This window comes from Zootoca vivipara, chromosome 16, assembly GCF_963506605.1.
Source record: "Zootoca vivipara chromosome 16, rZooViv1.1, whole genome shotgun sequence".
NCBI classification, from domain to species: Eukaryota; Metazoa; Chordata; class Lepidosauria; order Squamata; family Lacertidae; genus Zootoca; species Zootoca vivipara.
The window spans coordinates 35,345,208-35,488,541 of NC_083291.1; the positions used below are offsets into that span (position 1 = coordinate 35,345,208).

A 143,334-nucleotide genomic window follows, 5' to 3' on the forward strand; every position below is an offset into this window, starting at 1 on the left:
TTATAACTCTTCCCACTTTCTCTCTGTTTTTTGCAATTAAATAGGTCCAAGATTAGGGACCAGTCTGAAATGGTGGTCTGACCTATGCAATAACGAATACTACCTCAAATAGTAATTCAGGATTGATTTTGCACATCAAAATGGGAGAAATGCCAGCTTATAGAAGGAAAGGGGAAGGTGCAATGGTCAATGGATGAAAGGAGAGGTCCTGGGACGCATCTCTTCTTCCCTGGGTGAAGAAGCAATAACATTTAGTGAATTAATGGAGACACCAGGGTTCTCGTATTACTATGTTATAGTCACTTTCCCTACAAGTTTTCCAACTACCGTATTTCACAGACATTATCTCTGAAATCTTTAACAACCCCCATGGGAAGTATGAGTGGTTAGCTGCGGCAGTGATTCCATGTTAAGAGTAGCAACCCAGTTCAGTGTTTGACAAAGCATGAAGAGGCCCTGATTCAAAACCAGCGTGTCTTTAGTGGTTAAGAGGGCTGGATTAGGACTGGCCCAGTCACGATCTCTCAGCCTAACCTCAAGTGTGCACATGCCCTCGGCTCTTGAGCGAAGGTTGGCTAAATATTGTTATCTAATAAAGCGCACGCTCAAGGAACTCCCATCTCTACCAAACTATAGACATACATACAGATAGAGTTCCGCGGGCAATTCATATACATGTGTGCGCGTTGTTTGTGCATGCGTGTGTACACGTTTTCAGTGAGAACGTTTCTAAAACTGTGGAGATCTCCTGGCCCCTGAGCAGGTAGAAGGCACCCAGAGGAAGAGAGAGGACTCCTCCAGAGACACAGCCAGCCTGTAGTTTATTCCCAGCAGCTGAGGTGTGGCACGACAGCATCAAACCTATGCGAACAATGGCAGGTGACGTAAGGTAAAGATGACACCCAGCTCTACCTCTCTTTTAAATCAGAACCAGTGAAGGCGGTGAAGGTCCTGTGTGAGTGCCTGGAGGCAGTTGGAGGATGGATGGCTGCTAATGGATTGAGGTTGAATCCTGACAAGACAGAAGTATGGTTTTTGGGTGACAGGAGGCTGGTGGGTGTTGGGGATTCCCTGGTCCTGAATGGGGTAACTGTGTCCTTGAAGGACCAGGTGCGCAGCCTGGGAGTCATTTTGGACTCACAGCTGTCCATGGAGGCACAGGTTAATTCTGTGTCCAGGGCGGCTGTCTACCAGCTCCATCTGGTACGCAGGCTGAGACCCTACCTGCCTGCAGACTGCCTTGCCAGAGTGGTGCATGCTCTGGTTATCTCCCGCTTGGGCTACTGCAATGCGCTCTACGTGGGGCTACCTTTGAAGGTGACCCGGAAACTGCAATTAATCTAAAATGCGGCAGCTAGACTGGTGACTGGGAGTGGCCGCCAGGATCACATAACACCGGTCCTGAGAGATCTACACTGGCTCCCAGTACGTTTCCAAGCACAATTCAAAGTGTTGGTACTGGCCTTTAAAGCCCTAAACGGCCTTGGTCCTGTATACATGAAGGAGCGTCTCCACCCCCATCATTTAGCCCGGACACTGATATCCAGCACCGAGGGCCTTCTGGCGGTTCCCTTATTGCAAGAAGTGAGGTTACAGGGAACCAGACAGAGGGCCTTCTCGGTAATGGCACCCGCCCTGTGGGACGCCCTCCCAGCAATGTCAAAGCAATAAGCAACTATTTTACTTTTAGAAGACAACTGAAGACGGCCCTGTTTAGGGAAGTTTTTAATGTTTGATGCTGTACTGTTTTTAATATTCGGTTGGAAGCTGCCCAGAGTGGCTTAAATTATTAATATTATTATTAATATTAATAATAAATATTAAATTATTATTATTATTATTATTAGGGAGGAGCTCCTGCAGATGGAAAGGAGAAATAGAGCTATCACCAGCATACTGCTGACAACGTACTCTGAACCTCCGGATAACCCCACCCAGCGGTTTCATGTAAATGTTCAACAATGTGGGGGATAGGACTGAGCCCTGCAGAACCCCACATTGAAGGTTCCATGGGGCTGAAAAGCATTCCCCACGCAATGCCTTCTTGGAATGACCATCCAAGTAGGACTGGAACCACCGCAATGCGGTGCTACCCACCCCTAGTTTAGAGTTGCTCCAGAAGCATACCATGGTCGATGGTATTGAAAGCCGCTGGATCCAGAAAATCAGTTTCTTCCAAAAGCGCCTGGATCTGGTCCGCGACCACTCGCTCCAGAACCTTGCTCAGGAAATGGAGATTAGCAACTGGCCGGTAGTTAGTCATGTTTTCCGAATCCAGGGAAGGTTTCTTAAGGGGTGGTTCTACCACTGCCTCCTTCAAACAGGCAAGGACCACCCCCTCTTGTAAAGAGGCATCGATCACCTCCCTGGCCTAACCACCTGCTCCCTCCCTGCTGGTTTTTATCACCCAAGAGGGCAAGGGTTCCGGGTGCAAGTGGTCGCCCTGACCAATCCGAGCACCTTGTCCACATCCTCGAGCCTTACCCACTGAAACTCATCCAACACAACAGGACTAGACTGTGGTCTGGACACACCATGAGATTCATCTGCTATAACAAGCAGTCACGGTCTTGGTGGATGCAAGCAATTTTATCCTCAAAATATTTTGCAAACAAGTCACAGCGAACTACCGTCGGTTCTACCACCTGCTTTGGGCCAGCCTGTAAATGGCCCCCTACAACCCTGAAAAGCTCTGCTGGAGGACCTGATGAGGATGCAATGGAGGCAGCAAAGTATGCCTTCTTTGCTGCCGTCACTGCCAATGGGTAGGCTTGATAATGAGCCCTTACCAGTGTTTGGTTGCATTGATTCATTCTGATTTTTCCTCCATTTGCGAGGAAAGCCAGGGTGGCATAGTAGCCGGAGCACTGAACTCGGGGGACTCCGGTTCAAATCCCACGTGGTGGCCGACCTTAGGCCCAGTCTAGTACTCCTTGAGAGTTGTCAGGATGAAAAGGGCGAAGAGGATCGTGTAACACACCTCCTTGTGCTGCTGAAAGATAGTAGGAAAATATAATGGATAAAGAAGGCGGCCCAAGGGCTTACGCAGAGTGCACCTCTCTCTACACCGAAGAATTACAGAGCTCTTAGCACATGTACAGGGATTAATTCTCCCCCCCCCCAAAAAAAAACAACCCCAAAGCTGGGCGGTTTTAAATATGAAAATCCTCGGAGCAAGGCGGCCCTTTATTATTTCGCTTGTTCGCACGCGCGCCGGTGGGGTTGCGCACGCCTTTGGCCACCCGGGGAGGCCGCGCATCTTCCGCGAGGGCCGCTTGCGGGCGGGCTCCGTCCGGCCCTTCCGCCCCCCGCCGCGGCGCCGGCGCCTCCCGCGTGGCTCTGCTCGTCGGGCTCCGGCCCAGCCTCCCTCCCTCTCGCTCGCTGCCCCCGCCCCGCTTCCCTTCCTCCCTGCCTTCCCTTCCCCCGTTTTGTTTTGTGCGGCGACTCCGGGAGCGTGACGGAGGAGGCGCTCAGAGCAGCGCTTATGCAACCGGCTGACCTACTAACACACATTCGCCGGGCGAAGGAAGGAGGGCGGCGGCGGCGGGCGAGGAGGCAGGCGCTTGGCGGGGCGAGAGGAGCGCGGCGGATCCCTGGACACGGCTGCTTCTTCCCAAAGAGGTACCGGGGCTCGGGGCGCGTCTGCGATTGCGGGCTCCGGGGCGCGGAGCTCCCGCCCCTCCCCCGGCCAGGGCGGCGGCGGCGGCGACTCCTGGGTCTCTGCTCGCCGGGCGCGCGGTCGATTTCTGGGAGAGAGTCGCGGCGGGTGCATGTGCGTGCGCGCTTTGTTTGTGGGAACGGTGTCTTGCGTGCAGCGAGCATGTGCAGCTTTGTTTTGGGGGCTGCGTTTTGTGCGTATGTGCCCAGCAGCTCGCCCGCCCGCTCCCTGCTCAAAGCAAAGCAAAGCAAAGCAAAAGCTCGCGGGGACGCACAATGCAGCCGGAGAAGTTCTCCTGCACAGCCACTCGCGCTCTTGGTGTGAAGTGGAGCCGCGCGCGGGGCCGGGGGCGGCGCGGGGGAGACCCGCTTGCGCGCAACTCCCGCGGCTGGACTGTGCGCACACGCGCGCCCCGCCTCGCGCGCGGAACAACACTGGCAAGCCTGCGAGTGGGCCTCCTCTCCTGCCCAGCCTGACCTACTTTTTGGGGGGTGGGGGTGGGGAAGGGCGTGAGGGATTTGTGTGTCTGTGCGAGGCAGCCAAGAACCCTTTGACATGAAAGAAATGAGATTGGGGAAAGCTTGCTTTCGGGAGAAGATCGGATTATCACCAGAGCCGGGAAGATGTCATGGTGTGTTTTTGCTTGTTGCTGCTGTTTCAGTAAAATAATTTGGGCATTCTGATGCACACGGGTTAAACTTGCACGGGGTTTGTTTGCAGCTGAGCTTCCCGCCTCAAAATATAGTTGAGTGCCTCTGAGCATGTGCAGGGTCGCTGTGCCACACTGTTGAGGAAGCATAGATCGATGCATGGCACCCGCGTGAAAGTGGGAGGGAAGAAGGTGGGTAAGGCGTGTCTAGCCGAAGAGAGTCACTTCCAAACAAGCTCTCTCTCTCCAAATGAAGTCCTCTACCTGACCACAGGAATGTGGGTAAGGAAGTGTGTAATCTGGGGACTGGTTGACGCAGCACAGCCAATTTCTCTCCCGCAGCAAACCCCCCTCCCCCGGTCTTTAAACTTGCCGCTTGCACAACTCTATACCCACACAAACAAAACATTGCACCCTCTGTTCTGCAGGGGTTGGGCAGAAAGAAGGTTGGTTGACCGACCCCCTGGCCAAATGATGGGACAGCAGCCTGTCCTTGCTTGTTACAGAGATTCTTGCAAGAATAAGGAACTAGGTGATCTAGAAGTGCACTCCTTATCTCGTAACACAGATCACTTATGGCTTAACTGAAAGGTGATATTGCACATGCTCTCTTGCTTTCTAAACTTAAAAATACAAAAGTGGACTCCAGGGATTTTAGGTAAAGAGAGAAAACCACACAGGACTGATGAGCTGTCGTCTACGTACCGTATACTCTGCTAAAATTAAACTTCTGCATCAAGGTAAATCTAGATTCTGTACTGGGGGAATGCAGTATCCTGGAGGATTGTTGAAAGTACGTAACTCCTCGAGTAAACCTTTAACATCCTGGAGGGACACTGAATTCCCATGCCTGCTGTACATCTTGCCTAGCTCAGACGCTTATTTAGGACTAAATAGTGTTCAAAAGCCAGCATATCAGCTTTTGAGTTACACAACATGTTGCTTAGTCTAGATAGTGATTTTCCTTCCTTTTGAAAAGAGGGAAGAATATGTTTCTGTTCATCTTCACCACATGTAGAAGCATTACTTGCTTTTAAAACACTTTCTTAACTATCCAGTCACAGAAAGAGTTGTGTGTAACTCATAGCTGTCAAGTTCTCCCTTTTTTCAAGGGAAATTCCCTTATGCTGAATAGGCTCCCTCGCGAGAAAAGGGAAAACTTGACAGCTATGGTGTAACTCAAAAGCTCACACATTGCATTAGAAATACGGATTGTGTAATGGACAAGATTTCTCTGATTGTGATCTTTGCTCTGCCAGGCCGAGAGGGTCAGCTGATCTTAAAGTACAGCAAATTACTATTAAGAATACACTCACAATCCTCTTCCCACACAAAGATAAACACAACGCCTGCAGATGTGTGTTCATGTGCATTCACAAGTGCAAATGGATGAATATATTTAAGGGTTTGAGATGGGAGTTTGTGGATAGGAATCTATGACAAAAATCACCCTATTTACCCCATCATAATTACTGTAATAGCTACCACCTAGATCCATGCTAAAGGGACCCAGGTGGCGCTGTGGTTAAACCACTGAGCCTAGGGCTTGCTGATCAGAAGGTCAGCGGTTCGAATCCCTGTGACGGGGTGAGCTCCTGTTGCTCGGTCCCAGCTCCTGCCAACCTAGCAGTTCGAAAGCACGTCAAAATGCAAGTAGATAAATAGGAACCGCTACAGCGGGAAGGTAAACGGCGTTTTCGTGTGCTGCTCTGGTTCGCCAGAAGTGGCTTTGTCATGCTGGCCACATGACCTGGAAGCTATACGCCGGCTCCCTCGGCCAATAATGCGAGATGAGCGCGCAACCCCAGAGTCGGTCACGACTGGACCTAATGGTCAGGGGTCCCTTTACCTTTTTAGATACATGCTACCCTTCACTGCTGTAGCTTATCACCCCCTCCTTTCTTTTAAAGCATGCACTGAACGTTTATAAAAAGCCCCTAGCCATCCTGATTTCATAGAAACACGGAATTGTAGAGTTGGGAGGGACCCAGCGGATCATCTCATTCAGTTCCCAGCAATGCAATAATTCCGAGCATGGCAATATCTTCTATAGTGTCCCTCCTCCAAAGTGATCAGGACACCTCCACCACAACCACCTTGTAAGGTAGGCCGAGTGTGCATCTGGCCCGAGATCGCTCTGTGAGTAGGGCTTGACCCGAGGTCTTGGCAACCTGCGTCTGCCACTATCCTGCTGAGGGCTCTCTAATCCAGGTCAAGTGAAACCTTGATCACATAACCTGGGTGGAGTTGGCTGGCTAGTTAGAGTTGGTAAGAAGCACTCAGGGCTGCTGAGTGGAACCTCTGCTTCTCTGGGTGGAGTCACAGTGCAAACAGCATCAGTTGTGTATGTTCCATTTGCAGGATATATTTGCTTCCTTTCTTGTGCAAAGGAATCGGAGAGGTATTTGGGCATCTCCCTGCAACACAATGAGCACTGAACAGACTTCTTCAGTCTCTCGTTTCCCGTTCTCCTACCACTAGTCACCACTCCCCTCCCAGAACTAAGACTCGGAGCAAAGCGTTCCTGCTGCCATCCTCCTTTGCCACACCCTCTGCTGTTCCCCCCACATTGCCCTAAATAAACACCAAGGCATTGGTTGGTTTCCAGAGCCAAACGCAATTACAGGCATCCTGAGTCATTTCAACAGCTATGCAAAACTTGTAACCCCAGTCGTGGCCAAGAGCTTAGGCTCCTGGGAGGAGATCAGTATGTTCCTTAGCAATGGAAACTCTGGACAAAGTCTAAGCAAGAGAGAGAGAGTGCGTACGTACGTGCTGTTGTGTAGCACGGAATGGCTTGCTTGCTGCCACATGCAAAGCCTCGCCCCAGAGTTGAGCAATCTTTGCTTTAGAAAGCCTTTCTGCACCCTTGAGGAGGCTCAGCAGGCCAAACACTCGCATACAGAGCAGCAAGGGGGAGGCATTGGGAGGGAGGTGGGGATGGCAAAGTCAGTTGTGAAATCCGGAGAGGTGGGTGGCCAGTCAGAAAGAGCAGAGCTTGGCTCTTAAGGTTGCCCGTAGGAATAGATGCTCTTCCACTGGCCCCTGCTTCTGTACGTTTAGCAGCAGCTTGAGCTCCAGATACCAGTAAGTGAGATGTCACCGTCTGGTGTGGGCAGAGCTTTGCCTGCTAATGTTTACAGAGCAAAACTCATTAAAAACAAAAAGCTCAGAAGCTGTCCAGGCTGCATTTCTTTTGCCCCCCTGCTTATTTGGCAACCGACACCTTCTGCACAGGCTGGAGCTGGTGGCAGTTGTGGCCCATCCCTTCAGGAGGGCCCCAGTTGGTCAAGGCCTGCTTGAGTGGAACCTCTGGTTCTCCGTGGCCATTTGCAGGGTACACCTGCTGCTAAGTGAGCCACCTCTTGGGCTTCCACTGTAGGGAACCTCAAGGTGTGTTTTGACCTACTTAGCCCTAACCACTACCTTTATTTGTTAATCATATTTGCATTGCACCTTTCAGAGGCCCAAAGTGATGTGTGGTGTGTGTGTATGTCCTGTTTTAACGCACCATGCCATTCAATGCCCCCAGGCCATGCTCAGTATTTGATTGTTCGGTGTCCGGGGTGGAAATTAAAGTAATCTTGGCCTAGGAGTGCCACGAAGGTTGCCATACTTTTCTGGACATAGCCAGTATTCAGCATCTGGGGGGCGAAAATCGCTGAAATGTCCATGAAAATCTGGACCCATGGCAGCCCATGTCTTTTTTTTTTTTTGGTTGAGATCAACAACTTCGATCAAAAAAAAAAAGCTCAGCAACTTTTGTGCCCTGACTTTCACTTTTTTAAATAGGGCAACCCTAAGGGCCACAAAGGGACCCAGGTGGCGCTGTGGGTTAAACCACAGAGCCTAGGGCTTGCTGATCAGAAGGTCGGTGGTTCGAATCCCTGCGACGGGCTGAGCTCCCGTTGCTCGGTCCTAGCTCCTGCCAACCTAGCAGTTCGAAAGCCCGTCAAAATGCAAGTAGATAAATAGGAACCGCTACAGCGGGAAGGTCAACGGCGTTTCCGTGCGCTGCTCTGGTTCGCCAGAAGCGGCTTTGTCATGCTGGCCACATGACCTGGAAGCTATACGCCGGCTCCCTCGGCCAATAATGCGAGATGAGCACGCAACCCCTAAGTCGGTCACGACTGGACCTAATGGTGAGGGGTCCCTTTACCTTTACCTTTTTAAGGGCCACAAACTTGCTCTTTAGCAGCCAGGCTGTTTTTCACCTGCCTCATTTCTATGTGTCAGGCTAGCTGAGACCCCAGAGCTCTCCCTCCACCTGCCAAAAGTGAAACCCGTAGCTTGATCTTTTTCTGACCCCCCCCTCCCTTGTTGATGTTAACTATTTGAGATTTTCTGCTTTGCAACATACCGGTAGTCTTCTTCCCCACCCGACTGTCCCCGCAGCCCTGTACTGTATGATTGCTGCCTTTGTCTCTGTGCGCTTAACATGCTTTGCCAGATGGGCAAAACATCAACAGGTACATTTCCCCTATCGCTGTATTTTAAGGTATGCCTGTTAAATTTCTGCCTGCCGTGCTTACATAATGCCTCGGTGGGGGTGGTGGGGAGTGGCAATCCTAGTGTGTGTGTGCTTAGAGATTTGATTATGCAGAATATTGTCTAGCGATGAGGAAGGGAAAAGGGGAGGAGGAAGAAGAATTACGGTGGCTCATCTCCAACCCGGAGAGGAACAGAACATTCCTGCTTGGAAAGCAGACACTGTCATGTAATGTTACATCATTAAGCGGTTGTGGGAAGCCCTGCAGGGAGGGAGCAATAGAGGAGGGGATCTCATTTTGGAAGCTGCTAGTCATAGGGCTAACCTGCAGAGCAGACAATATCAGCCACCTAAGGAAGAAGACTTGGGAAGGGTTATCTGCCACGGGCAGTCCAAAGTTACGCAGAAAAATCTATGACTGAAGACAGAACAGGGAATGTTGCTCCTGCCCCGGCTTGTCCTGTTTTATGGAGATGAAGCAGGAAAACCTAAGCTGCTGAATTTGTGTGTTCCGCTGCTCTTAAAGGCAGGACGGTGATGAAGTCGGTGACTCTGACAGCAATTGTCAGAGCAGCTTAGAATCATAGAATCATAGAGTTGGAAGAGACCACAAGGGCCATCCAGTCCAACCCCCCAAGCAGGAAACACCATCAAAGCATTCTTGACATATGGCTGTCAAGCCTCTGCTTAAAGACCTCCAAAGAAGGAGACTCCACCACACTCCTTGGCAGCAAATTCCACTGCCGAACAGCTCTTACTGTCAGGAAGTTCTTCCTAATGTTTAGGTGGAATCTTCTTTCTTGAAGTTTGAATCCATTGCTCCGTGTCCGCTTCTCTGGAGCAGCTTCTGAGGCTCTCTGCTTACAATTCCCCCCTCTACGTATCTGCTAACCGAGGATAAGCTTCCCTGTGGAAGATGAAGGGCAGATAATTGCTCCTGAACCAACCTCCCCAGGAAGGCATATAGTGGTGGCAAAAGGCTATTAAGTAATTAATTCTGGGCCTTAATTGACACGAACAACAAGTAAATCACTGGGCCTGGATGGCATCCATCTGAGAGTTCACCAGGAACCCAAATATGAAATTGCTGGTCTTCCACCAAAAATAGGCAACTTGTCCGTAATATCAGCCTCCACATTTTAGGATTGGAAAGAGACCAACGCAATACCATTTTTTTAAAAAAAAAGAGATGGTTTTTTTTTGCCAAACTGCGGGCTGGCTAGTTTAACAGGTGTTCCAGGGAACTTGTGAAAAGCAAGGACTCATCTCAGGCCTTCATATATTCTGAAAGGCCTCAGCCTCAGCTCCTGTGGATCACTAAGATTTAGCATCCCTTTCCCTTAAATTTGGCAACGTAACATTCTGTAAATCTTATCCACACTTTCACTGGAATTGAATCCTGCAACACTGAATTTGGCAGGCTGCGTTCTAAGTGGCGTGCAAACTTGCTTGCTTGCGTGTCTCCATTGATTACTGCTCCTTCTCTTCACATTGTGCTTCTTGTCGTCTAGTAGAGGAGAAACAAGAACCCTTTACTTCTCCTGCTCGGATCCAGAATATTTTTTTTTTAAAGACAATTTATTAAATTTTTCAATTAAGCACATTTAAACAATAACAAAACAAACAACAACCAAAAACACAACATCACATAAACATAAAAAACACAAAAAATTTCTTCTAAACATCTTATCAATTATTACACTTTTCTTTGCTCTGCCGAGCTTTGACTTCCCTCCCTCCCCCCAATCGGTTTTTTTGTCTATTCTTTATTCCTTCTATCTAAGATCAATTCGTAGGATTTATTTCAATCCTGCAAGTGTCTTTAAACTTCTACAGTTCTTTTCCATATAGTCCACAAATTTACTCCAGTCCTTTTGGAACTTTGACTCTCCCTGGTTTCGGATCCTGCTAGTCAGTCTTGCTAATTCCGCATAGTCCATCATTTTTGTCTGCCGCTCTTCAATCGTCGGTAACTCCTGAGTTTTCCATTTTGGGGCTAACAAAGTCCTAGCCGCGGTTGTCGCATACATAAGTAATACTTGATCTTCTTTCACAATCTCCTGTCCTATAAGTCCTAATAGAAAAGCTTCAGGTTTTTTTTGGGAAAGGTATATTTAAAAATCTTTTTCAGTTCATTATATATCATTTCCCAAAATCTTTTGATTTTTTCGCACGTCTACCACATATGATAAAATTCACCATCCTTCTCTTTACATTTCCAGCATGTTTTACTACTCATCCTATACACCTTAGCCAATTTTACTGGTGTTAAATACCATCTACGGATCCAGAATATTTTTCATTGCAAGCACCCCCTTTCCCTCTGAGCTGGACCATCTCACTTCCTTAAGGCTCAACCTCTTCCCTGAAGGTTGTAACCTTTATTAAGCTGGAAGCCATTTCTCCCTAGCCTCAGATACGTGGGGCGTGACTTTGGCCATTTGTGAGCAGCAAAGTACGGTACTCTGCCCATGCTCAGGTGCACTTTCAAGTTAATTTGCTTGCCTGTTTCTGATCTTCTGCTTTTTATCCACGTCGAATGAACCCGCATTTAAAGGTTTTATTTGGTTTTACTCCAGGAGTATTCCAGCACATCTAACCATAAGTGAAGGGCTCTAGCTGTTTATCCATCCTGGTATATGACCTCCTTTGCAGGCTGTGAGCCTCGCTGCCCCAGGGAGGTGACGCAGACTGGGAAGTAGGTCAGGCCGCTTTTCATGCCCCAGCTCGCTGCATCCTGGTTGCACACACCCAGCCCATCCTGCTAGCAGCTCCACGTGCCACCCAAGACATGAGGCCAGAGCCCATAGGCGGGTCAGGGTGTGGGATTTGGGTTGTTTAGCTGGAAAATTATTTTCTTGACTTGACCCAGAATGAGAAATAAATGCATGGGTCGAGGAAAGAGTTGAAGAGAAGATGTGGCCCGGGAACAACGAGCGTGAAGAAAGTAGTGCAGGAAGCTCAGCAGATTTCAACGCAAAACAGAAATGTAGAGTTGGAATGGACCCCAGGGGTCATCTAGTCAAACCCCCTACAGGAATCCTTTTGCACAACATGAGACTCGAACTCATGACCCTGAGATTAAGAGTCTAATACTCTACCAGCTGTCACATTAGCAATTGCACCCTTTCAGCTGGATAGTGTTTGTTTGTTTGTTTGTTTGTTTGTTTGTTTAAATCAATTTTGCCCTGTTCTTTCAGCTGAAAAGGCCCCTAGAGTGACTTAGCAATAATCAGGAGCAAGCCAGCCCCTGGCCTCAGGTTTATATTCTGAAAGACATGACACACAAGGAAAAAGGGATGGGGAGGGAGGAGGGGGAAAGCAAGCTCAGGCACCCAAGTACAGTTATTGCGGCAACCAGATGGGATGGAAACAGGCAAAGTAACATCTAAAAACCTTGGCTCCAAACTCCCATCGTTTAAGTGAACACATCCTAATTTATATAGTCGCGTAGGAAGCTTCCTTATATAAAAGTCAGACTTTTGTCTGCACTGTCTCGCAACGGCCCTCCTGCGTTTCAGGCAGGGGTCTAATAATAATAATAATAATAGTAATAATAATAATAATAAAATTTATATACCACCCTATACCTAGAGGTCTCAGGGTGGTTCGCAGAATAAAATCAAAATATAAAACCACAAAATACATAATCAAAATAAAAACAACAACCTAATAACCGCCCCCACAAAACCCCCACCACATTTTAATTGGCAGGTATCATATAGTGCCTGCAGTACCATTAGCAACAAGGCACACTGACACACATTTGGTCTGCAGTTGGGGTGGTAAGATTTGGTGACGAGCTGCATAACAGTTTCATATCTGATCGTCAAGGGATCTTGTGGCTTTGGATTGTGTCATATTTTCCATTTATTTTTGAAGGGAGGGGGAGGATAATAGAGACCTGCTTTAAAAAACAAAATACTCTTTTTAGCACAAATTGTTTTTATGAAATTTGGAACACCCCCCCCCCACGTAATATTTCTTTCCCCCCATGGTTTGGCCAGTGAATTCTAGTTCCTTCCAGCCTGTTCATATGAAACAAATAAAGCTTTTTTCCTTAAAAGAAAAAAAGGGAAAACTGTTTGCACAGTGCCCTGCCTTAATCCTCCCATTGCTTCCTCCGTAAAAATTATGCGTGTCAGAAAAAAGTTGTGCTTCATTAAAGGAGCCTAGAGCAGCAGCAGCAGCAACAGCCAAATGAGCAAACCACGTTTGGGGTGTGTGCCCTGGTGGGATATTCTGCCCAGCCCCTCCTGCTCCCTCCGCCAGCAAGCTGTGGTCTGTGGGCAAAAGGCACAGCAACATGCCAGTCACATTGAAGGAGGCTGCCCTGGACAATGCCCTAGTTGTCTGCAGCCTCCTCCTCCTCCCGCAGCTCCACGTAATATCTCCCCCAGCCTCCTTGCCTCTATTGTTTCTTTGTGCAGAAACAGTTTCTAGGCCAGTAGGTTGTTGGCGCCGTGCCTGTGCTCCCTTTCTGGAGCTGTTGTGCAATCCATAATCATCAGACCTGTTTTGACTGCTTGGCTTGATAAATATTCAGTGTTTACTGACCTATATTCCTGCTGCCTGTGCCTGATGCGCGTAGATCACATGCAAAGGGAAAGAAGAGACCGGGGGGGGGGGGAGGAGAGAGCGCCACCGCCATGGGAGAGCGTGCCACTACGTACACATGGCCCTGGCTTTCTCAGGGGAGGGGATGTGCAGCATTCCTCTGTATGTGTCATGGTGTCCAGGAGGAGCAGAGGCACTGTTTTTCCTTATACAACCTCCTTTGCCTGGTGGCCTGATTCCTCAGTAGTCAGAACGGGGCCAGGCGACTGCTTGCCTTGGATCCATAGCTTTTCGCAGATCGTATTCCCAGCCTGCCTTCGTTCATGGCCTCGGTCCAGTATACCTAAAGGAGCGTCTCCACCCCCATCGTTCTGCCCGGACACTGAGGTCCAGTACCGAGGGCCTTCTGGCAGTTCCCTCATTGCAAGAAGCCAAGTTGCAGGGAACCAGGCAGAGGGCCTTCTCGGTGGTGGCGCCCGCCCTGTGGAACGCCCTCCCATCGGATGTCAAAGAGGAAAACAGCTACCAGATTTTTAGAAGACATCCGAAGGCAGCCCTGTTTAGGGAGGCTTTTAATGTTTCATTGTTTTATTTCATTTTTCTGTTGTAAGCCGCCCAGAGTGGCTGGGGAAACCCAGCCAGATGGGGGCGGTATAAATAATAAATTATTATTATTATTAATATTTGTTCATCGCACACACAAACACCGTAAACCCTACAGCCAGAGCCTGGATGAGGTTGTGTGTGAGAGAGAGAAATGAGAGTAGTTTTCCTGTGAGAGGGGAATGAGACATAACAGGCAGCTGTGCACGGACATGTTTGGGAACGGCATTGGAGTAAATGGAATACATCCCCTAGTAGAGGTAAAGGTAAAGGGACCCCTGACCATTAGGTCCAGTTGTGACCGACTCTGGGGCTGCGCGCTCATCTCACATTATTGGCCGAGGGAGCCGGCGTATAGCTTCCAGGTCATGTGGCCAGCATGACAAAGCCGCTTCTGGCAAACCAGAGCAGCACATGGAAACGCCGTTTACCTTCCCGCTGTAGCGGTTCCTGTTTATCTACTTGCATTTTGATGTGCTTTCGAACTGCTAGGTTGGCAGGAGCTGGGACCGAGCAACGGGAGCTCACCCCGTCACAGGGATTCGAACCACCGACCTTCTGATCAGCAAGCCCTAGGCTCAGTGGTTTAGCCCACAGCGCCACCTGGGTTTCCATTTACATTGGAGTAAATGGAATACATCCCCTAGTGGACCACCCTAAATCCAGGTTGCAACCATTTCCTTGATTTAAAGCCCCCCTCTGTGCTGCAAATACTAGTTTGCATGCAGCTCCTCTTCCTTAGCTTGGGCATGTGCCCTTTATATGTGTCATGCGCCCCTTCTATGTCCAGAAATCATTACAATGTGTGGTGCTGCCGGGGGCCCATGTAGCAGAAGACTGGTTTGGGTCGCATGCTTCAAGTTACATGGGGATATTATGCGCAGCATGTGCGCATGGTACACAGTGTGTGTTGAACAGCAAGCAGAACTTGTGTATGTATATGCATAAAATCCTTTTTTGGGAGGAGGGGGTGTTTGCACCCCCCCGAAGGGAGTGACCCCAAGCAGGTGTGACCCCACCCACTGTGTCATATTTCTGGAGGGAACTGGAATGTGGGGTGTGGCCCTTGTCTGCCAGGGGCTGTGGCACTGCTGCCCAAACCTGCTGGATTATGTAAACGGAGCCTGAGGTGTGTGACAGCACTGGGCAGAGATGTAACACCCTCCTTTTGTGTCCTTCCTCCTTAGGCGTTTCACTCCCTTCTGGGCCTGACTCCTTCATTTCCCACTGCGCCTGCCAGCCAGAAACATCTCTGCTCTTGCCGTCGGCCGACGTCTGGATTCAAAGCCCCTCGGGTCTTCCAGTGAGTGGAAGGTCCTCTTCCAGATAGCAAAGAGTGACCAGAAAGCCTTCGATCGCCTGGGCCTCCAGCTGAAAGAATTCCTGCTCCTCTGGGTGTCCTGGAAGATGCTCTCCTTGTGCTGGACAGTTCCCTTTGCACCGGTGGGGACTCGGAGCCTGTTTGACTGTTGCAGCTGGAGGACAGCTCGAGGCTATATTGTAAGTAGCGCCTCTGGCAGTACAGTTTGACAACAGCGTCGGGTGTTTGGGTTCGGCAAGAAAGTGCCCTTTCCAGCTTCAGCAGCAAAGGGCGGGCAGGCGACGAGCACCTGAACGCTTGTGCCGAGGGATCGCCAGACCTTCCGCCGGCGAGGCCATGGAGAGTCTCAACTCGCCCACGCTGTGTTCGGCAGGGAGCTTCCCTGGATTCCACCAAGACGGCATGATGCAGCGAGCCCGGGCGCTGAAGGGCAAGCCAAGTGCCAACTGCCGACGGAAGCGGGAATTTATCTCTGACGAGAAGAAGGACGCCAGCTACTGGGAGAAGCGGCGCAAGAACAATGAGGCCGCCAAGCGCTCGCGGGAGAAGCGGCGTTTCAACGACCTGGTCCTCGAGAACAGGGTGATGGCACTGAACGAGGAGAACGTGCGGCTCAAGACGGAGCTCCTGCAGCTGAAGCTGCGCTTTGGCCTCATCAGCACGGCGGCCTTCATGGAGAAGAGCCAGCAGCTGAGCGCCGCCAGCGCCAACGCCATGGCCCACTTCTACGAGAGCAGCGACGGCAGCGTCTACTCTGGCAGCTCTTTGTCCCGGGCGCATCACTCAGAGGACTCCTCCGAGACGGAGCAGTCGAGTCGGGACGGCGGCAGTGTGTCTGCGGCCAAGTATTCGTCCCGGGGCTCCCTCTCGGACATGTCGGACGGCTCGTCTCGGGACAGCCCCATGCCGCAGACGCTCGGGGAGGCCCAGGCGGTCAGCCGAGCCTACGGCGAGGCTCCCCCGCAGCATCCCCCGGAGCCCCAAACCCCGGTTCCTCGCGGGGTCATCCTCTTCAGCGCCAATGGCTTTACCGCAGTGGCAGCCCCCCAGCCTTTGCTTCCTGAGCGGGAGGAGCGGGTAGGAGGACATGGGGCTGTTGAGGCACCCAAAAGCCCCTGCATGGAGCAGGAAGGTCACAGCCAGAGGGAGGAGCTGCCCCTCCACCCAGAGTACTGCACAAAGCCCCCGAGCTACAGCACGCCCAGTGGTTATTTGGAGGGGGATCTGCCCCAAGTGGAGCACATGAGGAAGGCTCAGGAGCCCCAATCCCCCTTTGAGGGCTACAGCAGCGAGGAGAGCGGGGAAGAGCGCAGCTGGGGCGGCTCGCCTGTTCCCTACCCAGGGCCGCTGGATGCTCACCCTGATGTCCGGACAGCAGCTCTCCCTCACAAGCTTCGCCTCAAGTGCAGGGCCCACAGCAGCGGCGTTCAAGAGCTGTTCCCTGGCCCTAGCACTGTCCCAGCCGGCTGCTGTCAGGAAGCTCCCACGGCAGCGGACTGGGCCGGCGACCGGCCCGAGGAGATGCCGGCCTTGGTGCGGCAAGCGCTGCTTCTCAACGAGCAGCCGGCCGCAGGGGGCGCCCTGGAGAGACTTCTGTGCCGCGGCTCCGGCCTCCCCTCGGACAACTCAGTGCCCAAGGACCATGTCAGCCGGTGGGGGGATGGTTGCCATGACGATGGGCCTCGGGCCACTTGAAGGAGGCTCGGGCGTGGGTAAAAGATGGCGGGCTTTTGTTTTTTTTAAACTGACCTGGGGTTTTGTATACGAGGGGAATTCTGCACGGCAGGATCAGCCTTGGATTTGGGGAGCGGAAGCGGGCCTTCGTCCACTCAGGCCCCAGGGCCGCAGGATCAAGCAGAGTGGCCGTCATGAGACACGGAGGGATCGTGGCCTGGCTGGACTTGAAAGGGGTCTTGTGAAAAGGCAGGCTGTGGAGCTACTGAGATGTGGGAGCTGGTGGCCTCCCTGCTTGGATAGGCCAGGGATTCAGCACATGGAGGGGACCTGTCTCTGAGCTCTGCTGGCTGTTCAGTCAGTCACTGCAAGGATATTGTTACTTGAGCTGATTTTGGGGCATCGAGATCCACGGAGAAGTTGGCATCTAATCCGCCCTCCGCTGGTGCTGAGACTCCTGGGTAGCTTCACATCTTCTGAGTCAGGAACTGCTTGGTTGGACAGAAATATTTGTGATTTTAAATACTAAAATAAATGTGCAGGAAATTTCAAGAAATGCTGAGGAATTGCTGAGTATCACTTGGGAGTGGAAACAGATTAGCATAAAGGGGATATACAACAGCGGTGCCTTATATTTCAACCAGGGCAGCCAAACGTACAGGAAAGGACTCAGTGTTTTGTCTGTTTACATATATTTGTATGGCGTGTCACCATCCAACATCCATAGCAATTGTACAGCGCCCACTCACCCTTCACTGAAGCAGTGAATTTAAACTGTCCATCCTAAAAGATGGATATAAGAACAGCGTAAGGCCGAGAACTTACTCTTCCTAAGCCTGACAGAGTCTAAGAAAGTCTTAACCTCATTTCTCAAAATCCAGCAGGGAGTAAGAATAGGCCAAAGCTTTTCCCCAGCTGGGTTGCTGCTCCCACGAAGGGCCCTTTTCCTCGGCTCGAGGTTGGCCCTTTCCAAAGATCCTGGCGCCCAAGGAAGTTCATAAGGAAGTTCATGACCTCCAGCCATGTGGGATTGTGAAAGTCAGCATTTAGCGTAGAAACAGGTAGTCGGGGCAGTTATTTCAGCCCACGTGTTAGGAATCTTGTAGGTACATCTAAGTTCAAAGCCTCATTTGGGAGGGCTTTGCACTGTGTGACTTCAATCGTTTCGCCTCCTCTTGGAGGAACAAAAACCACACCTGACTTTTTCCCTGCCAGTGAGTCCAGGACTTTCAGTGAGATGCTGAAAGCCAGGCCTGGAATAGTCAACACCAGCCGCCCTAAATGTTGTTGGGACTCCAGCTCCCATCAGCTCCCCACCAACACGGCCAGTGTGGTCAGGCATGAGGGGAGGTGCTAAAGGACCACAAGTTCCCTGTCCCTGTTTGGGATTACAGGTGTGGGTTATTTGAGGTTGAGGTGTGCCAAGGGATGGGTCTGGCCTCTGCTTCAGGTGGCATAAACCTGGCCAGGTGCCCGTTAAGTTTCATAGTGTTTGTTTCGTTTTCCTACCAGTGGTACACTAGGAGGAGGAGAACACATTACCTTTTTTTGTGTGTGTAATAATGAGGAACAAAAGTGTCTGCAACTGGATACAGAACGCTGTGTGTGGAGCACAGGAGGAGTCTGGTGGGCTCAGATATGGGGGCCGTCCCAAGTCAGTATCCTGTCTCCCAATGGAATGCTTTTGGGAAGGTCACACATTGTGCATTAAAGCAGCACCCATTCCCCACTGGGTGCCCTCCAGCAACTGGTCGGAGGTGCACTGTCTCTCAACATGGAAGCTCCACTTGGCTATTAAAGGTAAAGGTAAAGGGACCCCTGACCATTAGGTCCAGTCGTGATCGACTCTGGAGTTGTGCGCTCATCTCGCATTATTGGCCGAGGGAGCCGGCGTATAGCTTCCACGTCATGTGGCCAGCATGACAAAGCCGCTTCTGGCAAACCAGAGCAGCACATGGAAACGCCGTTTACCTTCCCGTTATAGCGGTTCCTATTTATCTACTTGCATCTTGATGTGCTTTCGAACTGCTAGGTGGGCAGGAGCTGGGACCGAGAAACGGGAGCTCACCCCGTCGCAGGGATTCGAACCGCCGACCTTCTGATCAGCAAGCCCTGGGCTCAGTGGTTTAACCCACAGCGCCACCTGGGTCACTGGCTATTATGGTTAATAATCACTTGGCTATTATGGTTAATCAAATCAGCTATTACTGTCCCTGCTCTTCCCTGTGGAAGCAATGAGTGTAAGATGCAAACTAGCTGTAGAGACAGCAAAATGTGTCAGGCTGCCTGTGGGATTCAGAGACTGGACTCCTGCGATGCTAATGTGGCCGTTCTAAAAATTTGAGGGTTGGCCTCCACTGAAGGTTTATTTATAATTTCCACCTTAGCGCAGGCATTCCTATTAGCAGACTGGGAGCAGGTAAGGTTTGAGTAACAGCAGCAGTTGTGTTTCCCCACTACAGTGGTGCCTCGCTAGACAAAATTAATTCGTTCCACGGGTCTTTTCTTATAACGAAAAATTCGTCTGGGGAATCCCATAGGAACGCATTGAAATTTTTTTTGCCCATAGGAACGCATTAATTGAATTTCAATGCATTCCTATGGGAAACCGCGATTCGCTAGACGAATTTTTCATAAAACGAATTCGTCTAGCGAGGCAACCTCCGCTCGAAAAATCCTTTCGTTAAGCGGAAATTTCGTTAAGCAGGGCATTCGTTAAGCGAGGCACCACTGTATGTTGAGCCTGCTACTTTATGCAGACATCCCCCACCCGCTGGCTTTTTGCATCTCTTTGAAGGCTAGCAGCGACTTGCCTGTCCCTGCGCTTCCTCATTCTGCCACATCTCTGGGTCAGGGTAGGATTATCCCCGATTAGCAAGGGCAAGAAGAAAGTGCCGTTAAAAGTAGGTCATCCGGCTACACACACACACACACACACACACACACCCTGCCTGCCCCTTCTGCTTGCACACACACTGCTTGAGGGTGGCTGGCTGGCAGGGTTGTGTACCATGAAAGCAGCCCATCAGAATGCCTGGCCTGTGTTGCCATGGCAGCGGCAGCCTGGGATAAAAAGATAGAGCAGAGAACAGCCTGGGATAAAAAAAAGATAGAGAACAGAATAGGAGAGCCAGGATGGGGGTTGGGGGGCAGCCCATGTAGTGTTCTGTATGGACAGCTTTGGAGGCCAGCAAGCTCCCGAATCTGTGGCACCAAATTACAAGGACATTGCAATATTTTTGAGGCAAATAGGCAGTGGAAAGACAAAGGCTCAATACTTGCAGAGAAGTATTGAGCAGGTGGCAGTTTTCCACTCATGCGGATGAAGCAGGGTGGAAAAGTTACGCCCCTCTAGTTTGTGTGTGTCAGGATGCTCTGAAGGCAGAGGAGCAGAGTTAGCAAAAAGAAAATGTCACAGCATCACCTCCAACCCCCCCACCTTGGCAGCCCTATGGGCAAAGGTGGCACAAATTGGAGCTGGAACCCGCGAGTCAAAACAAATGGACTCCCTAACCCAAGTTTATGAATTGGGACTCTGGAATGTCTTAGCGGTAACGCTCCACATGACACCTGGGTGTTACTTAACTGTTGGTGTCAGTCGGAGGCCTCCACCTTCTGCCACAAGCTGCCTTTGAAACATAATCATTGGTTTGGTTTCCGCCCAGCTTTCTTGCTTCTCAAGCACAGTCCAATAGGTTTGAGCTTGCCTTAAGCTCTCTATGATTGCCATGAAGAAGGCAGAAGCAGTTACGCAAGGAAAGGCTATGGACCAGCTTAATCCTGATCGAGACACTCAGTGCAAGTGTCATGAAAACTCCCCATGGTAATTCAGTTGTATAATATGGGGGGTGGAAAATTCCTCACGTGAAAATCGACAGCCAAGGGGAGGGACTGTTGCTCAGCGACACATTGTGCCCTTTGTATGCAGGTCTCCTGTTCAATTCCTGGCAGACTCCAGCGAAACATCCACGAGTAGGTGATGGGGAAGACCAGGCATCCCCAAACTGCAGCCCTCCAGATGTTTTGGCCTACAACTCCCATGATCCCTAGCTAACAGGACCAGTGTCGGGGAAGATGGGAATTCTAGGCCAAAACATCTGGAGGGCCGAAGTTTGGGGATGGCTGGGGAAGACTCTGCCTGGGCTTCCCCCATCCTCATGCCCTTCAGATATTTCGAACTACCAGCTCTCATCCGCCCCAGCCAATACAGCCTGGAAGGTACTAGGCTGGGGAACACTGGCTTTGACAACACTGGCGCAGAGCTGGCCCTACCATTAGGCAGAGCGAGGCAACCAATTTTGAGTCTCATGAAAGGGCGGCAAATTATTGCTGTGTTGTTATTGCCAGGCCAGGGGAGAATTGTTTGTGGGGATTTCATGCCTCAAATGCCAATGTATGTTGACTAGCCATGGTATTATGCACCTTTGCTTGGGAGTGGGCACAGGATTGAGGGGGGGCAGTATTTGAAACTCTGCTTCAGACAGCAAGATGTCTTGGGCCAGCCTTGACTGGATTACACATGTAGAGCAGGCATGTCCAACAGGTAGATCGTGAACCACCAGTAGATCACTGGACGTCTGTGGTAGATCACTGGTAGATCAGTGGCTCCCCCCAAAGAAGCTAAAAAAATTTGGCTCCCCTAAAAAAAACCTCAACATCTTTGCCCTGCACCCCTAAAATTACCTGAACCACCAAAAACAGGGCTTAACTTCCAAAACAAAGCTCATTGTCGCTTTCCTTCTTCCCTAAAGAAGCTCAACAACTTTGACCTGAACCCCCCCAAAGGGCGTAGATCACTGCCAGTTTATAATTCTGTGAGTAGATCGCAGTCTCTTGGAAGTTGGCCACCCCTGATGTAGAGTTAAGGACATTTTCTGTGTTCCTGTGAAGATGTAGGGCTGCTAGAAGACGTGGTATTTGGGAATAGATGCTCTGTATGACTAGCATCCAGAAGGTCTGTTCCCAATTGCTGGTTAAACTGAAGCAAGTTTAACCTTCACTCCTTTCATTTTTGCATTCTGAGTATTTTATCCCCTTTGTTGAAAACAATCTTGCTATTTCACACCAGTTCTGGTGAAAAGCTCAAATCTTCACAAATGCAGGTTCTCATGCTGCCTTCCTTTTATGCAGCATTTAAATAGAAATCAAGGCCATTAAGCCCACAAGGATGGGGCTTTCCCCTCATTGTTCTCTCAGTTTAGGTGCTTCACGTTTTTTAAATGGTTCTGGCCTTCTGTTTTGGTTGGTTGGAGCATCTTTGTAGTTTCCAATGGGTTATTTACTCAAAACATATCCTTTCCACTGTGTAATCCTCAAGGTGGCTTGCGACAACCCAAATGAATACCCACATAAAAGGTAAAGGGACCCCTGACCATTAGGTCCAGTCGTGACCGACTCTGGGGTTGCGCGCTCATCTCGCATTATTGGCCGAGGGAGCCGGCGTACAGCTTCCAGGTCATGTGGCCAGCATGACAAAGCCGCTTCTGGCAAACCAGAGCAGCACACAGAAACGCCGTTTACCTTCCCGCTGTAGCGGTTCCTATTTATCTACTTGCATTTTGACGTGCTTTCGAACTGCTAGGTTGGCAGACAACCCAAATGAATACCCACATAGATAAATAATAATAAATCAAAGTCAACAGAACTAAACAATGGTGACCTCCCTTGTATCTAAGATGCATTCATTGAAGACAGGTCTGCCTGCAAAATGGAGCCCCCATGGACAAAGTTAGCCTACCTTCCAGTATCGGCTACTGGTGACAAAAAGAGAGTGTTATTGGTTTAGGCCTTGTGATCCTCCCATAGGCAATTGGTTGGCAGCTGTTATGATGCTAGACTTGGTGGAATAAGGATGTTTCTTAGGGTTTAGGATCTGCAGTTAGTGATGGTAGGCAGGAATCTGGACTGGACTCTTGGAGAAGAAATTACAGAAGCACAGCTTGGCCACATCATGATGTAATTCTGTTACCATGAAAAGGCCCTGGAAAGCTAGTGCACTGGGGGAAACTAAACTTGTGATGGACCACTTGCTTTAAAGCTTGGATGTGAAACTAGGTCTCCTTTGCAGTATATGCACCCAAAGTCAGGGTGCTTGAGGGAGGAAGCAAAGACGCATACAATCACTTGCCTATTCAGACATACCGTAGTAGAACCTGCTTCTTGAAATCCTGAAAACATTTGAACCCAAAACCATTTGTGTAGAAAGTGGACCCAGAACAGCCTTCTCCTTGGCACTGAGGTTGTGGAGTGCTGGAAATGTGGGAAATGTTTGCAAAAGCTCTCGTTGCCGAATGTGATGGCTATTATTGTTCCTGTGCCTCTTTGCCATTTGGAAACTTGTGTTGGTAAGCTGGGCGATGAGGTGGCAAGCTACCAGGCTCGCCCTGAACTAAGGAACGATGGTAAAGGTAAAGGGACCCCTGACCATTAGGTCCAGTCGTGACCGACTCTGGGGTTGCGCGCTCATCTCGCATTATTGGCCGAGGGAGCTGGCGTATAGCTTCCGGGTCATGTGGCCAGCATGACAAAGCCGCTTCTGGCATACCAGAGCAGCACATGGAAACGCCGTTTACCTTCCCGCTGTAGTGGTTCCTATTTATCTACTTGCACTTTGACGTGCTTTCGAACTGCTAGGTTGGCAGGAGCTGGGACTGAGCAACGGGAGCTCACCCCGTCGCGAGGATTCGAACCGCCGACCTTCTGATCGGCAAGCCCAAGAGGCTCTGTGGTTTAACCACAGCGCCACCTGGGTCCCTTAAGGAACGATGAGTGACCCAGAAACCGCACAAAGCCATTTCCACCGGCTGCTGGGATCCAGGTGACTGGCCGGTCACCTTTCCTCTCAGGAGCCACTGCCTTCCAGGCACTGCTGAGTCACTCTGCAAGGCAAGGAGATGTTGACAGCTCAGTCCAGACTGCCATGAGTACTTTGTGGGCGTCTCCAGGAAAGAAGCTGCACCTTCCTCTTATCCAGTGCCCCTGTGGAGATGCTGCCTATCATTAAGGATTGCACCACTGGGCTCAGGCATTCTTGTTTTTCCAATTCCAGGGCTAGCAGGCAGAAGGCATCAAGGTTTAGCAGGATTAGAGAGCAAAGGGAGAAACCAAGATTGACGAGGGGGGAGGGGGCACAGAGAATGATTAAGATGCCATGTGAGGTCAATGGTGCCCGATACCCAGAATTAGGCATAGATGCTTTCTTGGCCTATTATGCTTTACACCAGGCATCCCCAAACTGCGGCCCTCCAGAGGTTTTGGCCTACAACTCCCATGACCCCTAGCTAAAAGGACCAGTGGTCAAGGATGATGGGAATTGTAGTCCAAAACATCTGGAGGGCCGAAGTTTGTCGATGCCTGCTTTACACTTTGCTCTCTCAAGAGAAAGCTGTGTGTGTCTGATTGTGCTCATTTCACATCACGCATCCTAGAATAACTGCCACCATGTTGCCATCATCTCTACCTGCCCAATTGGTTTCTCTCGTCACCTGCAGGCATATACTAGAAAGGTGGGGAAAATCTGCATTGTTAATACCTTGCCTTTGCCAGACATTCATGTGGGGACTGGAGTACCAAAGCATCATCATCATCATCATCATCATCATCATCATCATCATCATTAAATAAATTTGTATCCCGCCCTTCACCTGAAAATCAGAGGTAGTTCACAACATAAAAAGGCTCCCCTTTCACCCTACATAATTTCAACAGCATACTGAGGGGTCTTAGCAGCTCAATGAGGGAAGGGTTGCGTTGAGAGCTAACATACCTGTTGAGAGACAGGCAGGTGTACAGGGCCAGCCCAAAACATTTTGGTACCTGATGCTGAAATTCCTAGTGACACCCACCTTCCCACTCACTAACATGGGGGCACAGTCCGCTGGGAACTTGTCTTGTACAAGCCCCGTTGAAGTGTACGGTGCTGGTCTGATTTCTGTTCATTTTAGTGGGGCTTCCGTAGGATAATTTCCTACTGGAAATTGAACCTAATACAGAGATGTTCTTGATTGGTAGCTTAAAAGCAACACATTAGATTGCCTACTTCGTTCATCGCAGGACCATCCTTGGGGTGTACGGGAGGGTTGCCCCAGGTGTTGTTGGATTCCAACTCCCATAGGCCCCAGGCACCCTGGACAAAGGCCAGGGATTTGGGGAGATGCAGTTGAAGAACAAACAGAGCGGAAGATTCGCAATCCCTGGTGTAGCGATTGGGATGACACCTACTTTTCTGTTTTGGAGGTGACAGAAGGAGGTCCCTTGACATGGAACGTTATCAGAGGACTGAACTCATTGTCTCCTTGTGGTCAACACTGGCTCTTCTTCATGCTTTGCCCAACAAGGCAGGTACAGAATCAGATGGAAATCGGATGGAAATCAAGAGGAACAAGTCTAGGAACTGGCAGATGCGCTGATTAACCAAGCGCAACAGAGTGTTATGGCACCCAGGTCAGGATGGGGAAAGGATCCGACCATTCGTTCTAAATCGTCGATTAAGAGGGTTGGGGGAAAAGGATCCAGATAATTAGAGAGCCCCAAGCGGAGTCAGAGACTGGCCACAAGAGGCCAGCCCTTGAGTCAGAGGCCAGCATTTCCTATTCCAGGCAATTCAGGGTTGCTCAGTGAGTCAACTCGTCAGCTATGCAGAAAGGGCAGCCCCACAGCCCTACAGAAGGAAAACTAGCGGTGGGTGGCACCTTCGCCAATGCGCTTGTGGCCCTGCCCTGGTTTCCTGGTCCTGGCACAGAGGGCTGTGTGAGACGGGTCTCACGTGTACAAGAGCCACCTTGCTTGTAATACTAACCTCCTGGCGCGATGCCCTGGCTGTTATGTAAGCACTGGGGTTGTAGGCTGCTGGAGGGAAGCCAGCTCAATGCAGAAGGGAGGAGACCCGAGGGCAGAACAGGGAAAATAAGCTCCAAGGAGCCGAGTGACTCGGGCATCACGTGGGAGGGAGGGAGCTGCTTGAGCGCAGGGAAACCCCGAGCCCTCGGCCTAGCTGGGGCCGCTCGTTCTTTGAACCCAACCCCACACCCTCAACGGTGGATGAGGAGACCACCCCAACCCCAGATCCAGCTCCTCTGGGTCCGGCTTCCTTTCCTGGAGCTCGGGGAATAAGAAGATGGGAGCTCTCTGGTCCCCTTCCCTCCATCCCAAACAGGCAGCAATAACGAGAGAAGCTAAAGGCCAGATTTTGCTGTACAGGTTGGTTTATTAACATGACACAGTGTGCCTGCCTTAATAAGCCTGGAGACAGTTATAATGGCCCAGAAGAAGACACACACTGCAGGCAGACACTTCGTGGCTCTCAGCTTCTTATCTCCTTGCGAGGGAGGTGGGCTATATGCCTTTATCCACATTACAGATAGATGCCAACATAGCAGGAGGTGTTTCAGTAGTCGTTCATGCATGTCAGAGCTTGGAGGGCACAACAGCCATCGACACGCCCTCCCTGCAAGGTGGACAGACCGGCAGGAGCTCCTACTTCCCTGGAGTTCTCCTCCTGCTCTCCGAGTGCCTCCCTCCCTTGTGGGTCCAGCAGCTCTGGACTGGCGAAGAAAATTACTCATCCAGATAAAGCATTTCCCCACTTGCTTTCCTCCCAGTTTAGGACTTTTACCCCTGTTCCCACTGCTGTAGCTTCCTCAGCACATGCATTGCATCTTGCAGACTCGCCTGGAGCAACGTCTATGACTAGCACTAGGTCTCATATGGTTTGGGGGGACAGAGAATGCATATTGGCCAGGCTCACACAGCTTGTGACCCACCAGGTCAAACACAGTCTACTTGCCACGTGCTCTGGCTTCCCACATGCTTCCCAATCGCGTTTTTGTTGCCCCAGGCGGGGAAGGAAGATTGATCAAGCCCAATGGGCTAAATTTGGTTTGGTCAGACAACAGAAATACTGTATGGGTTGTAAAGTCTCAACAGAAGTGAACCCAGCTTTCCCCTATAGCCCCACTTCATTGCTATTATTATTTCCACTGGAAAATAATAATAATAATAATAATAATAATAATAATAATAATAATAATAATAATAATAATAATTTATTATTTATACCCCGCCCATCTGGCTGGGTTTCCCCAGCCACTTTGGGCGGCTTCCAACAGAAACATTAAAATACACTAATTTCTTAAACATTAAAAGCCTCCCTAAACAGGGCTGCCTTCAGATGTCTTCTAAAAATCTGGTAGCTGTTTTCCTTTTTGACATCTGATGGGAGGGCGTTCCACAGGGCAGGCGCCACCACCGAGAAGGCCCTCTGCCTGGTTCCCTGCAACTTGGCTTCTCGCAATGAGGGAACCGCCAGAAGGCCCTCGGAGCTGGACCTCAGTGTCCGGGCAGAACGGTGGGGGTGGAGACGCTCCTTTAGGTATACTGGACCGAGGCCGTTTAGGGCTTTAAAGGTCAGCACCAACACTTTGAACTGATGTCCTGGGATCCAGCTCTCTTCAGGAAAGCAAGTGATTTTTTTCACCATCAGGATAGCTGAGGAAAGATCAGTTAATGGCTGCTGTAGGATAACGAGAGGGAAATTTGAGAGGGAGGGCAAAAGTAAAAAGAGACTTCTGCCATCAGCTCGCATTGCATAGAGGGTATCTCTCACTTCAGACGTAACTGGACTGGGAGAGCACCAGTGAGGAAGGCGGCTGGAGACAGACTGGTAGCTGAACCAGGCAGAAGAATGGTCAAGAATACATATGGAAGAACCCTAGTGGTTAGTTAGGGTTTGATGTTGCCATTTGCAGCAGGGCTGCCAACTCTCTGACCATGACCCAAAGTTGCAGGGTTTTTGCTTCCTCCTCAAGATTTACAGGCCAAAAAATAAAACCTCAGAGTGAGGGGGCCGATGCAAAGAGAGAAGAGAAGGCTATTTTTCTCATATGGTACATCCAGGACCTAACCACTTAGTGTTGGTAAACGGTAAAGGCAAAGGACCCCTGGATGGTTAAGTCCAGTCAAAGGATGTCTATGGGGTTGCGGCGCTCATCTCACTTCAGGCCAAGGGAGCCGGTGTTTGTCCACAGACAGCTTTCCGGGTCATGTGGCCAGCATGACTAAGCCGCTTCTGGTGCAACGGAACACCATGATGGAAGCCAGAGCGCACAGAAACGCTGTTTACCTTCCTGCCACAGCAGTACCTATTTATCTACTTGCACTGGTGTGCTTTCAAACGGCTAGGTTGGCAGAAGCTGGGACAGAGCAATGGGAGCTCACCTCGCCGCGGGGGTTTGAACCGGCGACTTTCCGATCGGCGAGTCCAAGACGCTCAGTGGTTTAGACTACAGTACCAACATGTTCCTTAGTGCTGATTTAGTTTATCTCTAAATAACCTTGGGCACTGTAGGTTTATTGAGAGTTTAGGATTTTTGGTCAGGAAACTGCTGCCACATTTACAATGCTAAATTCCCCAAGGTTAAAGTGGATGCACCTGCCATTCCTCCACTGGGCTCCATCCTCCTCCCATGTTCTTAAGAACAAGGTAAAGACTGAGCACTGGAAGGAGTTGAAAGCCGTGAGTGGGTGGTGAGAAGTTCGGTTGAGAATTTTTGCCAATTTCCTCTGAAATCAGATTTCACCCCTGACCCACCAGATATCAGTAGGCCCCGCTCCTGCCCTGGCAGGCTCCACCCCCCTCTTATGCCAAAGCTGTACCCTGTATTTCAGGGTCTGAGCCTTTGGAGGCCCAGTGGCATTGTGCCTCTGGGCAAAAGCTGCAGACATGCTCTGAGGTTACAGTTCTACCTCGAAACAAGACACTGCCAATGTACAGAACCATCATGCATGATGACTTCATTGCCCACGAACACGGATGACACGACAGATGCATGATGGGGCAGCATGGCTGACATGCAGGCATTTTGCCCAATTTGTGGCTACAGGGAAATGTATTCCTGACCAACTTCAACCCAATTTGCAGCTGCAGGAGCTGCTGACACAACTGCGATGCGCAACGGCGGCAGTGCCCACCCTCCTCTTCCAGCACCATTATTGCTGTCCTAGTGTATGTGCCAAATGGTTCTACTCTGCTGGTGCCAGCTCTTGCCACTGACATTCAACAGCCTAGTGGGCCCAAGGACTGGCGTGGTAGTTCTACATTCAATACATGGGCAGGAGATGCCATTTTGCACAGCAGGTCAGAGGCTATGCTATGTGAGCGCCCATTGGGCACCTCATGTAAGAATAGGGGCAGAAAAGTATTAATATGTTGGAAAACTGTTTTCCCCCCCTTCTCCAAAATGGATTCAACATGCATTTCCATGTTGGGATCCACCACGAGCTCAGACTGCACTATAACATGCCTCTTCACCAAGCAACCAACCAAGCACCTTTCGTGGTTTTCAGTTGTCTCCAAAATCACTGCCCGTGAAACCACTTAATTTGATGGGCTCATTAAGCCAAGTTTGGAAATACGTGGGTTCTCAATGTCTCTCTCTCTCTCTCTCTCTCTCTCTCTCTCTCTCTCTCTCTCTCTCTCTCTCTCTCTCTCTCTCTCTCTCTCTCTCAAGAATCCCTAGTCTGCCTAGCTTTGCCTTTGCAAAATACTTTCATTCCTAAGGTGGAAAATCCAAACGGCTCACCCCTTCCACTACTTAAGTCAAGAAGTGAGCCCCATTTAAACAGGGCTAGTACAGGGACATTTGCCAATCGGTTGTGACCCCTGGGCCAGATATTCCAATCTCCCACAGCACCGCTTTTCATAGTGCGTCAAATCTGCCCCTTTATAGTTAAAGCGCCTCTGCTTTTTCTAGAGGTGGGGCCAACCTGCCTTTTCCTCCATCCAGGCACATTCAAACCCAAACTTTTGTTTAGTTTCAAACAGACGTACAATGCTAGGAACTGACCGATGTGCAATTTGCTTTGCCAGGGAGTTTCAATTTGATGTTTAAAGTGCTCACACTTTAGCGAGATGATTTGCCTAAGTATTTATTAGAACGGCAAAACAATAAATTCGGGGTTTCTGCATCTCCCTGCCTCACCTAAGGGAGTCAGGAAAGAAGAACTTGCTTTGGGCATGTGCTACGGGCAAATTGAAAGTGGGGGTGGGGACTTTGGCTGTTGAGGGATGGGAGCTCACTTGCCGACTGCTGCCGCGGTGCCAGCCTGGACCGGCATCTCTCAATCTCAATGAATGAATGAATGAATGAATGAATGAATGAATGATAAACTCGCATGAAGTTGGACACCTGCATGCAAGGATCCGGACGCAACAAGAATTATAATTGGGTTTCTGCACTTTGTGGGTTAGTAAAACCTTCCGCATCCCAACTAGGCTTGGTCTGCACGTGTTCTGGTTCTGATGTCTTTCCCCTGCAAATCCATTCATTCCCCCTGTTCCCCTACAGACTTCAAGGAGTAGCTTGAAACACATGGCCTTGGGAGTAGCTTTGGGGGAGGGAGTGATCACAGTATTAACCTTTTCATGTATAGAGTAGTCTTGCTCATATATATATATATATGTATATTTATATAAATAATATAATATAATATATATAGAGAGAGTTATGTATAGGTACTTTACAAGGCCTAACACCAGGCATGCCATTTGCAGGAGGGTGGCTGGGGGGCGGGGGAAGGCATCCTTGCCTCTGCCCTTCGTATTTACAGGGAACTTACAGGTCAGCCCCCCTCCAGCTTTGATGTGGGTGCCCTAACCAGCACCACGGTTGCCACGGCTGCAAGGCAAAGATGAAGGAGGTATCCTAAGGAGCGTAGCCTGGGGGTCAGTACAGTGAGAAAGGCAGTCCTCTGTGTCAGCGTGCTGCCCCCTTTTTCTCCAGTGCCGGCGGTGAAGGCCGCGGCGTGTCACCAGCACACTTGTTCCCGGATCCCAGGGCAGGCACCTCTTCCTTCCCCCGCTTCCCCTTTGCCTCTGCTGAGCCCCGCTTCAGCCCGTTCTTGGTCCCCTCTGGGCAGAGGCAACTGGGGGTCTTGGCACAGGTTCCCAGGGTGGTGTGTTCCTCCACGACCTCCAAGATCCACTTCTCCTTGGGTGAGCCGGCCTTGTCCTGGCCGTGCTCCGCGGCAGCTGCTTTCCCCAGAGGTCCAGGCTCCTGGCTCTCCTTGGGTTCCAACACAATGGGGACAGGCCCCCGCGGGGTGACTTCCACCTCCACGCTTCCTTTCCTGCCTTGCTCGTGCTCTTGCACAGGGCTCAGGGCTTTGGCCAGGGCGCGATTGGCTCCTGCAAACGCCTCTTCGGTCTGCACGGCTTGGCTTCTCCTGCAGTCCCCCAGCAGAGCTTCCGGGAGCCTGGCCTTGATGCTGGCTTCCAGGGCGCTGGCCTCCCCGTCTCCTGCCCCAAAGCTAAGTGGGGATTCCTGGCGGCCCAGGCGCCGGGTGGCCAGCGGCTTTGGAGCCCCCGACTCGCTGGGGCTCTCCCCGTCGGACTCTGCCAGGCTGTGGAGGCCGGGCTCCCCGTAGAAGTCCTTGCGGTAATCGGAGTGAACCACCTCCAGGCTGTGCTTCCTCACCACCACTTTCTTCTCGGAGCTGAGCGGGGAGCCCAGCTTCTCCGCCGACTGCACCCGCTTCAGCAGCGGCGAGCGGGGGGGCTCTGCGCTCTTGGGGCGCGGCCTCACCACGGGCGGCGAGGAGTGGAGCTTGGCCGGGAAGCTCTGGGTGGTGTTGGAGCTGCCCACCGTATGGCCGGGCAGCGGGGGCGGCGAGGACTGCGTGGGCGAGGGGGTGTGAGCCAGGGGCGAGAGGGGGATGTTGCCGGCCGACTTGCAGCGGGCGGAGCGGTATTGGCGGTGCAGCTTGGGAGACAGGCCGTGCAGGGTGCTTGGCCTCATGTGGTGGGACGAGGAAGCTGGCGAGTTGGGGGTGCTGGAGGCTGGGGAGCTGCTCTGTGAAGAGGCACCTGTGGGGGGGGACAAAGGGGAAGGGGGCAGGCTGAGAGGCAGGAGACCAGCAGCCCTCGCTGGGCACCAGGTACGCTCCAAGCCAGTCTCAACTCAACTCCCTCCGGGGTGAGAGGCAGCAAGAGCTCACAACGTGCAATTCTGTCCCCCCACCGCCACCCCATTAAGAACATCTTTGGGAGCAAATGTCCCCCACCTCCCTAACCCTCTCTCCCCAGCCGCCTGCTGCAGCCCAGCCGCCTTGGGCTTCCTACCTAGGTAGGCAGAGTCAGGGGTGGAACGCAGGCTCTGGGTGGGCGAGCGAGCGCCCAGGCCGTGGGTGGGCGAGCCCGGCAAGCTGTCGCTGGAGGACAGCGAGCGGTTCAGCGACGACAGGCTCCGGCTGGTGTGCAGCAGGTTGGACTGCTTGGTGATCTTGCGGAAGAGGGAGCTTCGCTTCTTGGTGCTAAGGAAGGAAGGAAGGGGAGCCATTAGCCAAGAGGGGAGCCAGCCCCTTCCTCTCCCTCCCCCCCCGTTATTGCACCTCACCTGTCCTGCCCTTCCTTGCTGGTGCTCCTCTTGTTCCTCCGAGCCATCTTGGATTTGTAGCTGCTCTTGCGGGCTGGCCCAATCCGGATGGAGGTGTTCTCAAAGGGCGTGGTGGTCACCATCACTTTGTTCCCGCTCTGTGGCAAAAGAGAGGGAGAGAGCTGGCCGTTGGCACAGCAAGCAGACGCAGCACTTTGCCCAGGTGCCCTCGGACGCCACGGCCGCTCTGTGCTTACCTTCAGGATGAGCTCCACCACCTCTGTGTGCACCAGCCCATGCACCGGCTCCCCGTTGACGTGGGTGATCAGGTCCCCGGCACACAGGCCTGCCTCATGAGCTGGACCACCTTCCTCCACGTGCTGCCAGAGGAGAAAATGAGAGAGATGCTCTCACGGCTCTGCTGCCTCCTTCTGCCCACAGCACACATAGCTTTGGCCTTGTAAGGCATAGCTGCCAAGTCTCCCGTATTCCCCGGGAAATCCCTGTTTTTCCAGCTGTTCCTGTTTTTTTGTTTCCCCCCGGTTTATTCTGGCGCGACGGCTATTTTGGAACTGGGCGGAGCATGCTCAGAAGCGACTTTTGATGCTGCTCTGCCCAGTTCCAAAATGGCTGCAGTGCGACTTCTGGCGCGGCGGCCATTTTGGAACTGGGCAAAGCAGCATCAAAAGTCACTTCTGAGCATGCTCCGCCCAGTTCCAAAATGGCGGCAGCGCTACTTCCGGTCTGCTACTTCCGGCTGGTCCCTTATTTCTCTGACAGCAACTTGGCAGGTATGCTTGTAAGGGCCGTTGCCTAAAGCGTTTGCCTCTTTGGGCTCTCTTAGCGCGGAGGCGGATAAGGCAGGTTGGGTGTTCTTCCTTCCCCACGGTGCAGCGTTAATCTCAAGCCTGCCCAAAGTGCCCTCCGGATCAGCATGCATGCTCACCCAGACAATGTGGTGCACGCTGTAGACGTCGCTGTCCCCCATGTAAACCCGGATGGCACGAAGGGTGAAGCCGTACTTCTTCCCCGAGCGCTGGATCGTGATGGGCGAGCGCAGGATGGTGACGGCGGGCGAGTAGTCGCGGGACGGCGAGGAATCGCGGGACGACGGGTTGGAGGAGAGCGACCGGGGGGACATGGGGCTGGCCAAAGGTGAGCTGCTGTGCTGTTCCACTGCGAGGAGGGAGAGGGAGAGAAAAACTAAAGGGGAAGCAAGAAGCCCTCTGCCATTCCATGGGGCAAGAACACAAGAGCACCTCCTGCCTCCCAGAACAGGAGCCCTGGCCCCTAGCCTCCCCTGCTCTAAGCCCTGCAAACTTGTACTTTCTGGTCTCTGCACCCAGCCTAAGGCCAGCCACCTCTTCCTTCCAGTCGTTTCCCAAGACCTCTTGGCAGCGAGGGAAAAGTACAGAAGCTGCAACACTTCCAAGGGCGGTTTTGAGCTTGGGAAGTGGTACGTTGGGGTAGGTGGGTGTCGAGCAGGCTAGGGCGAAGTGCTCCCGCAGGTCCACAGGCAAATGAAGCCTGGTGTGTGCCCTTCTAACAGGAAAGGGAAAATAAGTGGTGCTTTCCCCTATTCTCTGTGGCCCTCCAGGTGCTGTTGGGCTACCTGTTCCCATCATCCCTTACTGGCTAGGACTGGTGGGAATTGGAACCCAACAGCATCGGAAAGGGCTCCCCTCCCCCAGTTTAAGCATACAGCTTATAGACCCCTGCCACAGACAAAGGCCTGCATGGTCCAATTTCAAGCTGCAGAAGGCTGCGGGGTTTTGGCCCAATGTTCAGCTTCCCAAGAACCTCCCTTTGCATTTAAATTAAAAGCAAGTTTCCAGCCCCCCTGGTGCAATTGACAGCGTGTGGGCAATGCTTGCTTAAATCTTAAGAGGCGTAACTGAATTCCCAGCATTCAGGGGGGTCCTCAGTGCCTTGAAAGCTACTTCCTGTCTCTCCATAAACGACAGAAGCAGAACAAACTATGCAAAGCTGTAGAAGCTGCAAAATCTAAATCAACAGAGGAAGTTATACAATGCAAATATGCTTTATTTGCATAGGTTTGTGCATGGCCCAGAGTTCCAGTTTTCTTATGGAAGACCTTTTTTTTAAAATTGGCACAAAATGCACACAGCCCAGCAACTATGTCAGAAGTGCCGAAAGGGTGGGTACAGCATGCAAGGGTTGATAAGTGAGAGGTTGGGGGGGGTCTGTGAGCTGATGAAGGCTGCAGTGAGTGGGGAAGTGTTCGTTCCTACTGGAACAGCGACAGATGGGTCCTGTTGTCTTCAGGGACCGGACGGCCTTGATCAGGATGCGGCCTGCCAGGACAGGCCGGTCCGATGGAAGGGGAGCGGTTCTGTGCAAGGGCGGGTGGATACAGCATGAAAGACAGACAAGCCAAGATGCTGTCAAGCAGGATGGGCGGTTTGTAGTGAGAAGCCCAGTGCCCCTGGGGGCAGGGAGTGAGTGGGCTGAGGTGCCAGGCTCAAAGTGGGATGCCGTTCCTATGGGGTTAGTGGTGTGCCTGCTGGTTATGCGCAGGGGGGGGGCGAGAGGAGGAGGGCCGTACCTGTGGGGATAATGACGGACAGCGCAGTAGCTGAGGCAGATTTGATGACTTTGCCCCCTGTGCGGGAGCTGCGCTTCTCAGCCGTGGAGTCCCCTGAGAGCTGTTGGTGGCGGGCCCGGCGCAGCACCAAGTCATTGGTGGCTTTGGGGGCTGATGGGTCCAGCTCCTTTGGGGGCTGTAGCTCACCCGCTTTTGATTTATTGCCTATTGGGGAGGGGAGAGAGAGGGGTGATGACTCAAGCCCTACATCAGAGGACCACACGCCAGGGGTCCCCGCCTTCAAACAAGGAGCACAGAGCAGAGGGGGCCGCGGCAGGGACTGTCCAAACCCCCAGCCACCCGAGAGGATAACAAACACAATGCCCAAAGATTTTTCCTTTCCTCATCACACAGACAGCAGACCCGAGCACCAGGCAGGGTGACTCTGCCTGCCTAGGCCTTCTCAAGGTGAAGCCGAGGAAATGGGGTTGCGCCCCAGCAGAGCTCGGAGGCCTAGGGCCAAGCCCCAGCATGCCCGCCAAACTCTCACAACTGATGCGAGAAAAGGACCTCTTGGTAAGTGCTACTGATGCACACCTGATATCACAATTGCCAAGCTGCCTGTCCTCAGTTTTGTGGACTGCATCAAGGTGCTGAAGCCATGCAATTTGATGCTTGGGCTGCAAGGCTCTGCAAGGAATCACTGCCCTTTCCCTTTCCCTATTAGACATGGGTAACACCTAGGATGCCATGCAAAGGGATGGCTCTGCCCGCCCCCTGGGCATCTTACCCCCTCCAAGAGCACCAGGTGAGGGCTTGTTAAAATCACCAAGAGTCAGATAAAGGCTATGCCTGGCAACCTTGTTTTAGTACAGTATGCCAGCAGTAGAGGAACCTTTCAGTCTGATCCTACGCACACCTGGGCTGACAAGGCTCTCGCCATTTTATAAAAATATAATAATAATAATTTATTATTTATACCCCGCCCATCTGGCTGGGTTTCCCCAGCCACTCTGGGCGGCTTCCAACAGAAAGATAAAACACAATAATCTATTAAACATTAAAAGCCTCCCTGAACAAGGCTGCCTTCAGGTGTCTTCTAAAAGTCTGGTAGTTGTTTTCCTCTTTGACATCTGTTGGGAGGGCGTTCCACAGGGCAGGTGCCACCACCGAGAAGGCCCTCTGCCTAGTTCCCTGCAACTTGGCTTCTCGCAATGAGGGATCTGCCAGAAGGCCCTCGGTGCTGGACCTTAGTGTCCGGGCAGAATGATGGAGGTGGAGACGTTCCTTCAGGTATACTGGACCGAGGCCATTTAGGGCTTTAAAGGTCAGCACCAACACTTTGAATTGTGCTCAGAAACGTACTGGGAGCCAATGTAGATCTTTCAAGACCGGTGTTATGTGGTCTTGGCGGCCGCTCCCAGTCACCAGTCTAGCTGCCGCATTCTGGATTAGTGGTAGTTTCCGAGTCACCTTCAAGGGTAGCCCCACGTAGAGCGCATTGCAGTAGTCCAAGCGGGAGATAACTAGAGCATGCACCACTCTTGCTAGACAGTCTGCAGGCAGGTAGGGTCTCAGCCTGCGTACCAGATGGAGCTGATAGACAGCTGCCCTGGACACAGAATTGACCTGTGCCTCCATGGACAGCTGTGAGTCCAAAATGACTCCCAGGCTGCACACCTGGTCCTTCAGGGGCACAGTTACCCCATTCAGGACCAGGGAATCCTCCACACCTGCCCGCCTCCTGTCCCCCACGATTTTAGGGTTTTCTGCAGCCTCGCAAGCTCTGACATACATGGGGAAAGCCCAGCTTCCAACCAAACTTCTTGGCAGATATTACTAGAATAGAAATAACTGCTGCATTTGCTCTTTTTGGAAATCTCAGGATTTGCTAGAGCCTTTGAGAACTTGTAGCAGACATGTTCTCTTCCTGGGGTAGAATCAGGGTAGGCAACCCAAGCACTGAGGGACAGAGGGGGGGGCTTGTTGTGTGCAATAATAATAACAACAATAATTTCTTATTTATATCCCACCCATCTGGCTGGGTTTCCCCAGCCACTCTGCAAAAAGGGAGACAGCCGATAGCGGCATATGCAGCTTGGTAGGCTCTTAGTAAATCTGCCCGCAACCACCAGATTTTATTCATAGCATTGCACTCCTGCTAGTAGCCCCAATCTAGTGCCGGAATCTATTTGGGGGGAAAGAGAGGAGGATGTGCATCGGCTCTGGGTAAGGGGAGTGTGCAACCTCTAAAAAACCAAATTGCAAAAAAAGCATGCCTCCTCCCGAATAAAGTAGTTTGGGAGGAAAAAAATTAAAGAAGCAGAGGGGCAAGGTTGCAGGGAAGGGGCAGCCACCCCCCCTTTTTTGCTTTTGTTTTAAAGGTGCTTCATGGGTGCCCTCCTCCCTCCTATGGCACCATGGGGTGGGACTTCACCTCCAACAATAAAAGGGTTGCAAAATGACACTGGCGGAGGCAGGAAGAGAGTTGTGTCACCCGTTGCCACAGAGCTATTCCCATAATCATGAAGCAACTGTCTCACACAGAGTGGGAGGCAGATGGATCCGACCCATAAGTCACAACCCACCCGGAAATCTTCCTGCACAAGCCCACTGAAATTACTGGAGGCTGTGTGCAAGAATGGAATCGGTTGCAAAGTGATCGGCTGAAGGGCCTGCACCAAAGACACATTGCAATGGATGTGTTATCGGGAGATTTGTGCAGTGGTGGTGGTTAGGAAGGTTCGAGTTTTTCCAGCAACAAAGCCTTGCGGCCCTGAATGTCGGGAGATTGCAATTTCCTGGCAATTGATGGGAGAACAGACGTTTGCATCCTCTGCAACCACTGCATTGTGCAATGCCTACCAGAAAGGTCCCAAGAGGCTAACTGTACACTTGAGATTTGCCTTAGAAGCAAGATACTTGGATCTGCCAAGGGGTGATTTAAGGGATCTGGGGTGCACTGCTCCCTGCTCCCTAGGGATGTGTGGTCTCTGAGCCAGGCTGCATCTCCTCACCAGAGGCTGGAAGGGAGAGGACTTTGGCTTCACAAAACAGATGTCAAAAGGGAGGCGACGTACCAAGAATCTGTTCAGACTGTAAGAGGCACATCTCATGTAAACAGCAGACTGGGCCGCCGACTATGGCATCTCCCCTTCAGCTGCCAGAGTGAGGGCTTTCAGCAAGAGGCCATTACTCACCTGCCTCAGTCTCCACAGGGGCAGGACTCTGCCCAGCCTCTCCTGCTGCCCCTTCCTTGCCCTCCTTGCCTTCGACCTGGGGCGTGGACCCCGGGGGCCCGTTTTCCGCAGGAGCCTTTGCAGGCCCCTTGCCAAGACTCTCGTTGTCGGTTTCCAGGGGCACAGCAAAACGGCTGGTGTCCATCAGGGCCGAAAAGCGCCGACGCGCACCCAGCGGGGGGCTGGAATCGCTCTCGGTGTAGGACGACTCCGAGGCTGAGAGCCGCTTCCTGAGAGACAGAAAACAAGCAAGATGGCTCACCCCTCCCACCCCAAACACCTGAGGCCATGTCCAAAATGCCAGGTGCTTCAGGATTGCAACTCTAATCACCCCTTTCCACTGGCCACACTGGCTGGGGCTGGTGGGAGTTGGAATCCAAGAGCCTCTGGAAGGTCACAGGTTCCCCCAGTTCAGAAGTGAATCTTCAGTGGATTCAGTTGCAATAAGTGAGGAGACGTTTTAATTGTTAGGGCTGCAACTTAAGAGCACAGGGGTGGTGGTGGTGGTGGGAAATAAATGCCTAAAGCAGGCATCCCCAAACTGCGGCCCTCCAGATGTTTTGGCCTACAACTCCCATGATCCCTAGCTAACAGGACCAGTGGTCAGGGATGATGGGAATTGTAGTCCAAAACATCTGGAGGGCCGAAGTTTGGGGATGCCTGGCCTAAAGTGTTACATTTTGCACTGAGAGCAATCCAGTTGTACCTTGGATCCTGAACGCCTTGCGAGTCAAACGCTTTGGCTCCCGAACGCCACAAACCCGGGAGTGTTCTGGTTTGCGAACATTCTTTGGAACCCGAATGTCTGACGTGGCTTCCAATTGGCTGCAGGAGCTTCCTGCAGCCAACTGGACGCCATGCCTTGGTTTCTGAACATTTTGGAAGTCGAACGGACTTCCAGAACAGATTCCGTTTGACTTCCGAGGTACCACTGTACAGGTACTATAATAGGGAATGAAAAAGAACTTTAAAATATTATCTTCCCTCCTAAGAACGGGAGAAAGCAATTGCTTGTTGAACTTTATGTCATCCTGTACTTTAGTCCGTGCCTCACTTATATTGCACCTACACCGAGGTTTCGGTAATTCAGAAATGCATTTACATTTAAGTTCAGTCAGTAGAACATGAGACTTAATCTCAGGGTTGTGAGTTCAAGCCTCATGTAGGGAAATAGATTCCAGCATTGGTGGTGGGGTTGAACTAGATGTTCCTCACAGTCTCTTCTAACACTACAATTCTGTGATTCTGGGAACAGCTGATTAATGTACTAGTTAGACAGATGGCGTCTGCTTTCTAAGCATCTTATATACAGTTGATATTTCTAGTTTTCTTTGCTAAGTCCTCAGGCCATATGGAAAAGTGCAGGACTAAAAGCAGCTAGCGTCTGCCAGGGACCAGAGCATAGCTGCCAAGTCTCCCGTATTCCCCGGGAAACCCCCGTTTTTCCAGCCGTTTCCCGCTGGCAGCCCGGATTTTAAAAAAACCTGTAAATCCCCTGGATTCTTACCGGCCCGGGAAGGTTCCTTCTGCACATGTCTGGAGTCTCTGGACATGCGCGGAAGCGATTTCTGGTGCTGCGGCCATTTTGGAAATGGGCAGAGCATGCGTAGAAGCGACTTCCGGGGCTGCTCTGCCCAGTTCCAAAATGGCCGCAGCGCGACTTCCGGTGCGCGACGCTTTTTCAATCTGGGAGTTGGCACCTATGGACCAGAGGTCGGTGCCAGATCCCTGGAATATCCACATTTGCCTCTCAGAGCGGGAGTGAGAGCTCCTCTTCCAAGTGTCCTCAGCCTCCTCCAGGTCTGGGGGCTGAAGAACAAAAGCCACAGCTGTTATCGCACAGGGTGGAGACTCACATTTCAGGGGAGGTGGTGCGCCAGCTTTTCTCTCGAAGGGTGAAGCTGCCTAAGCTTTCCCTTTTGCTGAGCTTCTCATCTTTGTGTTTGTTGCTCTGGTCCCTCTTGGTGACGCCTGGAGTCTTCTGCTCATGCTGGGATAGGTGCTCCATGCTGCTGTACACCTGTATTGGGGGACGGGGCGGCAAAGGCCAGAAGGGTGAGAAATAGTACAGCAGCGGGCTATAAGGAGCCGCTTTATTGCTTATGTATTTACTTTCCTTATTTATAGACTGTTTTCCACTACAGATGGCCGCAAAGCAGTTGACCCAACCATCCACAAAACAATCCATCAATCATTCATGCAGTACTAAAAACACAGGTGAAAACGTAAGTTTAATTAATTAGGCAATAAACTTGCCCCCGACGACACACACTCAGAAGCATGTTGTGTGGAGGATATAACAACAACAACAACAACAACACACAGCACCCAGAGCTTTCTAAGGCATTCTTTGGTATCTGTAAGTGGGATTTTGAATGGTTCCTCAGTTGCCAAGAATTAACACATAGCACTGGTGTGCTCTTAAACCTTCCCCCATCCTTCAGTTCTCCACAGAAAACCCCCCACTGCCCACAAGGTGATTTCAAGTGCAGTGGTACCTGTACTTACGAATGACTCGACTTACGAATGTTTCTACTTACGAATGGAGCTCGTCCGCCATCTTGGATTTGGTTTAGATAGGATTTTTTCTACTTACGAATTTTTAGATGGAGTTGCTTCGACTTACAAATTTTTTCTCCCAATGCATTTTTTCGACTTACGAATGTGCGTTTGGAACGCATTAAATTCGTAAGTAGAGGTACCACTGTATATATTTTTCATCAGTGAGGGTTACTGCTGGTTTCAGATCCTATACCACGGGTGCTGGGAATAGTCTTAGAAAGGTTTGAGTGTGCAGATCTGGCCAATGTAGGAAACTTTAAGCATCCCTTCTTTCGGCCAATCTTTGCCTGAAAATACCCACCCAGCCACCCATCCATTAGCTCAACAAACACATGGCTTGGAAACCATAGTTCTGCACACTTAAGTGAGTAAGTTTGCACAAGGCTGGGCTGCTGCTGACAATCTCCTATCCACACACACATTTTGCCTCCCTATAGAGATGCACTATGAAGATAGCCCAATACATTTACTGGCTACCTATCCCCAACATACGCCTTCAAATCCCCACTCCTCATTGCACTCAGCTCCCAAACACATTTTGCTAATGGCAGGCTGATGGTAAGGAGAAGAATGAAGAAGACAACAGCAGCATTTCACAGAGCAATTAAAAGTATTTATAGCATTTCACATACATTGTCTTAGTAATCCTTACAGCAACCCTGCCAAGTAGGCCAGTAACAATATCCTCCTTTATTTGCAGAAAGAAAGAGAGGCGACAGAGAGGGAAGTGGCTAGGGACACTTGTGACCATGAGGCTGAGGTGAGATTTAAACTCTGGGCTTCTGAGCGCACACTCTATATTAACCACGGCACCAGTGCTAAACAACAGCAACAATTCAAATTAAATGCAGTCAGTGAGGACTCTCACCTTGCTGAACCTGGGAGAGCACGATGAAAACTGTCTTATTTCCACAGGTTCATCTTCAGTCGTGTCATCTTCATCATATGAGTTAATGTGGTGGTAACGATCAGAGCGAGCTGGAAAGAGGGAAACTATCTCATGGAAGCTGCGGGAGACCTAGGCAGCAGGATTGCTATTGAGCTGCCCACATTCCCTCTAAGCCTGGCCCCAAATGGCTACAGAAAGAGAAATATCACAGGGGCAGCGCCATTCCTGCACCCAAGTGAAACATCTCGTCATGAACAGGAAGGAAGCTTGGAAAAACAGAAGCAAAGCCCCACCAGGACAAGCAGCCTCTCCCTCTGAATCCCCCCCCACCCCAAAGATGAGCAGCATCCCCATGGCTGGGGAAACCCAGCCGGATGGGCGGGGTACAATTTATTATTATTATTATTATTATTATTATTATTATTATTATTATTATTATTAAAAAACAAACGAGAACCCTAGCATGTCCCCGTCATCTCCCAGAATTTCGCTGCCATTGTCACATATTGTCACAGTGTATTCAAATTTGAATTGTCAAATTGTGTTATTACTGCTATTATGGTTTTTGTTGTACAGTGGTACCTCGACTTACGAATAACTCTACTTACGAATGTTTCTACTTACAAACGGAGCTCCGTCCGCCATCTTGGATGCGGTTTAGATAGGATTTTTTCTACTTACGAATTTTTAGATAGGGTTGCTTCGACTTACGAATTTTTTCTCCCAATGCATTCCTATGGGATTCGACTTACACATTTTTTCGACTTACGAATGTGCGTTCAGACTTCATTAAATTCGTTAAGTTGAGGTACCACTGTATGTGTCTTTTGTGGTTGATGTTTGTATCAAAAAATCGATTAAATAATTTTTTTTTAAAAAAAAGAGCGGATAGGGAATCTTTTTTCAACCTGAGGATCAGATCCAAATTTGGCCCACCCTCCATGGACCATTTTTGACAGGTAGGTGGGGGGGGTGTCACCTACCTGTCAATCACATACAGTTGTATGGCATGGATGATAAAGATTTCAAGCCCAGAGCAGGCAGAGGCTTATCTCTGATCTTAGCCGCATGAACCAAACTAGGCAGGACATCAGATGCACCTTAGCATTTGGTGCATTACGTTTTAAGCATTTGTTTGTCAGGGACTGGGCAGAGGAGGAATGGGGGAAACAGCCTCCCGCAGCCTGACCCTCCCAGGGAGGAGGAAGAGGAAAACAGTATAGATTGACAACAGGGGTCTGAGGGAGGTCGCAGCTCAGAGGCAGATGAGGGGAAAAGTTGGGAAATAACGGGAGAGGAGGAGGCAGGACCGGAATGGCAGCTGGCTGACACGGTGTCTTTAGAAAGCATTCCAGACCCCCCCATCTCCCAGAACCTGGTGAGCCTTTAAAGTAGGAGAACTAAGAGCTCAAAGACACATAGCAGCACCCGTAGAGGAGACAATGAGAATGACGAATGAGGAAGTGGGAGATTCACTCAGGACAACGCCATTATTCAAGAGGCTGGGTTCTATAGCCTCTCTCTGTAATATTGAAATAAAAAAGGTCGGTAAGAAACTTTTCCTTGTCTTTATACTTTCCTGGACAGCCAGCTGGGAGCCACTGACAGCATCCTGACAGTGTTTGACATACATCTTTAAAAATAATAACAATACAATAGCAGTTGCAGTGGTGCGACTCTTTCACTGGAACACAGGACACTGCCTCCTACAGAGGCAACCACTGCTTCATAATGTTCCACACTCTCTACACTGACTGGCAGCAGCTCCCCCAGGGTTCCGGACAGGGGTTTCTCCCAGCTGAAAGTGCCAGTGTCTGGATTTAAGACCTTCTGCTTGCAGGCATTGCTCTGCCACTGAGTCGTGGCCCTTTTCTCCCCTGTGGTGGCCCTGGTGAAAATTATTCCCCTGAAGCTGATATTTGCAATGGAAATCCCCCACTGACGCCTTTTCGGTATGAAAGAAGGAAGGAGAAGGCCCTTATTAACATGAGCAATCTGGGATTAGCCGTTTCCAGCCTCACTCTTGTTTGTTAAAGGAAAACATTTGGGAGTGGGGAGAGAAAAAGAAAGGGGAATGTTAACACTTGCTGTCAAAGTAGCTGGTGTCTTCCTCAGACTCCAGGTGAGGGATGAATTCTGCTTTCTGCCTCAGAAGCCCGTTCCAGTCAAGATCTTTGAAAAATGCATGCTGTTTCACTTCGTAGGCGCCACCTGCAAAAACGCAAAGACCGAGGTCTTGCTGCCCTCTGCTGGACAACACCACCAATCCAACTGGACATGGTAAGAGGTGAGCTCTTTCCTAGAAACATGTGATTCTGCTGCTAGGTGGTGGTGGGTGGTGGGGCAACATCCTGAGCACTTAGGGAATGTTGACACAGACCCGCCAAGGCCACAGCTGGTCAACAGTTTGGTGTCCCAGGTGGCGACACCCCGGAAGAGGATCTAGAGATCTGGGGGCAGGACTATCCCTCCCCTCCTTCTGGATTGGATCACACTGAAGCCCCACCTAACTAGCTGCCCTGCACCCTGACCAACTGTCCTTACCTGCCCCCAGGCGGTGAAGAGGGTTGGTCTGCAGGAGGCAGGAGATGAGATCTTGAGCATCTGCTGGGAGGGCCTCCTCCCCTTCCGGCCACAAGATGTCATCTGAAAGCAAAAAGAAACAGAGAAGCTCTCGGTTAGGAAGGGTTAGAACGGTCTCCTCAATGTGTAGATTATTGTAACAGCTTTAATTGTTACTGGGAAATGGGCTCCTATGCCAAGCATCTTCCTAACTGGGAAAGCAGCTCACAGAGCCTATGAACCCAAAGCTCCACCTTAATGCTTCGCTCTGTTTCATGATACTCTCCTAAGGTTTTTATCCCCACCCTCCTCTCACCCCTCCGCTCACCTTGTGCAAGCCCGTGAGCAGGAGCAACTTAGCCACGCCTGGAGGAAATTCCAAGGCCAGCAAGTAACAATGTTCAAGCTCATAGCTGGATCACAGTGACCAAAACACACTTACCAGTGATGACTTGACCAAAGAGCTCCTCAGGGGTGTCTCCAAAGAATGGCACGCAGCCCACCAGGAACTCGTACAGGATGATTCCCATAGCCCACCAGTCCACTGGCTTCCCATAGCCTTGGCGAAGGATCACTTCGGGAGCAATGTATTCAGGGGTTCCACACACCTGCCAAGACACCCACCGTCCTTCAGCACAGAGATTGAATGACATCCTGGTAATGGCTGGGGAAACCCATACATATGGCAGCCCTACATGTTAGCTGTGACAACTGAGAAGGGCGTGACCTGCATTCCTATCAGAGTCCTGGGCTGGGTGCAGAGGTTTCAGACCCCTCTATCCATCCCAGGGCTGGGTATATAATTTTCACTTTGGCCGCCACCACCACCTGTGGGGTCTTGGGGGGGGGTCAGAAAAGCTTCCACCAGGCCCCTGGGATGGAGGTTAAACACCCTAAGTCTACAGCAGGCATCCCCAAACTGCGGCCCTCCAGATGTTTTGGCCTACAACTCCCATGATCCCTAGCTAACAGGACCAGTGGTTGGGGAAGATGGGAGTTGTAGTCCAAAACATCTGGAGGGCCGAAGTTTGGGGGTGCCTGGTCTGCAGCTTTCCCCCCTCACATACACAATGGCAATGTGCCATGTCCTGCCTTCCTTCTAAAATACCAGAAGGCCTTTATTTGGTAAGAAAGGCTTCGTCCTGCTGACTGACAAGTTCTGATTTAAAGTCCATGCTGGGGTTTAAAAACAAGTCAACCAGGTGAGAGCTTCCAGCCAGCGGCAAGGGGTTTTTGTACTCTCTTATCACATACCTCCCTAAATATTTACCAAGTGGTCTGGCGGCACTGAAAACCCCCATAGCCAATGACTAACTGAGATTAAGGTCCTCTTACTTCTGCCGTTTGTATGTAAACACAATCAGAGAGGAGCAGAAAGAACTCCCCCGGATCAGCCTGATCTGCACCACAGGGCAGTGTTATATAGTCTCCCACACAATTTCAAAGGGACGTTTCAAATTCTGCCCCCTCCAGGGCCGGTGCACCCATTAAGGCAAACTAGGCCACTGCCTAGAGCACCAGAATGGAGGGGGCACTGAACAGCTCGCCCCCCGCTGCCCAGTGCTGCCTGGGGCCGCCTCCCGGAGGTGTGCAGGAAGTACGAACCTAGGGCTACCTTGCCGCGCCTCTCCTCTCAGCTATTCACTGGAGGCGGGCGAGCGAGCGGCAGCGGTAGTGGCAGCAAGCGCCCACAGCCGAAGCCTTCAGCTATGGGCGCTGCCGCCGCCCACCTGCTCGCCGAGGAGCCCCCAGCGTCCCCTCCACAGGCGGGAGGAGCGCGAGCCAAAAGGAGAGCTCAGCGCCCTCCCACCCACGGAGGGGATGCTGTGAGCTCCCGAGTGGCTGCAGTGAGCAAGCGGCGGCAGCGCTCGCAGCTGAAGCCTTCAGCTATGGGCGCTGCTGCCGCCGCCGCTCGCTCGCTGCAGCCGCCGCTGAGGAGCTCAAAGCGTACCCTCCACAGGCGGGAGGGTGCCGAGCTCCCCCCTTGGCCCGCGCTCCTCCCGCCAATGGAGGGGACGTAGGGGCATCAGCGGTGTTACGCATGCGTCATGACGCATGCACCTGGGGGGTGCCAGAAGCTGTTTTTGCCTAGGGCGCAAAAAGCCCTAGCACCGGCCCTGGCCCCCTCACCCACCCACAACGCTCCCCTCTCACGCACGCCACTTGGGTGCCCACCTGTTTGTCCAGGAACTCCCGGGCATCCTTCTCAATGTGGCCCTCATACAAGTTGGTGGTGAGGCTCATCAGTCCCATCTTGGAGAGACCGAAGTCCGTCAGCTTGATGTGCCCCATGGAAGTGATCAGCAGGCTGAGGAGAAAGCCGGAGAAGCAACCGTCAAGAGAGCTCAGACCACAGACACACTTTGCCCCCGCCCTCCCCACTTTTGGCAAAGGAACCCAGGGAATGTCAGCAAAGCATGCTGCTGCTGCTGCTGCTCTTCTCCCGGCAAGATAGGCCAGGAGAGACTCCGGCTCTCCGCTTCATACTTGTCGGGCTTTAGGTCACGGTGGACGATGCCATAGTTGTGCAGGTACTCCAGGGCAAGGACGGTCTCGGCAAAGTACATGCGGGCCATCTCCACAGGCAGTGCCCCTATGTTCTTCAGCAGGGTTGCACAGTCCCCGCCTGCTGGGAAAAGGGTGAAGCGGTTAGGGAGGCTGCTAGCAGGCCACTCATTTCGTATAGGGCAGGACGACTACTATTCTGTTCCTGTCCTTGATCAGAGCTTGCAGCCCTCCGGTGCCGTGCCGTTTGGAATGCCAAGAAGCACAGTCTGTAGAAGGGCAGGTACAAGGCTCAGATCCCTGTGCTGTGTTTAATACTAAAAGACCTAGGTGATCATTCGACTTGAGACTGGTTTAAAGACAGGTGTTTCCAATCTTGGTTGCTGAAAAAGCTAACAGGATGGTGGAAGCTCCTGTCAAGTACACAGGGACTCTGCTATCACTTACAATCCAAGCTTTCTTTGAAGCCGGAGACACAGTTGAGTAAAAGAGATGCTCTTGGGGTTTCCAGTAACATCACTGTCCTGACTAAAAGTAATGAAACCACTGGTTGAGGAGCTTGGGTGCTAATGAATTGAGAAGAGGAAGAAGAAGAAGAAGAAGAAGAAGAAGAAGAAGAAGAAGAAGAAGAAGAAGAAGAAGAAGAAGAAGAAGAAGAAGAAGAAGAAGAAGAATAGTAGTTTAGATTTGATATCCCGCTTTATCACTACCCGAAGGAGTCTCAAAGCGGCTAACATTCTCCTTTCCCTTCCTCCCCCACCACAAACACTCTGTGAGGTGGGTGGGGCTCAGAGACTTCAGAGAAGTGTGACTAGCCCAAGGTCACCCAGCAGCTGCATGTGGAGGAGCGGAGACGCGAACCCAGTTCCCCAGATTACGAGTCTGCCGCTCTTAACCACTATACCACACTGGCTCTCTCACAGGATCTGTTTGGGTGGCCAGGAAAGATGCTTTTCTCAACTTCTGAGCTATGTTTTTTAAATTTAATATATAAATTTAATAAATTATAATAATATAACAATAACTGGATATTTTTGTACAACAAAGGATGTGCACATTGTTTGCTCAAGGGTCTCTGATAACCACTGCTGCTCTCATAATGGGTTGTTTCCTGCAAGCTCACACATGGGATTTAATTTTCATATGGAACCTGAAAGCTGACTTGTGTGATACTGAGAGACCAGGGGGGTATCTGAGTCCCATCAGGAGTTCTGAGGCCGTGTACCTTCGACATATTCCATGACCATGCAGAGGTAGCGCTTGGTCTCAAAAGAACAGAACATGCTGACCACAAAGGGGTTTTCTGCAAAAGTCAAAATGTCGCGCTCCACAAAGGCCTGCTGGATCTGGTTGCGCAGGATGAGGTTTTGCTTGTTGATCTTCTTCATGGCAAAGCGCTGTCGGGTCTCTTTGTGCCGCACTAGATACACAGCTCTGTGAGAGGAGGCGGAGAAAGCAGAGGGGGTGTGCTCAGCAAGAGGCAGCCCCAACTCACAAATCACTTCTGGGAGACGTATTCTCCAAGAACACAGCAGAGAATGTAGGTGTATTGAGGGATCCTGATCCTCACTCTCTAAATACTAGACTCTCTCCCCTCTTTAAACAATGGGCTGGTAAACTAGCTTTTACCCAGAGCTTTTGGGAGGAGGCAGTGAGGCTTAGGTCTGCTCATATGTCCACTGCATCAACATTACACATCGTTGCAAACCCTTAAGGTGGCAAAAGATCTTGGGCCACCCTTGGGTGGGAAGCTGTCTGAGGATTGCGACCTGAAGAACACCCTGCTCCTGCATCGCCCTGCCTTCTCTGTGATGCCTTCTTCAGAACCCTTCCTCCAGGTGCCTCTGCTGCCTCAGTGTGAGGCAAGTAGCAAGAGGAAACAGGGCCTTCTTGGTGGTGTCCCACAACTGACACCATATGTGACAGCTGGTTTTAGGCAGATATGGGTGTGGCTTAAATGGGGCTCCCTGCTGTTCCTATACAAGTAAGGTTCCCTGTCAGCATCAATACGCTGACAGAGAGCCTGGCTAGGATGGGCTGCTGAGGGGGATGGAGGAAGCAGTTTGCATTCAAAAATGCTGGAGCAAGTGTCAATGCAAACCGCTTCCTTTGAGGAGAGAAAAATGCTCCACTTTCTCTCCAGAGGAAGCAGTTTAGATGCAAAGCATTCCCTCTACAAAGGGGGAAATGCTGTTTTAGAAATTGAGTATTTTGGATTCAAAATACGGCGCTTTGAATCCACATTGCTTCCTTTTGAGAGAGGGAGAAATGCTCAGTTCAATGATGTAGCATTTTCTCTCTCTCTCCAGGGCAAGCCTGTTTGAAGGTTTCCTTGGACCTGTGTAAAGTCGTTATGATGCCAGGTGATGGGCAGGTGGGTTGTTCCACGCAACTGCCAAACTTGTCCTGTGTGTGTGTATGTGTGTGTGTGTGTGTAATTTTGGAATCCTGCCCACTGAACAGATCCAGTTCCCTACACCATCTTACTATGACAGGAATTTACTGTTATTATTCTCCTTTCCATGTGATTGAAAAACCCTTCTAATTCTTCTTCTTTTTTTCCACGGGGTGTCTCCTGAACTTCCAAGCCTGGTCCATATGTTTCTCTATATCAAAGATCCTGCACCCCTCCACTATGATGCTCATAAAGAAACATGGGTTCCCCAACATGGATGATCGGAGCATAACGGTGCAATACTTTGAACTCAAAACCAGCTGAAACCGCCTACTCCTCCACTTTGGGAACAGCACCTTTGGGCCAGGTAAGGATTAGAACCAGGCCTGATTGGGTCCTGAAGGAGCAAACCAGAAGCAAGAGAGACCCTTCCATGCAGGGATATCCAAGGAGCTTGGGACCCGAGTCAGTTCACTCACCCATATGCCCCGTTGCTTATGAGTTTAATTGTTCCAAAGTCTCCTTCTCCCGGTGGCTTCTTTGGCTTTGGAGTAGTCCCACGGCTCTGTAATGGTAAGTAAATTGGGTGTGAGGGCATAAAGCAGCTCCTATGAAATCCAGCCACGCTAACTGAAGCCAACCCTATTGAGGACCCCTTCTTTACTAAGGTTAGAAGCAGTGCCGTACAGTGGAAAAAAGATTTTTTCCCCTATGGGAACAGTTTAGGGCCAGAGGCGCCAACTTGCAAGGGCAACTGGGGGCAGGGGGCGACGTCGGCGTTGTGAGTGTGACATCGCTATGTTGTGACGTTGCATGCTGAGCATCGCGCCTCCTTCCCAAGCCAGGCAGAAGCTTCCTGGGCTTTGGGAAGGAGGCGCCAGGCATCTGGCAGGATGCTGGAGCCCTGCTGCTTCCTTCCGAAAGTTGGGTGGTTCTTTGGGAAGGTGGCAGAAGGGCTCTTGGACCCTGTTGGAGCATCGCACCTCCCTATCCAAACCGGGCAGAAGCTTGCCGAGTTTTGAGAAGGAGGCACCAGGCGTTAATACTTTTAATACTCTAATTTACCCGGAACATTTAGGGGAAACTAGCCTAGTCACTGACCGCACACCACTGGTTTGGAGTGCAGTTGTGTCAGGCATATGACAGACTGTGAACACAGAAGAAGAAGAAGAAGAGTTTGGATTTGATATCCCGCTTTATCACTACCCGAAGGAGTCTCAAAGCGGCTAACAATCTCCTTTCCCTTCCTCCCCCACAACAAACACTCTGTGAGGTGAGTGAGGCTGAGAGACTTCAAAGAAGTGTGACTAGCCCAAGGTCACCCAGCAGCTGCATGTGGAGGAGCAGAGACACGAACCCGGTTCCCCAGATTACGAGTCTACCGCTCTTAACCACCACACCACACTGGCTCCACACAGTTAACACTGGTACCAGAAAATTGGTAGAGAGCCACTCTGAAACTGAACGGGCATAGCCCATTTAGTTCCATTTATAGATGCAAAAAAACCAGAGCCAAAAGCACAAACGTAAGATGGGGCAATCCCTGGCTATGCAACGGCGCTATGGGTTTAATGATGAACCTTGCAGGCAGAGCCACCCACTGACTCAGATGCCTAATAATAAGGAGTTATTCTGGTGGAGTGTCTTCTGTTATTCAAGAAGCCACCCCCCTGGAGCCTGGGTCACACAAATGAAAGGCTAGTCAGTAAGAGCAAGAAGGGCAAGAGATTCCATGTGTTTTCAGTTCCTTTTTGTAATCACACAACAGATTTATTTTTATTCCTATCTATCACAGATCAACTGGGCGGGGAGTTAAGAGGGAACGGTGTCCCTGCCGCTGGGCTCTTTTTCCACCTGGCATGAAGGAGGTGGAAGCCTGCTAGATCTCTCTCCCTCTTCCCTATCCCCACCCTTTATCTTTACTAAATGAATAATTTTATTTCCTATTCAAAAAAGGAGTCCACATAGCATTTTTTTGGGGGGGGGGGGTACATGTGATCACATTCTCTTTTCCTCTTAATAAATGCACACTGTTCTAACAACCTTTGTGACACAAAACCTAGAAAGGGATCTCCCCTGCCAGGGGTGCTGACTTGACCCCCCCCCCCACTGCGGGTGCACACTGAGTTGCAGCATAATGGCGTGGTAACGTGACGATGTCATGTTGTGGCATCACGACGAAGCAGCTCCGGCACTGCGGGAGTGACTGGATCACAGCCTCCATGTGCCGCAGTCGCATTGGGCTATGCAGAGAGGCAGGGGGCGGAGGCCAAGTACCCACAGCAAAAAAATTGTGTGTGCCTGTGCCCCCGGGGCTTGCTGGAGATGGTGCCAGTGTCCCCTGCAACTGGATTCATTCTACTGAATGGAATAATTTATTCTTCCACAAGAAGGGCTGCTTTTGGGTCCCCCACTCTGAGCTTTAACTGAGGTCAACTGTAGTTTAGGAAGGAGTAGTGCTTGTTACCTTCCTGCCCAACCAGACTGGTCACCGTGCAGGATGGCCAAGGTGCCCTAATGGGAGGATGACAGGCTTGGTCCTCAGAAAGCTCTGTAGCTTCTATGACCCCCCCCCTTCACACACACAGTACTTCCCTCCTGAGAACTGAGTGGCTGGTCATATATTCCACTGCATACCGCTTCTTATGATAGACAGTTGAGGAAGTTGGGTATGCTTAGACTGGAAAAGAGGAGACTGAGAGGAGATATGACAGCCATCTTCAAATATCTCAAGGGCTGTCACATGGAAGATGGAACAAGCTTGTTTTCTCCAGCTCCGGAGGGTAGGACCCAAACCAATGGCTTCAAGTTACAAGAAAGGAGAGGCTGAATATCTGTTCTGACAGCTGTTCTGACTCCGGTTTTTAAGCAGAGGTTGGGTGGCCATTTTGTCAGGGATGCTCTAGTTGAGATTCCTGCATTGCTGGGGGTTGGACTAGGTGACCCATTCCAACTCTACAATTCTATGGTTCTAAGATTTTCTAGTTACAGGTAGGTAGCCGTGTTGGTCTGCCGTAGTCAAAACAAAATTAAAAAATTCCTTCCTGTAGCACCTTAGAGACCAACTAAGTTTGTCATTGGTATGAGCTTTCGTGTGCATGCACACTTCTTCAGATACCAGATTTTCTGTTTACCAGCATGTTTGGACAAAATTGCTTTGGCTACCCCATCTCACTGCATCATGTGCTCTTTTCCCAAATAAAAATGTAGCACACATTCCGAGAAGAATGGATGAATGAAGGCAGGAGAGCCATCACCTCAGTTTCCTACGCCTGTGACAAACAACCATGCCCTGCTTCTGTAGGCTTTGGGCGCTGCTGTTTTATACTTAGTTCTGCTTTAGCATCTATTTCACAACGGATCAAAAAACCAAATGTAAAACACACCATTCAAATGAACCAACACATAACATCAGTGGTGGAAAACCCAAACCCTCTACCAATTTAACCCCACAGCCCAAATGGCACCCAATGAATCTTAGCCGTATGTCTGAGACACTTCCGGGCTCAATGTTTGGGGGATCTCCAAGAGGGAAGAGAAGGCAGGCTTCCTTAAGTGTGGGGCAAGCACTAAGAACACCTTCCTACGCCCCCTTTGCTGTCAAACTGTGAGACACAAACACCATCCCTGTACCCCTGACAGTTCCTAGGCTTGGACCCAGCAGGACTTAGGCCCACCTCACACTGTATATTTTAAGAAGCTCATTTTCCTTCCCTGTACTTTCTACCTGCTTCCCTTCCCGGCATTCTCACACAAGGCTCCTCTCTTCCATTTGCCCATTATGCTCCTTGCCAATCACCCATGCCTTCTCTTTTCCTCTCACCCACTAATCACATTCCTCCTAAGCCTTCTTCCTGGCTGCTTCCAGCACCATCTGGGCTTCTTTTCCCTCCCACCTCATCCATGGATATTCTGTGCCTCTCTTCCACTTGTCTCCCAGATCTCCCATGTGAACCTTCCTTCTCTTTCCCCCTCATATGCCTGCCTGGACTTTTCTTTCTCTATCGTAAGAGTGGAGGAGGCAAATGGGGAACCTCGTGCATTTTCTCCAACTTCCACTCATCCCCCCCATTGTGTTTTTCCCCAATTTATCTGCCTCCTTCCCTTTTCCTGCACATCTGCTATGCTACTACTGTGCGTAGCTGCCACAGATACACAGTCAAACCTTGGCTGTCGAACGTAATCTGTTCCGGAAGCCCATTTGGCTTCCGAAATGTTCAACAACTGAGGCATGGATACTGATTGGTAGCAGGAGCTTCCTGCACTCAAGCAGAAGCTGCGTAGGATATTCAGCTTCCAAAAAACATTCAAAAACCAGAGCATTTACTTCCTGGTTTTCGGCGTTCAGGAGCCAAAACAGAGACGTTTGGGAGCCGAGGTTTGACTGTATTGCTGGTGCAAAACCAGTGTGCCATGAGTTCAAGAACTGCACCCCATGATCCTCAGCTGTTGCGCAAGGAGTTGGGGAGTGCACTTGTGCGATGGCACGTAGCTTCATGGGCACCCCTAGAATTGCTGTTTGGGTCGCCACCCTTGGCGCTGCTGCTACCTCTACCCAAGTCAGGGTGCAAGGAAGTCAGCTGCTTCCACAACTCCCAGGGAGTCATCTAACATGTGGAATTCATAACTCGAGCTGAAAGTTTTAGGCCGTCAACTAAAGCTTGGGTTGATTATCAGGTGGGGCTCCAAGCACATTTATTTTACTGTTCAGGTCCCAGCGTATGGTCATGGTTTTTTAAAAAATAAATAAATTAAAGGTGGCCTTTTGTTTTGACAGTCATGATGATGATGATGATATAATGATGATGATAATTTATTTATTTATACCCCGCCCAGCCACTCTGGGCGGCTCCCAACAGAACATTAAAAACACGGTAAAAGATCAAACATTAAAGTGAGATGATGAGTCTGTTTATTATGTTTATGCCCCAGTCCCTGTCCCAAAGTTCTATTAGCCAGAAGGGCTCATAGCTGCCTTTTCTCGCGAGGAAGCCTATTCAGCATAAGGGAATTTCCCTTTAAAAAAGGGATAACTTGGCAGCTATGGAAGGGCTTTGGGTTTGGCGTGGGGAGAACAGCTATGGGAATAGGGAGGAAGTGTCACTCTGCCACTGACAAATTCTGACCTGCCAAAAGTTATCCATTGGGAAACCTACTTTGGAGCTCATTGGTCATTCCCAATTGCAAATATCACCTTTAGGTAGGGATGGAAAACTCCCTCCATCCCCGCCACAGTCGTAAGGCTGCTCATGGCTTGGGGGGGGGGGACTGCTTACTTACATAACAAAGGAGTGTAAATTAATTGCATTCAGGCAACAAATTCTGGCTTTAGCCCAGTGGTCCCCAACTTTTTTTTTGGCCACGCCCCACCTAAGCATCTCTAAAATCATGATATCCCCCCCATGACATAATTCTTAATATTCAAAAAGTGAACTCCTATTCACGTGGAGGAAGGCCATTAACTGTTAATAACTCATTCTCGAATTGCACCCCTTAAAAAATCAAATCCCTCCCCCGTGGGGCGTGTGCCCACGTTGGGAACCACGGCTTTGGCTGTGATTTCCAGCTGCTGCCAGTAGAGACCGAACGCCCAATGGTAAATAGAGGGCTTTAGTTGCATGCACCCAAGTGAGTAGCCAGATTTCCTTTGGTTTGTTTTCCTGCACAAAAGCCCACCAAAATGGGGTGGCTGCCTGACGTCAAGTAGGTACAGCAGCTTGCTTTTCCCTCTTTCCCCAGGATCAAGCTCGTGATGTGGATGTAGCGGCAGAAACATTGAGCAGCGGTATGAAGAGAGAGAGAGAGAGAGAGAGGGAGAGAGAGAGAGTTGTGTCTATGTGTGAAGAGTTGGGGTAGACAGCACAGAGCTGGGGTGCGCGGTTGGTGCCCCCCCTTTGTACTGACCTCTGTGAACTCCTCTGTCTCAGGGGTGTTGGATCCTCCGCTATCATGCTCTTCCACATACAGCACATCTGACGAGAACAGGGTTTGGAAAGAGCCAAAGGGGGAGAGCCAAGGGAACAAGGCTTTAGCAACCCCATTGTCATTCATGAAAGCACAGAAAGGGTGAAACCGAGACATGTGCATACAGCCATGCATATATGCCGATGCACATGCCTGTGTTACGTACATGCACACACGGCGGCATGCTAAGGCGTGGGGGGTATGTGTGTGATGGAGAGGTCCACGTGTCAAGGTGACAAATCAGGAGGCGGAAGCATGCGCTCGCTAAGACAAATCACAGGCTTGCATGCACCTTAGCACACACCTTGGGAACAGATGCACAAACACCTGCGGGTAGGCGGGTTCACATATACTTACATTCACACCGGAATACGACGTCAGCTGTGCTACCCTGCTCACACAAATGCATGCCCATGCCCATTTAACACACACACAGATACAGATAGTTTATGCCAAATTGCAAATGTGAGATGCAATCGCTCCGTCGTCTGGGGCCTTGGAGACCACTCAGCTCTCCAGCGTTGGCACGTGAGCTTGGTTTGGCTTACCTGGGTGTCAGCACTTTGACACCACGTAGACTCACCTTGAGCAACTACCAACCCTGTCCCTGGGTCAAACAATCAGCGACAGGTCTATACAACGTTCCCCCATGGGGATGAAACAGCTTAAGAAGAGCCAAATGTGACTGGGAAACCAGCCTGAGAGGAAAGCATTCAACATGCCCTTGGCCTGCACCGCTCGGACAGCCAGTGTGGCATAATGGCTAGAGTGTTGGACTAGAACATGGGGGGGGCAGGGTTCAAATCCCCACTCAGCCATGAAGCTCACTGGGTGACCTGGGGCCAGTCACTGTCCTTCAGCCTAACCTACCTGACAGAGTTGTTGTGAGGGTAAAATGAAAGGGGGTGGGGAGAAGTGTGTTCACCACCTTCAGCTTCTTGGAGAAGAGGAGGGATAGAAATATAACAGACAGATAGGCAGATAGATTTGGAGTCCTGGAGACTATAGCAAAAGTGTTAGGTTGGGGTATTAGTGTTAGGTTGTATATAACTACATTTTGCCCCTCAGTTTACACAGATAAACCAAGAAGCACACCCTGACTGACCATTGAAATCTGCCATATAAGATTAAGGCATCAAATGCTAGCTGGTTCAGCCCAATTTAAGATTTCAAAATCAAGAAGTTTATTGACGGAGCTAAAGGGTAAAAGGTAAAGGTAAAGGACCCCTGGACAGTTAAGTCCACTCAAAGGTGACTATGGGGTGTGGCATTCATCTCGCTTTTCAGGCCGAGGGAGCCTGTGTTTGTCCACAGGCAGCTTTCCAGGTCATGTGGCCAGCAGGACTAAACTGCTTCTGGCACAACAGAACACTGTGACGGAAGCCAGAGCGCACAGAAACGCTGTTTACCTTCCTGCCGCAGTGGTACCTATTTATCTACTTGCACTGGTGTGCTTTCGAACTGCTAGGTTGGCAGGAGCTTGGACAAAGCAGGGGCTCACCCCATCGCATGGATTCGCACTGCTGACCTTCTGATCAACAAGCCCAAGAGACTCCGTGGTTTAGACCACCTTGAGACCAAAGCAAGCATGCTTTCTAACCTGACAAGTTCATAAATAAGATACCAGGGCGGTGAACAGTATTTTAAAAAAACGTTTCATCCTTTCAGTCATAATGTAGATTCACACATATGTGGTCTTTCCCCCCCCAGGTGTCATGTATCTGTGATACACAATCATTTGAACAAATAAATGTCTTGGCTACTAATGTGTGTGTGAACTAGGTCCAGATTTACACAGCAAGGGTCAATGCTTGGGATCTCTTAGTGGCAAAGGCTTCACTGATCTGTATTAATAAGGGAACCAAAGAATGTATCTTATCATCATCCAAAGTGCCTTTCTATATCCGACTGAAGTCCTGTGTTCTCCACAAAAATCCCAGCAGTAAGCTAAGGAATTGTCCAATGGGACACGGTCTATCCATGATCTATCCTGTCTTAGGGGATGCTCTGTTAAGGACTTTGTCCCCGAGGAATCCTGGATGAGTTTGACCTCTTTGTTAAGATACTGGAAGTATGTCAAGGCTAGAAGCTGTCCTGACACCCACTCCCACCAGTGACATCACACCCTTGGTGTGTTTTTCTGTCCTGCTTAACAAGTAGATCACCCTAAACAATAAGCCCGCACATGAAGAGGTTACCCTGAACACCGTAGAGGAAATGTGAATGGCCCACGCATGAAGAATCCTCATGAGGGGGAAAGGGGGATGGAACAGCCTGTGCTTCTTGGAACCCATGTAAAGCCAAACTCCACAGCTAACAGGACGGGTCACTTGCCACATAGCCACAGAGGTTACAAGATGATCATGCGATCACATGCATGAAATCACATACACATATGTTCACATAACACAGTAGGTACTGTGGCCCAGGTACATACGTGGAATGCAGCCTGCTTTCCTGCAGGTGATTTTTTGTTGAATTACCTGGGAAGGGATCTCGGGTAAGTCCCAGCTGGCTGATGATGTAGCGAGGGATATCGGTCTTCATCAGGTGTCCCTCTTTGGCATGGTCCTCAGCAGCTTCCAATAAGTGGTAAAACTCCTCGGGATTAAACTCCTAGGGAGCAGCAGAACAGCTCAGAGTTAGGCCCTGCTTTGGATTGGATCAGGCCTCTTCCCCTAAGACTGCTGGAAGCTAGCAGCAATGAGCTGCCTTTGCTTTTCCACAAAAGGGAGAGTTGGTGTGGTGTAATGGTCAGAGCGCTAGGAACGGGATCAGAATATCCTGGGGCGAGCCTCAACCAGCCACTCTTTCTTTCTCTTTGCCTAACCTACCTCGCAGGGCAATTGTTAGAGTAGAAGGGCACAGTCCCCAAGCACACTGTCCTGAGCTTCTTGAAGGAAAAGTGGAATAATAAGTTTGGGGGTTGGATCAAATGGGTTCTTTGGGGGTTTCCTTCAATCCTGTGACTTCATAGGTAAAGGTAAAGGGACCCCTGACCATCAGGTCCAGTCGTGACCGACTCTGGGGTTGCGCGCTCATCTCGCATTATTGGCCCAGGGAGCCAGCGTACAGCTTCCAGGTCATGTGGCCAGCATGACAAAGCCACTTCTGGCAAACCAGAGCAGTGCACGGAAACGCCGTTTACCTTCCCTTATTTATCTACTTGCACTTTGATGTGCTTTCTTGCATTTTGACGTTGGCAGGACTAGGACCAAATTCTGTAGAAACAGGAAGGCTGCTAAAATGATCAAACTAGTTTCTTTACTGCATCTGTTAAGTACAGTGGTACCTCTACTTACGAATAACTCTACTTACAAATGTTTCTACTTAAGAACGGAGCTCCGTCCGCCATCTTGGATGCGGTTTAGATAGGATTTTTTTCTACTTACGAATTTTTAGATAGGGTTGCTTCGACTTACGGATTTTTCTCCCAATGCATTCCTATGGGATTCGATTTACAATTTTTTTTGACTTACGAATGTGCGATCGGAATGCATTAAATTCGTACGTAGAGGTACCACTGTATCTACTTTGTCATATAAGCTAGGGCAATGAGTTGCCACCAAATCTGCCTGGCTGGAGGGATGCCACCGAGGGGAAAGAGAACAAAAGAGACTGGAGTTTTTTGTGCAAAAATCCAAAGTTATGGCTTTGGTGCCCCCGCTTACTCTGCCACAGAAACTTAATAGGGGAGCAGGATCTGTTGGGAGTGTTAATGCTATGGGTTTTCTATCTTCTGCACAGACTATCTGTCTATGGAAGCAAGATCATACAGCACAGAAGCACTATCTGTCTCTATCAAGGGAATCAAACCTAAAATATGTGCTGGTACCCTTGAAACTTCTCACCATTCAGGGACTTGGGTGTGCAAAACATTATTTTATCCACAAAAAGCATAGGATTTTACCATAGTAAGCAGGCTATAGATTCTCTTTGGGTTACTTGTTTAGAAACAAAGGCCTGCAAAAATGGGGTGCTGTGGGCCATAGAAAAAGGCTGGTGCAACATGGATTGGCCTGAGGTTACAAGATGGTTAGGCTTATGCTAAATGATGAATTGGGGGTCCTCCCATTTTATTCAACGATATCAAATATACCAACTGTGATGCAGACTGATTTATGTTGCTGAGCCGGGGATTTCTGTGTTTGTGCTGTGCTCCCCTACAGGGAGTGAGTGAAGGAATTATGTGACTTGAGGTTTCGATCTGAACCATTATATTGCTGTGTGGTGATTTTGCAGTTTGCTTAATATGACAAAATAATTGTCACATAGGTCTGTGAACTGGGTTGCAACCTCTTTGTGAATCAGAAATTCAGCTAAGTTTTACTCAGTACTGGCATTCATAGACCAAACTTGGCCATGCTTATTGATTTCAATGGGGCTACCTAGTTGATCACACCACCCTAATTTAAAAATAATGTAGGCTACAGAGCTAGCTGCAGGAATTTAGGTTGCTTCTAAGGAATGAGACAAGCTGACCAGGCTATGGAAGAGTAATCAAAAGAAAGATTCTGACTGCAATGTGTTTGGTTTTGTGGAGTTGGAAAGGATGGGGAGAGAGAAAGCAGTAGACAGGGAATTAGAGAGATGAGACTGGGGGGTTATTATAGAAAAATAGGAATTTGAAGTGTTCCAACTTAACCTTGGTGAAAGCTTTATGTGCGGGTATTTTTGCTTCCCTTGAACTCCCAGGTCGAAAGGAAACAGTATCAGGGGAACCAGTCCCAGTTCCTGTGCTAGAAGAACTAAAGGAGGAACAGAATCATTTGCCCAACACTGTTTCCTTCAGATCTGGCTGACAGAGAGATTCTTCATCAGTCAGTCGCAAGCCAACAGCCAGTGGAGAAAAACACTTGAAAAAGGAATAAGGAAATCAAACAGCTTCACATCAGCCAGCTTTTGGCAAAAACAAACTGACAACTAAGTGTGTGTGTGTGTGTGATAAAAAGAGGCGTAATCAGTTGCTTTCCTCTCTACTGCTACTCTCCTCCTTTTCAAACAAGGGATGCCCACATAAGCACAGCAACTGATACTGCATTGGCTTGGCACAGCCTCCTGCTCCTCAAACCGCCTGGCGACTAGCAAGGCTGAGGAAGCGCATCCTGTGATTGGATGGTATGTTGCCAGGGAAACTGGCAGGTGGGTGAAAGCTGATGCCCTGTGTGCTCTCTGTGGATGGCGGAGAGCAGAGCCAGGATTAAGAGGCAGAAGGAGAAGCAACTGGTACCAAAGCTCAAGAGTGCCTGGCTAATACTTAAGTTGTGGTGCAAAGGACTGAAGACTTTTCCTGGACTATGGCTCCTCCCCACATACAGGACTGATGAACAGGCACCAGGATGAACACCTACCACATGGGGAACAAGGCTGGTGAAAGTAACACAAGCCAGGACATCCTTTGTAGGCAATATTAAGGGCTGGCCCAAGATGTGCTGGGGCAACACCAAATCCAAATTGCTGCCTCACCTCTAATTAGAATGAAAAATGACCTGAGGAAGTCTTCTGTTAAAGCCCTGTTTAAACAAATGAGCACTGGGCCGTACTCAGGAGAACTTCCTGGGCAATTAAGTACTTGCCACCCTTAATTTCTTGACCAACATTGCTGCCCTATAGCTGCCTCTTTCACTTTCTGCCTCATAGAAACAGATACAGAGCAAGGATAGTGAACACGTGGCTCTCCAGCAGTGTTTGGACTCCAACTTCCACCAGCCACAATGGTTCAATAGATTTCCTCCCCTTCCCAATGATTTTCACTACAGTCATACCTCGGTTTGCGACTGCAATCCGTTCCGCAGAGCCGGTCGCTCCCCGAATCGGCGGCTCCCCGATGCATGCTTCTGCGCATGCGCGAAGCACCAATAGAGCGCTTCTGTACACACACACGCTGTGCAGATCGCTTTTGCGCATCCGAGCGCCACGGAACCCGGATGTAAACACTTCTAGGTCCGCGGCGGTCGGAAACCGAAGCGGTCGGAAACCGAGGTTTGACTGTACCGGTATGATCAAATGCTTCTTTGGCTCTGTGTGCCCTTTTCCTTAACCCAGTGGTTTTCAACCGGTGTGCCGTGGCACCCTCTCATGTCTGAGGCCCTCTCATGTCTCTGCCTCCCAAAGGCTTGCCCAGCTGTTTATTGCAGCAGCCCTGGCTATAAGCTTTTGGGAGGCACCTCCCTTTGGGGCAGGGGGCACAGCTCAGAGACCACGGATGGCGGCAGCAGCTAGAGGACTCCAAAAGAGAAGGGAGAGGAGAGGAGGTTGAGGGAACACTCAAGGGAGGGTGTTCAAAAAAGGGGTGAGAGGCTGCCAGCTCTGCAGGCAAGGGGTGACAGAACTGGGCTCCTGAGCCCCACAGGGATACCGCAGAAAAAATGTAGTTAGTTAAGGGAGCCATGGACTCAAAAAGGTTGAAAACCTCTGCCTTAACTTTTTGTGTGCAGTCTGATAGTTATTGAGTAATACCCTGTATTTACATCATGCTTTTTCATTTTGACTGCATGACTGGTGTTGAAAATACCAGTGGGCTGTGGCTCATTTTAAGCTCTGATAGTGCATGGTTAGGATGGAGACAAGAACCCCTGAATTAGCTTCCCAGCTCTGGAAGAGGAGGTAGCCCTGGGAGAAGAGGTGGCATTCATTTGTGGTCTCCCACCCCTGGCTATGCTTCTTTTGTATTATCTATGGCATATATTTAAAAACCATTGCCCCATCTCCTATCCCTTTAAGGTCCTCTCAACCTAGGCTACAATGCAATTATTAAAAAAAACTTGATATAGAGGCAACAGGATGCATGGCAGCACTCTTAAAATACATGTCCTTCTAAAATACCATGTTTTGGAGAGTGCACCCTCTAGAGACAAAGGGAACTGGAAACTTCTGGGGTCCATTGGTGGGGATAGCCAATGGGCCTTGAACAAAGGGAGATGATTTCAGTAGGCCTTGTGTTGAGTTAGAGCAGCTATGTTCATGCATTCCATTCATTTTAAGGAACTTTGTGCGCACACGTGATTTTTATGTTCTTCCTAAAGCATGTACTGTACATTGCCTTCTCGTTTGCTGTGCACAGCCCACACGCTGTCCCTCAGGGATGTCCTATGTTGTACTTGTAAGAGTTCCTTCAAATGGACCATTAATTGCTACTGTGTGCAAAACATGCCTCTGCAGATGTGTTGTAGGCTCTAGCTGGGTACAATACTTTGTGTGTGTGATGTTAGAACCCACAACACATCTCCTATCTGCCGGCCACTTCATTGTGAATTTATGTTTTGAGTGTTCTGGTGGCTCCCTGCAACTCCTTTGCAGCAACATGCATTAGCAAATGAATAATGAGGATGGAGGGAGAACAGCAAATGGCACTCTTCTCCCCATCCCCACAGCAACGCTACCTGTCACAATCCCAGAGTCAATGACCAAGATACCAAAGAGGCAACAGGGCTAGTGGCTGAGGTGGTGGACTAGGTTCCTGCCTTTGAGCGTGATACTGAGCCCACTGAACCTGAGGCTGGCAGACAGGGAGCTCCAGGGCTGGATCCCACAGAACCAGAGCCCATAAACCCACAGCCTTCCCCTTGACCTGAGGAAGTGAGCACCTCACCAGCCCAACAGGCAGGAGAGCATGGAGTGATCTTGATGCGAACATGTGGGAAGATAGCAAGTGACAACAGATTCATACAGCTTTGACTTCTCGCCAATTCCTAGGGAAGCAGACAGGCACGTATACCGCTCAGGGCCTCACCAGGCATTCCAGCAGCCGGGCTGGTCGGGAGATGATAATGAGCAGCTTCTTCACAAGCTGAGTGACAAAGGTCACCTCCTCGCTCTCAGAGCGCTCATAGGCCTGTAAGCAATGGAAGAAGGTGCTTGTTAGAGAAGGGTTTGGGTTGCAGTCATCTCCATGTTCTTGCTATCACCCCACTCAGAGTCCCTGCTCTCACATAGCTTGTTTAGTCCATCACGGTTGCTTCCATCATAACTTGCTGCCACTCACACCTAAACCCAAATTTATCCAGAAAATACTCCAAGCCAACCCTCCCTTTGACCACTGTTGCCCCTCCCTCCCTATCTTTTTTATTCACTGCCGTGCAGAACCGACTTCTTCCGCACATCTTGCCGTACACTGCACATTCACTGAGAAGGCTCCGTGCTCACATCTTTCAGAAGTTTCTCCATGTTTTCCTGCAGCTCATAGAAGTAGACAGTGGTGATGAGGCCTTCCTGGGACTTGGCTAAACAGTCTCGTGCCAGCTCAATGACTTGGTGGTGGATGAAGCTGAGAGCCCCGTCAGCCAAGGGCAACACACTGTCTGGTTCGTAGCTCTTGATGAAGTCTTGCAGCTTCTCTTCCATCTGCGCCGTGGCCTGTGGGGGTAAGAAATTGGAGCTCTTGTGTCAGGAAAAAGAGGAGCATAGTAAATAACCCAGAATAGGCATTGCTCCTTTTTTCAAAGCTAGGGAAAGTATAAGGGAATCCTGATTCCCAGGCCCTCAACTACAACCCAGTTCATAGCACTCTCCCTGTAAACCCCCCCCCGAAAATCTATGAATTCTGGGTCATGAGAGCCCTTCCTTTTTATCATCTTCCTCTAAAACAGGGGTGGCCAACTCCCAAGAAACTGCGATCTACTCACAGAGTTAAAGACTGGCAGTGATCTACCCCCTTTTGAGGAGTTCAGGTCAAAGTCGTTGAGCTTTTTTTAGGGAAGAGGGAAGCCCGTTTCTTGGGTGTTCAGGTCAAAGTTTTTGAGCTTTTTTTATTAGGAAGGAAAGCCCTGTTGTGTGGGGTTCAGGTCAAACTTGTTGAGCTTCTTTTAGGGAAGAGGGAAGGCCTGTTTTTTTGGGGGGTGAAGGGCCAAAATGTTGAGTTTTTTTAGGGGAGCCCAAGTTGTTCAGCTTCTTTGGGGGGAGCCACTGATCTACCAGTGATCTACCACAGACGTCCAGTGATCTACCGGTAGATCACGATCTACCTGTTGGACGTGCCTGCTCTAAAAGAATCACTTGCTATATCACAACTGTACCACAGTAAGACATGACATCTAACAAGGCACATCCAACCTCAGCGGCTCTCTTTCTTTTTCCGTCTTATAAGGCACAAGGTATTTCTCTTCTCCATCATATCTATTTATATAAATAACAATTGCACACCCTAGTCAGGTATCATTATACATGTCTGCTTCCATTTCTGGGCCCAGTTCTTATTCTCTCTCTCCATTACCCTTTCTCAGTGTGTTTGTTTGGAATGTGGGCTATTGCAATAATCATGAGAGAATGAGACAAAGTAAAGCAATGAGACACTGCTCCGGGCAAGAGTATTCAAGTTTTAAAATGCAAATTGAGAGCTGATCCACACTCTTTCCAGAGACGACCCACGGTGTAAAACTCCGTGTCAAAGTGCCCCCTTTTCTGCTGTGAAATCCCACGCTTTAAAGCTCAATCGGAGCAAAAGGAAAACCACAGAAAAACCAAATGGAAATTTGCTCCAATTGAGCGCTAAAGAGCAGGTTTTTGCAGAGAAAGCTCCAGGACAAAACACACACATACACACACACTTGAACTGAGAGATTTTAAGCATGGAGCTGTGTCCAGAATGAGTGGGACAGAAAAAAGCCCTAAATTTACATGCTAAGTGTCAATACAGGTAGATTGTCCATCTCCTGTCAATGGAAAGTGGCTCATTGAAACAGATCCCTTTGCCTCTAGCAGCCATTTTCCAGGATTCCAGGCAAAATGGTCCCTGTAGGATGTTCTTTGATGGAAACGAAATCTTTAGATTCTGCCTCCGACTGTAACCCTTACCTTGGGGAATCGTTCCTTGTACACATGATTCATCATTACTATCTCATTGTCATAGGAGGATGGAGACCGGCCCGGGCTGCGAAGGAATAAGAATGCATCAACTCCTGGTATCTTCTATTTTCCTGCACTCCCCATCGCCCTGAATTCTATTTGGGCATTTCTCACTTTTCTTTATTACTACTTCATCTTTATTCTTTCATTGCTAATGGTGAAAAATATACTACCCTGTTTCCCCGAAAATAAGACACGGTCTTATATTTATTTTTCTTCAACAAGACACACTATGGCTTATTTTCAGGGGATGTCTTATTTTTTATTATGCATCCAGCCTCGCCTCTTCCTTGGCACCCTCCAAAACTGTGCCTATCACTATGTCTTATTTTCAGGGTATGGCTTATATTGCGCAAATGCTTAGAAATTCTGCTATGGCTTATTTTATGGGTATGTCTTATTTTCGGGGAAACCGGGTATATGGAAGAAGCAGGGAGAAGGAAGATTGGGATCTATGGTAAATCTCTGGGTACTTTGCAGAAGACTTGGAAAGAGTTTTTTACACGCACAAAAGACTTCCCTCTCACTTTCTGAATAAGGCTGTTGAAATAAAGAAAACATGGTGGTATCAGAATGGATTTTGGTGTGAAAGGACTCTGAGGTCAGTTGTACTACTGAAATCAAACTCATGGGCTGAGTGTGTGCTCAAAGGCACCACACTCTTCATTTCCAAGTGTCTCATGCACTTGGTTTCCAGCAGTTCCAGTAAAATAGAAAACAGATTCCGAGACCCCAGCCCCTGCATACCAGACCTGTCCAGCAGGCATCTGTTGCATTGGACACACAAGAGGAAACTCAGGAACTGTCAGCAGCAGTGTGGTGTATCAGTTGGTAGTGAAAGATCAGTGTGGTGTTCAGTATTACCCATATTGCTTCCTATACAGTCAAACCTCGGATCCCAAACGCCTCCATTGTGGAACATTTCAGCTCCCAAACACCAAAAACCCGGAAGTAAATGCTCCAGTTTTCGAACATTTTTCGGAAGCTGAACATCCAACACAGCTTCCACCTGAATGCAGGAAGCTCCTGAAACCAATCGGAAGCCGTGCATCAGTTGTCAAACATTTCGGAAGACGAACGGGATTCCAGAACAGATTACGTTCGACAACTGAGGTTTGACTGTATTATCCTATTGCTTTCCTTAACCAAAGGCAACACTTTCAGAATGGCACACAAACCTGCTTTGCAAGATATACAGGAACCATTAACAGGAGCTATTTAATCACACTTCTCTTAAATTAATTGCTTCCCAGCAGGCATGGCAGTAGAGGAGCCTTTTGTATTCAACCTGTTTAACCTTTCCTCCTGGCCTGGATCATACCAATGTGAGAAAGTACTCTTAGAAGTTCAACAGGTAGGTTAGGTAAATATATATAGGTTTGCAGCCTAATGGCAGAATTCAAATAACTAATCCCATCAGTCTTTATCACATTTGAAATGCAACAAAAGTCATATTTGCTGAGTTGCTAAGTGGTTTTGTGCTTATTTTCTTAGATGCTCCTGAACAAATCGCCTCCTGAATGCCGCAAATCCGGAAGTGAGTGTTCCAATTTGCAAACGTTTTTTGGAAGCCAAACGTCCGATGCAGCTTCCGCGGCTTCCGACTGAGTGCAAGAAGCTCCTGCAGCCAATCGGAAGCCGCGCCTTGGTTTTCAAACCATATTGGGAGTCGAACGGACTCCTGGAACGGATTAAATCCGAGAACCAAGGTACGACTGTATTCCTTTTTGTCTACGTAAACCTCATTCATTCTTTAAGATTACTGGAGGCCTTTCAGTTGCTGCTGGACTGTGACTCCCATCAGCTCTGATCACTTGGCATCCTGGCTGGGGCTGATGGAGCCGGTGTCCAGCAGGATCAGGAGAACCAGAGATTCCCCACTTCCTAGAGGCAGATTCAGAGCACAGATCATTGCACTAAAATGCTTCTTAGCAAATACACTCCATTGTTGTTGTTGTTGTTGTTGTTGTTGTTGTTGTTTTGGGGGGGAGCTTAGGATCTACCCATGCCAGCCAGGGTTGACCCTGAATCAAACTGGAACACTGGTCTTTTATCCCATTCTATAGACCTTCAATAATTTCACTGCAAGTCTCTCATTTGCTTATATCCCTACAAAAGTTTCTGAGTGAAGGATGAATGCGCACTGACCATACGAGGGACCCAAGGGAGTTGCTCTGCAGGGTGACGGCTGCTCCATCCTTACCTGAGGCTCCGGGACCGGGGCCGCACTGCAGGGGACCTCCGCCCCCCGTCATCATCAGTAATGCTCTCGCTGCTGCCGAAATGCTTGGAAAGGAAATGCAGCTCATCCATAGTGGGCTGATAAGGCAGCTGGTGAAGGCGCTCTTGGGAGGAGCAGGACGACTGCAAGGAAGAAACAGAATTGGCCACTGGCCCTAAGTTGAGGCCAAGTGTCAGCTATTTGCAAATGTCTTCCCAAATCTGCCACGGAAATGTACCTAGGTCTGGGAAATGTCCCAGTTCCTATACATGGGCTGCATAGCCTTCTAAAACATGCAGCGGTTTTATTGCAGGAACCAAAATCTAATCCAATTGCCAATGCAACATGAGAATCGTTAATGCAGAATGGTTTTCACATGTCAGCCTGGCATTAACCCACAGAGTGCGACTGAACGCAGGAAGCTGCTTAAACCAGGCATCCCCAAACTGTGGCCCTCCAGATGTTCTGGCCTACAACTCCCATGATCCGTAGCTAACAGGACCAGTGGCCAGGGATTATGGGAATTGTAGTCCAAAACATCTGGAGGGCCGAAGTTTTGGGGATGCCTAGCTTAAACCATCTGGCCACTGGACCATTTAGCTCGGCATAGACTACACCAGCCTCCTCTGTCCTGTTTGCCTCAGCCAGCACAGCAGAGGTGATATTGGTGTGCGTGCGTGCGCAGTTGTAGTCCAAAACATAACGGAGGGCACCAAGTTGGCAGGAGGTTGCTCTATGGTTTCAGGCACGCATATTTTCCGAGTCCTACCTGGAAATGCCAGGAATGGGTTTTGTGACCTTTTGTATGGAAAGAAAGCATTCTACCACTGACCCACAGCCCTTCAGGTTGACCTGAAGCTAAAAATTCCAGATGTTATTACAGCGAACCACAAATAGACACACAAGGATGTTAAAGATTGCACTGAGTTATGTGACATTTGCAATGGGTATGCAGTCTGCTTCCTGCGTGCGCACATTATGTAGACTCCTCTTCTCCTAAGGGTGCCCCAGGGCAACCCAGACTGACAACACTGACTCCCCTCCCCCACCTCTGGCATGTATGTTAGGGTTGCCATATCTTGAAGGGGGGGAGGCAGCCAGAGCTGCTGCCAGCCCAAGCCAGGGAAAAGAGGCGCCAGGGTGCGCAGGGCCGCTGCAACCATGGGTGCCTCTCTCCCTGGTTCAGGCTGACAGCGGCTGCGGTGTGCAGAGCCACCCGTGCCCACGCCAAACCCCACCCCAATTTCAAAAATCCCAAACCCCAGATATTTCCTTTAAAATGTAAAAATCTCCCTCCGGATGGGCCTGTTTGCCCCGCAAAAGAGGACATGCCTGGGATTTCCTGGACATAAGGCAACCCTACAGTGGACATGCAGGGCTCTCTAGTTGGCCACACATAGTTTTAGCAATTTCTACCACCGTATTTATGGTTTAGACTTGCATGGCTGGCCTGTCCTCAAACACCCCAGCAGAGTCTTTGGGCCACTGTCCAATAAGCACAGGAGCATAGCCAGGATCAAAATTGGGGGGGGGCGCCAAGGGGCAAGGGGCGGGGCCAAGGCATGGGGACGGGGCCACAGTGGGGCAAGGAAAGCCATGGTCCTGGCACCCCCTCGCCCCTGCCGATCGCAACCGGCTGGGGCGAGGGGGCACCAGGATCAGCCTGAAGTCGGGCTGCTCCTCCCCCCTCCTCCCCCTCCGCGATCGGCAGGGGCGAGGGGGCGCCAGGATCAGCCCGAAACTGGGCTGTTCAGATCCCCTCCTCCCCCTCAGCGATTGCCGGGGCGGGTGGAGGGAAAGCTGGCTTTCCCTCCACCCGCCCCACAGCCAGCAAGGGAGACGTCCCTTCTAGCCGGCTGGCTGTGGGGCGGGTGGAGGGAAAGCCCCAGAGCCGCGCAAAGCATTTGGCTGGCTTTCCCTCCCCCGCCCCACAGCCAGCCAGGGTGAAGGGAGACGGCACCGGGCAGCGGCGGGCAGCAGGGCAGGCTGGCCAGCGGCCCTGCTTCTAGGGGGGGCAACTGCCCCCCTGCCCCCTGCCTACGCCCATGAATAAGCAGCTCCCATAACCAGTCAAATCTTGCCCACCTCCCAGATCTTCTTAATGGCAGGAAGGTCTTACTGATACAGTGGAGCTGGGAGTGTTGGTTCCATATCCAGATGATGGCAAGGAAGCCAAGGACCAACGCCGGCCATCTGCCCTGAAATGATCAAAATGAACAGGAGCTTTAAGATAGTCCATAGTTTAAAGATTCAGGCAGAACCAGTTCTGTTGAAAAAAGGAAAAAAGAAAAACCATATTGTCACAAAGTCCATGTTTCAACCACTTGCGCTTTCTTTGCTGGTATCTCCAGAAAACCAGCTGGCTGGAAATAATTGCCTGTTCAGACTCTCCGGACACAAAGGTGCGTACAAAGCATATGAGTTTGAATGCTACACTCTGCCTCTCATATCGAACTGTATCTTGACATATATGTCAAACCATTTAGGTACAGGCTAGAAAACCTCTCTCTATTACTGTAGACACAGATCCATTTGTGGGCTTTAATGAGGCTTCATAGAAATACCAGAAACTTTGCAAAGGGTAGCTGATATTTGGACAATGCAGTGAATGGAAGATGGGGTTGGGAGCTCTATGGGCTTGAACACTATGGTTCCCATCAACAGAGTCCCTTATTCTTCCCCCCCCCAGTATAAAGGTAAAGGTAAAGGTAAAGGTAAAGGGGGCCCTGACCATCAGGTCCAGTCGTGTCCGACTCTGGGGTTGCGGCGCTCATCTTGCTCTATAGGCCAAGGGAGCCAATGTTTGTCCGCAGACAATTTCTGGGTCATGTGGCCAGCATGACAAAGCTGCTTCTGGCGAACCAGAGCAGCGCACGGAAACACCGTTTACCTTCCCGCCAGAGCGATCCCTATTTATCTACTTGCAATTTGATGTGCTTTCGAACTGCTAGGTGGGCAGGAGCTGGGACCGAGCAACGGGAGCTCACCCCATTGCAGGGATTTGAACTGCCGACCTTCTGATCAGCAAGCCCTAGACTCTGTGGTTTATTCCCCCAGTATATGGTGTCCAAAAACATGCTGCAGGGATTGGCAACGTGGTGCCCTTCTGACATTTTGGCCCCAACTCCCATCAGCCCCAGCCAGCATGGTCCAAAGTCAGGGATGATGGGAGTTGTAGTCCAACAACATCTGGAGGGCAACACGTTGCCTACCCCTGCAGCATGTTGCTTCTGAATGCAGAGGTTCTATATACCTCTCAGGACTAATAGGTATTGAAGGCAACAATTCATTTGGTGTTTTAAAGAGAAGTACTTCTATTAAGTACAGTACTTCAATCGAGAGGCCCAGACTCAGTCCATCATTAGTAGCTGGATCATAGATTCTAGAGGATCCTTGGCCAGTCCTGCTGCCCCAAACACAGCTTCTTTCAGGGGTTTATGCGGGGGATACCACTGGCGGCAGCTTCCACCTGCCTGTATCGTTGACAGGTGCAGTGAGGACCTCCACAGCAGTGAGGCCTCCTGCCAACAGAAACTGGCTGCATTTGAGTGGAGGGAAATCTCTGCCACTTCTTAACTTCCTCTAGCACAGCAGATTGGGGATAACTAGTAAGCTTGTTCTGTTATTTTTCCAGGTGATTTGGATTTTTCTCATGGGGAATGTTCTCTTGAAGCATTTTCACATGTTCAGATGTGTGCAGGGGCAAGCTCTCTGCCCCCCTCCAAAACCTGCATAAGCTCAATTCAGGTGCACTGTGGGTTCAAAGATGTACAGTTTGAGCCTCGACCAGGAAAAGAGAGACTTGATTGTGTGAGCTGGCTGCTATATCAACGAAAGCTATAAACACACTGACAAGTGCATAGCTGTCAAGTTCTCCCTTTTTTAAGGGAAATTCCTTTATGCTGAATAGGCTTCCTCGCGAGAAAAGGGAAAACTTGACAGCTATGCAAGTGGTGTTAGGCTGTTGCAATTAATCTTCTGGATCCAATGACAATTGATTAGCCGGGCCTTGAATAATTAATCAAACTTTCATGTTTGCTAAGTAATCTGGCCAGGTCGTAGTGTAATTTAGGGCTCATCCAAAATTCTGCTCGTTCCACACCTAGAAAGCATGGATCTGAGCAGTTTCCCCCTTGCCCCACACCTTTCCCAGGAAAAACCCTCTCTTTAGTGCTAAATCAGAGCAAACACCAATTCAGAGAAAACCTGAATTACCCTTTGCTCTGATGGAGCTCTAGAGAATGGTTTTCCCGGGGAAAAGCTGCAGGACGAGAGAAAGTTTGGATAATCATCACCAGTGGTTAGGGATGGTGGGAGTTGTGGTTCAACCGTGCCTGGAGAGATACTGCCACACAGCTTAACCTGCCTGGCATGGTTACTGAGAGGATAAAATGCAGTGATTATCTTCCCAGAGAAGTGCCCTTGGTGGATTCCCCTGCAATTCTCAGAAGACTCAACAGAACTTTGCTTTTCATGACTATTTTGGATTCATGACTATTTTGGTGTTTACCTTTGTTTCTTTGCTAAACTATTTTGTAGATTTCATGTTTCCGGTTATTACTACCTTAGACCAGGCATCCCCAAACTGTGGCCCTCCAGATTTTTGGCCTACAACTCCCATGATCCCTAGCTAACAGGACCAGTGGTCAGGGATGATGGGAATTGTAGTCCAAAACATCTGGAGCGCCGAAGTTTGGGGGTGCCTGCCTTAGACCAACCATCTCATTCAACTAAACAGTTGTGCTAGTGGGAGCCAGTGCAACAAGTTCTACTGTACTTTCTCCTATTTCCTCCCCTTCCCTCCATGGCCCCATCAGTTTGGGGACAGGGATTGAGAGAACTTTAAGTTTGATTTAAGTATTCCCATCTTTGCTTCCAAATAATTAAAAACATTCATGCCCAACACAGCCCCCTTTCAGCCTCTTTCTTTGGTGAGGTTTTTAAAAAATACTTCTCTTGTTAATAAAGCCAGGTCCACGGAATGCCTTATATCAAGTTGTACCTGATGAAGGCAGAAAAGGTGATTCAGTAGTTATGTGTGATGGTGGCATAGCTTTCAGGGGTGTAAACCGGTTTGCCGAAAGTGGAGCACCTGGGTGAAATAGGGAATGCCACAAACCCTTTAAGGAATCGCAACCCCAAACCACCACAGCAGTTCTGGCGCAGGGGTTGATTCTAATTAGGGTCCCTGCATTAGAATTTTCCTCACTGTTCTATTTTCCCTTCAGAGTTTCGGAAAGAACGGAAAGCAGAAGAGAAAATGTCCTTGTCAACATAGGGCAGATTCACACCATGCATTTAAAGCACATTCAACACACTTTTAAAATGTATGGCTTTGCCCAAAGAATCCTAGGGACTGTAGGTGCAGGGAATAGTAGCTCTGTGAAGGCAAAACTACAGTTCCCATGATTCTTTGGGGGAAGTCACATGCTCTAAATGTGTGTTGAATGGGCTTTATATTAAGGTTACCAGATTTTTTTCAATGAATCCGGGGACACTTTTCAACTTTAGTGGATTTTGTATGGGGACTGATTTGTAAATCCGGAGACTGTCCCCGGGAAACAGGGACGTCTGGTAACCTTACTTTATATGTGTGCTGTGGACCTTTGCTGCATCTCAGACTTTTTATGCATGCTAAAGGGTCAACTTTCTCCTCCCCCAGCCCCAGGAGGGCTCCACCTACAGATGTCCTATTGGTTTGCCCTGACCCAAGCTAGCTATAAAACTTCAGTGTCGGGTCTGGGTCTTTGGGCATGACAACAGCTAGTCTATTATTATTATTATTTATACCCCGCCCATCTGGCTGGGTTTCCCCAGCCACTCTGGGCGGCTTCCAACAAATACCAAAATACATTAAAATATCACAGATTAAAAACTTCCCTAAACAGGGCTGCCTTTAGGTGTTTTCTAAATGTCAGGTAGTTGTTTATCTCCTTGACCTCCGATGGGAGGGCGTTTCACAGGGCGGGCGCCACTACCGAGAAGGCCCTCTGCCCGGTTCCCTGTAGCGTTGCTTCTCGCAGTGAGGGAACCGCCAGAAGGCCCTCGGCGCTGGATCTCAGTGTCCGGGCTGAGCAATGGGGGTGGAGACGCTCCTTCAGGTATACAGGACCGAGGCCGTTTTTAGGGCTTTAAAGGTCAGCACCAACACTTTGAATTGTGCTCGGAAACGTATTGACCTTGTTGACTCTCTGGTTGTCATCTGTTGGATTCTGGCATCTTGTTCCCAGTCTGCTTGGGAAGGTACCTTAGCTTCGATCCCAGCTACTGTGTGACTCTGTTTTGGACTGTCCCTTTCTGCATGCTGCCTTGATCCTTTGGCCAACCATTTCCAAAGCTTTCTGGCAAAGCTTACCCCACCCCTCAGTCTTGCATATGGAACTGCTTTGATTATCTACTGTCCCATGCAAACACCCCGACCCTCAACCCTGTGCTTTCTGCAAATAGCCATTCCATGCATCATGAAGTCCTGCACCGTGCAGGAAAGAGCACATATACTGTAATAAAGTTAAGTATACACATCTTAGGGTTCTCTTGTCAAAAGAACATGAACCAGGCACCCACAGATCCAGATTAATCCTGATGTGGGAACTTGTAAGATACAAGATAGGCCTTGTGATGACTGTGGATACTTTTATATCATCCTCCTTTTATACTATGTATTAGGCAGCCTCTGTGGGTTTGTTACGGCTGCCGTACGTCCGGATTTTTCCAAACATTACTGGGATTTCAAAGGTGTAATTGATGTTGGGGGGAATTTCTGAAAGGCGGCACTTTGTCCTGGATCTTAGGCAAGTCCTTTAAAAAAAAAAGCACATTTTTGGCCGTTTTTGTGAAGAAAAGCTCGACAACTTTTGGCTTTTCCTAAAAACAAACAAACCACAACTCAACAATTTCAGTGGTTTCCTAAAAAATAATAATGCTCTTTCGGGGTGTCCTGGTTTGTTCCAATCTATCTATACACTTTGCTTGATCTCTCTCTCTCTCATTCTTTCTCTCACACACACCGACACGAGTGACTTCGCAAGTACCATGGAATAAGGTACTTTCTAATCATATGCCTGTGATAAAACCGTACGTGTGTTTTAGTCCAGTGTGAAAATTCACAGAACGGAGATCGGTAAACACCTCAGGGTGGATTTTACTCAGCACTTTGTTGATGGCAAGATGGAATTTCACATTCTGTTCCCTTGCTTTTGGGGGTGGGTGTGGGTGGGTGGGAGGCAGAACGGCATGGGCCTGACTATAAAAAGAGCAGAGAGCAGATGGGGAGTGGGGAAGCAGCAGCTGTACAATCTTCAACCGCCTCAAATGTTCCTGTATTATGCCACATTCTGGCAGCGTGGCCTGGTAGATCAAACACGAGAATGGTAGCCAGGAACCCGCAGTTCTCCTCCGAAGCCTTTGAGAGGGATGGGCTGGTGGGGAACTGAGAGATTGGGCAGGGGCTGAAGCAAGAAGGAAAAAAGAGAGGAATGGATATGAATTGGTACTCCTCCTTCCTTGTGGACGGTGCAACTGGTTTCTACCCCTAAGTGGGCTTCCTTTCACTCAGTAGCCTATGGGAACTTTGCCCAGGAGACTCTGTTTCTGCAGCCAGACATGGAAAGATGGTGGGACTTCATCAAATAAGGACTGCAAGTGGAGAGGCTGGCGTCCCATGAGGCAAATATGCAGGGCAGCTTGCTGTAACCATCAGTAGCGAGCCGGTGGTGGTTCTTCGAGCTAGGTCAGAACCCACACATCCTCCTGGGACTTGGAAATAACACTGTGGTCATGTAAATGCTGGGTATTTAGAGCCCTTCCAGAACAGGGTGCCCAAGTTGGAAAGAGAAAAAGAAGGGGGGGACATTTCAGGAAGATCTCTCCTCTTCAGGGAGGGGAGACTTTGCGGGCGGGACCTGCTCTACGCGCCAAGCAGGGGGGGCGTGTTCGGCCCCCTGCTTCACCTATACCTGCTGCTGCGCTCAGGCCCCTGGCTGGCCAATAGGGCCAGCTCGTGGGTGGGGTTTTACCTGCTTTAAAACAGCGTGGCAGCCTCCGTATCTCCCCTTCTGCTGCTCTCCTGCCCACCCTCCCTTTAGGTCTTCCCTTAGTGTGCTTGCTTTGACCTTGCTATGGACTTTGGTTGGTGCCCAAGGGGGCCTGGTAGGAGTTTTTTATCCAATTGGCTAATTGGCACCGGCCTCTTGGTTTTTCCGCCTACCTCGTAGCAATTCGTCACAACTTCCTTTCGGTATTTGGCGGTTAGGTATTGGAATATGGAGTTGTCTGGTGTGATCGAGGACTGGTTGTGGCCATCATCCAACCCTCCTCTTATAGGGGTATCCCCTTAAGGGATCCGGCGGTCGTGGATCCTGTCCTACGCCCTGCTGGTGGCTAGGGCCATGGCACGACCCCCGGTGACACCCGGGGGAGCTTTCAGTTGTATTTGCATCAACAGGCTCCTTCCTTGGGGTGTTAACCTGATACGACCCCCCGCGGAGAGGGGTGGAGTCATGCTTGCTAGGGAGTCCAATGCCTAAGCCAATACCTCTCACTTGCTCTAACCAATAAAGTTGTGGCCTTATTCTACCCATTAACTCAAATACCATGTGTCACGTGTTTCTCGCGGGGGGCGGGTCCTCGAACCACAAGTTTAAACTCCAGATAGAATGTGCTGGGGCCATTATCTGCTTTGACGACCTTGAGAAAATGGTGCAAGCAGCTGGGATAAGAACTAATGATATGCCCTGCTTTGAGTTTGCTTGGTTTGGTGGTTTTATTGTTTTAGGTGTAAAGTTATTTGCCTTTTTGTATTTATATGCTAGGCACTCAAGGCAGTGTATAAATGGGGGGGGGAGAGAGGTCTAAACTGAGTGGTTGATTGAATAAATATATAGTCGTACCTTGTTCGACTTCCAAAATGTTTGAAAAACCAAATCACGGCTTCTGATTGGCTGCAGGAAGCTCCCACAGCCAATCAGAAACTGGGAAAGCCCCGTCAAATGTTCGGCTTCCAAAAATAGTTTGCAAACCGAAACAGTCACTTCCTGGTTTGCGACGTCTGGGAGCCAAAACATTCAGGAACTACCAGTAAGCTGTTCGAAAACCAGGGTATGACTCTAATGCAGCAGTTGGTGCTTTGTTTTTTAAAAAAGAAAATCACGAAAACTTAGCAGATCCTTCTCCTAGAGTCATAGAATCATAGAGTTGGAAGAGACCACAAGGGCCATCCAGTCCAACCCCCTGCCAAGCAGGAAACACCATCAAAGCATTCCTGACAGATGGCTGTCAAGCCTCTGCTTAAAGGCCTCCAAAGAAGGAGACTCCACCACACTCCTTGGCAGCAAATTCCACTGTCGAACAGCTCTTACTGTCAGGAAGTTCTTCCTAATGTTTAGGTGGAATCTTCTTTCTTGTAGCTTGAATCCATTGCTCTGTGTCCGCTTCTCTGGAGCAGCAGAAAAGAACCTTTCTCCCTCCTCTATATGACATCCTTTTATATATTTGAACACGGCTATCATATCAACCCCTTAACCTTCTCTTCTCCAGGCTAAACATGCCCAGCTCCCTAAGCCGTTCCTCATAAGGCATTGTTTCCAGGCCTTTGACCATTTTGGTTGCCCTCCTCTGGCCACTTACCTCTTTTTGCTTACTTCTTTTTTGTAAGTTTATCACTGGTTATGCTCAGGGCTAGGGTAGCAGCTGGATTCTCTCTCACCCTACTATTGAGATAGTGGTGTTTATAGCCTTCATGGGTTGCCTGAACACATGGGACTTGTCCACATAGGAGTTTAAGGTAGTTTTAAAGCTGCTTGTGTCTCAGTTCATTTATTTATTGCAGCATTCACCAGCCCAAGGGAAAGGACGCAGAGTGCCAATTTCTTACTGGTTGGTGTTGAAGTCATTCCTGCTGCATATTTTGTTTTTGTTTTTGTTCAATGCAAAACTGCCCTTGTGAAAAACAGTGGTATTTAAAATTAAAATTAATTAAAATTGGACCTTCAGGAAGAATTGGCAGGTACAACAGGCATTTATTCCTTCTGGTGACCAAAACAGCGTTCATTTTCAAGCACGCCTGTTTCTAACTGCTGCATGCTGAGGGCACTTGTGCAGAACATAAATCAACCTTTCTTATTTTTATTTTAAGTGCTAATCTGGAGGTTTTTGCATACGATTGCTCTTGCACAAAACTTTCTGTACGGTTTTAAAAACAAAACAGAAATACAAACAGCTAAACCAGAATTGGGAGTGAAGGAACATGAGAATAAAAGCACGTTTGCAAATAATAAATCTCTTTTGATTTTAATACAGAAGCTTTGTGCAAGAAAATTCTTGCCCATATTAAACTTAAAATAAAAAGATAAAAACAGGAACTGATGACCAGAATCTTGTGAGTTCCATATCCAAAGGGGGGGGGGGCTTTTTGCAGCTTTCTCCAAGGTTTTAAATATTTGCAAAATGCTTTGGTTACATCATGGGGGGGGGGATGAAATCCACCCTCTGCTGAAAGTAGGATGCACATCAGGGAAGGAGAGAGGAAAGCAGACCTGCTTCACTGGCTTTTCAGAGTTAGACCCAGGTGAGGTCCTTCTGAAGGTATCTGCTGTCATTGCTATAAGAGGCACGGCAAGACTTAATTTTTTGTGTGTGTTTACTCCCCTACCCTTAAATTCAAAACCTTCATTTTGCCCATTGCGAAATATGCTGGTAAACCTTAGTTCTTGACTATTTTCTGCTGCTGTTTTTTTTTAAGGTGTGGTTATATATGTAGGTAAAAAGGTAACGGCAAAGGACCCCTGGACAGTTAAGTCCAGTCAAAGGTGACTATGGGGTTGTGGCAATCATCTCGCTTTCAGGCCAAGGGAGCCGGCGTTTGTCCACATACAGTTTTCCGGGCCATGTGGCCAGCAGGACTGAACCAGTTCTAGTGCAACAGGACACCGTAACGGAAACCAAAGCACACGGAAATGCCATTTATCTTCCCACTGCAGTGGTACCTATTTATCTACTTGCACTGGTGCGCTTCCGAACTGCTAGGTTGGCAGGAGCTGGGACAGAGCAACGGGAGCTCACCCCGTCACGGGGATTTGAACCGCTGACCTTCTGATCAGCAAGCTCAAGAGGCTCAGTGGTTTACACCACAGTGCCACCCGCATCCCTGGTTATATCTATATCTATATCTATCTGTGCTCATGCCAACCTTAAGTAAATGTTAATGGAGGATGTGTATGTAATAACTGAGGGGAGGGGGCACCACAAGGATACACCCAACGAGTGCAGATGCAAAACACTGGTTTAGGAATCAGAGGCAGAAAATCTAAACGACTCATCTGTGGAAACTGTTGCACCCAGGCGCATACGTAAAAAGTAGACTACTGATTGTGCAAGATAACACCCCTGTGTGGACACAGCAGTGGTCCGTGAAGGAGTCCGGGTTTGCAGTGGAGATTCCCAAAAGCCATTGGACACCAGAGTCCCAAAGAATGAGGGACTGCTCTTACCTGCGGGAGGAAGCGAAGGAAAAGTGGGCTGGTGTATTGGGGGAAAAGTTCCGAGGGCTGTCCAGAGGGCTGCTACCTGTGGACAGGGCAGGAAAAGACACAAAAGGGAAATCAACACATTGCCTCATGAGACTGCCAGCAGACCAAATCGAATTCTTAACCCTGTCTCACTCAAGAAGCCAGCATATTCATATTCATATTCATATTCAGTGTCTGCCATAATGAGAAAGGTTGCCATAGTGACTCCAGCAACAAGCCATGGGAGGTGATGCAGAAAACAGAAGAAAGAAAGAGGCCAAGAAATAGAATGCTGGATGGGTGAATAAACAAATAAAGACAGATGACAGACAGACAATGGGGGATTAATGATCAAGTGTCAAATGGCTGGGTAGATAGTCAGAGGAAAAGATTTGAAGTCAGACAGATGGACAGACAATGGCAGGGATAGTTAGTAAGATGGACAGGCGAGAAGGTGCTGCTATATATGTGGCCAGAATAATAGACAGATGGCCTGGGATGCATGGAAAGATGAGAAAAGAAACCAGTGGGAAAATTACAGTTTGGATGCAAAGGCTGACTAGAAAATGGATGAACCCCCAAAGACAACATTGGTTCTAAATCAAACTAATATGATTGTTTTGGAGTCAACATAATGCTTATTGCTAAACGTATGGCAAGGCTGACAGGATGGAAACTGGGTGAGGTGGACATGGATTTTAGACGAAATTTCTCTCAATATTTCTGTAAGCATCCTGCATGTTATGAGAAACAGGTATAACACAAGACTATATCCATCTAATCTCATCCAGCTGTAGCAATGCGAAGGAACCCTACATATTTTTTTAAAAAAGAGGGTAGATTAAAAAATGAAGGACATACATTACTGTGTCCTCAGAAGGAACCAAGGGCATCTTCTTAGTCCTGGGTATGAGCAATTACTACTAGACTACAAGGTGTGCTTTGTCAAAGCCAGTCTAGCAGGCCTTGTTTGAAGGCCACTCCCTGAGCAGGGGCAGCAAGACAAGGGGCCGTCTTCTGTTTGTGACCCACCGTGTAGGGTTGGATAAGGCATGCCCAGGGTGGAACTCCTGAAAGAAGGACGGGGCAGGCCAAGGGCTTAACTCACCAATATGACCTGGGAGTGGAGAGTGAGGCCGCGGCAGCGTCGGCGATGTACTTGTCAGGATCAGGCTCTTTCTGTTACTGGTTCGGCAACTGTATAAAGGGGAGGGAAGAAGGAGAGGGAAAGAAGACAGGCCTAGATCAGGGTGTGTGTGGATGAAAGATGCCAGACCAGGCTGCAGCTCTTGTCACTATGTGGTTTGCCTTGAAAGACCACAGTTAGGAAGCCAGGCCAATCAATTCTCTTTTCAGCTTGGTTGGCTACTCCAAAATGGTAGCAGGTAGGACTACTTCTGTAGTCCACTTCTCCAAAGAAGAGCTGGCCAGGAAGCCCCATTTCCCACATAACCATTGGCCCACCTTGTGCCATGGAGCTCCCTTATTACTGGGTCAAACCATTGATCTTCCTGGTCCAGTACTGCCTGTTGTGACTGGCAGCATCTCAAGCAGACTGAGATCCATTTAGCTGAAGTCGCTCAGGACAACGACAGAGGCATTCTGCATACAACTATTAGCTCTAATAAATAAGTGAGCTACAGATCCCTTATGAGAAGGTGTGAAAAACAGGACTATTGGTTCAGTGTGGGGAAAGTGTCTACCTAGAGGCAACAGAACTCCACTACAAATGTGGGTGGGCTTATCTAGAGTGTGATCCAAAAGCAGAACTACCAAACTGAGCTCTTTTGCTGCAAGACCTGCCTCCCAACTGAGGCCTTACTGTGCCGGCGTTTTCCGTCTTTCTCACACACATATACAAACTTTAACTCAATATTGAAATTCAGAAATCCTGGATCCACTGTTGCTTGCTATGATCACTTAATACAGTACTCAGCTCTTTTTTTCCTCTGGAAGGTGACAAAGAGGGCATTGGTGGTGTTAATTAACTGCTATTTGCATGGAACTAAGTCTATTAACTAAGATTCTATTAAGTCATACTTAATAGAAGGGTGGAGCCCAATTTTTCCTAATCAACAATTAAGTAGCATTTCTAGGTGTGATTTACAGCCTTACTTCTTTCTCCCCCAAGCTTTAACATTGTCACAATTGGCAGGGTATCCACAATTTTCAATGTTTATTAAGCCATAAAGGTAAAGGTAAAGGGACCCCCTGACCATTAGGTCCAGTCGTGACCGACTCTGGGGTTGCGGCGCTCATCTCGCATTATTGGCCGAGGGAGCCGGCGTACAGCTTCCAGGTCATGTGGCCAGCATGACAAAGCCGCTTCTGGCAAACCAGAGCAGCACATGGAAACGCCGTTTACCTCCCCGCCGTTTACCTCTCCTATTTATCTACTTGCATTTTGACATGCTTTCGAACTGCTAGGTTGGCAGGAGCTGGGACCAAGCAACGGGAGCTCACCCCGTCACAGGGATTTGAACCGCTGACCTTCTGATCAGCAAGCCCTAGCCACAGCGCCACCTGGGTCCCCTATTAAGCCATAAGTAGTCCTCAAATAAGTGAGCTGAACTCAGTGATGAGCTGAGGTAAGGCAAGTCATTCCACAACCCAAGCAGTTCAAAAAAAGGAAAGTCTGCCATAGCATTTTAGGCATTTTAAAGTAAATTGGAGTGGCCCCAAGGAGAACACCGTTGAGATGTTTGCCTTGACAAGGCTGTGTTGAATTGCCATGTAGCTCCCAGGTGCAGCTGGCTGGGTGTTAACCTTATTTTGCCAGCTAGTCTTCAGTGCTGTACAAACACTATGGTATAGGTTACTAACTGCATAGGGCTGGATGTTTGCCCGGGTTTATATTGCTGTCAGTTTCTCAGCCTGCACAGTAGCTTATGGGCTGCCAACAATGGCTTGCTTGTTGTGCAGTGCCCCTTCTGTTCATTGCATACTAAGGCTCAGGGTTGCAACTGAACAAGTTTGGATTAGCAACCATCTGAGCCAGAAGAAATGCACCTCCAAGGCTCTTACCTTCTTGAAACATTCATAGGAAAAGCCCAACATGCACAACTGAAGGAGAGCCAATTGTCCCAACCCTCCATCACAAAAGCTATAGAAAGTTCCCAAGATGGGCTCTGGAGAGACGCGAAACTCACACAAGCGCCTAGGATAAACAGCACCTTCTAAACAAGATACAACTTTGAGGGCCTGTCGTTCATTGTGTGCCAACAGGATGCTAAAGTACGTACCACCATACGTACACCCCCCCGAGTGATCCATTATGCTATCCCCTCTCTGACACTCAGTTCTCAAAGAAGATACACAAACGAAAGAGTTGAGTGGCCTTTTAAAGACTAAGACTTATGTGACACAAACATAAGAAGGAATGAGCCTGTTCAGAGTATTCTGGAGGAGGAGAGCAAGGTCAGGGGAATTCACACCATGACATTATACAGTGGCATCACGGGTGGGGGGGGGGGGAGTTCGCCCTGTGTGCCATGTCGGGGTGTGTGACAAGAAGGCACCCTGCCACCCCCAGGCGCAGCAGTGCAAGCAGCCATCGTGCCGCTGCAGCCACATGTGAAGGATCCTCCATTTGCAGCTGCAGCCACGAGCAGAGGATCCTGCCACCGTCCATATGGCGCTCAGGCAGCGCTGACAGCAAACTGCTACATACAACGCATGCGTGGTGTCGCACGCATGTGCCCTACATAGCAACACCACGCATGCGTTGTATGTAGCAGTGCAACGCGTGTGCAGCCAGCGGTTTGCCCCGCCGCGGGTGTCGGTTAGCCTTCGTTCACCCCTGACATTATATACCCCCATTCAGTGCTTTTTTTTCTAGAAAAATAGGTGCTGGTACTCACCATGATGTTGTTACAGTAAGAGCCACACTATTTAGCAACAACAAAAAGAGGTGTGGGTACTGCATACCCTTGAGTACCCCCTGAAAAAAGTACTAAAAAAGTATAAAAACTCAGTCCTTCTGTCATTCTGGAGGCAGCTGGCCTATCCACCTCTCCTTTACTGTCAAGCTTTCTGCCACTAGGGGAATAAGAATAATTAAAGGATGTCAAGCAAGGGCTTAAAGGTAACGGTAAAGGGACCCCTGACCATTAGGTCCAGTCGTGACCGACTCTGGGGTTGCGTGCTCATCTCGCATTATTGGCCGAGGGAGCCGGCGTTTGGCTTCCAGGTCATGTGGCCAGCATGACTAAGCCGCTTCTGGAGAACCAGAGCAGCGCACGGAAACGCTGTTTACCTATTTATCTACTTGCACTTTGATGTGCTTTCGAACTGCTAGGTTGGCAGGAGCTGGGACCAAGCAACGGGAGCTCACCCCGTCGCGGGGATTCAAACCGCTGACCTTCTGATCGGCAAGCCCTAGGCTCTGTGGTTTAACCCACAGCGCCACCTGGGTCCCTAAGCAAGGGCTTAGACCACCTCAAATAGCAAGTGAGATGCAAATTTCTCAGCCCAGAATAGTTACCCTGGTTGTACCCCACCCCATGAGTCCGGTAAGTCTGAGCAAGTAGGGTCATTATCAGTGGGGGCAGTCAAACTGCACAATCCACCCCAATCACCCCAGTTTTGATATAAAAACAAAAACTAAAGTCGGAACGTTGCAAACCAATGTTTATGAAAGGATCCTGACACATTTTGAGACTCAGGTTTTCCACTAGGGAATAAATTTCATAAAAAAGTAAATGTAGCAGGACTCTTTCATAAATACTGAACTGCACCTTTGTAGACCCCCTCTACAACCCCCTTCCCCCAAAAAAACTATTTGCAAAAATACAACACTTTTGCCAGTCGATGGTGTAAAAAGAAGCTAGAAGGAAATGCATACAGTGGAGGATGGATTTGGGGTGGAAAAAGAGGAGAATTCAGCTAAATGATGGCAAGAGAACGGGTGGAGTGCATAACCCTCTTCCCTTTCAAGACTATGGGAAAGAGGTCCATAGAAATATCTTCTGACACTTACTAACATTCATATTTCTCTTACAACCATGAAACATAGAGACATCCCTTTTATTTACAAAGTGAGATTTTTACAATCTGATTTCAAAACAAAACAAAACCCACACACTTTTAAAAAAGTTTCTAGTCCTCATGACAGTGAAGATACATGTGAAATAGTGCAAGCCTCATTTGATGAATAAAAATCAGAGAGCTAAGCTAGTAATATTTCAGTTGATCAGCAAATGGGGCTTTTAATGTCTTGCCTCGCTTTCCACACCCCTGATTAACAGGTGCAGAATTATGCAAATTAATCAAATATAAGCAATGTTGCTTAATTTGCATATTCTTATTAAAAAATTTTTACACCCCTGCCTTTCTAGGAGCAGAATTTGCATAACCCTGGCACAGAATTGTGTGTGTATGTGTGTGTGTGCTTTGAAAAGGCCCATTTGGGATGTTCACAACCCTGACCTAAGCAATTCATGTGTGGCAACTATAAACTCACTTTGCACAGTTCTGTGGCCATGCAACATTTCCACCTTACAACCCACAGTGATTTTTCCGTCTTGAATTACATACAGTTCTATCTGGTTCCCTCATTTGAGGCCCACCTACAACCCAAGCCATGCCTGTCTCATTCATACACATCTTAGCATATGCTCCCCCATACCAGAGCCAGACCCAATCTGGTACAGTCATAGTCTTTAGGGTGGTGGCCCCCTGACTGGGTTGAGAAGAATAGCCTTGTCACTTCTGATGCATTTCCCCCCCAACTTCTCTCCAGAAACCCTCTTTTGAACCCTACCACACACCTCACTTTATTGAGCCCTTTCTGGGGTTTTTTAAAAAAATAAAATAATAAAAATACCTGACCACCTTTCTCCTCCCCCTTCCCCTTTTAATATCTTGTTTTTAAAATCTCTGTGGCATGGTTGATGGCTTTTAGCTCCTGCATTTGATTGTGATTTCATCTTTTCTGCTCCTGTATTGCACTTGTGTGTATCTGTGTGTCGGCCTTATGTTTGCTCCTTGTATGCTTTTATGCTGGTTGGATTTTTAAGTTTGTTGTGGATTTTGAATGTACCATTGTATAATTGCTGTGTTTTATTTTCCTGTATGAGGCCTAGATAATTTATTTTAGGGGGCACCATATAAATGGCAAATGATAAATAATTAAGTGTATAATATACACATAGCCCCCTCTCCCCAGGCAGAAAAGAGAGTAGGTCGAGTTGACATGACTCCTAACTGTGAGGCTCTATTTACGGCTGGGGCACACATACATGAATCATTGTTTGAGTTCTGTCACTCCATGACTCACAACTGTTTCCATTGAAACAAGGAGGATTGTGTTTGAGGCGATATGAAAGGCTCGCCTTAGGTGTTTGATGCATGATGGCTCGTTCACAAAACACACGTCACAATCAGGTAACAAGCCTAAACCGAGAAGCCCTATGTGAGGCTGAGCAAAAGGGAAACAGGTCTCTAGGCTGGGCCCTCAAGACTTGGCTAGGATTCCTGATGCAGCGGACAGCTCTCTGCACACAGCCCTGAGGACAACCTATTACAACCAGGGCACAGGACTAAGTGGGCAATGGTTCCCTGTCCAGCTCATACTTGTGTGGTGACTCCTGAGCAGGGCATCTGCATAGCTGCCAAGTCTCCCGTTTTCCCCGGGAAATCCCCGTTTTCCCAGCTGTTCCTAGCTGAAAAAACGGATTTTTTTTTGTTTTTCCCCGGTTTATTCTGGCGCGGCAGCCATTTTGGAACTGGGCAAAGCAGCATAAAAAGTGATTTCTGAGCATGCTCCGCCCAGTTCCAAAATGGCGGCAGCGCTACTTCCGGTCTGCTATTTCTGCCCGGTCCCTTATTTCTCTGACAGCAACTTGGCAGGTATGCATCTGTCTGCCTCGAGAGACAATGGAGTACACCATCAGGGGTGAAGCCAAACCACTAGAGAATCACAGCGCCTGCTGTGGCTGCAGAGACTGGTAACTTGTACTTGCTTCCTCCTGTGTTGCTTTTGCTGTGTTAACAGCACTGAAGTAACCTCTCCGGGACGCAAACTTGGGCAGCGTGTATGGAGGTCTTGGGCTGCTCAGATGACAAGAATCCCCTCTCAGCCTCACTGATGTGATCCAAAGGAAAGCAAAGCAATATGTTTGGCACCAGCTTTGCTGCAGGAGTTGCTGGAAGGAGGCATACAGGGCGCCACCCAACCACCTTAGGGACTCCACTCTGGATTTCTGTAGAGTTTACTTCGAAGCCTTTTCTTCTTCCGAAGATATCCCACAAGGCAGCAGACGTATAGGCTCAGAGTTTTCTTTCTCCTAGATGATCTACCTTCCCAGGTTGATGAGCTCCACCTGCTCCTCGCTTCCCTCAACAGCACATGCAGAAGCCGCCTTCTTGACCACTGGACCCACTGTTGGTCTCATCCTCTCCACTTGCCACAGCCTGCCTTTGCATGCAGGGGAAGTCCCTAACTCATCGAGGAGTTGAGCATAGCTGCCAAGTCTCCCATTTTCCCCGGGAAATCCCCGTTTTTTCAGTTGTCCCCAGCCGAAAAAACGGATTTTTTTTTTGTTTTTCCCCGGTTTATTCTGGCGCGGCAGCCATTTTGGAACTGGGCGGAGCATGCTCAGAAGCGACTTTTGATGCTGCTCTGCCCAGTTCCAAAATGGCTGCAGCGCGACTTCTGGTGCGGTGGCCATTTTGGAACTGGGCACAGCAGCATCAAAAGTCACTTCTGAGCATGCTCCGCCCAGTTCCAAAATGGCCGCAGCGCTACTTCCGGTATGCTACTTTTGGTCCGGTCCCTTATTTTTCAGAGAGGAACTTGGCAGGTATGGGTTTGAGACCCATTGGCACCTGGCTTAGCTGGCCAGTCGAAGATGTTCCCGGGATGTGGCCACTGTCGCACACTGACAGGTAGAAGCCACAGGTGAGAGCTGAGTGCAGGGTGGGGACCAAAGGTGGACAAACAACCCAAAGGGAGCACAATGTGTCCCCCACCAGAGGTACTACCCCTCCCACAACACTCCATACACCCTAGCTCAATAGTAACAAAAATCACATCACTACCTTTTGCATTAATCCATCCAGAATTAGTATCATTCCTCAACTGAAAGCTCACAGTTGTCAACACAAATGAAAATCTCTATTACACTTCAAGCATACTGTTATGAGTTTTTTTTGGGGGGGAGGAAGTAGGCTGTATGCGATATCCTTCTGATCCCTGGATCGAGCAAACAGGCTAGCTTCCTGTATTGAGGAGATAGCCTGGGTAATGGGTCATTAAAGGAAACAAATGAAAGAGGCTCTGTGTGAGACTGCAAATGGGTGGGGCCGTTCCACCAGTTTGCGGTTAGTTAGAAGGACAAAGCCAGTTTTCAGAGCTGAGAGATGCCAGGATGTGGACCAGAGGCAAAGCAGCAAACAGAGAGAGACAGCCATGTCGGATGTTGATGCTGCGAACCCCTCCATAGTAGGCTCAGGTAGTACATATGTGTAAATAAACTATTTATCATAAAGACACCATAGTCTCTGCTGTGCCTCTTTCCAGAGGGAAACATGAACGCTGAGTAAACACCTGGGTGGTTAACAGGGAAGCCAGCCTTCATTATGTACTCTGGTTATGCTCCCTGAAATACATTCTCCTCTAATCTTCCTACATATCACAATACCAATCAAAGATTAATTTTCAGACACGTACAGGCAGTCCAAGAAGCACCAACATCAGCTGGGCTCCATGGCAGGAGGAGTAAAAAAACAACACACTGCTTTACTACCCCTACATTTCCCCAAAGTTGGCAATAAAGGTACCAGGCATCAAATACCATTACAATATTATTAACATTTAAAAATAAATAAATAGTATTCCCCAATTTTTCTATTTTTCCTCTCCTCACATCTCCGAAGCTGAAAGTAATGCCTGAATGAATGAATGAACAATCCTCATTTTTTGGCTGCAGAACCCCGGGGGAGAGTGGGTTCTCAATCCCTGGCCATTCTAATAACAATAACAATAATTTTAATATTTATACCCCACCCATCTGGCTGGGTTTCCCCAGCCACTCTGGGCAGCTTCTCATCCCTGAAGCGGCCAACCTGGGGCTGCTTTTACAAGCCTTACCCCTATTTAAAGGATCGTATCTGCCTACATGAGCCTATGTAGGTTTTGAGCTTTTCATAACACACCCTGCTCTCTGGTCTCCTGTGGACTCGAACTTGTTTGGCAGGACCTTTTCTTCACCAATGCAATGGAAAACAGGCAAACTTCCCACCCAGGCCTCTCTAAGCATGCTTTGATAACATTTGCATTTAAGGCCTTTATGATCAGGGCAGTCTCGAGCAGGTCGTGCGCCCTGGTGCTGAGGGGCGGAGATCTCTCCGTTGCCCCCGCCCTCGCAGGGTGTAGCATGGTTTCCATGCGGCTTTGCTGCGCGGCGCCCTGCCGCACCGCACCACCGGGGGTCTACCTAGAGCCGGCCCTGTTTATGATTACAGTAGCTTTAATCTGGATGTGCTGGCCTTCAATTAAGTTTTACTTAGAGTAGGCCTATTGAAATGAATGGATCTAACTTAATCATGTTCATTAATCTCAGTGCTCCTACTTTCAGTAAAAATTTTGCTCAATACTGCCCATGCATTTTAAGAAGGCCTTTCAGCTGTGCTTTTAAATGTGATTTAACTGTGTTATTTTATTGGTTTTACCGATTTATGTGAGGTTTTTCTTGCTTTTGAATTTTGTAAGCTGGTCTCGTAAGATGTTACTCCAAAAAGCAGGGCATATGTAAACAAATAAACAGCAGGACACCTAAGACAGAAGTGCAACAGAGCTGACTCCTCCTCCTTTGGGGAAATCTTTCTTTTGCATATCCGGAATGGAAATTGTGAGATTGGGTAATGCTCTGGGTTTGCCACTCAGTTGCCCATGACCAAACTACAACAGAGGTGGTACTTGACGTCAGGTCTCCACGATCCTAGTCCAATGCCATCTCATGAACATTTCAGATGTGAAGGTTCATTTGCATGACAGTTTAGAACAAGAGTTAGAGCCACGCAGTTTAGAACCACACAGAAAGGAGCATAGCTCTCCCATATTAACAATGATATATAAATAAGACAATGATGGGGGGACCTGTGGCCCTCCAGATGTCACTGACCTCCAGCCCCAACAGCCTCAGTCTGCCTGGGTCTGGGGCAATGGAAGTTAGGAGTTCAGCAACTATCTGGTCCCCACCCCTGTAATAAGCTTTTTAGCAAGGACTGGTGCAATGTTTGGGGTGAAAGATTTGACCTGCCTCCCAGAGGACTGTAGCAAGGGAGTGGACAGAGCGTAAAAGTCCATTCCTAATCCTAAAAGTCTTGAAAGCCATGTTAGATACAACAGGGGCAGGCATATTTCTTTCTTCTTGTGTCACCCCATGCATGTACAAAGCGGCTGCCGGTGGTGGGATCAGCTTCTGACATTAGAAGAGGCAGACAAGGAAGGGAAGCTAAGCCCAACCGTTCCCTTCCTAGCCTCCCTGCAAGCTGTGTTCAAAACTCCCATGTTGTAGGCACATTTTGCAACAGGGAATTTCATTAGCACTAGCAGTTCCTGCGCCCACGATTTCAGATTAAAACTGCAGAGCTGAAGGAATGGAGGACCCTTTTCTGTCTCCCCACTTCCAACTACTCTCTGAAGACTGGAGAAGAGACCCTCTTAAGAATATTAGTGGGGGTGGGCGGGGGAAGGATTAGACCATGTGAAAAATGAACATAATATTTTAGCTGCAGCTGATTCATTTTCAGCTTTGTATTCTTGTTATGAGAAAATGCGCCTAGACATTCCGTTGTTGCGCCCATTACCTAGGTTTAAGGTGCCATTTAGCTCAGTGATGGGCAACCTTTTGAACTTGGTGTGTCAAAATTCGCCAAAAAACCGAGCATAACTCAGGTGGTGTGTCACTTCGAAGAAAAAAACCACAATTTCGCAATATTTATAGTTAAAATAACAAAAATGTATAATTGTAATATATAACTGTAACCAAAAACTAATTATTTAACCAAACCAAACCAAAAACCCCTTATTTATCACAAAGTGCCCAGAGTTGTTGAGCTTTTTTGGGGGAGCTGCTGACCAAAGTTTTGGAGGTTTTTTGGGGGTGTGTGCAAAAGTTGCTTTGCTTTTGGGGGGATGCCCCAAAGCTGCTGCACTTTTTTGGGGGGGAGAGAACAGAAATGAATGATGAATAATTCCTTCAATGGAACTAACACACAGCTGACATAGTCTGCCAAAGCGCATAAAAACCCCCAGCACAGAACGGGTTAAAAAACGAACACTGTTACACCCAATCATCATCTGCCAAAGAGCCAGAAAAAAATAGCACAGAAAGGGTTAAAAACCAATCTCTGGCTACCAGCAACAACAACAAAAAAAGGATCCGGGTTTTAACAGCGGAGACAAGCTGTAGCGTGAGGAGGAGAGGGAGAACAAATGGGGGGAAAGAAACAACAGCGTGAATGGGCCGATGCCAGCAGTGAGGGCTCTGTGTGTCACGTCTGAAACACATGTCATAGGTTCGCCATCACTGATTTAGCTCCTAGCTTTCACAGCTCAGTTTCTAACACTGCCTGCAAGTCATCGATCGCTCCATAGTCTGGGCTGAGGGGAAAGGGCCCTGGGGCAATGAAGCACATGGACGTTAAAGCTCAAAGGGCTCTTCTCCTCTCACCCAAGCATCCCTTTCCATGTTAGAAGAGAAAATGCGTTTCAATTCCACAGCGTACAGGAATGAGGCAGACATATGAACAACAAACATGGCTACCCCTGGTCATGTCTAGGCTGTTCCTTAGTATTCACTCTCAGCTGCTCCCCTTTTCTCTACCCAAGGCAGCAGCAGATCTTTTCCAAAACCACATCTAGTATTTGGAAAGCAGTGGGATCCATTTTCTGGAAAGGCTTTGCAAAAACATCCTGGGTGACCTTGAACCAGTCTCTATTTATCTACCTCTCAGTCTAACCTACATTGCAGGGCTTTTCAAAGATAAAATGGGATTCTCCTTGTATATGCTGCCCGGAGCTCCCCAGACAAAGGGGCAGGATAAAATGTGAGAAAGAAATAACCGTTTTAGTTAATCCACAAGTATGGGGATATAAGCTTATTCCTGATGGTTTGAAAATACATCTTTCCTATAGGTGGAGCAATAGGGCAGAGGACCAGTCACCATCTTCCTCCTGTGCAGCTCAACAGACTCCCTTCTTTCATTGGGAATATTTTCTGAGTCTCCCAGGGATTCTGAGTTCTGGGAGAGAGCCCGCTGCAAGCTTGCAACACGTCAAGGTGTCTTCTAGCACTGCAATTCGGGGCAAGGAATGGCTTCTGGTCTGAAGTTCCTACACCCTTGTTCAACCACACAGAGTGACAGCACACACTATGCTCTCTACGTCCTATGTAAACAAGTAAACACACAAACACAAGTAAACACACAAACACCTATGCCTGTGTATCTGAAGAAGTGTGCATGCACACGAAAGCTCATACCAAAATATAAACTTAGTTGGTCTTTAAGGTGCTACTGAAGGAATTTTTTTATTTTACCTATGCCTGTGATTTCCCTGTATTTCTCTCTCCAACTTGGCTCTTTCACTGCAAACTCACACTTCCAATTACTGACGTTCAAATGAACAGACAGATGTAGACGGCACACATGTAGACTCAAACAACACAAACTGAGCTAGTCTTGTAGAAGAACCCACCCGCAGGGAGGACTTAGCTTAACTGCCACAACCCCACCTGACTGACCCTGGACATGTCTTTAAAGTCTCTCTGTTATATGCAGTTATAAAAGCATTGCCCTGCCTCCCAGAGCAGATCACAAAGATAAATAAAGAGAAAGCAATGGTGTATATCGAGGCATTATGGGAATGGAGGGCAATGGCAGGGAGAATTTAAGCAAAGGATGGGTGTTATTGCTATACATTCCGTACTCAACTGCTATGACGGATGGGAAGTGGGGGCGGGGAATTAATGTAATCTTAGATCACTTTTCACACAATCGCTCCTTAGGGCTAGAATGCGTTTAAAATTCCTAGCTGCCAGAACTGGCAGCTAGGCATGTAGGCACTTGAAAAATTCACAGGCGTGAGCATCTTCAGGAAGGAGAACAGAATGCCAGATCCCAGCCATAGATCTTTCCATTTATTCCCACTCATCCCCTTCCCACCTAACTTTCCTGCGGCAAATATATATAGACACCCACAACACCATCCTTCTGGAGTGCGCTCAGACACGCAGTTCTCTCGTCCTCTGCATCTCCCTTCCATCCACTAAGGCTCAGCCCCCCCCCCTATCCATCTCCATTTGCTAGCTGCATCTAAAAGTCCCCATCCCCATCCAGCCGTTATCTCTCACCTACCCACCCACACCCCCAGCCCCTGCATCTGCCCACCCAGCAGCCACAAGCTTGTCCAGGCTGAGTGACCCAGAAGAACGGGGGGCCATCCATGGAGACGGACAGCTAGAAAGACAGGCAGAGCAACCATTTGTCATAGGCAGTGCTGCGAGTTCACATACAGCTCATGTCCTTGGCAGTTGCCATGGCATCTTAGTTTTTGTGAATCTTTCTTTCCCCTCCCCCAACTGCGCCACAACCCTGCCAGCCACTGCAACCCCCTCCCTCCCTCCCCAGGAGACACCTCCTTGGAGAGTCCTGGCTGCCTGGCCAAAATGCTAGCATGGGGGGGGGGTGTTAGAGAGAAAGGAAGGTGATCACACCCTACCATCCCTGCAGGCACAATACACAAGCTCCTTTGGGGGGGGGGCGAATTGGAGCAAGATATACAGGAGAAGGAGGAGAGAGGAAGAATGATAAGGGATGAAGGGATGAAGGAAGGAAGGATGGAGGAATGGGAGCAGAGGGGGACAGAATGCTGATGGGGAGGGGCTACGGAGAAGGGGGGGGAAGATGGAGGGATTGCAGACTAAATTAAGCTTCCTTTCTCTGTACCTTTTTGTACGGCGAAACATGCTGCTCTCAAGGAAATCGGGCATAGAGAAATTGGAGAGCGCTGTCCACAGGGACTCAGACATCATCCCCCAGGGGGGTCATGGTGGCGAGCCTGGGGGTTGTATACGCTGCAGAAGCACCTTCTCAGCCCCCACTGGAGCCGAGACTGGAGGGGGGGGAGGTCTGCGGTGAGCCTTCCCTTTTGAAGAAGAAAGGAGGACTGGAATGGAGGGGAAGACAGAGAGGGAGAGGGAGAGCGGGGAAGGGCAGGGAGAGGAGGGGGAGGTGTGAGGGGGCGGCGCTGTATTAAGTGCCTGTGTGTGTGTGTGCAGGAGCGCATGCTGCAAGTGCTGCTGATCTGCATATGGGTGTGGGTTGTGCGCGCACATATTTGGCTGTGTGCAAATACCTGCCTGTCGTAGGTGCTCTCACCCTACGGGTGAACGATGCCATGCACTGATGGACATGTTTGTACACTTTGATCGTGTAAAAAGTATATCCACTTACTAACTCTTCTGCAAAGGGTGACCACTGTCCATGTAAATGCCTAAGAGCATCCATGGGTACCCAAGCCTAGGATGAAGCTGATTTCACTACCCATCAACAACAGCAGGCTACATTAATGCCGAAATCTGGGAAACTGGGGATGTGGTGTTTTTGCGCAAAACAAGCTGCTTTGCTCTTAAGAGTAGTAAGCATTCCCAGTACAACTTAGGAAAATATCTGGAAACATACATTAAGTCCATGCTCAGAAGCAGCACACCAGTTGGTTCATGCTTTTCATGGCTATAAAGAGAGAGCTATGCAATCGTCATCTGAAGCCCTTCTTTGTGTGCCTCCTACACAAGAACGGGCCTTTTCTGTGGTGGCTCCCCATTTGTGGAATGCTCTTCCCAGGGTGGCTCACCTGACGCCTTCGCTCCATATCCTAAGGCGCCAGGGAAATATATTTCTCTCTATCCAGGATTATGGGTGATTTAACATTCTACAGCCTAATAAATGTGTTTGTGGGAGGGGGGTTATTGGTTTGTATTTTGTGTTCTCGTTTTTTTATTTTTATATTGTGAACCACCCTATGATCTTTGGATGAAGGGTGGTATACAAATAAGCACAACTATGTGTAGCATTAATGCTCTAGCAAGTGTACACAAACACACACGTAAAAGGTGGGATTCAGTTAAGTTGTTGCATGCATAGAATGTGGTCTGATTGCGCGATAGTACTTCCTCCTCCAGAGGCAAGTTTGGGGGGGGGCGGGGTGTGGAGCCACAGTAGTTGCCATAACTATGACGTACCTTAGTTCCCAAACTTAATCCATTCTGGAAGTGCGTTCCAAAACCAAAGCTTTCTAAAAGCAAGGTGTGCTTTCCCATAGAAAGTAATGCAAAATGGATTAATCTGTTCCAGACTTTTAAGAACAACCCCTAAAACAGCAATTTAACATGAATTTTACTATCTGATGAGACCACTGATCCATAAAATGAAAGCAATAATCAATGTACTGTACGAGAAAATAAATAAGACAATATTGTAATTTCCCCCCTCATGTGCACTGATGATGGTCATTGTTTGAACGGGGGGCTTTTATCCATTTCTGCAGTCACACAACCAATCAATCAGTAGCTGAACTGGGTTCCACACAGTCACAAAAACAAGTCACAAAAACGAAGTCACAAGCCACAGTCACAAAAACAAAGTCACAAGCCACTAGTCAGTCCCATAAAATGAAGAACAAGTTACAGTCAAAAAAATGAAAAAGCCACACAAACAAAAACGCAAAAAATAGCAAAAACCAAAGCTCCAAATATCACCTTTGGGTGCTCATATGGGTGCTCAAGACTCAACAGCCGACAGACTCAACAGGAAGCCTCTGATTAGCAGCTGGGGACTCAGTTTACAAACGGAGCACATTCAACAGGAAGCGGAACATGTTCCGCTTCCAAGGCAAAGTTCACAAACACCTACTTTCGGGTTTGCAGCATTCTGTTTCCAAGTTGTTCATAAGCTAAGCTGTTCTAAAACCAAGGTGACACTGTAGAATGGAAGGTGAGAGGCAGAGTCACTTTTGTGGCACCGCTGACGTTTGAGACCCCAAAGTCAGCCGCTGCCCCTCCTCCCCCGTGCCCCCTGCATTCAGCTCTGGAGGGTCAAGGGAACTCTCAGAACAGGTTTAGGGGCTTCACGGGGGAGGGAGAAGTCCTGTTGCACAAGCTGACCTCATTCCCCATGCGCAAACCCCACTAAGTGCTACGTTGAATTCCACCCATCATCACTTAATAATTTCAATAGTCACACAGACACACTCCCAGCAACGAACGGAGACTTCCGAAAGGCATGGTCCTTGCCATGGACTTTGGCTTGACTTGAAGCCATCTTGTCATGTGTGGGCATTCTATGAGATGCAGGAAGTGACTGCCGCCTTCGTTTTAAAAAAAACATTGGTTTCTAGTCCTCATGGTTAAGAGAAAAATACTTTGAAATGAATGCATTAATTTTTTTGCTGAGTTCTCAGAAATGCAACTGCTCTCTTCTAGCTTTCCCTACACACAAAGCCCATCTATCCCTAATATTCACGCGCTTATATCCTGCTGTACTCTGCAGTTTTGTCTTTCTCGTCAGTGTCATTACAAGCGAGGACATGCTGGAAGTGCTTTGGGGAAATGAGCACTGGACTCGGCACTGGAATCCAAGCAGAAATTGTAATGGGAAGTGAACATTCAGCGTGTGTGAGGAGGGAAGCATCATTCTCTAGACCCCATTAGCCTTAGTGGCCTAAGGCAAAGATGCCATTCAAAGCTGGGACACAGTTCTGGGTCTAATAAGCACAAACTGATTACACAACATGAACACTGCCCAATAATATCCTGTGAGAGAATGGATTACAGTGCAAGACACTGAGATTCTGCCTGATGAAACACAAGGCCAATGCAATGGGCAATTGGCTAAAAGATGCTGATTCATCCTGGAAGTCCATATTTGTCTGTGCTGATGGTCTGGAGTCTTAAGTGCATGTAACATATACATAAATGTGAAACTCTGGTGTGTTCTGCTTTTCTTTAATATGACTGGACTATGTATCTCCAGTATGCCTAAAGTGGCAGCTACTATGATGTTGTAGTTTGGTTTTTATGTTGTTATTTGTTTTTTATTTTGTTAATGCTGAAAAAAATATTAATCATTTTTTTAAAAAATTAAAAAAGCTTTGCTTTGGAGTATTATATAATAATGTCCTACACATATGTGGGGACGTTACTCATCTCCTCCTTCTCTGACCATCCGTGCAAGAGAGGGGCCTCCAGAAAGTTGAGAGGGCATTAAAGGTAGCAGAACATATTAGGGGAACTTATGATTTTCAATTTATGATTTTCAATTTTTTTATTTAGCCCACTTTAATACCCTTAGAACAGAACTGTGCATCGTGACACATTAGTGCGTTGGCTGCAGTGTGTAGGTGTGTCACATGAAGGCTCCCCGTTCTCCTCCCGGGGCTGGAAAGGGTTAGTTTAACTTCCAGTTTGCTGGTAAACTATGCCACGAAATGATGCGAAAATTAACTGCTGTGTCGCGAAATGTGGCATGTCCAAAAAGTGTGTTACCAGCTTGAAAAGTTTGGAAAGCCTTAGAAAATGAATAAGGAGAATATAGCTTGCTCGACTTAGTCTGTATCACTGCTTTGCCGTACTTCAGGCAAGCCACCAGTGACTTGCTGCTACCAACAGCCATTACTTCAGATCCCATCTTCATTTCAGACTTGTATGCACATACATACTCCCCAACATACTACACACCAATATGTGTTTGCTAAGTGTAAAAACACAAAGTCAAGAATTAATGTGGGTGCACAGAGATGAACAGCCACCTGCACAGATACACCTTAGCCATACCCACAATTCAAGGGGCATTTTGCTACTCAAATATAAGAGCCATGGGAAGGTCCATCAGCAGGAACTGGCAGGAATTTAGTTTTCTGGGCAGAATTTTCCTGTACCTTTATGTGAATTAGGAATTCCAGAAAAAATAATTCCCACATGTAATCCTCCTATACATTCCTCTATGGAGGCAAAACATTATGGCTACAATCTAAACAGTAAAATATGAAGCAAAAGAAACCACACACCACAGTCAGAGCTTATTTTGACATTTTATTCTGCAGCAGTTCCAACACCTGATGAGGCAAGCCATTTTTGAAACCAAACAGTGGCTTGCCTCTTCATGTACTGTACTTCTGACTATCTGCTTATCCACATAAATAAAGGGGTATGCAGCGCTTTTTTTCTGGGGTTAGGCATACCCCTAAACATTTTGTGAATCTAAGTTTGGCCTCATTGAGGGGCAGTATTTCAATATGAGTAGGAAAATGAGAGCACCCCTAAACATTTTTTTTAGGAAAAAAGCACTGGGGATATCTATTCCACAATTTCCATACTCCACTGTTTCCTTACTGCAGAATTAATTATGGCCTCGGTAAACTGATTTCTGCTTAAAATATGATTGTAGAAATGTTGAGACTGCAGAGGACTATGAAGTACTGAATCATACACCTTGGGGAACTTTCCTGCCAAACTTTCAAATACTGTGAGAACTCCAGGTACAAATATGCAGCTGCAAAGTCATGGAAGTTGAATATTCCATCTGAAAGATAACTCAGTTCTGCTTTGTGTATGTCAACATTCATGTGTGCAGAATGCTTTGATAGAACCAGCCAACGGGATAACCACATATTCTAGTTCTGTGTTATCACTTTGCAGACAAATACCCTAGCATCCTGGCATAAAGATAAAGGTAAAGGAACCCCTGACCATTAGGTCCAGTCGTGACCGACTCTGGGGTTGCGCGCTCATCTCGCATTATTGGCCGAGGGAGCCGGCGTACAGCTTCCAGGTCATGTGGCCAGCATGACAAAGCCGCTTCTGGCAAACCAGAGCAGCACATGGAAACGCCGTTTACCTTCCCGCTGTAGCGGTTCCTATTTATCTACTTGCATTTTGACGTGCTTTCGAACTGCTAGGTTGGCAGGAGCTGGGACCGAGCAACGGGAGCTCACCCCGTCACAGGGATTCGAACCACCGACCTTCTGATTGGCAAGCCCTAGGCTCTGTGGTTTAACCACAGCGCCACCTGGCAGTCAGTAAATCAGAGTCTCCTTGGACAAGCCTGCGCCTCCCTCGAGGTCCTTTCTTGCCCCACAGTTGCCAACCACACAGCAACAAATATCAGGCAACAAGATTTGTCAGCAGGGAATTCTGAAGGGCTAATGGTGGGAGCCTTTGGCTTCTAATCTCTTATTTTATTCATAGAGTGGATTTCTAGGGAAACTACCTGTTGGCCAGAGCAAGCATACTTTTAAGAAGCAAACGGGCAGAAAGAAGAGGCTTTGTCCACAATGCAGAATGAGTGTTCAAAATGGCCCGGTGGTGGATTTACAATGTGAGGTTTATGGGCAGGCTAGGAGACAAAATGGCAGAAAATACTGAAGTTGGGAAGTAGCTTTGAAGAGCAGCTTAAAATATTACGACAGCCCCTGTGTGGAGGCTGCTGAAATTATCTTCCCTGTAGTGGCGCTCTGTTTGGTGGAAGCGAACACTTCAAAGCTCCATGCTGCGTGCATTACCCGGAGTGCATACATTTCCTCTTCACCACCAAGGATATGCAACATGACAAGACAATTCACATTATAAGGAGATGTTAGACAAAGCATCACCAGGCTGGAAGCCTTCTCACTGGGGTAATGGTATTTAAATCAGTCTACAAGAGGGGTAGTTAGTACATATCCCATATAATACACACACAGAAGCAAAAAATAAAAATTGGCTACAAAGAAATAGTTTTTTCTCACGGCATTCTGCTATGTGTCTATTATAAATACAGAAATCTTGTACTTACCTACTGCTTTTCCTGGGCAAAGGGAGGTCTTTCTGCAAATAATTAAAAAAAAATACATTAGCTACAGGTGTAAATTGAGGATAAGGAAAAGAAAGACTGGCCTTTCCCCCCCACATCCCACCCTCCATGAAGTAAAAATAATAGCAAGGATATTCATCCCTACTGTTTCTGTAACTCATTCTTCAGTACTGTACACATCATTTATATGGAATGTAGCTGTCCTGGGGGAAAGTGGAGCACAAAAGGTAGCCAACAGTTCTTCATTCCCAATAAGCCATCACATTCTCCTCAGAAAGTTTGATGAGGGAGTGGGATACCCAGAGGCAACCTAGACTCCTCTACCTTTTTCTCATGGTCAAAAAAAATGCTAAAGGAGAGGTGGGAAAGACAGGGAGACATGTGGTGGCAGATATCGCAGAGCACGTAAATCTGTGGCAAGCCCCCACAGAAGGCCAAGAAGAGCACACATTTGCCATGACTCCATGAAACACAAGAGGACAGGATGTATACATTCATACCTCGGTTTGAGTACTGTCAGTTTAAGTACTCTGCGGACCCGTCTGGAATGGATTAATCCACTTTCCATTACTTTCAATTGGAAAGTTCGCTTCAGGTTAAGTACGCTTCAGGTTAAGTACGGACTTCCAGAACCAATTACACTCATACTTCGGGTTAAGTAAGCTTCAGGTTGAGTACTCCGCAGACCCGTCTGGAACAGATTAATTCACTTTCCATTACTTTCAATGGGAAAGTTTGTTTCAGGTTAAGTACGCTTCAGGTTAAGTATAGACTTCCGCAACCAATTGTGTACTTAAACTGAGGTACCACTGTATGTTACATGCATAGAAACCAGCTCTCTGAAAAACTCAGCTTTCACGTTAGAAAAGAGAGAGAGCATGGATCTAGTCCTTATATCTGTAAAGACGATTGAAAGTGGGGTCACTGCATGCCTGCTGAAAACCCAAAGGAGTTGCCAACAGGCTTTCCCAGTGGTCAAAGGCATCTATAGCTTCCTGCCCCTGACTAGCAAAACCAGAATAAATTATGCATAATAACAGTAATTGTCCAAAGTGCATCATAAATTATGTAAAACAAGGGAAATGGGGCAAATGTGCTCAATTTACAGTGTGTACCTAAATCACAAAGTTTAGCTTGTTTGGACTGCCTGGGTGCATTGTTGCTGTTTTTCCATTTTAGCACAGGGTTCACGTAGCCCTGTTTATAAGGTGATTGGGTGAAAGGAGGGCCGCCCTCACAAAAGGCTCAAAGGTGGAAATGACAAAAGAAATAACAGGCCGGGTGAACTAGGTGAGGGAACCAACGGGGTGCGGGGTTGGGCTGGTGGGATCAGAGATAAGAAAAGGGAATCAAGGGAGGATGGGTGAAGAAAATAACGTATCAAGGCTGCAACCATATGGCCACTCACTTGGAAGTGAGCACGACTGAACCCAGTGGGGCTTACTTCTGAGTAGGCATGTTTAGGATCACACTGAAAGACAAGCAGGCAGGCAGGCAGGCAGGCATTGAAGTTGCTTCCTGATATTAGGTTTCTTCAAGACAAGAAAGCACTTGATTCTCTCAATGTAACAGGTAGCGTTAGATATATTTTCTGATGAGTTATTTTGACAGACATATTGGATTTTCCAGATTGTCAAAGTGCCAGCAGAATTGCTAAATAGCATATTCATGCCAAGCCAACCACTTTGCAGTCCAGATTTCAATTTGTGCTTACCAACAGGGGACAATGTAAACCAAGTTATAGGTCCCTCTCTACCCAGTACCATAAAAATGTATTGTTGCATGCCACCCTAATCTCTGAGTGGTGCAAGTTACAAGGAGTTCCAGACACACAAACACGGTTTGTCTTTTCTTTTGGAAAGGAGGCACAACAGAGACTGCAGTGTCTTTCTGATATATGGTTTAGTTCAGGCATCCCCAAACTTCGGCCCTCCAGATGTTTTGGACTACAATTCCCATCATCCCTGACCACTGGTCCTGTTAGCTAGGGATCATGGGAGTTGTAGGCCAAAACATCTGGAGGGCTGCAGTTTGGGGATGCCTGGTTTAGTTACACAAATATACAATCTGAACCTATGATGGAGGGATTCACAGCATCAGCACCTCAAAGGGGTCTTGTTTCTTTCTGATACACAGGCATGACCATAAATGCTACCCCCCTCTTCATTCATAGTCACCAATGCATGTTCATAAGTGCCTTGATACATCTCCACAATGCTCTACATCACACACATCAAAACAGGCATCTCCAAACTTCGGCCCTCCAGATGTTTTGGACTACAATTCCCATCTTCCCCAACCACTGGTCCTGTTAGCTGGGGATCATGGGAGTTGTAGGCCAAAACATCTGGAGGACCACAGTTTGGGGATGCCTGCACCAAAAGAACCCCAAAGCCCCTCCTTAACCACTCAAATTCCCTCTCAATAAAGGGCTCACACCTGTAAGACATTTAAAAATTTAAAGGGACGACCTGCCCAAAGCTCCGCTGTCAAAGTTGTTGCCCCCCTAGCAACCGCTCAACACAACTAGCAGGCAATACCGCTGTTTCTATGAATGGAACCCCCTCTGTGTCGATGGAGCAAGTCCCATAGCGGGATATTGACACTTTCTATCGGAACCGGAAACAATTAATCAGACTTGTTTTCTAAGGAAAAAACATGTGTATCTGAATGAAACTATGTATAAAATAGTTTGTAAATGCTTTGTTGTTTTATAAGGGAGTTCTAGGATCACTCCCACACTCCTGCATTATGGGAAACCTGGTCTGCCGTAATTCCCTAAGCAGGAAACGCTTATCAGATGAAGCATCCAGAAAGGTTTTCCTTACACAGTGGTCTCTGGTGGTGGTAATTGACAAAGTCCACTGCATTGTTCACCGAGACTGTCAGATGAATGAAGCGCACGGATCCTGTTGATTACCCGGGTTGTCATTTGAATGTAACTTGTGGTAACTGCTTAGAAAGTCCTGTATCCAGCCAGGCCTTTTTATTTTGGCTGCATCATCTTAAATTCAAAGTGCTGCTTATTATCTATAAAGCCCTAAAAGGCTTGAGATTAGGCTATTTTAGAGGGCTGCCTCTTCCTCCATGAACCTGCCTGTCAACTGTGGTCATCTTCTGAGGTCAACTGTGGTCATCTTCTGAGGTCTTGCTCTGCATTCTGCAACTAAGGTGGGTGCAATTAATGGAGATGTAAGACAGGGCCATTTGGGGAAAAGCAGGTAAGGACATTTTTGTTCCACCAGACTTTTAATACGCCTTAATTTTATCTAGTTATGATTTTGTTAATCTGTTTTATTTTGGTTTTGAATACACCTTTTAATTGCATTGGTATTTTATTGCATTTAATTGCATTTAATTGCATTTAATTGCATTTAATTGCATAATTTTATTGTATTTAATTGCATTGGTATTTTATTTTATTTTATTGTCAAAAAAACCAAGATCATGGCCACTGGTCCCATCACCTCCTGGCTAATAGAAGGGGAAGAAATGGAGGCAGTGAGAGATTTTACTTTCTTGGGCTCCTTAATCACTGCAGATGGTGACAGCAGTCACGAAATTAAAAGACGCCTGCTTCTTGGGAGAAAAGCAATGACAAACCTAGACAGCATCTTAAAAAGCAGAGACATCACCTTGCCGACAAAGGTCCGTATAGTTAAAGCTATGGTTTTCCCAGTAGTGATGTATGGAAGTGAGAGCTGGACCATAAAGAAGGCTGATCGCCGAAGAATTGATGCTTTTGAATTACGGTGCTGGAGGAGACTCTTGAGAGTCCCATGGACTGCTAGAAGATCAAACCTATCCATTCTGAAGGAAATCAGCCCTGAGTGCTCCCTGGAAGGACAGATCGTGAAGCTGAGGCTCCAATACTTTGGCCACCTCATGAGAAGAGAAGAATCCTTGGAAAAGACCCTGATGTTGGGAAAGATTGAGGGCACTAGGAGAAGGGGACGACAGAGGACAAGATGGTTGGACAGTGTTCTCGAAGCTACGAACATGAGTTTGACCAAACTGCGGGAGGCAGGGCAAGACAGGAGTGCCTGGCGTGCTATGGTCCATGGGGTCACGAAGAGTCGGACACGACTAAACGACTAAACAACAACAACAACATTTTATTGCTGTGAACCACCCTAGAGGCTCTCCTTAGAGCTAAGGCAGTATGGGAAAGTCCTATAAATAAAGTCTTATTCTCAATTACCACCCTGCCCATTCCATAACTTTTGCTAAAACCCAGACCCTTTTTCCTTAACCTGGTGCCTTCCAGATGTTGTTGGACTATAATTCCCATCAGTCCCAGCCAACATGATCAATGGTCAAAAAAGATGGGAATTGTAATCCAGTACTAGACTGGTAAGAGGGACTCAGGTGGCGCTGTGGGTTAAACCACTGAGCCTAGGGCTTGCTGATCAGAAGGTCGGTGGTTCGAATCCCTGTGACGGGGTGAGCTCCCGTTGCTTGGTCCCAGCTCCTGCCAACCTAGCAGTTCGAAAGCACGTCAAAATGCAAGTAGATAAATAGGAACCGCTACAGCGGGAAGGTAAACGGCGTTTCCATGTGCTGCTCTGGTTTGCCAGAAGCGGCTTTGTCATGCTGGCCACATGACCTGGAAGCTGTACACCGGCTCCCTCGGCCAATAATGCGAGATGAGCGTGCAACCCCAGAGTCGGTCACGACTGGACCTAATGGTCAGGGGTCCCTTTACCTTTTACTAGACTGGTAAAAGCTGAACTAGACTGATGCCCTAGCTATTTCCTGAATTGACTCCAAGCTAACTTTCCCTTCAGTTATCTCTTTCATTTTAAGGGCTGGCTCACACATGCTTGTTCATCACAATGACTTGCAGCATCAGGTGGCACTTTGCAAATGAGTCACCTTCACAGGTTCAGCTCCACAGAGAGAATCTCCTCCTCATCTCAGACAAAGGGCTTTTTGAGGTCAGTTCACACATCCAAAGCCGGTATTTGCATCAGCAAAGGGGGGGGCACCAGCATCCCCACAACAAGTTTTCCCACTGCCTTACAGTATTTCCCTCCCTATATTTAATCACAAAGCAAGCTTGAGATCTGCCTCAAAGAAACTCAACAGTGTGTGTATGTGATGCACTCGAAACACAATGGCCTCAGCTTTCAGTGAAGTGTGTTATCCTTCTAAACCTGATGACCCAAGCAGCATTTCATGTTTAAACCAAGGCCTCATCTGCTACTTGTGCCTGTAAACACACCGGGAGCTGGCTGCAGCAGTGCTAGCATGCTAATGTTACAGGTGCAGCAGCTGAGGGAACAAGTGGCAAATGAAGCTGGTTGGGCAGAACAGAAAATCAAGTTTAACCCACCCAGCATCAAGTTTAAATCAAGCCATGCACTAAACAATATGGCAGGTGCCACCCACGTGGCAGAACGAGGCGGCAAAACAGCAGGGGCATTCTGGGCAGGGTTTGGGGGCAGAATACAATGCAGAATAAGCAGATGGCTCCAGACAGGACTGGCTCACCACATATTATTATTATTATTATTATTATTGATCTTTATTAGTTTCAATTTAAAAAAGAGAAGTCTATATATACAACAATATTCAATACCAAAGCTGGAACGAAGAAAAAAGAAGGGGAAAAAAGAAGATAAGGAAAAACAAGTACATAATTTTATATAATTCTTCTGTACGAATATAATAGCAAATTGTCCTTTATGTTCATACAATTACAATTTCGTAAAAAGAAGGGGGAAAAGATTTCCATAAATAAACTTTTAAAAGATTTCAAAAAATATTCGTTTACTGTGTCTATTCTTTCCTTTATAACACACAGGGCTTACCACATTTTGAAATAAGTGAAGTACTGTAGTACCCTTTACCACCCGAAGGCGGGAGGGGGCAGCAAAGGCCATTAAGTCCAGAGTCTAAAATTACCTAGCTGTGTCGCTGTGGCTGGACCATGTTGAAATGGTCGGAGTGAACTCTTTTCACTTCTGCCTGTATGTGAAGGTGCCATTTGTGAATGGCAATCTGCCCCCTATAATTCCCTGCAAGGAAACAAACAGCACTCTCAGGGATGTTCTAAGCCTGGCCTGCTTCCCACATGCCATACCCTCCCACATTTATCCGGTGAAAATAGGGATGTCCCCTTCCATAATGATAATTTTACTATTTATACCCCCACACTTCTTACTGAGTTGCTCCAGCTACACTAGGCAGCTTCCAACATATATAAAAACATAGCAAAATATGAAACATTAAAAAACTATTCCCTATATAGGATTGCCTTCAGACAAAGTGCAAGTAGATAAATAGGATTGCCTTCAGACAAAGTGCAAGTAGATAAATAGGAACCGCTACAGCGTGAAGGTAAACGGCGTTTCCGTGTGCTGCTCTGGTTTGCCAGAAGCGGCTTTGTCATGCTGGCCACATGACCTGGAAGCTGTACGCCGGCTCCCTTGGCCAATAATGTGAGATGAGCGTGCAACCCCAGAGTCGGTCACGACCGGACCTAATGGTCAGGGGTCCCTTTACCTTTACCTTTTAGAAAGCCAGTGCAGTAGGTACAGACTCAGGCTAGGAGTTTTTCTTCCTGTGCTGCTACTTTGCTTCTTGCATAGATGTTATTCCAACACATCTTTCGTTGTTTTTTTAACGATGTGGTAAATTGTCTCTGGGCTCAGTGATTCCGTGCTGACTTCCAACACCTTTGCTTCCCCTTCCCAAGAGTCTTGGTGTCTACAAGACTTTGCCGCAACAAACTAAGGTTATAGTGTGCATAATATAGCCTTCAAACACATTCAAAGCACATTATTTCTGTCAAAGAATTCTGGGTGCCATAGCTTACACCTCAGAGGGTTACATTTCCTAGCAACCGTTAACAAACTATAATGCCCAGAAGTCTTTGAGGGGAAGAATATAACTTTCCAGGGATAGTGTGTACAGCAGGGGTCCCCAGACTTACCGAGCGGCGGGCCGGAGGGCAGGGGAGTGCATGCGCAGCGGGCCGGAGGGCGGGGGAGTGCGCGTCCGTGCGCATGCGCACACGCGCGGGGAAAAAATTGCCGAAAATCGCTTGTGCGCATGCGTATGGGCCTCCCCCGACCCGGAAGTGCATCGGAAATGACCTCTTCTGGGTCGGGAGAGGCCCATACACATGCGCACAAAGGATTTTTGGCGTTTTTTTGCCGATTTTTAAGATCGTCGCCGCGCCGCGTGCCGTAAGAGCGGGCGGCGGCAGCGGGCGGCGGGGGTCGTCGCGGGCCGGATTGGGAGGCCGATTGGGCTGCATCCGGCCCGGGGGCCGTAGTTTGGGGACCCCTGGTGTACAGCCTCTGTCTCTGGATATGGTTTGTCCCTCTGATGACAACAACAGGCTGAGCTGAATGTGAAGCACATCCAACATTCATTTTTCTGGGAGGAGGCAAACAGAACCTGGGGCAAGGAAATCCCCCTGCCCGCCCTCATTTCAATGGGGGTTGTGCTAGAGATTGTCCCGGTGGATTGTGCCCCAGGTAAATTACAAAGGAGGACGTGTCATTTGGTGTTATCTGCCCGAAGCACCCATTTCCCCCCCTCAAATCAGCTCCATTCTGTGTGGGATATTCAGGGCCAATGCAAAATGGCCAAGCAAAATGGTCAAGTTTTTTGTTTTTTGTTGATTTGGAAACTGCCAGGTGGATTATGACCATCTGCCATCCAAATTTCCAAGCAGAATACACCAAGGGTAGGTGGGAGAGTGGGAGGTTTGGTGGGGAACAATAGCACAAGGGGCGGTCTTATTTTTCTAGGGGAAAAAGGGTGCCGGAACTCACCAGGAATGCCTCCCTTATTCTCTTATGATGGCAATGGCGCCCACCTGAGAGGTGCCAGAACAGAGTTCCGGCTGGAAAAAAACCCTGAGAAGGGGTTATGTTTCAACACCACATTACCGCACCAGTATGTTTCTTTCCACAGTAGCTCCAGGCGCAAAGAGATAGGTAAAGTCTAGAATGACAATTCAATTCTCTGGAGACACAGCCTCCTGGTTCTGTTATATGCTGTTTTTCTCTCACACCCAGGGTTGAAGTGAGAGGAGCTATGGAAAACAATAAACGAGTGTAGCTATGATTTGACAGTGATAAGTCCATCCGGAAACAAGACCATAGCGAAGCCGGGAATAATTAAAAGCGTGAAGTTTCATTTTAAAATACTTAAAATAATTTCCCTGCCAATGCCAATATACAACATTGTCCTCATAATGCAGTTTTTTTGGGAGGGAGGGGCAGAGTGCTGTGGCTGAGAGAGAGTGGCAATACAGCCTACTATTAATATTTCACAGGGCTGGACCAAGATATTTTGCTGACAAATGGTGCCCACCAGTCAGGTACCAGCTCTTTTGCCACCTGATGTGGAAAATCCTACAAGTCTCTCTTCCTGGAAATTATATAGTTGTTGAGCTTTTGTTTAGGAAGACCCCAAAACTGATGAGCTTTTTAAAGGAAACCCCTAGTTGTTCAGCTTTTTTTATTTTTTAATTGACTTGCCTAAGATCCAGGACAAGGTGCTGCCTTTCATAAATTCCCCCGAACGTCAATTCCAGCCATTGCTTCTTAACTTACCACAATGATCATGTAACCACTTGGTAAGCTGGTTATGCATGCCCCCCTATCTTTGTGGGTGAGGACAGATTCTGCACGCTTCCATGCCTCATCAGAAAACTAGAGGCAGCTTCTCTTTTCTTGCAAGGTGTTGTTGTTGGGTTGTTGTTTTTTTAAAAAAGTTCTGCTTGGCATGGAAACTGTTTATCATCGATACACACTGCATAGATATGATTTCAGTATTCAGCAACACCAGTTCCTTATTCTCAGAGTCTAATGTGTCTATTAACCTCAGCATCTCAAAATACTGAAGGTGCAGCTCAAATTCCACTTGCCATTCTACTTAAATCAAGCTGGCTTCATTTGTTATCGCTTGACCCGTGGTTAGCCCCAGAAATGATCTTATCTGCCAAATCTTCACTAACTGCTGGTGTTAAATTTAAGGCAGCCTTTCAGCAACAACTTGGAATCATTCATTTAAGTACTAGATCCTACAGCTACTTGCTGCGTACATTTAATAATCTGGGGGCAGCGGAAGTGAAGTGTTTATCTCCAATTACATTAAAAAGTGCTCCTATCCATTTTGAGATCAAGAGACAGACTATCAACAGCCTAGCCCAGTGTTATGTATTAAGTTAACTGCAGTACTCCTTCCGGCCACCGTGGCTGCAGTTCTTACCCTGCTCACTGTGGCTGCAGTTCTCACTCAGGTCCACAATGGGTGTTATGTATTAAGTTAACTGCAGTACTCCTTCTGGCCACCGTGGCTGCAATTCTTACCCTGCCCACTGTGGCTGCAGTTCTCGCTCAGGTCCACAACATGCAAATGAAGGATTGAGAGTGCTGTTCACGGACTGGGTAGCTAGGGGAAGTTTGTTACTGTTGCAAGTTACTGAGTACTATAAAAGCCAGTTGGCTAAGCCAGTGTTTCTCAACCTTTTTTGGGCAAAGGCACACTTGTTTCATGAAAAAAAATCACGAGGCACACCACCATTAGAAAATGTTAAAAAAATTAACTCTGTGCCTATATTGACTATATATAAAGTAATTCTCCCACGGCACACCAGGCAACATCTCGCGGCACACTAGTGTGCCGCGGAACAGTGGTTGAGAAACACTGGGCTAAGCTACTGTTCAGTCTGGACTCAGAGCTAGAATAAAGAGCTGGTTGTTTTGAGAGCTGTGTCTTCATCCTTCTTACCCACTATTTTACACTGGCGACGAAGGTGGGATCAGGATGCAGCAAGCCACAGCCAGAGCTGAATCACTGAGCTGAATCACTGAGCCTCCCCCAAGCTGGTGCATTCCAGATCTCTTAGACTTCTCCTTCCACTAGGCCCAGGCCAATGAGAGTTGCAGTCTAAAACATCTGGATGTCGCCAGGATAGGCGAGGCGAGTATAACCTTAAGACCCCACACAGTGTCTTCTATCCTTCTTTCGTAAAACCTTCCTTTTTGTGTGTGTGCATCTTGGCATAATTTTATATATTTGTTCATTTTAAATCCATCACTATCTCCAAGGTCTCACAGCAGCAGCCAGCATTGAGGCCTCTGCTCATGTCATGCCAACATCTAACCACCCAGGCCAAGCATGGCAGTTCCCACATGCAGGCCTGCAGCATATACAGAGTTATATTTTGTAGTGGCTTTTGGCATGTTGCTGAGAATGCTCAGAAATGTTCAGCGCAGTCAACATGTGTTGAGCCCTGCTGGTATCGCTGGCTTAACAGATGACTGTCTCAAAATGGGGGAGCTACAGGTTCTGAGAAACCAGAATGAACTGCAGCTGCCACACTGGGCAAGACATATAGGCCATAATATTGAAATGGCCGCATGGGAGAAGCTGTGGAATGTAGATTTAAATATTACAGCAGAAGGGAAAGTACATGAAAATGATGTGTAGATGGTACTTAACCCCTAGTGGGTTAGCAAAAAGGTATAAATAAAAATCAAACACATGCTGGAAATTTAAAGAAAAAGAAGGTACTTTGTGGTGGTCTTGTAAGAGAGTAAAAGCTTTATGGGAAATGATTTATAATGAATTGAAGAAACTGTTTAAGATAACCTTTAGCAAAAAACCCAGAAGGTTTTCTTCTAGGGATAGTAGGTACTGAGATACCAAAAGACCAAAAATAAATAAATCTGTTTATGTATTCTACAACTGTGGTGGGAAGAATACGCAGCACCAACCAATGAAGAGTGGCTGATTAAATTAATGGACTATACCGAAATGGCAAAACTAACAGGTGTCATAAGAAACCAAGAAGGGGGGGAAATCATTAAAGACTGGGGGAAATTTGTGGAATATCTGAAAGATTCTTGTATGGAAGTAAGTTCATTAGCCGGGTTAAAATGAAAAAAAGCAGCTAAACATATTATCCAGAGAAATTAAACCATAATTTAAAAATGGATTAATGTGGAATATGCAATATAAAAAACTAAAATAAAAAAGAAACCTCAAAAAGAGGGAGGAAAGTCAAATATAGATGTGTATTGGAATTGTATGTGATCTGTGTGTTTGTGATTTGTATGTCTGTAAATTTTGGAAAATTAGAAAAATAATAAAATAAAATAAAAATGAACTGCAGCTGCCATACTTTCCAAAAGCAGTAACAAGAACCAGCCAATTTTGGATTTCTGACCCATACAGAAAATATTTATAATAATAATAATAATTTATTATTTATACCTCGCCCATCTGGCTGGGTTTCCCCAGCCACTCTGGGCGGCTTCCAACCAAATATTAAAAACAGTACAGCATCAAACATTAAAAACTTCCCTACATAGGGCCGCCTTCAGTTGTCTTCTAAAAGTAAAATAGTTGCTTATTGCCTTGACATCTGTTGGAAGGGCGTTCCACAGGGCGGGTGCCACTACCGAGAAGGCCCTCTGTCTGGTTCCCTGTAACCTCACTTCTCGCAATGAGGGAACCGCCAGAAGGCCCTCGGTGCTGGACCTCAGTGTCCGGGCTGAATGATAGGGGTGGAGACGCTCCTTCAGGTATACAGGACCGAGGCCATTTTGGGCTTTAAAGGTCAGCACCAACACTTTGAACTGTGCTCGGAAACGTACTGGGAGCCAATGTAGATCTCTCAGGACCGGTGTTATGTGGTCCCGGTGGCCACTCCCAGTCACCAGTCTAGCTGCCGCATTCTGGATTAACTGCAGTTTCCGGGTCACCTTCAAAGGTAGCCCCACGTACATGATTGCTGTTCTCCCTTTGCCGTTAATTCTGCCTCTTCCCTACAGCCTACCATGCTCAGAAAATGCATGTTCACGAAGTGCATTAGATGTGGGAGGCTAGAAGCATAAGTGTAAAATTCTCAACAGCAGAATATGGGGGCAATACTTGAGAAGATGCAAGATATAGATCCCAGCACAGCCAATAATAGCATAAAGGTGGAAGAAGCAGGTATAAAGTTTGACATGGGTGTCTTCATAAAACACAGGTTTCACAATGAATTCCCATGCTAAAATCCAATTAAGCATTATTTTCTCCAAGGAAGGAAGATCCCTTCAACCTATCCGGGTGGTAGAGTAACATTACAAACATTCAGAGGGGAAATATTTAAGGCACCTGCAAAATGGTGCTTGATGTATTTCTAGACACCCAATGGCCAAGTTCCAGTATGTACACAGTGGTACCTTGGTTCTCGAACGGCTTAGTTGTCGAACAAATCAGCTCCTGAACACCGCAAACCCGGAAGTGAGTGGTCCGGTTTGCAAACGTTTTTCGGAAGCCGAACATCAGACACGGCTTCCAATTGAGTGCAGGAAGCTCCTGCAGCCAATCGGTTAGTTTTTGAACGGTTTCGGGAGTCAAACGGACCCCCAGAACGGATTAAGTTTGAGAACCAAGGTACCACTGTATTTTATTTACCAGTATTACATTTGTAGCCTGACCTTCCTTCCAAAGGAGCCCAAGGCAGCAAATGCATCAGGTTGAACAACTTCATACCCTTGAAGAGCCAGGCAAAAAAATCACTGTGGGCTCCCAAAGGGCCTAGAACTTCTACAATATTGTTGGGATGCCAATAACTAATAAAAACTACCCTCGGCTCTCAAAATATTCAGTACTTTGTTCATTCTCCCTTTATCTTACACTCTGGGTGAGTTTTGCAACCTGAGCAATGTGCCAACACTACAGTGGAACCTCGGTTTATGAACATCTCGGTTTATGAATTTTCGGTTTATGAACGCCGCGGACCCATCTGGAACGGATTAATTCATTTTCCATTACTTTCAATGGGAAAGTTCGCTTCAGTTTATGAACGCTTCAGTTTATGAACAGACTTCCGGAACCAATTACACCCATGCTTCAGTTTATGAACATTTCAGTTTAAGTACTCCGCGGACCCGTCTGGAACGGATTAATCCACTTTCCATTACTTTCAATGGGAAAGTTTGCTTCAGTTTATGAACGCTTCAGTTTATGAACAGACTTCCAGAACCAATTGTGTTCATAAACTGAGGTACCACTGTATTTGCACTATTCTGTTGAAGAGGCTACATTAGAACTGCACCACTTGCTAGGTACTTGAATTTTGGTATTTGATAGCAAGTTACCGTAACTCAAACTGGGATTCACGAATTCCCCGGACGTAGTCAGGATTCAGCCCTGATAAACAACGTCCGGGCAGAAAATTGCTTTAAAAAAAAAATGTCCGGGGAAATTCAGATGTATGGCAAATTTCCTTTAAAGTAGCTCAAAACTTTTTAAAAAACAAACAAACCAAAAAAGCTCAATTGAATTCGGTCAGAATTAATAAAAGCTCAACAACCTTTGTGTTGGGATTTTCACTTTTTGAAATATGGAAGCCCTACCTAACAAGGTACAAACAGGGGGGGGGGAAGCTATTGGTACCACCAGAGCAATCAAAGTGGAACAGTACAGAATGAAAGAGCACTGGCAAGGTTGGGATTCTTTTATTTAAACTATCTATATATATAAAAATGTAAAAATCATGAAACTGCGTTCTACACTTTTCTCCGTAACTGCTTGACCGATCGTCCTGAAATTTTGACACAACGATCCAGGCCACTCCCCGAGCATTGTTGGGGGCAAAAATCCCTCAAATCACACACCTGGGCAGGTGTAGACGTGGTTTTCCACCAAGTCAAACAGCGCCCTCAAGTGGCGTAGTACCCTCCTCCACCCCCTCCCCTCCTGTGAAATCTAAGCCACACCCACAAACCAAATGACATCATCAACCAAGCAACTGAAACCACCTAGGCGGCCATTATCAGACAGACTAGGCCACTTTCCAGACTAGGCCAAGTGGAGGTGGGGGGGGCGAATAGAGGGCAGGGATAAGTAACGGGTCAGAACAGGGTGGGGGGAGACACAGGGATGAAACCTGCCCTCTCCACAATATCTCACCTCGGCTTTGCAGACTAGGCTGCTTTCCAGACTTGGCCAAGTGGAGGTGGGGGGGGGGGCGAATAGAGGACAGGGATACGTAATGGGTCAGAACAGGGGGGGGGGACACAGGGATGAAACCTGCACAGTATCTCACCTCAACTCAGGGGGACTCTGAGGCTCAGGGGTATCTGAAGGGGGGCTATTACCCTCCATTTCACAGACTAACGCACAGCAACGCGTGCAGGGCCAGCTAGTAGTTTATATACTATTAATCGGTCCAGTATACCTGAAAGAGCGTCTCCACCCCCATCGTTCTGCCCGGACACTGAGGTCCAGCTCCGAGGGCCTTCTGGCAGTTCCCTCATTGCGAGAAGCCAAGTTGCAGGGAATCAGGCAGAGGGCCTTCTCGGTGGTGGTGCCTGCCCTGTGGAACGCCCTCCCATCAGATGTCAAAAAGGAAAACAGCTACCAGATTTTTAGAAGACATCTGAAGGCAGCCCTATTTAGGGAGGCTTTTAATGTTTAAGAAATTAGTGTATTTTAATGTTTCTGTTGGAAGCCGCCCAGAGTGGCTGGGGAAACCCGGCCAGATGGGCGGGGTATAAATAATAATTATTATTATTATTATTATTATTATTATTATTATTATTATTATTATCTAAAATACACAAGGCAAATACATAAATAAAACCTGACTAAGATATATTAACAAACTAAAACAACAATAAGAAGCAGGGCTTTGTAGATTAAAAAAACACCTATGAAAATAAATAAAATGTATTTCTTTGACAGGTAAACTGGCCTGGCAAACTAAGGCAGAGAAATGAACAAAGCAGTTTTTGAAGAAATAGCTGAGCAGGTCTCTGGAGGCAAACAAGATGAGTTGCAGTTCTTTAAAAATTAACAAATCAACAGTGGTATTAGCTTTCTCTGTTGGCTCTCTGTGTTGGGAAACATTAGGAAGAACTTTCTGGCGGTAAACATTAGGAAGAACTTTCTGGCGGTAAGAGCTGTTTGACAGTGGAACAGACTCTCACAAGATCTTCACTGGAGGTTTTTAAGCAGAGGTTGGATGGCCATCTGTCAAGGATGATTGGCAGAGGGTTGGACTAGATGGCTCTCAGGGTCCCTTCCAGCTCTACAAGTGTACGATTCTATCATTTACGGAGGTAGAAATTGTGGGTCCAAAAAGTCATCCATGTAAAGATGCAGTAGTGCATCCCTAACATTTCTATACAGAACAATTCTTGAATCAACAAGGGATTTGACACAACTTCTCTTGGCATTCTAAAAAAATTGTGAGGGGTTTTTTTGTTTTTGTTTAAAAGCAGATTAGGAGGCATTTCCACCTCCTGGGTACACACTTCATTGGAAGCCTGTTTCAAAATCTGGTAACTGATGAATCACCGTCAAGCTGGGAGGAGGTGCAAAGTCACTTTCCACAGGTGCACCATCTGATATCACATGTTGTTTTTAAAAATGACATTAATCATCCATTGCCATTTTGAACAAGTTTTGGGTACTCTGGCAAACCCAAGTTCAACAAAATCATCATATCTGAATGATATGCACATGCGAGCCGTTTCCTTTTAATCTTTCTAACACAAGAGTGGGTGGCCGACTATCATTTTCTAAAAGCTACATGTGTGTACGTATTTTTGAGAAACTGACAAGCAGCTAAATAAATGCCCTAAAGGTAAAGGTAAAGGGACCCCTGACCATTAGGTCCAGTCGTGACCAAACTCTGGGGTTGCGCGCTCATCTCGCATTATTGGCTGAGGGAGCCGGCGTATAGTTTCCAGGTCATGTGGCCAGCATGACAAAGCCGCTTCTGGCAAACCAGAGCAGCACATGGAAACGCCGTTTACCTTCCCGCTATAGCGGTTCCTATTTATCTACTTGCATTTTGATGTGCTTTCGAACTGCTAGGTTGGCAGGAGCTGGGACCAAGCAACGGGAGCTCACCCCGTCACAGGGATTCGAACCGCCGACCTTCTGATTGGCAAGCCCTAGGCTCAGTGGTTTAACCCACAGAGCCACCTGGGTCCCCACACATAAATGCCCTAGCACAGTTCAAATATGGCATATCTATAGCATGGTAATCCTAATTAATTGGTTGGCATCCATCTGTCTCAGGAGACATTGGAAGAAGAGTGCGCCTTCAGGGGTGAAGTCAACCCACTTGGAGAGTCACAGCACCTGCTGTGGCTGTACAGGCAGAAACAAGGCCTCTTCAAAACCTAATAGTGACCAAGGAAAATGAATGCAGAAAGGGACAGGGCTCAGTTTCCCAATTCCCCGCCCCCTCTCTTTTTTTTATCGAACATAACAACATTGCCATTTCTTACAAAGATATATAACCACAAGAATGGGGGTGGGGGTGGGTAGCATAAGGAGCCCTTCAGCAAGTTAACACAACACTCAGTCTTTGCAATATTTATTTTAGGGAACTACTCCTACATAGTCAGGCTCGCTGCACCTGCCTTTCGTTTTCTTTTTAACACAGCAACCTCTAAATACATGCCAATGAAACAAGTCTCAGATCCAAAACCATTAGTTCCCAAAGCATGTGCCACTGTGTACCAATTGCCACTGAGGGAACTGCTTTGGACTGTGAAAAAGAGCATTACGTAAGGGGGCTCTGGTGGTGAGCTCCAATCACCCACCCACCCAAGAGGCTGCCTGTTGTGTCTCGCCTTGCTTTAGGGATATAATGGGAATGAATAATTTCACCACGCTGGGCCCACCTCTTTCTAATCAAGCTGCAGCAGGGAGCAGGTTATTTATTCTGTTGCATCAAGTACAAATGGAAATAATTCTACAGTGGTACCTCGACTTACGAATGCTTCGACTTCTGAAGGTTTCGACTTACGACGTCGACAACCCCGGAAGTCTTTTTGCCCCCACGCGCGTTCTGCGCATGCGCAGAACGGGTGCTTCGACATCCGAAGACCTCGACTAACGACGAGCGCCGCGGAACAGATCGTCTTCGTAAGCCGAGGTACCACTGAAGTTATATATCTAGGCCAGGGCTGGCCCACCCAGAAAGCATGCTGAGGCGGCTGCCTCAGGTGGCAGGTCTCCAGCTGTCTCCAGCTGTTATACTGAAGGGAGCTGCGGTCCAGAACAGCTGGAGGGCACCAGGTTGGAAGAGGCTGGGCTCGTCACACAGGAAATCCCCTTACACCAGGCCAGACTATTGGTCCATCTAGCCCAGGGGTCAGCAGACTTTTTCAGCAGGGGGCCCAATCCACTGTCCCTCAGACTTTGTGGGGGGCCGGACCCAGAAATGCATTTTAAATAAAAGCACACATTCTACTCATGTAAAAACATGATTCCCGGAACATCCGTGGGCCGGATTTAGAAGGCGATTGGGCCACATCCGGCCCCTGGGCCTTAGTTTGCTCACCATACCCATGATCTAGCCAAGTGTTTTTTCCACTTTGGCAAGCAGCAGCAGACGTCCTTCCCATTACAGTCATACCTTGGGTTAAGTATGCTTCAGGTTGAGTAGTTTCAATTTAAGTACTCTGCGGACCCGTCTGGAACGGATTAATCCACTTTCCATTACTTCCAATGGGAAAGTTTGCTTCAGGTTAAGTACGGACATCCAGAACCAATTAAGTATTTAACCTGAGGTACCACTGTACACCTATCTGACCATTTTAAGTGGAGGTGCCAGGGACTGAAGCTGGGCCTTTCTGCATCCAAGACATATGTCCAACCACTGTGCTTGCTGCCTTCCCCATTAGGTGCAGCAGAACTAGCTCACAGAGGCTGCCCGCTACCTCTCTAAAGGAGTCACTATGTTGGGCTTGCCTCACTCCAGCCAGGGAGAAGCCTTCTTTGATGGCAACGCATTCTTATTCTCTCTTAAAGTAAATCCTTTCCAGTTTAAAATGTGCTTCTAAGGGCCCCTCCAGAGTCCAGACATCTTTTGTAATGTTCATTCATGCTTGGTGCTCATGATGCTGTTGTGGCCGTCATATGCGATGCCACTGTTTTGCCCCTGTGAATTTTTAGAGTGGCCATACTGCTTCAATTCCACTTATCCTGCAACTTCCTGCTGAAATCCCATAACTTTTCCTACCACAAATGTTTGGGGTGGGGAACCACTATGGCCACTCCAGACAGCAATAATGTGATAGCACTGGGGAAGCATGGCAGAAAAACTAATAAAGCAGAATAACCCCACTACTAATTATGGTATCTAGGCGACATGTTGCAGAATACACCTCCAATAAAACAGCCATTTGGTGGGGCCCTGGTTTTCATTCAGGGGGATGCTTAGAAAACATCTCTCACACCACGGCAGGTAGCTGGGTCTCTAGACTCAGTGGAAAAATCTGTTTCCAGGATGACATAGTAAACACTTGGGGGTCACAGGGGCAGGGGAAGGTGCCTGAAGAGTTGTACTGACACAAAGCACATGCCACAGGCGGCAGAGAGAAGAACTGCCTCCAGCACATTTCAACTTCCAAAATAGAGGGATATCCAGGATATCGCTGGGCTGTGGCCAAATGTTTGGGTGTGTTGGGCTTTTTATTATTATTATTAGATGGCTCTGCTGTCTTCATGAAGGATTTTCAATACAGTGGTGCCTCGCTAGACGAATTTAATTCGTTCCACAGGTCTTTTCTTATAACGAAAAATTCGTCTAGCGAATCCCATAGGAATGCATTGGAAATTTTTTTGCCCATAGGAACGCATTAATTGAATTTCAATGCATTCCTATGGGAAACCGTGATTCGCTAGATGAATTTTTCATAAAACGAATTCGTCTAGCGAGGCAACCTCCGCTCGAAAAATCCTTTCATTAAGCAGGGCATTCGTTAAGTGAGGCACCACTGTAACCCCCACAATGATACTGGGACATGGAAAGTGCAATAGAGCGGTACCTTGGGTTACAAACGCTTCAGGTTACAAACCCCGCTAATCCAGAAATAGTACCTCAGGTTAAGAACTTTGCTTCAAGATGAGAACAGAAATCGTGCGGCAGCGCAGCGGCAGCGGGAAGCCCCATTAGCTAAAGTGATGCTTCAGGTTAAGAACAGTTTCAGGTTAAGAACGGACCTCCAGAACAAATTAAGTTCTTAACCAGAGGTACCACTGTATATCAGCCTGCTCCCCACCCCTGCCTCCTCTTGCATCTTGGGAGACATTACAACTAAGAGCCCAGGAGGGGGGACACACAAACCCACCAGAATGGTAGCGGGACGATTTATGTATCTTTCAGCAAATCTCTGCAACCAAGGCCCCCTCCCATATAACACTGTTGAGAGTCATTTATTCCCCTGCCTTGTAGTGTGATGTCATACTTCTGGGGTAGTCTGCATGAATTAAGCAACCCCGTGGATCTTGCTCACATAAACAGCAGTTTCCCCTCTTGGCACTGCATCCACAAAAACCGAACCCCATTGCGTTTGACCCCTCTCGCGTGTCAAATATTTCCCCACCTGTGCTCCCTCTCAAGCCATACCCTCCAACTCCCGGTAAGAAAAACCCGGGATCAGCAGCAGCGCGGCACCGGAAGTCGATTCTACGCATGTCTGGACACTGCCCGATTTCCGGTGCCCAGACATGGGCAGAGCAGCACCCAAAATCAGTTCTGTGCATGTCCAGACATGTGCAGAAGGAGCCTCCCTGGCAGGTAGGAAATCCGGGGGAATTACGGGATTTTTCTCTATTCGGGATAACAGCGGGAAACGGGTTTAAATACGGGGGTTTCCCGCGAAAAAAGGGAGACGGCAGCTATGCCTCAAGCACATGCTGTGGTGCCATTACCAGCAGACTTCATGGCAGAGGTGCATTCCTTCAGCTCAGCTGAGTGAGCAGGAGGAGCCCCCAAGCACAGCACATGAGGACCCCAAATGCACACAGCAAGGGGCGCTTTCTAAGGAAATCCCTCTCAGCAGTACAGCACATGTTGTTTTAAGCTGCTGGGTCACCCATCTGCTAAGAAGCAATGAAAAAGAAAATCCCACCACCCCATTATGATCAGAATATTATCTGACTACCACAGCATCGTGAGGAAGGGCAGTGGGGTGGAAAGCAGAGGGAGAAGGAGGGACCACTGAAAACAAAGACAGTTGTCAGGAGTGGGTGCCAGGAGCAGGTGAGCAATAACTCACACAGCTTCAGTGATGTTAACTTTTTATTCAAAGAAACTAGACAGCCCAGGAGGCCAGGCCTGGAGAGCACAGCAACTCTTCCAGGTAAAACTTGCCCCTATGAGGCAGTTGTGAGGACTAAAGGTCCTTGCCTTCTCATAGCTGCCTAAGCTTCCTCCTTCCCATGCAATCTGAGACTCCATCGTATTACCTGTCTTTGCTCCACCCTCTTCATACCTCTTCTGGTTCTGGGAGACCAGAAACCCCCCCCCTGACTTCTTCAGCAGCCTGCTTCATCTCTTCCTCTTGGCCCCTCTCCTCTCCAGCCTCTCTGGTCTGGTTTCTGGTCTGCTGTCTGTCTGCCACAGCCTCTTCCTGCTCACTGAACCTTGTTGCCCCTTCAGTTTCTGACACCTCCCTCTCTTCTCCCTCTGGCCACTCATTGTCATCCAACCACCAATCCCCGGGGGGTTTCATTGGGGGTTCCCCAGCTGGTGCCTCCCATCAACCCTCTGGATCCAGCCAGTCCATGAAAACAGTGACTAGCTAAGAGAGAAAAAGTCGCCAGTGACTCAGATATGGAACAAGTGCCCCCCGCTAGGCAGAAAGAGGGGTGTTTGTGTACCAAATGGTCTTCGAGAGAAGGCCTGCTCACCGCCAGAGCCATGCTGAGGGACATCAGAGCAGCACAACCACTCTTGCGGTAACCTCTCACTGCTTTCACATGGCGATGCTCTCAGGAACCCAATTACACACAAGCGCTAGCAGCTTCTCTCTGCAGGCACCCTAATCTCACCCCACCCATAACGCACGAGGGAGGCTCTCTGAACACAGGGACAGCACTGCTCCATTTCCATGTTCCCTCTGCCAGTCCTAAACTACCCTCAGAACTGTGAACATGCAGAAGGTTGCCTCTAAGATCAGTGAAAGAAAAGGCAGGCACAGTTGAAATGTGTCTGGTTGAACAGCAAGTGCCGGGTCTGCAGAACTGGGGGTGCTCTTCAGTTGAGCTCAAAGCTCTTCTTAACTACAGAGTTGTGGCAACATGATATGGCTAAAACTGGATGGAGTTAGGATTGTGGCATGTATATTTCATTAACCTCTCCCCATCATAATAAAGACAGACCATACCTGCTGGTTCAAACCAGAGGAGGGCAGCTGCAGGAGAAAGATCTTTTTCAACAGTGGCCCAATTATGAAATGCTTTCTCCAGAAGGGCCTGCCTGGCACAAACACTGTCATATTTTTGGTGCCAGGCTGGGACTTATATTTACTCCAATGCATTTGGCTGTGGAGATTTTCCTCTTCTGGCGGGCTGGGCTTTCTTGGGTGTTGTTGTTTTAATGATGAGTCATAGTGTTGTGTTGTGCAACTGTTTTACCGTAGCTTTTGGCTGTTTAGTATGACTGCCTTTACTCTATTTGAATTTTGACTGTGTGTGTTCTGTATATTTTTGCTGTATTAATAGAAGTTGCCTTGAAACCCTTGTGGAATAAAGCAGGGGTCAGCAAACTTCTTCAGCTGGGGACCGGTCCACTGTCCCTCAGACCTTGTGTGGGGCCGGACTATATTTTGAAGGGGGAAAAAATGAACAAATTCCTATGCCCCACAAATAACCCAGAGATGCATTTTAAATAAAAGCACACATTCTACTCATGTAAAAACACCAGGCAGGCCCCACAAATAACCCAGAGATGCATTTTAAATAAAAGCACACATTCTAATCATGTAAAAACACCAGGCAGGCCCCACAAATAACCCAGAGATGCATTTTAAATAAAAGCACACATTCTACTCATGTAAAAACACCAGGCAGGCCCCACAAATAACCCAGAGATGCATTTTAAATAAAAGGACACATTCTACTCATGTAAAAACATCTGGCAGGCCCCACAAATAACCCAGAGATGCATTTTAAATAAAAGGACACATTCTAATCATGTAAAAACATGCTGATTCCCGGACCATCCGCAGGCCGGATTTAGAAGGCGATTGGGCCACATCCAGCCCCCGGGCCTTAGATTGGGGACCCCTGGTATAAAGCATTGTTGGCACCATTCTGTCTCGAGACAATGGAGTGCGCCTCCAGGGGTGAAGCCAAACCACTGTGTTTAGCAGGCCAAAGTCACCTCCCTGGGGCACAAGTCTAGGCAGTATGTATGGCAGTCCTGGGCTGCCAAGAAGACAAGATGCCCCTCTCAGCCTCACCGATGTGGTCCAAAGGAAAGCACGGCAATATGTTTAGCACCAGCTTGGCTGCAGCTGTTGCCAGAAGGAGGCATACAAGAGGCCACCCAACCATCTTAGGGAATCCACTTTGGATTTGTGTAGGGTTTACTCCTGAGCCTTTTATTCTTCCGAAGGCAGCAAAGTTTAGAATCAGAGTTTTCCTTCTCCTGGATGAGCTACCTGCGTGGGCTGACAAGCCCCATATGCCCCTCAATTCCCTCCATAGCATGTGCAGAAACTGCCTTCTTGACTATTGCACCCAAGGGCGTAACATGGAGAGGCCCAGGGGGCCCATGGAAAGGGCGTGAGGGGGTGCAACCAGGCGCTCCCACAACATGCCCCCTCATTCGCCAAGCCACACCTGGGCTGGGCCTTCAGGGCTTGGGCAGTGGTGGCACCTCCTCCCCCTCATGGCCAGCAAAGGGATGCCTGCACACCTCACCCCTGGGCTGGCCGAGAGGAACTGAGTGGGAGAGCACTGCTGCCACCCACCAAGAAGAAGAAGCAAGAGGCTCTTGCAGCCTCCTCCTCCTTTGCAAAGGGGGGTGCCACAGGCTGCCGAGTGGCCAACCAGGCATGAAGAAGCATTGGCATCTTGTCACTAGTCTGACTCTCCTACGACTCGGTTTCGGGTGCTGCATTCTCCTTCTACATTCTGGTAGAGTGTCTTCCTGGAAGTGTGTCAGCTGTTGGCAACAGTCCCAAAGGAGTCAGTCAGAGGGAGTTCTCCCACTCTGCTGCAACCCCCAGCCAGCCACGTTCCCAAACTTCCTCCCACCACAACTCCAGATTTAGGGTGGTGCAGGCAGTTCCACCGCACAAGGTGCTGATGTGAGAGGATCCAAAAATGAGAAGATCCAATATTGAGAAGATCCATTTGGGCGGGTGCCAAATTTTGGCATAACACAGGGTGCCATATTCCAAAATATTACTAAAACCTGCCCCGTCCACCTTGTGTGTGTGTGTCACACAAATTGGGGAATGTGAATGGTCTGAAAGCAAAACAATACTTAAAGGTAAAGGTAAAGGGACCCCTGACCATTAGGTCCAGTCGTGACCGACTCTGGGGTTGCGCGCTCATCTCGCATTATTGGTCGAGGGAGCCGGCGTATAGCTTCCAGGTCATGTGGCCAGCATGACAAAGCCACTTCTAGAACCAGAGCAGCACATGGAAACGCTGTTTACCTTCCCGCTGTAGCAGTTCCTATTTATCTACTTGCACTTTTACGTGCTTTCGAACTGCTAGGTTGGCAGGAGCTGGGACCAAGCAACGGGAGCTCACCCCGTCACAGGGATTCGAACCGCCGACCTTCTGATCAGCAAGCCCTAGGCTCAGTGGTTTAACCACAGCGCCACCTGGGTCCTATAAAACCTGTGTCAAATAGACATCCTTGAAGGTGAGCCAGTCAATGCAATGCTAGGGTGCTGTAGCTGTTACTCGCAAACTAGGACTGGGGGAGAGCTGGGTTCACATCCCCACTCAGCCATGGACCTTCCTGGGTAGTCTTGGGAAGGTCACTCCCTCTCCCTCTCCTAACTCGGAGGGTTATTGTGAGGAAAAAGTAGGAAGAACCATGACTTTCGGGTTTGGTGGGCGGCATACCTGCCAAGTTGCTGTCAGAGAAATAAGGGACCGGGTGGAAATAGCAGACCGGAAGTAGCGCTGCCGCCATTTTGGAACTGGGTGGAGCATGCTCAGAAGTGACTTTTGATGCTGCTTTGCCCAGTTCCAAAATGGCCGCCGTGCCAGAAGTCGCACTGCAGCCATTTTGGAACTGGGCAAAGCAGCATCAAAAGTCGCTTCTGAGCATGCTTCGCCCAGTTCCAAAATGGCCGCCGCGCCAGAATAAACCGGGAAAAAACAAAAAATCCGTTTTTTCAGCTAGGAACGGCTGGGAAAACGGGGATTTCCCAGGGGAAACGGGAGACTTGGCAGCTATGGTGGGTGGGTGTCAGTAAACGAGGGGAATTAAGACTAAGACAGCTGATGGGGGTGTTTGTGTAATCTCACTGTATACAAATTGTACAAGTGACAATAAAGTATTTCAAATTTCCAATGACTACCACCTGGGTGCCTTGGAAGATCAGCAAGATAAAAAAATGTTTTGCATGCATCAGCTTTGCATGTGCTCACCCCCCACAACTTGAGTATTGTGTTTGGATCGTGGGCACCCTATCTGGCCTGGCCTGTCGCTCCAAGAGATTTAATGCAGCAAACTTAGATATCAATAAGAAGTCCTCAGTTCAAATTTCACCTGTGCTATCAACACACTAGATGGCCTTCAGCAAGTCACACTAATATTGTTTGTTTGTTTGGTTGGTTGGTTTAGAAGAGGGCTGCTTAAAGCTAGTAATATTGGGCCTACCTCAACCTCATTATTGTAAGAGTTACTGTGTGCAAAGTGTCTAAAACGCTCCAGCAGCGACATATCACGTTAAAATATTATGATAAAGAATTACTAGTTTTATAATTGCTACATGAAAATGGTTGCAAGTCATGAAGACTGTGGCTAAATTCAAGTTACATTTATAAGCATGTAAGGCATACTATTTATATCTGCAGCTCCACAAATAATATCGAAGCCACAGTATAATTAAGGCGTAGGGGTGATATTTTCTTTGTAGCATCGTGAAAACAGTAGGCAAAAAACCCCCCACGTCAGTCAATACACTTCTTCCACACTTGATCAAATGGTACAGGTCCCATCATTTCTTTTACCAGCTCCCATCATTTCTGGACAGGAATAGCCTTATGTCTGTGACTCATGCACTGGCAACCTCAAAACTGGATTGCTGAAATGTGCTCTGTTGTGGGGCTGCCTTTGGGGCTGATCTGGAACCTGACAAATGTGGTGCCTCGGCTACCCAATGGATTACATTATTGTAGAGATATTATTAGGTAAAGGTAAAGGTACCCCTGACCATCAGGTCCAGTCGTGTCCGACTCTGGGGTTGCGGCGCTCATCTCGCTCTATAGGCCGAGCGAGCTGGCGTTTGTCCGCAGACAGCTTCCGGGTCATGTGGCCAGCATGACAAAGCTGCTTCTGGCGAACCAGAGCAGCGCACGGAAACACCGTTTACCTTCCCGCCGGAGAGGTCCCTATTTATCTACTTGCATTTTGACGTGCTTTTGAACTGCTAGGTTGGCAGGAGCTGGGACCAAGCAACGGGAGCTCACCCCGTCACAGGGATTCGAACCGCCGACCTTTTGATCAGCAAGCCCTAGACTCTGTGGTTTAACCCACAGTGCCACCTGGGTCCCAGATATTATTACCTCCCTCCTAAAGGAGCTGAATTGGCTGATCATTAGCTATCAGGCTAGGTTTAACTTCCTGGTTCTGGCTAACCAAGCCCCAAACAGCTTGGAACCAGATCGATAAGATTGCCTCCTCCCATACTGCCCTGTCTGATCAGCTGAAGCCTCTTGGTTGCAGAACATTGTGAAGAAGTGCATTTGGGGGTGATCAGGAACAGGGCCTTCTCTTGGTGGCATGTCCAGCTGGACACCAACACTGATGGTGTTTGGGCGCCTTCTGAAGATGCATTTGTGACCCTAAGAACTTTGCTGGTGTCTAGTTCAGGGGCGTAGCCAGGATGAAAATCAGGGGGGCAAGGGGCGGGGCCAAGGGGCGGGGCCAAGGGGCGGGGGCGGGGCCACATCGGAGCAGCCCGAAATCGGGCTGCTCCGACTCCCTCCTCCCCCTCCGCGATAGGAAGGGACGAGGGGGAGCCAGGATCAGCCCGAAATCGGGCTGCTCCGACTCCCTCCTCCCCCTCCACGATCGGAAGGGACGAGGGGGAGCCAGGATCAGCCCGAAATCGGGCTGCTCCGACTTCCTCCTCCCCCTCCGCGATAGGAAGGGACGAGGGGGAGCCAGGATCAGCCCGAAATCGGGCTGCTCCGACTCCCTCCTCCCCCTCCACGATCGGAAGGGACAAGGGGGAGCCAGGATCAGCCCGAAATCGGGCTGCTCCGATCCCCTCCTCCCCCTCTGCAATTGCTGGGGCAGGTGGAGGGAAAGCCCCAGAGCCGCGCAAAGCGGTTGCCTGGCTTTCCCTCCGCCCGCCCCACAGCCAGCCGGCTAGAAGGGACGTCTCCCTTCTCCCTTGCTGGCTGTGGGGCGGAGGGAGGGAAAGCCAGCCAAACGCTTTGCGCGGCTCTGGTGCTTTCCCGCCGCCCGCCCCACAGCCAGCCAGGGAGAAGGGAGACGGCACCGGGCGGGCAGTGGGGCAGGCTGGCCAGTAGCCCTGCTTCTAGGGGGGGGCAATTGCCCCCTCCTGCCCCCCCTGCCTACGCCCATGGTCTAGTTCCAGAGGTGGTTTTGTGCTGATTTGCCCTGAATAACTGCTGTGTTTTCTTTTTGAAGATTTTAACTGTTTAATGTTGTAACCTGTTTGATGGATCATTGTATTTTTCCTGCTGTGTAGTATACATTCAAGCCCAAAGTATTATAAGGACCACTGGTAAAAGAAGGATGAGGAAGTGCTTAAACCTATCGCCTGGACAAATAAATACTCTAAACGATGGTTGGCTTACATGTGCAGAAGCACAAACCATAGTCTGGATTTTGAACTCTGATTAGTGCAGACCATGGTTAGGCATGATGTCGGAAGAGATATAGCAAAATATGTCTAGTGGACGTCACTGAAAGATGGCACTTAGTCTCTAACAGTGCAGATTCCAGGACTGAGACTATCTGGAAACAACACTTTCAGACCTGGGAACCCTATGGCTTAGTCCTGGGAATCTGTAGCTTTATGTCGAATGAAATTCTCTCTCTTCACATGGTCAGAAGCACTTTCATCACTTCTCACTTCATATGCTTCAGGATAGCCTGGGCATTGCATAAAGACACCGCAGATGGGCCTACATAAATTAATTAAACCCTACTCCAAGATTATATGAGTGATGGTGACTTTCTCTTCTCCATCAAGGAGACTGGAGAATGAGGGAGGGGAGGTTATGGATCGCTGCATTATTAATTGAAAGTAGTAATTGTCATCATCATCATCATAATTATTAGATTATCCACCCTTCACCGGAAACCCCCAGTATGGATCACCGTAAAATAAAATACAGAATAAAAACATTTCAAAACAAAATACAATCGCAAATAGAACTATGGAACTAGCTGTCCATATCCAGTCAACGTTTTGCTATTTCATATGGCTCTTAGCTTCCAATGTCTACCAATTCTTAAACTGTGAAATAAAGAGAAACAGATTTTCCCATTCATCACATTTATATCCTAGCTTTCCTCCAAGGAGCCAAAGATCCATTTTATCATCAAAAGAATCCTGTAAATTGGATTACACCAATGATGGCTGATGCTGTGGTCCAAAACACCTGGAGAGCACAAAGTTGGAAAAGTCTGCACTACACTTTCTGCATCCTTCCAGGGACCCACTGCAAATGCAGCTCGGGAAATGGTTCATTTGGTTTCTTGGGAACAGACTGCTTACATGAAATGATGGGCTCTGAAAAAGTTTTGTTTCCATTTTTAGAATGCCTCGCTTTCACTAAGCACGTGGTCCAGCCACGGGACTTCTGCTGTTTCACTTTTCCCTTGCACATGAGCTGAGCATCCCCGTGCCTTTTTCTCTCTTGTGAATACCGGCATGTATCCTTCCTTCCTGCCCAGGATAGTATGCAGATGAATGGACTGCTACTCTCTGGGAACCTAGCATACAGGGCCGGCTCTAGGAAGCGACGCAGAAACCATGCTGCGCCCTGCGAGGGCGGGGGCGCCGGAGCTATCTCCGCCCCTCAGCGCCAAGGCGGCCGACCTGCTCGAGACTGCCCTGCTAGCCTCCATAATTCCAAACAATTTGTTTATGTTGTATACCATAAACTCTTTTCAAGCTCTGTGAAATAAGAGGGACAAGGCTAAACAACTGTTAAAGCTAAGTATTTTAAAAACATTTTAAAACAGAGTCCATGGGACTCTGGGTGGGGGGTGCCCCATTCTGTGTCCATCATATCCATACTACTCCAGTCGTTGAATCTCATTCATGTCACAGTCCTAATTCTTCTGTGCACACAATGTGTGTTATCAGCACACAATGCTTCACAGAGCCTTTGTGGACCTTCTGGAGTAGCCAAGCAAAATCAGTAATGTCAAAAGTGTGATGGGTTGGCCTCCAGGGGTTTTCCCTAAAAAGCTTTAGCAACTGGATGTTTCCGTTGCAGTCTTTTGCTGTTCAACATTTCCTAACAACCAAAGTGAGAAAGTGGGAATGAAATGTAGCAATATAAAACACCTTGGCTTTGGAATGTTTTCACAATCAAAGGCTCACCCAGCACCCACTCCAAGTCGTTCTCGATACAGGTACTTTTAAAATCCCCCCCACCGCCCCCTCATCCTTTTTAGCTTTTGTCAATTGCTCTATTCCATTTGGGTACGTCATGCTCAAGCTGTAGTTTACTCTACATATTAAGGTTTATAAAATAATAATGCTTGCAAAGCTGCCCTGATAATGTACTTAAAGCGTAGCACAGAAATCTAAACAAGTTATTTAAGTAAATACAGTAAATGTAATAATTCTACCCCTTTTTATCCTTGCTTCCCCCATTTCTCCCTTGCCAGTGCCCTGTATTTAGAGTGGAACTTCCTCGGGGCAGGGACTGCTGCTTGTCATTTTTGCATGCTGCCAAACCAAACACTACATAAACGGACTCTAGCCTGACCCCACTGGGAAATTCTTATATTCTTAGGACTGAGGTATTTCGGAAAGCCAGTATCCAGACGGAGGGAAAGAGCCTCGGTCTCTTCAGTCTGGCTTTGCCCCAACGGATGGAGCAGGAGGGAAGGAGGCGGAAAAAGGAACCTTCTCCCAGATCTCATTTTCAGCAAAGCCAAATGATCCGCAAGTGCCGCTGATCTTTCCCTGGCGCTGCTCAGGGACTCGCGTGACCCCACAGCCCAACCGGGGCAGGCGGCCCTCGGCTTCCCCGCTGGTCTTCGGCCATTCCGTCCCCCTTCCCACTCCTCCCCCTGCGACACCAGAAGATTTGCTCGGGTCTGGCGTGCAGGGAGCGCGGCCACCTCCGGCGGCGCCCCCCTGGAATCAAAGGAAAGAGCCGCTCGGTTGGCACCGAGCACACCTGCGCCCTGCAGGAAGAAAAGAGCCCGGGCTGGGCTTCTGCTCGGAGGCTGCCCCGGGATGGCGGAGGAGAGAGCGGCGGCCGGGCGGCCGGCCTCCCTGCGTCTGCGGAGAGGGCGCGCGGATTGCGCGCCGCATCCCCGGCACAGCTGCAGGCTTGGCCAGGGCGGCGCGGGGTTCGCTTTTGGGAGGAGGGAGAAGGGACCCGCCGAGCGCCCTTTACCTGGAGCCGCCTCCGGCGAATGATCCCGGAGTCGTCCATCGCTGGCCGGCCCGAAGAGCTCGCCCCATGGGCGCCGCGCGCCTAGTGCCAGCCGAGTCGAGCCGAGCGCGCCTCCCGCGCCGCCTTCCAGGCCGCGGCTGCGCTGCGCTGGGCCGGCCGCAGAGGCTGGCGTTCAGGGCGGGGCTGCCCAGGTGGGCTCTGCGCGGATGGGGCGCCTCGCCCGCCCCCCGACTGCGGCACAACCCCGGCCTCTCGGCGGGCCTGGCGGGCGCCTCGCCTCGGACGCTCGGCCCGGGGGGCGCCGGGCGGGTCCTCTCTCTGCGCCGGGGTAACGCCGCGCCCCTCGGGCTCGCCGGCAGCATGCGCGCCCGAGGCTGCCGGAGCGGGAGCAGCGGCAATAGGAGGCGGCGAGGGCGGCGGCCGCCCCTCCCCGACTCCCGCTTCTGTGCGCCGCGGGCGGGGCCGACGCGCGCTCCGGCTGCCACCAAGCCCGACCTGGCGGGGGCAGCGAGAGGATGCGGCGCCCCCTCGCCGGCCAAGTCCAGCCTCCTTAACCCTTTCCCCTCGGCCGGCTTGGCGATCACACGACGCTGCGCCGCGCCTGCTCCAATGCTGAGGGTGGGGGGCGCAGCTGCAGAGCGCCGGGCTTTGACGCACTCCCCCGCCCTCGGGCAAAAGACCCTCACTGAGAGCTAGACGCTTGCCATCTCTCCTGCTGCGGCGCGCGGAGTGGAGGCAGCCCTTAAAAAGGAGCCACTCCACGCGCTATCTACATTCCACGCGTCAGTGGCACGTCTTGCCTCAGGCGCCAAAATGTCTTGGTCGGCTTCATAAGAGCCTACTCCAAGGGGCCGCGGGGGCTTCGACCCCCACAATAACATGTTTGAGGGGGCCGGATTCCTGCAGTTTTGATGTTCATTCCCATTCAAATGGTGTGTGCGTGCTGCATCATGCGATCAATTATGTGGGTCAAAAAGAATAAAAAAAGGAGGACCCCTGAATGGTTAAGCCCAGTTAATGGGGTACAGTGCTCATCTCGCTTTCAGGCGGAAGGAGCCGGCGTTTGTCTGCAGACAGCTTTCCGGGTCATGTGGCCAGCATGACTAAATCACTTCTGGTGCAGCAGAACACCCTGAGGGAAACCAGAGCGCACGGAAACACCTTTTACCTTCCCACCGCAGTGGTACCTATTTATCTACTTGCACTGGTGTGCTTTTGAACTGCTAGGCTGGCAGAAGCTGGAATAGAGCTTCTATTCTAAGGCAAGCCCGGGTGGCGCAGGGCCGCCAGGGGACGCTGCGTGGATGCGCCCGCTGCAGCAGCACTGCGCGCTGTGACCACCTGCCGCGGTGAGAAACTGCGTGCTGGGTTTCAAAACGCCAACCTTCCGATCAGCAAGCCCAAGAGTCTCAGTGGTTTAGACCACAGCAGCACCTCCTCAGGAGCGTAGGAAGATAAGGGCGGTGGGGGCGGTGCGCCCCGAGCAACGCAATCCCAGGGGCGCCATTGGCGCTGCCTGCCCTGCCCCCAAAGTGCGTGCCCCGCCCCTGCGCGCCCCCGCCCCGCCCCCAAATGCGTGCCCCGCCCCTGCACACGGCGCGCCCTCCCCCCAAAATGCGCGCCACGTCACTGGGGGCAGCGCAACTGCTCTCCGCCCCCAGTGGCGGAGCATGAAGCTCCACCGCTGCACCCGCTCCCTTACCTCCCCCCCCAATATTTTATTCCATTCCCCCCCCCCGGTCTACCCTGACTGAATATTATATAGAATCATAGAATTGTAATGTTGGAAGGGACCCCAAGGGTTTTCTAGTCCAGCATCCATGACAGTTGACCATCCAACATCTGCTTTAAAACCTCCAAGGAAGGAGAGTCCGCCACCTCCCAAGGGAGTCTGTTCCACTGTCAAACAGCTCTTACTGTAAAAAGTTCTCCCAGATGTTTAGTCAGAATCTCCTTGAACTGAAGATCTGCCTTTAAAAGGGTGGGGAAGTAATATCAGATTCTAGCACCCATATGCCACACATTCCAGTTGCCAGCTAAATCAAATCCAGCTCATCATCGGCCAATGGCAGTTGATAAAGTGTCGTGGTCTGACAAATGTGCTTTAGTAGGTTACAGAGAAATATATTGGTACTGTATGAGAATATATTTTAAATGTACACAGGGCTGGCACAAGCAGAAAATCTTAAGTGGCACACACTCTCCCACGTGGGACACAATGCATTGGTAAATTCTCTTTATACAAGTTGCATTAAAATTGGTGGGAGCTGTGGAGGAGCTAATCCTTTGCAAAACTTCCCAGATGGTGTCTTGTGGGCCACTGCTGCCATAGGAGCATACGAAGCTGCCTTATGCCACATGGGTCCATGATGCAGCCTAGCATACTCTCTTCCCACCTGGCATTGGTTTCCTATGGTCTCAGGACAGACAAGGCCTTGCTTCAGAAGTTAGCCCTAAACATCCAGGGGACACTGAAGTTGGCTCCTAGTTCCTTATTTGCACGAAAGTTCAAATACAACACCATCAAAGAACTTTAAAAATGAACTAAGATCTACAGGGCCGTCTTGAGCAGATCGCGCGCCCTGGTGCTGAGGGGCGGAGATCGCTCCGCCGCCCGCCCCGCCCTCGCAGGGCGCAATTGGTTTTCAAGGTAAAGACTGAGCACTGGAAGGAGTTTAAAGCCGTGACTGGGTGGTGAGAAGTTCGGTTGAGAATTTTTGCCAATTTCCTCTGAAATCAGATTTCACCCCTGACCCACCAGGTATCAGGCCGGCGCCCAGCTTACCAGCCCCGCGCCATGGTGCACTGCGCCACCGGGGGTCTATGAAGAGCCGGCCCTGAAGATCTATGTGTTCCTGAACCTCAAACTAAACTTTGGTGCACCCCATATCTATATCTCCTTGACAAAGTCCCTGTTTCCTTGGAGATCAGCAATCCTGCAGATTCCTTGGCTCCTGAAACAACTACTTTGTTGCTTATGTCATTGAGTTGGCATAGCTGCCAAGTCTCCCATATTCCCCAGGAAACCCCCGTTTTTCCAGCTGTCCCCAGCCGAAAAAACGGATTTTTTTTGTTTTTCCCCAGTTTATTCTGGCGCGGTGGCCATTTTGGAACTGGGCAGAGCATGCGCAGAAGCGACTTTTGATGCTGCTTTGCTGAGTTCCAAAATGGCTGCAGCACGACTTCTGGTGTGGCAGCCATTTTGGAACAGGGCAGAGCAGCATCAAAAGTCGCTTCTGAGCATGCTCCGCCCAGTTCCAAAATGGCGGCAGCGCTACTTCCGGGCTGCTACTTCCGGTCTAGTCCCTTATTTCTCAGGCTGGGACTTGGCAGGTATGTGAATTGGTACAGGTGTTATTAGCAGCCACAGAGCTCACACCATACACTACTCAGAAGTACAGTGGTACCTCGGTTTAAGTACACAATTGGTTCCGGAAGTCTGTACTTAACCTGAAGCGTACTTAACCTGAAGCAAACTTTCCCATTTAAAGTAATGGAAAGTGGATTAATCCATTCCAGACGGGTCCACGGAGTACTCAACCTGAAGCGTACTTAACCCGAAGTATGAGTGTAATTGGTTCTGGAAGTCCATACTTAACCTGAAGCGTACTTAACCTGAAGCGAACATTCCCACTGAAAGTAATGGAAAGTGGATTAATCCATTCCAGACGGGTCCGCAGAGTACTTAAACTGAAAGTACTCAAACAGAAGCGTACTTAAACCGAGGTATGACTTAATCCCCATTCCGTTCAATAGGACTTACTTCCAGGAAGGTTCACTGTGGGCTGTGTCAGTCAGTCTATAGGTGGTGGTGAGTTATGCTCCTCCATACAACTTTTTCCCTTCCTCTACATAGAAAACTTGCATGTCAATGAGATGGATTCTATCCCTGACATGCCAGTTTTCTATGTGCAGGGAATGAGGAGTGTTCCATTATGCAAGCAAGTCCCCTCTGATATAGACAAAAATCTGCCCTTATTCCCTTATTGGGTTCTCCATCGGTTGGAGAATATAACAGAGGCCAACCAGAGAAGTTTGAGAAGCAAAGCCTTTATTTTCGCTGTTGCAACAGGGTCCTTCCTCTCACGCAGGAGAACAAGGAAGGAACCCCAAACAAAGGTGTCCTGCCCTTAAAAAGAAATTTGAAATTGGTTTCAGCCCACCCCCCAGAAGCATCATCCATATGTCACAGAAGGGGTGTAGCCCAAGACCCCTCTCCCTAGATTCATCATAGGTACATCATGAAAGGGGAGGTCTGGTGGCAGTAATCTGAGCATCCTGGACCCTGCCCCCTGCCCCCAAAACCTAATCAACAAAAGAGAGATATATTTACATTTCAGTGTTTCCCAGCCAAGTTAATCACACCCTTTTGTCTGGCACCCAGGTATCAGGATGCCAGGGATTATCACTTTAATTCCTGAGACAATGAGAAGGTTCCCCCCACCCCCCTTCTTCCTTGCAGAGGAACACCTGGTCAGAGAGAGAGTCAAAATGGTGTCAGTCAGGCCTGTCTTCCTGTGCTGCTTCAGACATGTTTCTGTACATTCATGTACATGTTTTATGACAATTATTATATATATGACCTTAAAATTCTTATAACACCACTTTCGCTCAGACACATTCTCAGTAAGAACTAGTCCTTTGTAAAGCAAGAGTTTCTCTGGGCACTAATGGCACTGGGATTAAGGACAAGATCAATCATTGACACTTTCACATCTAGATCTCCCAACGCCTTGCTTCTCTTTCTTTCTAGCTTCTCCCTCTCTCATCCCAAAGAAACATGTTAATATGTTATGGGTCATAGCGGACAAGGAGAGGGTAGGAGAAATGGGATGATTTAGTCTGATGAGCTAATGTGTCTGGGGAGAATGACATTTAAGGAAATGTTTTTTTGGCTCTTTTTTCACAAGGTTCATCCATGTCCTGTCCCCCCCCCATCACAGTATCTTTGACATATGCTAAGAGCTTTGCTGTATTATTGATCAGCCTCTGGTTCCTAGTCCCAGGGGGAGTGGGGGCTGGGAGCGGGTGGGAGAAGCGCCAAAACTGTCAACACTCTATCCTTATCTGTTAAGCAGACCCTAAAGGGGTGTGAGTATTTGGTGACGGTGGCTGAGAGAAAAAGTATTGTTACATGCCACCCCAATTTCCACAAGTGGTGCGAGATTCCAGGCATTCCAGGAGCACTTTACCCAGGGACAGCGAGGTGTGGCAGAGACTGTAGTGGTTTTTTAAAATTTATTTACACACACACATATAAAACCTGAATCCAGGGGCTCAACACACTACACTCCAAGAGGGTCCCTTGCTTCTCCCATGGGTGCAACAGGCTTGAGGCTCAGAGCAGAAAAATCAGCCATGCTCTCTGTCACTTTGTTACAGCCTGTCTCAGTCGATCAACATGGTGCTCTTCGACCCCCTTCTTGTCCCTTGTTGTTGCTAGCCCAGTGAAACGATTCCCCTCCAACCCACATCATCCAAGCTGAAATCCGAAACCCTTTTTGTCTCTGCCCACTAACACACAGCTGGAGGAGGGGCTCCACCCCCCCTTGTTGCCCAGCACTGAATGTCCTGATGGCTCAGCCATTATCAGGCGGTTACCTCATGAGGAAGCTGGCCTGTGTTATTTCCAACTTGGATCCCTGTTGGATCTGGGAGGTCGGTGTTTGCAGCTTAACTTCCCAAACCTTGATTAAATTCTAACACTCACCAAATCTATAAATTATGGGTCACTTGCACCCACAAACTCTGGCACCCACAAACTTATAACTCTTCATTCATCCCACATTATCAAATCCCTCCAAGGCTGCAATCTCTGCTTGATGTTTTCATGGTTTGGCAACGGATGGGGTTGGAGACAATGTATTTATTTATTTTGCAAAATTTATATAGCACTTGATTGTAAAGACGAAACCTCAGAGGATAGAAGGATTGGCTTTAAGGGCTAATCAATAAGAAGTGAAGTAGGGCAGGGCGGGATTGTGATGAAGACCATGGCTGTGGTCCAAAGGATGACTTCAGAAGCTCCTAGGGCCTCAGGCATCTTCAGTGGGGTCTCTCGCTAGGGTTGCCAACCGCCTAGAGGGAGGGGGTGGGTGGGAGCAGCCTGGCCTGTTGATGTCCCTTGCAACAAAAGTTTGAAATGCAGAAATCGATAGCTGGGGAAGCTTTTACATGGCACGGAGCTAAGCATTCTCTCTTGCTAATTGCTGCAGAACAAACTGCTGCCATGCCAGGGCCTAAAAACAGGGCTTAAAAGTTGACAGCCGTTATGATAGTGAGTCTGTAGAACTAGTCAAGCAGTTATTTGGATCCTGGCCAGAAAACAGGTGGAAATAGGAATTAAAAATGTGTGGAGTCTCTCTCTCTCTCTCTCTCTCTCTCTCTCTCTCTCTCTCTCTCTCTCTCTCTCTCTGTGTGTGTGTGTGTGTGTGTGTGGCATGAATTGCCTTCCTGTTCTCTTGTGCACCATTTGTCTTGGGTCCTAAACCCTGTGCATCATGCTTGCTATCTGCCCTGAATCCTTTAAGGTAAGGTGTGCTATAAGATCAAATGAAATGGGTAATAAACCCATACATTTCACAAGTATCATTGTGTGGTGTGCACTGTGGAGAAGTGAGGTCTTATGCCTAACCTGAGAGTGATGGAGCTGTTAGGTAAGGTAAGATAAAGAACCCCTGGATGGTTAAGTCCAGACAGAGGTGACTATGGGGTGTGGCACTCATCTCGCCTTCAAGCCGAGGGCGCCAGCGTTTGTCCGCAGACAGCTTTTCTGGGTCATGTGGCCAGCATGGCTAAACTGCTTCTAGTGCAACGGGACACCGTGACGGAAACCAGAGTGCACAGAAACGTTGTTTACCTTCCTGTTGAAGTGGTACCTATTTATCTACTTGCACTGGCATGCTTTTGAACACATAGGGCAAGCCAGAGGAGAATTTGTCAGGCGTCCCATCTTGTAAACCACCCCTGTCCAAAGTGGCACTTCAGGCAAAGCCCTGTGGGGTTAAAGGGCAGAAGCTCCTTTGGACAGGTCTCTCCGGTCAGGGATTCTTCCTGCCAATTCACAGCACCATGTGCCCACTTGGTGGAATTGGTGCTACTACAAGTGCGACATAATACCCATTCCACATTTGTAAGAGCTCAATCATTTACAGTAATGTGGCTGCACCTACTCTCTTGCCTATTGAGATCAAATATCTTTACTGTACTCTGAACCTTCTCTACCTTCTAACACCTGCTAGAAACATTATTGTTTAGACAAGCCTACCCAGATGTTTGCAATGTTGAGGATCTGTTTCAGTATTTTTAATTTTTGTATGCTTTAGAGTTGTAAATCTTTCTTGGTTTGACTGTTTTATTTTTTGAAAACTCCTTTGAGGGTTGTTGTTTTTTACAATCAAGTGGTGCATAAATTTTGTGAATGAACAAACAAACAAAAAAACTAGTGTGCAGGATCCAATTTTTCAATCTTTGGTGACTTCAAAAACTTGTATTGTGAAGAAGAAGAAGAAGAAGAAGAAGAAGAAGAAGAAGAAGAAGAAGAAGAAGAAGAAGAAGAAGAAGAAGAAGAAGAAGAAGAAGAGTTTGGATTTGATATCCCGCTTTATCACTACCCGAAGGAGTCTCAAAGCGGCTAAGAATCTCCTTTCCCCTCCTCCCCCACAACAGACACCCTGTGAGGTGGGTGGGGCTGAGAGACTTCAGAGAAGTGTGACTAGCCCAAGGTCACCGAGCAGCTGCATGTGGAGGAGCGGAGACGCGAACCCGGTTCCCCAGATTACGAGTGTACCGCTCTTAACCACTACACCACACTGGCTCTCTGTGTATGCCTTTCTCCAAGAAATGACAGACTAGCTGATATTGTTGGTGTCCATTGTATTTAAAATTATGTTTATTACACATGATTAATGTTGTTGTTGTTGTTTAGTTGTTTAGTCGTGTCCGACTCTTCGTGACCCCATGGACCTGAGCACGCCAGGCACTCCTGTCTTCTGCTGCCTCCCGCAGTTTGGTCAAACTCATGTTGGTGGCTTCGAGAACACTGTCCAACCATCTCGTCCTCTGTCGTCCCCTTCTCCTAGTGCCCTCAATCTTTCCCAACATCAGGGTCTTTTCCAAAGATTCTTCTCTTCTCATGAGGTGGCCAAAGTATTGGAGCCTGAGCTTCAGGATCTGTCCTTCCAGTAAGCACTCAGGGCTGATTTCCTTCAGAATGGATAGGTTTGATCTTCTTGCAGTCCATGGGACTCTCAAGAATCCCCTCCAGCACCATAATTCAAAAGGATCAATTCTTTGGCGATCAGCCTTCTTTATGGTCCAGCTCTCACTTCCATACACCACTACTGGGAAAACCATAGCTTTAACTATACGGACCTTTGTCGGCAAGGTGATGTCTCTGCTTTTTAAGATGCTGTCTAGGTTTGTCATTGCTTTTCTCCCAAGAAGCAGGTGTCTTTTAATTTCGTGACTGCTGTCACCATCTGCAGTGATCATGGAACCCAAGAAAGTAAAATCTCTCACTGCCTCCATTTCTTCCCCTTCTATTTGCCAGGAGGTGATGGGACCAGTGGCCATGATATTAGTTTTTTTTTTTATGTTGAGCTTCAGACCATATTTTGCGCTCTCCTCTTTCACCCTCATTAAAAGGTTCTTTAATTCTTCCTCACTTTCTGCCATCAAGGTTGTGTCATCAGCATATCTGAGGTTGTTGATATTTCTTCTGGCAATCTTAATTCCAGCTTGGGATTCATCCAGTCCAGCCTTTCGTATGATGAATTCTGCATATAAGTTAAATAAGCAGGGAGAGAATATACAGCCTTCTCGTACTCCTTTCCCAATTTTGAACCAATCAGTCATTCCATGTTCAGTTCTAACTGTAGCTTCTTGTCCCATATAGAGATTTCTCAGGAGACAGATGAGATAATCAGGCACCCCCATTTCTTTAAGAACTTGCCATAGTTTGCTGTGTGGTCGACACAGTCAAATGCTTTTGCGTAGTCAATGAAGCAGAAGGAGATGTTTTTCTGGAACTCTCTAGCTTTCTCCATAATTGTGATTAATATAATTATTTAAAAAAACAAAAAACAAACATGGCAGTGTGATAAACCAGGGACTGGAGTCCTGGCGGGGTGTTCAAATAGCCACTTTGCGATATACCGTACTTTTCTGTGTATAAGTTTTTCTCTTTAAAAAGTATGTTAAAAATCTGGGGTCGTCTTATACACAGATAATGCATTGTGGGGGTGTGGGATTGGTTGCTGCTGTGAGTCGAGATTTTAAGTGGCTATCGGGCGTGTTGTTGTTGGCTGCAGCAAGGGCTGGTGTTGATTGGCTGTCGCTGCGACAATTGGGTGGGCAATAGGCAGCTTCTGCCGGTGATTGGACAGAGGATAGGCAGCATTTGTGATGTTCGCGAATGGCAGCGTAGGTCAGGGGGGTGAGTGATTTTTGGCAATCCCCCCTTAAAAGGACTTAGATCCTTTATTGCTTGTGCAACAGGTTCAAACAGCAGCGAGTGAACCCAGAACATGGGGCGACACTGACTCTTAAAACTTTCCCACCATATCCCAGAATAAAGTTTGTACAGCATCATTGCTACGTCATTGCTACATCACTGAAACGTCAGAAAGGGGAGGGTTATCGGCATTATTGGCCGAGGGAGCCAGCGTATAGCTTCCAGGTCATGTGGCCAGCATGACAAAGCCGCTTCTGGCAAACCAGAGCAGCGCACGGAAACGCCGTTTACCTTCCCGCTGTAGCGGTACCTATTTATCTACTTGCACTTTGACGTGCTTTCGAACTGCTAGGTGGGCAGGAGCTGGGACCGAGCAACGGGAGCTCACCCCATCGCAGGGATTTGAACCGCCAACCTTCTGATCAGCAAGCCCTAGACTCTGTGGTTTAACCCACAGCGCCACCTGGGTCCCTTATACAAGATTAACATAGGCAAATATGTCAGGGCAACACGCAAGTATAAGATTAGCATAGTTAAGTACCCACCACCCAAAGTAAGATGGAACTTCCTTTGCATGTCTGGACCCCGAGGCAAGTCCAGTGATGAGATTTGGCTTCCCTTGGCCAACAATCAGCTCAGCAATTGTCACCCCTGGGGTGTGTGTGTATACATGTCCTCACACTTGAAGGATTATGGCGGGAGGTGGCAGGGAAAGGGGTCCTTTTTCCAAGGGCAAACTGGCGTTGGAATGGAGGAAATTGGCAAAGGGGTTGATTTTCTATGATTTATAAAGCTAGGTGTCTTCCCTGAGCTGTCAAGTTGAAATGATACATTCAGGCATAATATTTATAACATTTAACAACTTTAAAGATGCGCCCCACCCCCCACCCCATGTAATTTCTGTAACATGCTACACCATTCAATAAAATCACAATTCATGCAGAGTGTCTGGCACATCCTGAAGTTATATAGTAAAATAATATCTCCCACTCATACTACAGGTTTTGAGTCTTCAAAGCATGTCAGAGTAACTGTTCACAAAAATCCTGCAGTATTATAATCCCTATTTTGCAGATGGAGGGTTTGTTGGCTGTGTCCTGAGAAGGCCACCTATTGAGGTGAGATTTGAACCTCGAACGGCCTGACTCAGAGCTCACCCCCATGTCCACTATGCTACAAATGGTATCTTACATTCAGCTTCCTGCCTCCAGCAACACCTTTAAAATGAGAGCGCTCCGAGGCAGCAGCGGAAGGACGGACTGCTGCTTCTATGCCCAGCAGTTTTCCTGTGCCCCAGAAAAATCAAGACCCATATGTCCCTAGCAAATGGAGTCAGAACAGCCCCAGCCATGTTTGCAAAATTAGCTTTGATGAAATATTCATGCAAGTGATATATTATTAAAGCCAGAAGAGGAGGCAGCGCAGTCTCCAGAATGGAAGAAAGTGAGCTTGGCCTATGACCCGCCATTAAGCAACAGGGGAGGGAAACAGACGAGGATGTAGCCAGCCTGCTACACTCAGAGCAGACGGCCATGTATCATTCCTGGTTGATGGAGGCTGCAAAATCATTGCTGCAGCTGCTCCACTTTCAAAATCCCGCAAGCACGTAGGTCAGACATTAATTTTTTAAGAAGAAAGAGTAAAGAAATGACTCCCTCTCCATTTTATTGAGAAGGCTGTTCAGATATGAAGATGTTCAGTATGTGAAGATGTGCCTCAGTTCTGCAGGTATCCACATTTATTTGGCAGTAACCCCACTGCCTTGATCTGCAGCCTTAAAGGTAAAGGTAAAGGGACCCCTGACCATTAGGTCCAGTCGTGACCGACTCTGGGATTGCGGTGCTCATCTCGCATTATTGGCCGAGGGAGCCGGTGTACAGCTTCCAGGTCATGTGGCCAGCATGACAAAGCCGCTTCTGACGAACCAGAGCAGCACACAGAAACGCCGTTTACCTTTCTGCTGTAGCGGTACCTACCCGGTATTAATCTACTTGCACTTTGACGTGCTTTCGAACTGCTAGGTGGGCAGGAGCTGGGACCAAGCAACGGGAGCTCACCCCATCACAGGGATTCGAACCACCGACCTTCTGATCAGCAAGCCCTAGGCTCAGTGGTTTAACCACAGCGCCACCTGGGTCCGTGCAGCCATATGCACACAAATTTAGAGTAAACCTGGTGGAACACAGGGGACAGGGCTGGATTAGGACCTCCAGAGGCCCTAAGCACTTACAATATTTGGGTGCCACCGTATGTATCTAATTCAAAATATAAACAATAATAAACTGTAAAATAACATTCTATTTTTTGAAATGAAACGAAACCTACAGTAAGATGGAAAATAATGTTTATTTGTGTATACTTCCACTTGTTGCATAGTTGTTGTGTTGGGATTTTTAATATACTTCAACTGAGAGAATGAATGCTCAGCTGAGAAATTTGTGACCATTAACGTTAAAAATGGAAATGGAAAATTTCTGTGGTGCCAACCTTCCCTTGGTGCCCTAAGGACGTGCTTATTTTGCTTAATGGTTAATCTACCCCTGACAGAGGAAGTTGTTATTGGGGGAGAACCTAGGGAGGAGGGAGGACTGGGTTGTCCACTGCCCATAAAATATAATAATAATAATAATAATAATATATTATTTATACCCCGCCCATCTGGGCTGGGTTTCCCCAGCCACTCTGGGCAGCTTCCAACAAAATATTAAAATACAATGGTCTGTTAAACATTAAAAGCTTCCCTAAACAGATCTGCCTTCAGATGTCTTCTAAAATAAGTTCCGTTGTCATGTGTCGTACTCCCTTTCCTAGCCAACAACATTATGTTTGGTTCAGCTGGAAGCCAGAGACATGTTTGATCTGTGCTGGATCGAAAGCTGTGACTCGTGGAGAAGCAAGATCTGTTGGGGTGTTAATGCTGTGATCCCTTCCACCCCCCAGATCTTATGCTCAGGTTGTATATATGTGTAAATAAAACCACAAAGGCAGTGAGTAGTGAGAGAATTCAGAGGTTCCAGGTGCTTGCCCAGGCTCGGGTTCCTTGGAATGAAGGGCTGCCCCATTCATATGTGAAACAAGAGAAAAGGTGGGGCAAGGTCTAATTTTTAAACCAAAAAGGACGTGCTGCTGTGCTAAGCATAACCCTTCGTCCTCTGCTGCCCCTCCTAGTTTTTCACCAGCATTCTCCCCAACCTGGATATCTGATACTGGAAAAATGAGCTTGGGCAGACAAACTGTGAGGGGGGGTAGATCAGCTCCCCTTTTGCGCATGCACCTTTCGTTGGCAATAAGTATGCCACCTGCTGCTTTGTACAAGAATAGGTGAATGAATGAACAAAAGGATGTGTCTGTCTCCATCATGAACACTTCGCCCCTTTGTTGATGTGGTAATGTTCACATATGCTTCATATGAACCAGATCCTGTCTGGACAGCCTCACAGAACTGCAAATCGTCTTCCTTACCAAGAAGATCTGTCTGATGCCGACACACATCAATAAGTCATTATTTGAATTGCTTTCTGGAGAGAGATGGAGGGACCTATTAAAAGCTTTGGATTCTAAGCGTACACACCAGGACTTATAGGGCTTTCTAATGCTCAGGCACGTGGTTTAAATTAGCATGCTGCCGATGTTTTTACATGTTCACTTTCAGACAGGTTCTAGTCTATCTCAGCATAAGCCGGCTGCCCCTGCTTTGGTCCCCCAAAGACAGCAGTCTCGTTGCCCTTTAGTCGGTGATGTTCCATCTGCACTGAAGCAAGTCAAAGACCAGGTCAGCCTCAAAGGCAGGAGCCAAATATTTCCTTCTAGAATGCAACAAAGGCCTGGGTGACATCATTTCTAACCAATCCCAGATCTTCCTTCTCAGAGGCTCTGCGTATTACGTTTCCAAAGCATAACATTGTGAACCAATTTCCAGTTGAAACTCACACATCTAATATAGAGGCTACCTTGAAACTTTAGGCAGGTGGTTTAGCTAATGCTACTTGCGTAAAATAAAAGCTCATCTTACGGAACACTGATTTGGGCAGAGGAGTTTACTGTTCTAAGGAGAAAAGGACATCATTCACTACAACTAATCCAGAATGCGGCAGCTCGACTAGTGACTGGGAACAGCCACCAAGACCACATAACACCGATCTTGAAAGACCTGCATTGGCTCCCAGTACGTTTCCGAGCACAATTCAAAGTGTTGGTGCTGACCTTTAAGGCCCTAAACGGCCTCGGCCCAGTATACCTGAAGGAGCGTCTTTACCCCCATCGTTCTGCCCAGACCCTGAGGTCCAGCTCCGAGGGCCTTCTGGCAGTTCCCTCACTATGAGACGCCAAGTTACAGGGAACCAGGCTGAGGGCCTTCTCAGTAGTGGCACCCGCCCTGTGGAATGCCCTCTCACCAGATGTCAAGGCAATAAGCAACTATCTTACTTTTAAAAGACATCTAAGGCAGCCCTGTTTAGGGAAGCTTTTAATGTTTAACAGATTATTGTATTTTAATATTTTGTTGGAAGCCGCCCAGAGTGGCTGGGGAAACCCAGCCCGATGGGTGGGGTATAAATAATAAATTATTATTATTATTATTATTATTATTATTATTATTATTATTATTATTAGACAGAGACCACAGAAGGGTGTAGGTAGTTCTGAATTTATTGCCTCCTGCAGCAAGCTGGTGCTTTCTGTGAGTAAATCAGCTGCCATTTTGCTCCTAGTGTACAAAGACAATAAAATAAATTTTCAATTATATACCTAGGATTTCTCTTCACACCACTGCCTGGATAAACTATGGGACAAATTGCATATGACATTTTTCATGCCCTTACAAAAGCATGCTTACTGGCCACTTTTATTTTGAAGGAAAAGCAGCTGTGCGGACCTGCCCGGAAAATGTGCTCCCAGTCCAGACCACAGCCCTGTGGCAGGATCCTGCTGAATATCATAGCCTGCTTTTTATCTCTCGTTCTTGTTGATAGCAAGGGGGTTACGTTCAGCAGGAAATTGCGGTGGAGCCCTATTTTGGATCTAGAACAAGTTCTGTAAATGATAAAAAGGTAAAGGGACCCCTGACCATTAGGTCCAGTCGTGACCGACTCTGGGGTTGCGCGCTCATCTCGCATTATTGGCCGAGGGAGCCGGCGTACAGCTTCCAGGTCATGTGGCCAGCATGACAAAGCCGCTTCTGGCAAACCAGAGCAGCACATGGAAACGCCGTTTACCTTCCCGCTGTAAATCTACTTGCATTTTGACGTGCTTTCGAACTGCTAGGTTGGCAGGAGCTGGGACCAAGCAACAGGAGCTCACCCCGTCACAGGGATTTGAACCGCCGACCTTCTGATCAGCAAGCCCTAGGCTCAGTGGTTTTTTAACCACAGCGCCACCTGGGTCCCAGGTGTATCTGTAAATATCTGTAAAGGTGTATCTGTAAATGATATTTCCTCAAAATAAAAGTGGCACTTAGTCAATGCACAAACCCAGGATTGTCACTCTATTAGTAAACAAAAAAAGATTCCATCATCTCAGCTCCAGTAGTAAACATATTTAAGAACTCTTATGTTCAGAGGATATCTTCTGGTTAACTTTAAGTTTTTATTTGATTTCAGGTAACAAGAGCAATTAACAGAACAGATATCCAATATTTAACAATAACCAGCCCGGTAAGAGTTAAAATTACACCATACAGCCCTATATACCACAATGTGAAAACTGCAAATTGCCCTAGAAGAACTTTTCAAAGCAAACTATATGATAATGATGGAAAGCAATTGTTTTCTTTGTGTGAGCTACACACAATAAAACAGGACCATTGTTAATGAGACGTGCCTGGAGCTGTCCCCATATTTTCCCATGCTCTGACCCAGTGGTTCCCAACAGGTGGTCCGGGGACCCCCAGGGGTCCGCGAG

The 143,334-nt window shown here is 48.5% G+C and overlaps 2 protein-coding genes and 1 long non-coding RNA gene across 5 annotated transcripts; 2 read left to right on the forward strand and 1 right to left on the reverse strand.

Moving 5' to 3' along the window:
* The first annotated feature begins 3,439 nt into the window (after positions 1–3,439).
* LOC118097962 (nuclear factor interleukin-3-regulated protein) lies at positions 3,440–25,710 on the forward strand. The gene is made up of 2 exons (XM_035141289.2): positions 3,440–3,621; positions 15,144–25,710. The coding sequence occupies exon 2, from the start codon at positions 15,614–15,616 to the stop codon at positions 16,970–16,972; it is 1,359 nt and encodes a 452-aa protein (XP_034997180.1). The 5' UTR covers positions 3,440–3,621; positions 15,144–15,613; the 3' UTR covers positions 16,973–25,710.
* Positions 25,711–25,744: 34 nt separating this feature from the next.
* Positions 25,745–98,413, reverse strand: MAST1 (microtubule associated serine/threonine kinase 1). Of its 3 annotated transcripts, none has more exons than XM_035140885.2 (26): positions 92,502–92,700; positions 79,657–79,745; positions 78,531–78,606; positions 69,164–69,242; positions 67,027–67,187; positions 64,773–64,848; positions 63,126–63,335; positions 62,713–62,814; positions 57,464–57,596; positions 54,921–54,988; positions 49,496–49,581; positions 47,847–48,055; positions 46,604–46,742; positions 46,292–46,424; positions 44,559–44,724; positions 44,099–44,200; positions 43,643–43,765; positions 41,534–41,643; positions 39,960–40,123; positions 38,065–38,333; positions 34,886–35,089; positions 33,266–33,495; positions 32,577–32,699; positions 32,341–32,477; positions 32,067–32,257; positions 25,745–31,811 (listed from the first exon to the last, which is right to left on the reverse strand). In XM_035140885.2, the coding sequence occupies exons 1-26, from the start codon at positions 92,585–92,587 to the stop codon at positions 30,703–30,705; spliced, it is 4,575 nt and encodes a 1,524-aa protein (XP_034996776.2). In that variant the 5' UTR covers positions 92,588–92,700; the 3' UTR covers positions 25,745–30,702. The 3 variants fall into 3 exon arrangements, with proteins under 3 accessions (XP_034996776.2, XP_034996779.2, XP_034996780.2); XM_035140889.2 differs by lacking the exon at positions 92,502–92,700 and adding an exon at positions 98,385–98,413 and having other exon boundaries at positions 25,747–31,811; XM_035140888.2 differs by lacking the exon at positions 34,886–35,089.
* Positions 35,074–44,109, forward strand: LOC118097721 (uncharacterized). The gene is made up of 5 exons (XR_004694084.2): positions 35,074–35,440; positions 40,248–40,328; positions 41,366–41,425; positions 41,581–41,937; positions 43,707–44,109. It is a non-coding gene; the product is annotated as an uncharacterized LOC118097721 (long non-coding RNA).
* Positions 98,414–143,334: the final 44,921 nt, after the last annotated feature.

Bases quoted from the DNA above. Each gene is read 5' to 3' on its own strand.
- LOC118097962 (XM_035141289.2), top strand. From the start codon at position 15,614: ATGGAGAGTCTCAACTCGCCCACGCTGTGTTCGGCAGGGAGCTTCCCT.
- MAST1 (XM_035140885.2), bottom strand. From the start codon at position 92,587: ATGATGTCTGAGTCCCTGTGGACAGCGCTCTCCAATTTCTCTATGCCC. The intron at 57,597-62,712 runs GTGAGGCCCTGA...GCTGCTCCCTAG, and splicing joins CCCGGCTGCTGGAATGCCTG to GAGTTTAATCCCGAGGAGTT. The intron at 33,496-34,885 runs GTACGGCCCTCC...CCCTCCTCGCAG, and splicing joins GTCCGTCATTATCCCCACAG to TGGAACAGCACAGCAGCTCA.